Source organism: Fistularia commersonii, chromosome 1, assembly GCF_037954325.1.
Source record: "Fistularia commersonii isolate RoL2024-O1a breed Wild chromosome 1, RoL_Fcom_v1.0, whole genome shotgun sequence".
NCBI lineage: Eukaryota > Metazoa > Chordata > Actinopteri > Syngnathiformes > Fistulariidae > Fistularia > Fistularia commersonii.
This window is the reverse complement of record NC_141284.1, coordinates 27,414,908-27,558,347: the sequence shown is the minus strand read 5'-3', so window position 1 is coordinate 27,558,347 and position 143,440 is coordinate 27,414,908. Positions and strand designations below refer to the sequence as shown.

The 143,440-nt window shown below is 41.7% G+C and overlaps 6 protein-coding genes and 2 non-coding genes across 10 annotated transcripts in view; 5 read left to right on the top strand and 3 right to left on the bottom strand.

Moving 5' to 3' along the window:
• tmx1 (thioredoxin-related transmembrane protein 1) overlaps window positions 1-867 on the top strand; it is a 6,972-nt gene extending 6,105 nt beyond the window's left edge. Inside the window, exon 8 of the mRNA XM_086157998.1 lies at window positions 1-867. This exon is cut by the window's left edge and continues 1,445 nt beyond it. The gene's annotated coding sequence lies outside the window, so the exon portion shown is untranslated.
• Window positions 868-54,816: 53,949 nt separating this feature from the next.
• frmd6 (FERM domain containing 6) lies at window positions 54,817-84,065 on the top strand. 2 transcript variants are annotated; one of them, XM_086157673.1, is made up of 14 exons: window positions 54,817-54,981; window positions 67,873-68,158; window positions 68,677-68,767; window positions 70,920-70,999; window positions 72,441-72,517; window positions 72,660-72,846; window positions 74,559-74,714; window positions 75,026-75,091; window positions 75,195-75,263; window positions 78,582-78,756; window positions 80,217-80,525; window positions 80,768-80,899; window positions 80,984-81,075; window positions 81,441-84,065. In XM_086157673.1, exons 2-14 carry the CDS (start codon window positions 68,060-68,062, stop codon window positions 81,729-81,731), a joined length of 1,824 nt encoding a protein of 607 aa, XP_086013799.1. In that variant the 5' UTR covers window positions 54,817-54,981; window positions 67,873-68,059; the 3' UTR covers window positions 81,732-84,065. The 2 variants fall into 2 exon arrangements, with proteins under 2 accessions (XP_086013799.1, XP_086013798.1); XM_086157672.1 differs by lacking the exon at window positions 54,817-54,981 and adding an exon at window positions 56,004-56,403.
• trnal-uaa (transfer RNA leucine (anticodon UAA)) lies at window positions 71,163-71,245 on the top strand. Its single transcript has one exon. It is a non-coding gene; the product is annotated as a tRNA-Leu (tRNA).
• Window positions 84,066-88,567: 4,502 nt separating the features above from the next.
• On the top strand, window positions 88,568-107,663 carry gng2 (guanine nucleotide binding protein (G protein), gamma 2). Its single transcript, XM_086157957.1, has 4 exons — window positions 88,568-88,743; window positions 100,004-100,067; window positions 104,812-104,943; window positions 106,672-107,663. The coding sequence occupies exons 3-4, from the start codon at window positions 104,857-104,859 to the stop codon at window positions 106,798-106,800; spliced, it is 216 nt and encodes a 71-aa protein (XP_086014083.1). The 5' UTR covers window positions 88,568-88,743; window positions 100,004-100,067; window positions 104,812-104,856; the 3' UTR covers window positions 106,801-107,663.
• A 1,143-nt stretch (window positions 107,664-108,806) lies between these two features.
• Window positions 108,807-108,889, bottom strand: trnal-cag (transfer RNA leucine (anticodon CAG)). Its single transcript has one exon. It is a non-coding gene; the product is annotated as a tRNA-Leu (tRNA).
• Window positions 108,890-108,925: 36 nt separating this feature from the next.
• Window positions 108,926-112,939, top strand: dusp23b (dual specificity phosphatase 23b). The gene is made up of 3 exons (XM_086157922.1): window positions 108,926-109,183; window positions 109,980-110,250; window positions 111,277-112,939. Exons 2-3 carry the CDS (start codon window positions 109,981-109,983, stop codon window positions 111,460-111,462), a joined length of 456 nt encoding a protein of 151 aa, XP_086014048.1. The 5' UTR covers window positions 108,926-109,183; window position 109,980; the 3' UTR covers window positions 111,463-112,939.
• afdnb (afadin, adherens junction formation factor b) lies at window positions 111,564-130,435 on the bottom strand. 2 transcript variants are annotated; one of them, XM_086157669.1, is made up of 24 exons: window positions 130,257-130,433; window positions 128,628-128,820; window positions 126,715-126,821; window positions 126,501-126,613; window positions 126,342-126,412; window positions 126,115-126,183; window positions 124,827-125,023; window positions 124,597-124,742; window positions 123,117-123,211; window positions 122,772-123,043; window positions 120,975-121,118; window positions 118,630-118,828; window positions 118,443-118,522; window positions 117,790-117,879; window positions 117,612-117,677; window positions 116,162-116,235; window positions 115,211-115,329; window positions 115,019-115,132; window positions 114,837-114,922; window positions 114,315-114,458; window positions 113,471-114,202; window positions 112,977-113,067; window positions 112,841-112,877; window positions 111,564-111,914 (listed from the first exon to the last, which is right to left on the bottom strand). In XM_086157669.1, the coding sequence occupies exons 1-24, from the start codon at window positions 130,350-130,352 to the stop codon at window positions 111,821-111,823; spliced, it is 3,429 nt and encodes a 1,142-aa protein (XP_086013795.1). In that variant the 5' UTR covers window positions 130,353-130,433; the 3' UTR covers window positions 111,564-111,820. The 2 variants fall into 2 exon arrangements, with proteins under 2 accessions (XP_086013795.1, XP_086013796.1); XM_086157670.1 differs by lacking the exons at window positions 111,564-111,914; window positions 112,841-112,877; window positions 112,977-113,067 and having other exon boundaries at window positions 113,397-113,772; window positions 113,837-114,202; window positions 130,257-130,435.
• Window positions 130,436-132,309: 1,874 nt separating this feature from the next.
• slc22a3 (solute carrier family 22 member 3) lies at window positions 132,310-140,742 on the bottom strand. The gene is made up of 11 exons (XM_086157685.1): window positions 140,197-140,742; window positions 138,256-138,359; window positions 138,036-138,190; window positions 137,175-137,343; window positions 136,836-136,953; window positions 136,667-136,770; window positions 136,370-136,584; window positions 135,736-135,844; window positions 135,098-135,210; window positions 134,886-134,985; window positions 132,310-133,024 (listed from the first exon to the last, which is right to left on the bottom strand). Exons 1-11 carry the CDS (start codon window positions 140,578-140,580, stop codon window positions 132,982-132,984), a joined length of 1,614 nt encoding a protein of 537 aa, XP_086013811.1. The 5' UTR covers window positions 140,581-140,742; the 3' UTR covers window positions 132,310-132,981.
• Between the last annotated feature and the right edge of the window lie 2,698 nt (window positions 140,743-143,440).

Here is a 143,440-nt window from a genome sequence, read left to right as displayed (position 1 = left end):
AAGAGGTTTTCTGACACACCTTCACAGACTTCTTGCGGTGAAAAGATAATATCTGCTGCGTAAAGTTGAAAAGATCCCGTCGTAAATCGTAGTTGTGTCGGTGTGAGTTTATTAAAGAATACAAGGTTTTTTTTCCCCCACTTGCAATTTCAAAAAACAAATCTTTTTAGCACAAACCAATCGGTGATGGTTTTTTTTTTTTTTTTTTTTGGGCGGAACAGGAAAAAGAGGCGTGTGTGTCACAAATGTTATTGCGTAAATGTACGTTTGTTGATTTGTTCCGGGCAAAGTTTAATTTGCAAATATAGTTAGCGCACATCTGGCGACTGCGGCTGCTGCCGATCCGTGCGCGCGACGCGACGTAGCCGTCATGGAGGGTTAAGAGCTAAAGAAGGATGCTAATATGCTAGCATTACCAGCGAGACGCAAGCCTCTGTGCTATGAGTAGCGGTAACGGTGTTACCATAGTAACGGACCTAACCCAAGTCTAGAGAATATCAAGGGAAATCTTGACTGAGCCTCTCATAGCGACTTCAGCCTCAAAGTCTCAGTGATGGTCAGGTTTTTGTAGCGGATTTAATATTTAATACACATTAATATGTGTTTTAATACACAAACACACTTCTGCTCTGGGGCAGGGGGGTTGTGTTGAATCGATGTGCTTCATTTTTTTTTTTTTTTTTTGAAAATGCTTATTACTTTTTATTCCAAAAAGCTAATGACTGGTTTTGGTGACCTTGATTGTAATTTTATCTTTTTTTTTTTTTTTTTTTTTTTTTTTAACCCCCAACCTGACCACTATTTATGGCTTGTAGCATTCACGCGTTCACACTTCTGCCGAATTCTTCCAATAAACTATTAACTCAAGAGATTTTGCCTTCGCTATTCATTGCAACCAGCAGCCACTCTTTTTATATCTTCTGTTTTATCAGTGGGAAACTGAGGAGACGGAGCAGTTCCTCACAGCTTGAGGAGAAATGTATCTGGAAATGAAAGCGGCTGAAACGAGATTAACACAGTGTGTTAATTTGAAAGGGGGGGAGACTTCAAGAGCCTCCCCAAAAGTTTTATACACAAAAAAAACAAGCTTTAAATGCCTTACATTTGTCTTGTAACCACTTGAAGAGCATCGGCACTCCGAGCTCTAGAATAAATCAATTTTTTTACAAAAAAATTTATCAAAACCTTGTTATGAAAAAAAAAAATATACCTCAGTTTCATTTTTATCTGACTAATATTAAACTTGTTCGCTCAGCTGAGTCAGCGTTGTTGACCGGCCTTTAAGGTGTGGCGGATAAATACGTAATATTAGTATAAAAATATTCTCCCTTTTTCTTTCAAAATACTCCGTATATTATGCAAAGCGGGTTCAGTCTGTCTCCTGGAATTATCTGTGAAATGCTTGCTTTCTTTTTCTTAATGGTTTTAAGGTCTTCTTCTGTCTCCTCACTGGATCTTTTCCCCTTTGCAAAAAAATTTTGTCTGTTTTTTTTTTACTCATTTTGCTAGTTTGTGGGTTTAATATTAGCATCAATGTATCATGTGACTGAGACAAGCGTCAAGAGTGAGTCATCGACGAATGGAACAGAGAGAATTCGGTCATTTTCCCAAATAGAACTTGGATACTGAATAAAACAGGAATATCATAAGTTGTTTATTCTTTCTGAGCGGTCCCAAAAACCCGGGTTTTTGGGACCGCCCTTGTAGAGGACTGAAATCTGCACATTTATTTACACCAACTACACTGATAAAATGGTGAAGATGCTGAATTCTGAAGAGACTTCCAAGAAAACATGAATTATTTATCGGATTGACAAAATATACAGTAGCATTTCGCCAAACGCTGAGGATTCACAGCACTATTGTCTAAATCCAATGGATGACCTGAACGCAGTGCCCATTTTCACCACTAGGTGTCGCTGTTTCTCACAGTTGGACTCATCCAGCCTTTAACAATGGAGTTCCAGTTTGAGAACCACATGTTGCTCGTCGGCTCCTCACCTTCATGACCCGTCGCCGGATTAAAAACATTAAATCAGATAATTTCTCGTGTTTATTCAGGTTTTTCGTTGAATTTTTCTTTCCCTCCCCCCCCCTTTATTTTTAAAGCTCAAGTCCCAACATATAGCATCATCTGGATCAGCGTTTCCCAACCTTTTTTTTTTGAGCCACGGCACATATTTTACATTACAAACATCTCACAGCATCCAACGTTTTTAACTAAATCAAATGAAACTGCAGGCTATTTCTTTAACGGCATCAAGGCCGAGTATTTCTTTTCCGATGATTTTGCACACAGGTGGGATTACATCTTCAGAGCTTTCTCGCTCGTCTTGGTGGTTTTCACCAAAAACGCTTCCTGTTTCTCAGTCTGTTTACGTCGATGAACCAAACAGTTCCTATCTTGAAGTGAAGGCTGTTTAAGTTATCCTGGATAACTTTTCCCTGAGTTGGCTCGATGGGTTCCCAAGTAAGAGTGAATCCAAACTCAATTTGACTTTGATTGTATTTTCTTGAGTTCACCTTCTTTCTTCTGACCGCTACTCATTCTTGGGCCTTCACCTGGGTCACGATGCTATTCAAGCTAAAAGTATTTTGATTGAGAACTTTGAAATACACTAATCATCACTAATGACTGCTGTTTGAGCAGCAGCAGGTAGATTCACGGCAGAAGATCCTTCCTCGTGGAAGACCATTTCATTGTTCTGCCGGTGAAGACGTATGAAGACACATTATTTGCGTTGAATAAATCACTTTGGGACGGCGGTTGGATGTTGTATGAAAGTTCTGAGTCAATTTGTTGTCACTCTAGATTTTTTTTCCTCTCCTTCAGTTTGGTTCTCCATTGAGGAACGAAATCGAGGGTCCTTCGAGAGCCCGGTTTGACGGCCTCAAATTAGCGCTGACACGCCGCGCCTCTGGTTTGATGGTTGAAAGAAATGAAATAAATCACGATTCACGATGTGTTTATCGCTTAAATGGAGACACCGAGTCTGTGACGGGCGCCGGGTCGTCCGGGTCCTGGTGTTTCTGAATGAAAAGGTGAAACATTTTCCCGTTATCTCATCTCATCTCCAACCTGACTGCGATTTTCCTCGTCACCGATGAGCATCCAACCGCAAAGACAAACAGAGACTTCCAGGCTCTGGTTTCCCACGTTCTCAAACGTCTCGCCTCAAATATTCCCCTCCATACGTTTCCATTCTGTACACGAAAAAAAAAATGGATGCAGAAAACAGTTAATCACAGTTGTGTCCTGATAGCTGTGTGAGATTTTGCAGTTGGAGGTTGTTTCTGAAAAAGAAAAACACCTCCAGGCTGAAATGGCCTGGAGGTGTTTTTCTTTTTCTCTTTTTTTTTTTTTTTTTGCTTAAACCGCAAAAATGCAGCATGAGCAAAACAAAAGCGGCGTTATGTGATCCCGCCTCTCAGGCTACTGGACGCCGACGCGGTGCGAGTGTTCAACAAGGCGGCACTTGTTCTTTGGGACATCTGTCAACCGCGTGGTATCGCTGTGAAACCCGTAAAAACGAAGACCTAGACGTTATTGACGCATCTCAAACGCGACGTTAGATAATCGAAAGGGTAAAAGCTGCGGCGTTGGTTACATTTTCTTGTAATTGTTTTCTTATAGATTGAAAAAAAAGTTCTGTACTCTTAAGTTTTCCACAAAAATGCTGCGGTTTTCTGTCGGCGGCACCATGGCAACTATCTCACATTACCAAAAGAAGGCTTGGAGGTTTTTATTAAAACCTCAGGTGCTGTTTACATTTGCTCGGACGTCTCGCTGGACCTCCTGCTGGCCTTGGAAAGAATTGCATGTGCAGATTTTTCAGTTGAGTCCAACTACGAATGTTCAATCTCGAATCATTAGCGGATCTATGAAAATCCCACCGTGACAAATGGTTTAAAATACAGGCTCTCATTTATTTACGTTTATATTCAGAATTATTGGTATTGTTGAAATATTATTGAATTTCCCCTATGGGGATCAATAAAGTATTATCTTAGCTCATCTATTTTATAATGTTTTAGTCATCTTGGGGTTACCGGATACAAATTTTCCCATACATATTTATATCAGTGGTGGGCCATCAGTGCCTGCAAGGCCTCTGCTGGCCTAAAAAAATATCTGAATCACAGACTGATTTTATGTATATTTATGTATAATGAAATCAAATATTAGATAATCAAAAATAAATTAAATTGATTAAATAATTCCAAATGGTATTTTTGCTTCCATGCTGCTTCCAGACATGTATTTTCATATTAAAGCATTTAACCAATCACATTTAGGCCATGATTTGTCGCCAGGCAGGGTTAAAGTCGAAGAAATCTGCCCGGAGGCCTGCAGAATCAGATTTGCAGGCATTCCAGCAAAAAACAAGTGAACCGTTGCTTCAACCAATCAGATTTTGAGTTGATACAGTGAGGCCTTCGAGAAGGCTATGGTAACGTTTCGCACGCACTTTGATTGGCTAGTCAGAGAGTGTACTAGCAAGAGCTAGCAGGCAGCAACTGTAGCAACTGCAGGAACACAAATATAGTCATTAATGTGGTTGCAGATTTATCGTCCGAGCCGTTTTCAAGACGGACTCTTCAAGAAAAATCTTTAAGAAAGGTCGGGCAATTCCGAACATTTTCAGCCCTAAAACGAATTAGAAAATAGAAACACCAGCGTGCTGGCTTCACTTTCAGCGCTAGCTTTGATAGCGATAGAAAAGAACTTCTTGATGAAGCCGAAGCGCACGGATAATCAAGACGACAGAGTAATTGAACTATTTGGCGAGTAAAATGTTTCTATTTCCCTAAATTAAATTGCAATTTTATGAGGCTTTTATGAGGTTTCTGTGTCGCAGTTGTAGCCGCGGTAGGAGGAGACTTGCGCATTTTCAGCATTTATTGTGGCAACAGGAGTTATCTCTGCGGCGTAACGGCTCTTTTCTATTGCATTTCTGCTTAATAACATGGTTTTTTATCTCCTTAAAACAATTATTTAGGGGCGGATTGATAAACAGAGCGCTACTGAAGGCCTGGGCGTGAAAAGCACGGCCCGCCATTGATTTATATGAATATATGGTCCATTTTTCCAAGTTTTAATTGTACATAATAATAACAATAATAAAGTGTCATTGATAATCACTCATGCGTCTTGTCTAGTTGTGTTATTAAAAAAAACTGCATGATGTTGCAAATGTTGGGTTTTTGAGTGTCTTTACTGCTGTGTAAAATTCATCTTCAAAGAGTTTTTTTATCTCGGTTTATTTTTTCTTTGTGTAAGGGATGCATGTGCTTAGTTTGATTTAAAAAAATAATAATTTTGATGCTCTGTATATCATGATTATATATTTGTATTGTATATCTGCCTGCCAGAGTTTCGCCTCACATTAGTGTCTCTTTTTCCTAAATTTTCAACTTTTATTTTTTATTCTATTTACTTCTTTTTGCTTTAGTAACAATTTTTGACTCGTCACTTAGACACTTTATAGCTTTATTTGTATTTCTTATCCTCCCCCCTTTTTTTTATACTGTTTATACAATTTTATTATTTATCATTGTTACATTTCACTTGAAACTCCGGCACAACAATTTCCTTCGGGATAAAAAAAAAAGTTGTTCTTATTCTCATTCGATAAACATCTCAGCGGGGATTTTAACAACTCAGAAAATCACAGTAAAAGAAGCGTGAACTGACGTCATCGGGATTATTACCTCAAATCAAGAAAAAGAAAAATAGTGCCGCTCATGTCCTGCAGAGTCTGAGCGTCGGGTGACTAACAGTTTCTCCACTAATATTTGCCACGGTTTTCTTTCTTTTTCCCACCCGTATTTACGTCCACGAGTGTGTCACTTCCTTCCAGGCGGGATAATTACATAGAGGCTCACACAGGAATATTAAAAAAAAAAAAAGAAAGAAAAAAGTTTTTTTTGTTGTTTTGTCTCCACTCTGTCTGCAGAAGGTATATTTTCACCGATGCGTTTTTTTTTTTTTGTTTGTTTTTTTCGTCACGGCGGAAAAGTCTCTCTGCAATTTGCAAAGGCGGGAGGCTAAAACAGGAGATGTATAAACACAGGAAAAAAAATAAGATAAAGTTCAGGTGTATTAAAGGAAATCATAAATGTAAATGAGGCGTGGAGATTCATCCGACTCTGTCGAGTATTTTGCTTTAAATAATCGAGTGTGTGAATGGAAAATGACTGGAAATATAAAGGAGATTCAACGGAACGAGGCTTTTTGCTGCATTTTCTCGACACGGTAACTCAAATGTAAAATTTCAAAGCGATGAACGGAAAACAAGCGAGTCGTTTGTGCAAAAAAAAAAAAAAAAAAAAAAAATGCACGTATATCAAAAGCTTTCTTAAAATAAATAAAATTTTGGATTTTTTTCCTGATTTTCCTGTTTATCCTCCGATCGGAAAGGAAGGATCACACCTGATGCAAAAACACACATCTGGTTGTCCTGGATCATCCTGGACACACCCCGCCGTGGAATGGGGAAAATGTTGCTGTGAGGTCTGGAATTGGTGTGTGTGTGTGTGTGTGTGTGTGTGTGTGTGTGTGTTTCGGGCGCCCACGTGGGAGGAGGAAGAGTTGTGTGTCATGCATCAGGAAGAGGGAAGGGCTTGGTTGTCGGTTTTGCGGGCCAAACCGAATGAATCATCCCGAAAAGCACGTTTCCGTGGCCGTCGCCTCTCGTTGAATTCATGTTTTTGGTGAGTTATTGGTCCAGGAGGCCGGTGTCAAGACGCGACACATTTCTGAAAGGTTACAGCCATGGAGGAACTTTCCCCGGGAAACAAGGGTCATGTGATGAAGGTTCTCAAAGTCAGTATGTTCACACAAACTTACGAACCCTACAGGGTAGCCTATTTCCCACTTGACAAGCCAACTCTCGCCAGCCGTCATTGTATTCTGCAGCCGAGGAGTCGCAAGAAGAAGCCCAGGAATCACTAGCGCCCCCTTCCATGAGGCAGGAGAACTGCGTGCCTCACTTAGTGGCTCTTTGCAGCTGTTTTATGATTGCTTAGCACAAGAAACTAGCAACGCACATACAGTTGTTGACAAAAAAAAGCTGTACATCGAAAATGTAGTTCATAACAAAAACATTTCAGCGACTTGCAGAGATGCAACAATACGGTCCTCATGCAGAGCATACTGGCAGTTAGCCGTCATTGAGCAAGCTAGGGTGAGGCTCAACAGTCCGCAGCCTCACCGCACGTCAAAATACATCCATTTTGAGTAAAAAACAATCTAAAACTGGTGAAATTAAATGAAAAATACATTTACAGTGCAAATCACCGATAAATATAACTATTTCATTTTTTTTTTCATTTCGCATTTTTTTTCTTTCCAAGTTTGGCAAGTGAGGCACGGCCTCTCCTGCCTCCCCTGACTGCTGGAGCTTTATTGCAACACAAAATACTGCGATTTCTCATCCGGGTTACATCATGCTTTCACTATTTTACCAGCAGTAGTCGGGTATTTTACAGCACCAGCTCGTTTTTGGACTCAAATCCCCACTAATTCCAGCTGGAGGTTTACCAGCACTTAGGATAGGAAACAATATTAGGATTAAATCAGTGCATACAACTTTCCAAGGGGACCTCCCGTCCCCGATGCCGAGTGAGAAAGGACTCATAACCTTTACATTTAGAATTCCGAGGACGACGACGGGCTTCAGTTCTCCGCCGTAACGAACTTCCAGGAGGCCACGCTCACATTTCGCCGCCCCTCCTGTTGCCTGTTGAATATTAAAATCAACCCGGTTTGCTTTTTGACACGTTCATGGCGGCCCATCCATCTATTATGGATGGGGTTGAAAAAAACGGGAGTCTCCAGAGGATGTTTCAGAGCCCGCGACGTCCATCCCTCCCTGCATTATGAATTGATAATCATATTTATATGTAAAAATTTAAGGACACGTTGTACTGATTTGTAATATATTGCTCCAAAAAGTCAATTGCGCTTTTGTGAAATACAAACTTTGGAAGCAAAACGGATTCATTTTGACTTGTTTTAAGGCGATTAAATGTGTTTTTCCACTTTAATTTAGAGTCCAGACCTACTTGAGTTCTTATATTTGATTTCCATTGATCATTTTTGTGTAATTTTGCTGTCAGCACGTTCAACGATGTCAAGAATAAAGTATTTCATAAGAATATTACATTCATTTGTTATTTTAGTGTCCCCTTTTCTTTTTTTTCGAGCAGTGTGATTTCTACATGGAAAAATACTGCATATGTGTGAAAGATATTCTTTCAGTTGAATTTATTTGATAACCTAAGCAAATGTACAAACTATAAAAAAAAAAATTGATTGCACTTTTTAATTGAACTTTCACATCAAATAAATATAACTAGATAAAACACATACGAAATAAAAGGCTTGATTTAAGCGCGATAAACATATAATGTAAAATTTAAAAAAAAAATCCTTATTTGATTAGTCAATTGAGAAATGTGTTTTTAAACCGTAATATTCACCCAAACTATGATTTATTTTATTTTTTTGTACAGTCGAGCAGGAAGTAACTTTTCCACATGTTGTCCAACAATAAAAAGAAAATAAAAAATTCAGAAGTGAAACTTCTGCATGATTTATGGCCCAGAAGTCTGAAAATGTTCATTCTTTCCGTCATTCCTTACAGCTTCCACAAATATTGTTGTTTACGTTCCTTAATTTCCCCATTTACTGGCGGGGAAAAATAACCAAAAACATATATTTCAAGGTGCTCTCACCAAATGTTTAAAGTTTGTACTGATACCAAACTTACTCTGGGAAATAAATCACATGCATTTATAAGACAGAGGTCCGTGGGCCCATACGGTCTTTTATTGTATCGTTACATTTTTCATTTTCCAAAGAGGGAATAAATGACTTCCAGATTCAAACAGCTCTTTCCTTTAACAATATCTGTCAGTTTAAGGCACGTCAACTTTTCTCCTTCCCGTATTCAAAGCGATGGTGGTTCAGGTTTTTTTTTTTTTTTTTCCCAACACAAGACGATCCTTCTTCTGGCTTGAGGTGCTCCATAGTTTTCTGTTTTTTACCTTTGCAAACGAGTGCCGTGGAGAACGTCTCTTCATAACTCCTCCCTCCAGCCGCCATCTCTTTATGGTCCAGGGGTTTGTGACCCTAGTTTGGTCAACCAAACTTGGGTGAGAAACCAAAACCCCTCACGAAGAGCAACTACAGACCTAGTTTTCCCTTTTTCCCTGTCCGACTGGACTGGACTAGTTGCCATTAGTAAGTGGGATTTGTTTCCAGACACAGATTCTGTCCCCGACCTTCAGGGGAGATCTGGTTTGGTCGCCTTGGCAGTGTTTATCTACTTTTTTGCAGATGATGTGGTGTTGTCGGCTTTGTCCAACCGTGAACTCTGAGGTTGAGGCCAAATGTGAGACTGGTTGAGAATCAGCTCCATAAAGTCGAAGACCCTAACCCTAACCCAAATCCCAACCCTAACACCTTACCCTAACCCCTAACCCCTAACCCTTACCCCTTACCTTAACCCCTAACTCCTAACCCTAATGCTAACCCCTTACCCTAACCCTTACCCTAACCCTACCCCAAACTCCCAACCCCTAACTCCTAACCCCTAACCTTTACCCCAACCCCAAACTCCTACCCCTTGACTCCTAACCCCTAACCCCTAACCCCTAATACCTAACCCCTTACCCTAACCCTAACCCTACCCCCAAACTCCCATCCCCTAACCTTTACCCCTAACCCTAACCCCTAACTCCTAACCCCTAACCCCTAACCCCAACTCCTAACCTTAACCCCTAACCCCTAACCCCTAATTCCTAACCCCTAATTCCTAACCCCTGACCCCTAACGCTAACCCCTAACCCTAACCCTACCCCCAAACTCCCATCCCCTAACCTTTACCCCTAACCCTAACCCCTAACTCCTAACCCCTAACCCCTAACCCCAACTCCTAACCTTAACCCCTAACCCCTAACCCCTAACCCCTAACCCCTAATTCCTAACCCCTAATTCCTAACCCCTAACCCCTAACGTTATCCCCTAACCCTAACCCTACCCCCAAACTCCCATCCCCTAACCTTTACCCCTAACCCTAACCCCTAACCCCTAACTTGTAACCCTTGACTCCTAACCCCTAATTCCTGACCCCACCCCCAAACTCCCAACCCCAACCCCTTACCCTAACCCTTACTCCTGCCCCTAAAAGAAATTTCAACGATTCTTTTTTCACATTCATTTTTAATATTAACTCGTCATCTATCTTTTAGAGGAACAGTTCATCACATATAAAGATTTTTATCATTTACACGTTGACCTCCTTTACACGAAAAATTTGGACTTAGTGTTACTTCTAGGTGATGATTAATATTTGACATCAAATTAGGCCGCATGTGGACCAAAATGAGTTTGGTTTTAAATCATTTAAAGCATCAAATCAATGAATAATATAAACTACAATATACTACAAAATAGTTAACCTCTGATTGGCTGCCTGTCGGTGACATCACGTATCATTAGCCGCTACATAATAAAGTGATTTATAACTAATTTTCACATTTAACGTACAGCCATTGAGCATGTTCTGGATCAGTTTAGCACCAATAAAATCACCAATAACTGCAATACTTGAACCACGTTAAGATTCGCATTTTGAAGTCGCAAATATTACATAATCACGAAAACTCCGAGGCCTTCCATGACAGATACGTCAGCGGTTCGGGGTCAAAGGGCGTCGACGCCTCCCGTAAAAAAAAGCGCTAAATTTCACAGGTGCCCGAATTCTTTGACTCCCACGGGGTTCGCGGGGGAATCGTCTGGCCCGTGACATTCCTCCCACGGCATGTGGAAGATTCATTTTCCCTGGAAAAAAACGGCTCCCGTCCAGGCTCTCCGATACCGCCGCCGCCGCCGCCGCGGCTGAGAGGTCGCGACCCCGGCAGCAGCCGGAGCCGGGAGGTTGCACCGTGATTGCAGGCCGGTTCCTTCAAGAATTTCCCTCCCGTCTGGCAGGAAGACAGATCGGCTTCCTGAGGCGTTTATGTGTGTGTGTGTGTGTGTGTGTGTGTGTGTGTGTGTCTCACTTGCCAAAACAATTCCGTATAAAGCAGGATATGTTATCTATTTTCTATCTATTTATTTATCTTTACATCAATGGATGGTGCGTGTCAAGCTCATGGCCCGATGCGGCTAAACGTAGCAGAATATCTGGGTTTGAGATATAAGACAGAAAAAAAATATAAGAAAAAAATATGAAAATAAGACAACTTTATTTATCCTGAAGGAAATTGTTGTGCCAGAGTTACAAGAAAAATAAAAAATAAAAAAGTAAAAAATAGGTGGAAAATGGGGGGAAAAAAAGGGTTGATTGCACTGTATGTGAATTTAGTGCGATGACATCAAATTTGTTTTTCAATCTTTTTGTTTTTGCCATGATTGTCCTAAACCGCCTCCATGATGGCTCTCCTGAGGCGGCGTGAAATAAAAACCGTTTAAAAAAAACGATGTCTTGTTTTACCAAAACGGCACGGCGCTTTTAATGATTGTCAAATGTGTGCATTGATCATAAACTACATTTACCACAATTCATGTCGATCATTTTACCCGCAAAGTGACGACGTCCCGCCATTAGATCGCAGTGGATCCACATCAATGCTAATTTCAATAAGCGGAGTTGAGAAATACAAATGATCCCAAAATGTCCAGGAGGTGAAAAGTTGATGCAGATGGAAGGATGTTTCCAGAAAGCCAATACATGTTTGTGCTTCAAGAAGAAAAAGCGGTTTGTCTTTTGTGTTATGAGGCAGCGTCGGTTGTCAAAGAGAACAATCTACGTCGGCATTTTGACTTAACGCCAAACGCGGTGCTAAGTATGCTAAAGTTAGCGTTGTAGACAAATAACAAACTGTTCAAGAATTAAAAGCTAAACTAGGATGGCAGCAGAATGTGTTCACCAAAAACACTGCTGGTAACTGGTAAACATCATTTTAATATTTTTATATTTCGGATTTAAATGAGTCATAAATTCAGTCATTTTAACATGTTGGAGTGGTTGCATTTATTTCATATTTATTCTGTTTCCGTTCCATGTGGCCCTTTGAGGGTAACAATAATGTTGACTTATCTTATCTTATCTTATCTTATCTTATCTTATCTTATCTTATCTTATCTTATCTTATCTTATTTTATCTTATCTTATCTTATCTTATGTGGCAATGAAGCCTCTCACAGGTTCCTTGTTTTCTTATGTTTGTTCAGGTATTTATTTTATTTCATTTTATTTCATTTTGTTTTGTTTTGTTTTGTTTTGTTTTGTTTTGTTTTATTTTATTTTATTTTATTTTATTTTATTTTATTTTATTTTATTTTATTTTATTTTATTTTATCCTTATTGGTGCCACTCCACTCACATCTTGTTTATTTTTATCATTATTGTCACTCTGTTATCTATTCTTATCCTTATTGTTTCACTTTGCTGTCTATTTATTCGTGGATGTCTTTTGCTATCTTCTAATTCTCTCTTTTATATTTATATTTATATTTATATTTATATTTATATTTATATTTATATTTATATTTATATTTATATTTATATTTATATTTATTGATACAGTCATTTTTGCGCTGCTGTGACAAAAGAATTTCCCCTTAGGGGATCAATAAAGTATATCTTATGTTAAAGTGACACTTTACTTTCACATTTAAAAATAAGAATCTAAACTTGCTCCATTCATTCATTCATCCGTTTGTTTATTTAACCCGGATGATCCTGATAGGTTCGGCGTGAGCGAGAACACGGAGTGATGTCAAGCTGACCGACACAAAATAAGGGTCGTCTGATCTGAAGAGTGACTTCATATATTTGGTATCCAAACAGAACCGGAGCTCAAGCTGAGGTCGAGTGAAAACAATACGCGTTTCCTCTCCTCTTGTTTTGCTTTCTGGCTTTCGGAGGCGCAACCGAGTCCGAGCGAGTCTGGAGTCCGCGAGAGAAAAATCCGGTAACTCTTGATGGTTCGGCGAGAGAGAACCGTTCCTCCTAATCGTCGACATACCTGAAATTCAAACTCCAGTATTTGCGCATGTGGAATGGATCGCGTCGCTCGGATTTCACGCGCATTCCAGCGCTTCAGGTCTGGCTCGGCCTAAAAAACGCGAGGCAGGCCTCGACCCGCCGGCCTCTCCGAGACCGACGTCTCCGGCGTCAGAAAAAAAACCCGGCGGCTCACCTGCTTCGTCTTCACGGGTCACGCCGGAGAGGCTCGGCTTCACAAAGGAATTAGACGCTCGGCCTCCTTTCAAGGTTTGACCTTTGACCTCTCCGCCTCCGCAGGGGTGAGGAGAAGTTGCAGAATGGGATGTTGGGAATGTTTGTCGTGTTTGAGGTTTTGTTTAGGAAAGATGTGTTCAAACAAGTAACCGAGATGACAGTTCTTCTTCTTCTTTTCCCTTCAGGGGTGGACACAGCCAGTCAGTCTTCTTCATATAACTCTATTCTCTGGTTCCTCCTCTCTCACACCAGCTACCTTCATGTCCTCTGTCACTACGTCCATCAATCTTCTCCTTGGTCTTCCTCTAGACCTCTAATTCCAGCATCCGTCTACCAATATATTGACTCTCCCTCCTCTGTCCATGACCCAACCATCTCTGACCTTCTCTCCAAAACATCTACCATGTGCCGTCCCTCTGATGGACTCACACCTGATCCTCTCCATCCTGGAACCTCAATATCTTCATCTCTGCAACCTCCAGCTCTGCTTCCGGTCTTTTCTTCAATGCCATTGTCTCCAAACCATACAGCATCGCTGGTCTCACCACTGTCTTGTCCACCTTATCTTTCCTTCTGACTGATGGTCTTCTATCTCTTCGTACCCCTGACACTTTTCTCCACCCATTCCAACCTGCTTGGACCGTCTCTTCACCTCTTTTCCACACTCTCCGTTGCTCTGGACTGTTGACCCTAAGTAAGGGGAAATCCTCCAGCTTCTCGATCTCCACTCCCTGTAGCCTCACCGCTCCACCCGAGTTCCTCTCGTTCACACACATATATTCTGTCTTGCTGCGACTAACTTTCATTCCTCTCCTTTCCAGAGCATACCTCCACCTCTCTCGATTTTCCTCTACCTGTTGTCTGCTCTCACTACAGATCACAATGTCATCTGCAAACATCATGGTCCATGGGGATTCCTGTCTAACCTCATCTGTCAGCCTGTCCATCACCATTGCGAACAAGAAGGGGCTCAGAGCTGATCCCTGATGGAGTCCCACCTCCACCTTGAACTTCTCGGTTACCCCTACAGCACACCGTACCAGTGTCTCACAGCAAGCATACATGTCTTGCACCAGTCTAACATACTTCTCTGCCACTCCAGACTTCCTCATACAATACCAGAGCTCCTCTCTTGGCACCCTGTCGTATGTTTTTTCTAGGTCTACAAAAGCGACTAAGACGACGGCACACCCAAGTATTATTTGGACTGTCGGTAGCTTTCCCTTTTCCCAAAGCTCCTCAGTTTTACCTGCAGTGTACAAACTGTGATTTGGGTTTTGAATTGCAACAGGCAGATCTTTATAGAATATTGTTCTCATATTCTTAAAGTGCTCTGCGACCTGTATTACATCCACAAACGTAACACAGACACAGATGCTGAAGAATGAAGGATGAAATTAATAAAACAAGGCAAAAAGGCATCAAATTCTAGTTCTCAAACCGCAGAAATGCTCCAAAATAGAAAGTTTCACACTACAAAACACTTCAGATCAAAAGGTGAAAGCTGGAGAAGAAACGCCATTCAAATCGTCACCAGGATGCAAACGGGACCTTCGATGTCCAGCGGAAAAGGACGAGGAATCGAAAACACGTCCAGATGCCTCCTTCTGCAGGAAAAATCCCTGGTTGGCCTCGACGGGCACAGCAGATGCATGAGATGTTTGGGGGGCTACTGTTATTTTTGTTGTTTCGTGGGTATTTGAAGATCTGGAGCTTGTCTGTGGTCAGAACAAGGGGTGGAGACAAAACCCTGCGATCCTCCGTTAGCGGCCCTGAGATAGCATTATTGCTAGCGATCTGGCGACGAGGACGAAGGGGTGGAAGCGGAGGGAGGCCCCAGTTCCTCCTCCACTCTCGGTTTCTCCGGCTCTCCTTTTGACAGAAGACAAGCCATCAAAAGCTTAATTTCCCTCGGTAACCAAAACCGCACGTTCTTCTCCGCTTTCGGTGTCAGACTTCTAACAAATTTCCCGTTTCCTGGAAGCTCCGGACGCAAAGCTGTCGCCGGGCGTCCAGATGGCTCGGCTACAATGGAAACAGCTTCGATCTGCGCGAGCTCGGTGACGTCAGTTAGCTTTTTTTTTTTTTTTTGATAAACAGCAGCGACTGCGGCCGCCATTGGTAAAGCGCAGAAGCGTGGAAATTTCCTACATTTCTCAAATGGAGCGAGCCGGAGCTGGCCCTCTTACCCTTCTGTGACCCCACGCTTTTTGTTAGCAACGCTTTTTCAATTCTCCAGCGCTATTTGGGATCACCCGGTACCAAAGTCGTCCTTTTTGGGGGTCAGTAGGTTTATACATTATATTGCATAGGCGTCAAACTCTGGCCCGCGGGCCAAATTTGGCCCACATTGTAATTATATTTGGTCCACAAAGCCATACCAAATTTTAATTAATTCCATAAATCCCAGAATTTTCTGCTGGTGTTTTGGCACGAAAATCACAACAGGATCCATAAACGCCCTCTCCTCTGTTGACAGTCGTCATAGCAACCTTATGCTAATACTGGCACCCTGCTACTTTAGTAGAAAACAGGATTTTGCATGTGTGCAATATTAAGTTATATATTATATAGTATTAAGCTATGCTAGTTCCATATTTAGATTTTAAGCAAAACTTTTTTGGGGGTATTGTTATATCTGGAGGAAGATTTTTTTTCAATAAATATCAATGTTGGCCCGCGACTTTGCCCCAGTTTTGAATTTTGTCCCACTGTGTATTTGAGTTTGACACCCCTGCACTAAAGGATGGAAGATCTCATGTTGTTTCACATTTTGCGCTCTTGGGGGCGATTTGGGGATTTTTCATGCAAAAGGGTCCTTTGTAATTATGAGAATATTAACTTATTAATACTGCAATTTTTGTCTTTCATCTGCATTCATATAAATATATTAAAGTAAATGATCATTAAAAACCCAAAGCCAAATTAGTGTATTTCCGTTTCAGGACAAGAGAGTGCAGGTAACACACACACAAACACACACACACACACACACAGTAATTTGCAACACGTGCAATAAACTACGTGCAAACGGTAAAACACGTAAACACGCATTCACCCGAGTACGAACAAACATTTTCATCATATCAAAATTCAGGAAATTGGCTGCAATTTTTCCAAGCAGGATTGACAGGCTTTAATTACGTGGCTCATTTTTGTTGACTTGTTTACTCGCTGTAGTTAAGGCGTGTGTTTTCTGACTCCCACGATATTTATTTTTAATTCTCTAAACCAGGGGTGTCAAAGTCATTTTCACAAAGGGCTGCATCAGCATAATGGTCTCCGTTAAAGGGTCGCGTGTAACGGCCACTCTTCAGCCACAATAAGGCAAGATTTCACTGCCGCAGTGGTTTTAGATGCGGCTTTCGTGAACACATTCTGCTGCCATCCTAGTTTGCCTTTTAATTCTTGGACAATTTGTTGTTTTTCTGGAAGGCTAACTTTAGCATACTTAGCTCTGTGTTTGGTGTCGAAATGCCGACGTAGATTGTACCGTATTTTTTGGACTATAAGTGGCAGAAAATTGATCAAATCAACATCCGCGGTAATTTACAAAAACAACTGAGAAGGGCTGAACAAAAATGGCACCGAAAAGAAAGTTATATTCTGCAGGTAACAAGCCGGAAGTAGTGATATATGCAGCTGAAAACGGCAATCGAGCAGCAGGGAGAAAGTTTGAAGTTAGTGAGAAACTTGCAAGGGACTGGTGAAAAGCGGAGGTTACTCTTACTAAAGTGAAGGAAACCAAAAAAGCTAATTGCGGGCTAAAAGCTAGTGGGCCACGGCTACAGTAGAGGAACGAGTTCACACATGGTGCTTGAACAAGGTGCTGTCGGGAGAGGCTTGTCAACAGGACGGTTGCGTCTTCACACCCAGGTAGTTGCCATGGAGATGAATATAAATGAGTTTGCGGGAGGAACTTCCTGGTGTTACCGCTTCATGCAACGCAATCGCCTCTCTATCAGAGCAAGAGCACCATCCTGTTAGGATCCAGAAAGGCTGGAATAATTGGAACTGCAAGTGACGATGACTCTGACGTAGCGACGTACCGGTAGAAGAGGAAGCGGCGCGTTGTTTACCTTCGGAGTTGGAGGAGTTGTTCAGAAGTGACACCAAAGAGGAAGATTTCATTGGATTTAGTGATTAAGAGTGACTCCGATTGTTTGGTTGTAGCATGTGCTATATGCTATCGTTATTTGAATGACTCCTATGTCATACGTTACGTTAGCATAGCCTAGCAGGCACGTTCTCAGTTCGTTGTTTATGCGTCATACAGGCTATACTTGTTCAGCCTGTTGGTCTCTATTCTATTTCTATTTTAAATTGCCTTCCAAGATGAAATGTCGACTCTTACTGTTGGATTTTATCAAAAAAATTTCCCCCCAAAAAATGCGACTTATACTCCAGTGCGACTTATTTGTGTTTTTTTTCGTTCTTTATTATGCATTTTCGGCTGGTGCGACGTGTACTCCGGAGCGACGGAGAGTCCGAAAAATACAGTACTCTTCGACAACCAACAAGACATACCGCTTTTTCTCCTTGAAGCACAAACATGAATTGGCTTTCTCGAAACAGCCTTCCATCTGACAGTCTCGCAGGCCTCATAAAATGAGGCGATGGACCACATTTGGCCCGCGGGCCTTGAGTTTGCCACATGTAGTCTACACTGTCTTTCCTGTACTTTGGGCTTCAGAGGTTGAGGTGTCATTGGGTAAGAGACGGGACGACTAAATCCAAACATTCACTCGCTCATCTGGGAACTTTAGGCTCGCCGATGAACCTATGACCAAACGGCGAACAGAAAGTCCACCATTTTTTTACGGTTTTTATTTCACGCCGCCTCAGGAGAGCGCACACCTCAGCCCGCCCACCAACTTCTCCAGCGGGCGCCATCATGGAGGCGGTTTAGGACAATCATGGTAAAAACAAACAGATTGAAAAACAGTTTGATGTCATCGCACTAAATTCGGCACACTGGGACCTCACGTACATACATCCCCCATTTTCAGCCTTTTTTACTTTTTTCTTTCTACATATTAATCTATTTTTTCTCCTACATTTTTCTATATTTCTATATTTATAGAGAATATATAAATGTAAATTTAGTTTCTATATTTATATTTTTTTGTCTCATAATTGTAACCCAGAGATGCTGCTATTGTTGTATTGTTGTGTCGTGTCCTTTTTTTTAAGGTTGTTTGTGTCTGTTTTCGATTCCACCGAACCTGAGAGCTGCTATCTTTAAATTTTGTTGCGCTTTGTGTGACGACAATACAAGTCTTGAATCTTGAATTTTGAAACTCGAGTCTTGAACATTGAAGGGAAGTTCCACCCATCCATCCATCTATTTGTCTTCTTATGCTCAGGTGGGGTCTTTGGGGTTGTAGCCTCAGCAGGAAAGCCCTGAATTTCCTTTCCCCGGGCATTTCATCCATCTTCTCGTGCCTGGAACATCTCACCAGAGTCCAGGGATCTTCCTACCAGATGCCACCTCATCTGGCTCCACCAGCACCTCCACCCCAGTCCCTCCCAGACGACTTAGCTTCTCACCCTACTTCCAAAGTAGAGCCCGACACCCGACAAGCCGCTTCACATTTGGCTTCTAACTCAGAGTTCACGGTTGGACAAAGCCAACAACAGCACCACATCATCTGCAAACAAGCAGAGAAACAATGCCAAGGCGACCAAACCAGATCTCCCCTGAAGGTTGGGGACAGAATCTGTGTCTGGAAACAAATCCCACTTACTAACGGCAACTAGTCCAGTCCAGTCGGACGGGGAAAACGGGAAAACTAGGTTTGTAGTTGTTCTTCCCGAGGGGTTTTGGTCTCTCACCCAAGTTTGGTTGACCAAACTAGGGTCACAAACCCCTGGACCATAAAGAGATGGCGGCTGGAGGGAGCAGGGGTTTGGGGTTAGGGCTAGAGTTACGGTTAGGGTTGGGGTTAGGGGTTGGGGTTAGGGGTTGGGGTTAGGGGTTAGAGTTAGGGGTTAGGGATTAGGGTTAGAAGTTAGAAGTTAGAAGTTAGAAGTTAGAAGTTAGAAGTTAGAGTTAGGTGTTAGGGGTTTGGGGTTAGGGGTTAGGGTCTTCGATTTGATTGAGCTGATTCTCAACCAGTCTCACATTTGGCTTCTAACTCAGAGTTCACGGTTGGATAAAGCCAACAACAACACCACATCATCTGCAAACAAAGTAGAGAAGCAATGCCAAGATGACCAAACCAGATCTCCCCTGAAGGTTGGGGACAGAATCTGTGTCTGGAAACAAATCCCACTTACTAATGGCAACTAGTCCAGTCCAGTCGGACGGGGAAAAAGGGAAATCTAGGTCTGTAGTTCTTCTTCGTGAGGGGTTTTGGTCTCTCACCCAAGTTTGGTTGACCCAACAAGGGCATAAAGAGATGGTGGCTCAAGGGAGGAGGGGTTAGGGCTAGGGTTGGAGTTAGGGTTACGGTTAGGTGTTAGGGTTAAGGGTAAGGGTTAGGGGTTAGGGTCTGCGATTTGTTGGAGCCGATTCTCAACCAATCTCACATTTGGCTTCTAACTCAGAGTTCACGGTTGGACAAAGCCAACAACAACAACACATCATAGGGTCACAGGGTCACAAACCCCTCGACCATAATGAGATGGCGGCTCAGGAGTGATGAAGGAACGTTCTCCACCGCACTTCTTTGCAAGGGTTAAAGCCAGATGCTTCACATCTGGCTTCGACCTCAGAGACCATGTCTCTAACCTAGAGACTCTGCTATTGTTGTTTTATTGTTTCCTGTCGTTTAAGACTGTTTGTGTCTGTTTTTGATTCCTTGACAATAAAAGACAATAAAAGTCATGAATCCTCGAACCGTCGTCTTTTTGGTCAGAGTGCAGTTCCATCTACAGCCACCGGGGGGCTTCGGTGCGGTTTCCGAACCCCGCCAGGCCGTAACCGAGCTCTCAAGGTCTCTCTAAAATAGTTGTGAGGGTTTAATTAACGGTTTGACTCAGACGGGGAAAAAAAAAAAAACGGGAGGAAAACGTGTCGCATTTCAAAATATAAATCCCGGTATTAACCTGACACACTGATACGTCAGTTTGGTGGGTGATTTCCTGCAGCGCCCCCGCGGCCCGCGGAGCCACGGCTGATCTCCTCTATCATGACTGAGCTTTTTTATTTTCACCGTAACACAAATGGAATCCTGTATCACGAGCACAATTAAAGTGCCTCTGTTTGAGTCTGCGGGTTTTGAGGCCGGAGTCTGAAAGTGCTGCGTATGGAGTAAACGCCAGGCCGCCGGAGGGGGCGGCGTTCCAGCCCGCCGGTTGTGTAACAGCAGCCGGGGGTTTGGACGGAGCCGAGGTCGGTTTCCTCCCGGAGAAAAGAGGGTCGGACCCCGTCGAGTCCGTGCAAACTGGATGTTCTCCTCTCTCCGCAACCCCGTCTTGGGAAAAAAAAAAAAAAAAAGCTCCCGCCCGAGAGGAAAATGTTTGCATCATCTAATAGCCCGAGTCCGTAACGCTGGTCGGACGAATCCGCGACGCTCGGGAATGTGTTAAATCTTTTGTTTTCATTGAAAATATACAATGAGCAATGGTGACTAATCCCACAAAGTTGTTGCCTCTCCAAACTTCCCCAGCCTGAGTTTTGAGTTACAACAAGAGCGCTTTTCCGCGCCCAGGACGACCGTCGGGATTTTTTTGTCCTTAAATTTATGGGCCGTCATTGGCGCGTCAGGTTCGCATTCCTACAAAATATCAAGGGCCTTGTCGACTCCTCGCCTCCTTATCCTCTTTACTTATCGTCTCGCCCAGAAATTACATTTATATACACGCTGCGTCCAACACAGCGCGAGGGGAATGTAAATTGCTACTTCAGTCGACTAGCTTGTTTCTATGTCCGGGTTCTGCAGCTGAAGTTTGAGGAAGTGGTTCGCGGGTTTTTAAATCCTCGTTTTTTTAGACGACTTTAGAACACTTCGGTTAAAGTTTGGTCGGGGAAAGAGAAAAAAAATAAAAGGTCGCCGAGGAGGTCGAATACTGGAAATGTGAGCTTCCCTTCGGCAAAAGGCCGTTTTTGCAGACGTGTTCGTGTGTGAAATGAAAAAAATTGGATTTTACGCAAATTAATTTACGCGGCGTTTAAATAAACGCGGTCGTAACATCGCATTTACGGGTCGTCGCCGTCGCTCTCGCCGGAGAAAAACAAAAACGAGACAATAATAAATCACGGATGTTTCGAAGCAAAACGTTCAGACGACAACGTTGCGTCGTTTATTTTCTTTAGAAATAAATTGTCAAAGAGTATTTGGTAGTATTTACCGCAGAGTGGAATCATCTGTTCATTTTTCCAGACTTTTCCAGCTGAGTTTGACTCCAGATTGCCATTTTCTGAATCATCTCAGCGATAAAGGCGTGTCCGTCTTCACCATAATCATTCGTAGCACGTTGCTATTAGCGTCGAGCTAGAAGGGTAAACCCCGCGGGATTTTTCGTACTTGCCGGGGATTCAACACCGAAATCCGACACTTTGGCTCGGACCATCTGGCGTTGCGACGGGTGTTTTATAGATCCGGTGCCGAGCCTCCGAGAGAGTCACCAGGAAACTCTGACAAGTGTTTGTGCGGTCGTCAAGGCGAATTCGGGATCGGTAACGTCATGAGCACATCCAGCGCGGTGCATTTAAGGGGTTAATTTTTTTTTTTCTCACTTGCGCCTCATCATCCTACAAATATTCTGGACGGAGTCACAGAAATATTTGAGGCCACGGCACTTCGGGCCATACGGAGGTGAAGCCAGACCCGCCTCCTCCTCTCGGTGGAACAAACCTACAAGTCACCCTTCGAAAACACCTCCGATGGCGTCTTCCAGAGGCTTAGGTTACTAATAATCCCCGAATGAAATGCACGCATTAGAATAAAAGACCCCTCAGAGGAGCAAATAGCAAATAGGAGGAGCTGTTTTTGCGTGGGGACGCTTTTTTCGGGATCCGCCCGACCCAACCCGGAGCCGGATCTTCCCGGTTCGTAGCGGGAGGAACATCTGGTTCTGTTTAAGCTCCATGTTTATTCCGTTCGGAAGGGAATGCGTTCCCGTGTCGCGGAGGTCTCGGGGACGGGGGATTTTGGCGCGTCGGTTGTTTTCTCGTTGTTTCCAAGCAGGTTGGAATGGGTGGCGAAAAGTGTCAGGGGTTTCGTACCCCTGACTGATAGAAGACTTTCAGCCAGAATGAAAGGAAAGGTGGACAAGACAGTGGTGAGACCAGCGATGATGTTTGGACTAGAAACTGTTCCAATGACCAAAAGACAGCAGGCAGAACTAGAGGTTGCAGAGATGAAGATGTTGAGGTTCTCTTTGGGAGTGACCAGGATGGAGAGGATCAGGAATGAGGCTATCAGAGGAACGGCACATGTTCGATGTTTTGGAGAGAGGGTCAGAGAAGCCAGACTGAGATGGTTGGGTCATGGACAGAGGAGGGATAGAGAATATATTGGTAGACGGATGCTGGAATTGGAGCTGCCAGGCAAGAGGTCTGGAGGAAGACCAAAGAGAAGATTTATGGACGTAGTGAGAGAAGATATGAAGGTAGTTGGTGTGAGAGAGGAGGATCCAGAGAATAGGGTTGGATGGAGAAAGTGGATTCGCTGTGGCGACCCTGAAGGGAAAAGACCAAAGGAGAAGAAAAATTTGTCACAGGGGTGCAGGACACGTATGACCGAGACAAAGTGATGATTGAGATGGTTTGGACATGAACAAAGGAGTGTTCATGGTGAAGATCTGGGTAGAAGGTTGCTGAAGGTGGAGCTGCCAGGCAGGAGGTCTGGAGGAAGACCAAAGAGAAGATTTATGGACGTAGTGAGAGAAGATATGAAGGTAGTTGGTGTGAGAGAGGAGGATGCAGAGAATAGGGTTAGATGGAGAAAGTTGACTCGCTGTGGTGACACCTGAAGGGAAAAGCCGAAAGAAGAAGAAGAAGAAGAAGAAGGTTGTTTTCTCGTTGTTTCGCGTCTCCCTTCGCTTTAAGGCAGGTGGTTTCGCTCCGTAAATAGCCGGGGAGTTTCCTCGCCCGGAGCCCGAGGTGCAAAGAAGAAGCCTTTTGTTTTCACGGCACCATGAAAGCTCCAAAATAGAAAATCGAATGCAAAACACACTCAATTTTTTCCCTTTTTTTTTTTGAATTTTTTTTAAATTTAAACTCCAAACTGCTCGTCATTGACGCTCCCCGTTGTTAGCGCCGCTATCACCCCGGAGTTTATCGTCTCCGACCTTCAGGCTTCGCCTCGTGTTCCTGAGTTTATCAAGGCTACGACGCGACACAATCAGCAGGAAGTCCGTGACCCTCGGCCGGCTTCAGGCGCCGCGACCCGCCGCTGAAGCGGCCGAGGACACAATGAGGCGTGTTTTGGGAGGGAAAAACAGGGTAGAAAAGCGCAGAAAGTGCGTCGCCAGGCTGGCTGAAGAAAGAGAAACAACAACAACCGAGCAGAAAAACAATCAGGGCGACTCTCCGGCAGGATGTCGCTCCCCCCCGAAAACGGGTCGAGTCTGTTTACTTTTAGAAACACGGCGTTAAATGATACGTGACGACCGCTTTCTGTTTGCGGGATTCAGCTTTATGGGAAATATTTTTGACGCTAAAGTGTGTGTGTTCTCGCTCGCGGAGCTAACGGTTGCTATCGGTGAAGATTCTCAAAAGTCTTTTGTCTGCAGGGATTGTTAGAATTCGGTGCCGTCGCTGCAAAATGAGCCTATTTTGAGGGTCGGTGTTACATATGTTGACAAGCGAAGGCAAAATAGGTTGAAAATGACATCGACGTAGCAGTGATATTTGATGAGGGTGTAAAAATAATCAATTTAAAAACATAATACAGTGGTCCCGTATGATATGAATTAAATTTGTTCCAGTTGGGGGTTTGTATGTTGATTTTTTTTTTGTATCTTAAATGAATTTTCCCCATTTAAAATAACAGAAAACAAACTGATTCGTTCCATCCCGGCAATTATTTCCAACCTCCCTCTTATTTTGTGCTTAATTTCCATTGAAAGCCACTTGTATTTTTCGGACCCATGATGATTATCAAAAAAAAACATGAACATAATTTTAACATATACTATTATTATATTATATAAAATTAACATAATACTAACAAAATAAGAGCAAAGATATAAAAGACGCAAGAGATAGGAACATGGCACCAGATACGTGAATTTTTTCTCCTATTTCAAGGATAAAATTTGCTCAAATCGCGCTTCGTATGTTAAAAAACTTGAATATAAGGTCATTCGTATCTTGAAGGGCCATGGTTTACTTGAGATTGTCACTGTAAACAGAAACTGTGATAGACAAAGAAAAACCCGAAGGATTATATGACAGGAAGACGCTGATAAAGTCATTACAATGATAATTACAAAAGTTGCTTATCTAAGGGAATACAGCTGCTACTGTATTTACAATGGTATGCATAACACGGATATGATATCGAATTGGAGCTGATATCCAATACTTGAGAATTATTGTTCTATTAGTGGCACCACAAGGAAATAGAATATTGATATGTAAAATCAATACAGGTATCCGTATGTATCGATAGCATCTTTTTTGGGGGTTCTTCCCTGCATGGGTGTGTTATGACCTGCCTGGTCAGTGTGCTTCTGGGTTCGATGATGAAAGATTTTGCGTAATCCATTGGACACGACTGCCTCGGTACTGAAATCAATGCTATGCTATCTGTGGTAGAATAACTTCAGGTGTCGTAGAAGTACCGCAAAAGAAAGCTTTTCCTTTTTTTTTGTTTTCCTTTTTTTTGAATGAAGCCACTGAGGATAAACCAGGGTAGTACAACTACTGAATTTCCTTATTCGCAGTATAGTTTTGTATGAGGAAGTCTGGAGTGGCAGAGAAATATATTAGACTACTGGTGCAGGACATGTATGCTCACTGTGAGACAGTGGTGAGGGGTGCTGTAGGTGGGACTTCATCAGGGATCAGCTCTGTATGAGGAAGTCTGGAGTGGCAGAGAAATATATTGGACTACTGGTGCAGGACATGTATGCTCACTGTGAGACAGTGGTAGGGTGTGCTATAGGCGGGACTTCATCAGGGATCAGCTCTGTATGAGGGAGTCTGGAGTGGCAGAGAAATATATTAGACTACTGGTGCAGGACATGTATGCTCACTGTGAGACAGTGGTGAGGTGTGCTGTAGGTGGGACTTCATCAGGGATCAGCTCTGAGCAGCTCTGAGCACCTTCTTGTTTGCAGTGGTGATGGACAGGTTGACACATGAGCTTAGATAGGAATCCCGATGGACCATGATGTTTGCAGATGACAATGTGATCTGTTATGAGAGCAGGGAACAGGTGGATGAACATCTGGAGAGTGCGAGGTGTGCTCTGGTGAGGAGAGGAATGAAGGTTAGTCGCAGCAAGACAGAACATATGTGTGTGAATGAGAGGAACAGTGAGGCCACGGAGAGTGGAGATCAAGAAGGTGGAGGATTTCAAGTACTTTCAAGTAAAAGGGAGAAGAGGTAAAGGAGGGGGGAAAGGGGAACGATGAGATGGAAGACTCTCAGCCAGAGTGAAAGGAAAGGTGGAGGAGACAGGGGTGAGATGATCTACAAACACTGACAAGGACCAAAAGACAGGAGGCCGAACTAGAGGTTGCAGAGATGAAGATGTTGAGGTTCTCTTTGGGAGTGACCAGTCAAAAAGGTTCCCCTGATCTACAAACACTGACAATGACCAAAAGATGGGACGTCGCAGAGATGAAGATGTGGAGGTTCGAGGATGGATAGGATCAGGAATTAGTCCATCAGAGGAACAGCACATGGTAGATGTTTTGGAGAGAAGGCCAGAGATTTTTGGGTCATGTAGTGAATATATTGGTAGACGAATGCTGGAATTGGAGGTCTAGATGAAGACCAAGGAGAAGATGGATGGATATGAAGGTAGTCGGTGTGAGAGAGGAGGATCCAGAGAACAGGGTTCAATGGAGAAGGTGGACTCGCAGTGGAGACCCTGAAGGGAAAAGCCCAAAGGAAAGGAAAAAGAAGACTCCAGTAATAGTATTTTAGAAATACTAGCAAAGCACAGTAGTCTTGCAAGCAAGCTCCACAGGTTGACCAACCCCCTCCACACACACACACACACACACACCATTTTAACTTGTTTTTCAGACTTCAAAGCCTTCCATTAACACACCCTGGCAAGGGGGAGTCAGTTTTCAGACACACTAATGCGCTTGGATAGGAAGGGAGGAGTTGGTCTACAGGTGCTTTGAAGCCTGCCTGGCGACGGATGGGGGCGGGAGGCTTGGGCTCGGGGTTTGATCGCTCAAGTATTACATGATGGCGGCGGGGGAGGCGGCGGCGGTCATACGGCGGAAGGCGGGAGGGGCGGCTGGTCCAAACTCCTCGGAGGAAACAAGGCACCTTTAACCCTTGTGTTGTCTTGCGGGTCAAAAGTGACCTAAACCATGTTTAGCTGTAGGAAAAAAACACCTTAAGCTATTTTTTTCCAACTTGAAATTTTGTGACCTTTCCAAAAGAGACCCCATTATTAAAAAAAAGTGATACTTCTTTTTTGTTTATGTTTCCATGTGGGCTGTACACCACTAGGGTACAAAGATTGTCTTATGGGTCATTTTTGACCCGTAGGACAAGGGGAGTAAACACAATGTTAAGATCGCACCGGGGTTCAAAACAGAAACTACTTTGGGTAATTGAGGTTCGCAACTAGAAGCTCGTAAATATCCCGGCGAGTTTCCTCGCGCTCCTGCCGAACGTCAAAAACATTTTGAAATATGTCGCGAAGGAAAGGGGTCAGTTACTTATCAAACGGGAGAAACAATTCTAAAAGCTACTTATTTTGTCATAAACCCCTTCGCAATGATAGCAAGTTACGGGACATCTGACGGGCAATCGGGCTTCTTTTAATGGCGTCGGGCGGAAAAGAGAAAAACATCGGACCGCCGGAAACCGCTAGGCTAATCCGGCCGACACCTTCCCCCTCTTTGCCCCCCGGTTGTGGTTGCGCTAATCCATTAACATCGGATGCTAGCCTCTTTTCATAGCGCTAACAGCGACGCTACACCGGATCCATCCATTAGCTCATTTACAGTAAACAAATAGAGGCGCTCCCGATCATCAACGCGAGACGAGGAGAAGAAATAGCGTCTTCGAACGGAACATGCTAATAAAGACGGCTAACGGCGCAGAACGCGCTAGGTGGGTGGCGCTCCCACGGTTTACTGCTCCCCTTAATTAGCCCATTACCGGATAACAGAGAAAAAGACCGACCTGCGAGGGTTTAATAGCTCGCAAAGTTCCTTTTGTTGGTCTTTGCGGCCCCCCGAAGCCCCACCCCAACGGGGGTTCCCGCCAGATCCCGTAAAAACCATTCACAAAGGAGGGCAGAGTCGTAAAAAGAAAAACGATAAATCAACCTCCTAAAACAAATAAACCAAACCCAGGGCTGCAATTGAAGTCCTTGACACGTTTATACCGCGGTTTCTGATGTATCAAAGTAGTTTAGGTGCTAATTTGAAGCACCTTTGGGTATCATTGAGGAGCCGATGAATCACCGCCGAAGACGACAAACGGCGAAAAACGAGAAGACGCGTGTCTTGTCACGCCAGCTGCACGCCGTCGCTTCGTCACCGGGAAACGAAGAACGGGGCCAATCAGAAGCCGGGATTTCCGGCCCGCTCATAAACACCTGATTTGCCTGCGGTATTGACTCAACGCCGCGGTGTTGTTTTATCACGTAAGGAGAATGTTACCTCAGGGTTTTCGTTTTTTTTCCTTTTTCTATTTTGAAACCGGATCTCTCTCGCTCGCTCGGCGCTTTCGGAGGCGAATTCTCGTCGAAATCGCCTGAATCGGAAGAAGGAATTCAAGTCCGGCTGCCAAAATGAGACGATTTCGACCAAAATCGTGAGAAAACACCCGAGGCCTAAAAATCTCAAATGCCGGGAAAAAAAAAAAAAAAAGAAACTTTTCTCGGAGACAAAACATTTATGAAACCTCAGAAAGAACTTCGCACTCCGAGATGAGAAGTTTATCCACTCTCTAGAGTTACATGAATATTTTAAATGGCGTTATTATTCCAAACATCACTTGCCGAATAGCTTTTGTGTAACTTTAGATCAAAATGCCTCTTTTATCCCCCCGGTAATGTGATTTAAAGTGTTTAATGACTCACTCTGCACTCAGGGGCGTTTGTTCATTTTGCCTCCAGTTAAATGCTTTTATCTGGTTTTAATGTCCTTCCGTTGCCATAAATACAGCCGTGTGACATGGTCCGTGCCGAGCACACACACACACACACACACACACACACACACACACACACACACACACACACACACACACGCACACACACACACTATGCAAAGAGGTGTTCAGTTCCATCGCCTGACTTTGTGTTTTACGTTTTCCAACTGGCTGCTGAAAACCCTTAGCATAATTGCATTTTTTAAATTTTGATCTAAAAATCAAACTGGTGGATTCCGCCGCCCAGAAACAAATAAGAAAAACTATATTGATCCCCAAAGGGAAAATTCTCTTGGCACAGCAGCGTATCAATAGATATGAAGATAAGCTAAGCTAAGCTAAGCTAAGCTAAGATAAGATAAATTAAGATAAGATAAGATAAACTTTATTGATCCCTATAGGAGAAATTGTTATGTCACAGCAGCATAACAAATATATTAGCAAATAATAAGCTAAGATAAGCTAAGATAAGCTAAGATAAGCTAAGCTAAGATAAGATAAGATAAGATAAGATAAGATAAGATAAACTTTATTGATCCCCACAGGAGAAATTGTTATGTCACAGCAACATAACAAATATATTATCAAATAATAAGATAAGATAAGATAAGCTAAGATAAGCTAAGCTAAGCTAAGATGAGCTAAGATAAGATAAGATAAGATAATATGAATTTTATTGATCCCCATAGGAGAAATTGTTTTGTCACAGCAGCATAACAAATATACTATCAAATAATAAGATAAGATAAGATATGATAAGATAAGATAAGATAAGATAAGATAAGATAAGATAAGATAAGATAAGATAAGATGAATTTTATTGATCCCCATAGGAGAAATTGTTTTGTCACAGCAGCATAACAAATATATTATAAAATAATAAGATAAGATAAGATAAGATAAGATAAGATAAGATAAGATAAGATAAGACAAGATAAGATAAGATGTAACAAATAAATATGGATATAATATAAATAGCGAAGCAAGAAGACGGAAAATAGCAAAGACATTGACAAATGAACAGACAGCAGAGGGAAGAACAACAGCAACAACATCAGGGATAAGAACAGACAATAGAATGTAAACAAAGGCTGAGAATTGACAACCAAAACGACAAGAACAAGGATAGGAACATAAACAGAGACAAAAATAAACAGGGTGGGTTGAGACCAACAAGGATAAAATAGATCTAAAAATCAAACCAATGGATTCCACCGCCGAGAATCCAGATCTCAAATTCCTCTGAAATTCCGGGTGCAAATTTTAAAAACGAAGAAGATCCAGGACGGATTTGAACATTTAAGTCGAAGCGGACGCGTGTTTTCCTGTAGAAGTCGTGCAAAGAAGCTGGATCCGTCCAGGAAACTTCCGCTCACGGGTTTTTCGCTGATCGTGCACCGTCGCCATGACGACGTCAGGGATGGATCCGATCTGAGATCAGATGTGACGGTACATTGACTTCCTTTCAAACGGGCCTTCGGGGAAATCTGAGCGTCTGGGGTGAGCGTGGGGTGAGGTCGACTGCCGCGGAATGAGAAATAAGAGTTCGGTCGAAGCCCTGATTTATTTCTTGAAAGCTTTAAACATCAAAAAGAACTCGACTGAGAAAAAAAAGGTTGCAAATGAAGATCAAACCCGACGCTAAAAGCAAAGAAAAAGAAGGAGCTCCTCGAATCGTCAAACAGAAACTTGTATCCGAGAGGGTAAAGACAGGAGAAATTACGGTCGGACCATCTGGAAAAGTCCTTCTCGGAGAACCAGAGAGCTGGATATCGTCATTTCCAGACTACTGAGCGCACCTGAATGCGGCTAGAAATAAACAAAAAATAAACAAATCAATATATGTACAGTAAACCCTTGTTTTCGCGGGGGTTACGTTCCAAAAAGAACCCGTGATAGGCAAAATCCATGAAGTAGAAACCTTAATATATACAATTAAATACTCTATTATACATAGCTGCTGTCGTCCTTATGTTTTTTTCTTCCTTCTTTATGGAACCAACGGAAGATTCATTAATTCCGTAATGCCGACCTACAGCCGCGTAGCTTTTAGCTTCCCTTAGCATGTCCAGAAGTTTAACTTTATTAAAGCGTTTGTCATTAGAGCGTTTTGTCAACATTATGGGTTTTAGAGAAACTCGAAATCGCAAGAGAAGTGACTCATGTAAATTCGGCAAGCTGTTTTACGTACGTGTACATATTAAACTGCGACGTTATTGACGCACAGGTAGAGAAGGAACGGAGTGACTTTTTAGCCAATCAGAACGCAGAACACAATGCACCATGCAAATCCGTCAAGTAGCGAAACCGTGAAAAGTAAACCGCGTTATAGCGAGGGATCGCTGTATACATATTTTTATGTGCATGTATGTATTTATATATGTATGTACATTATATTTATACATACTTTTTAATTCCTCTTCCTTCAGCCGCAGGGAATCTTCAAATCTTTGTATTCAAGACCTTAAAACACTTTATAGCCTTGACTTTGACACTTTCTAGTTTTATTTGTATTTCTTATTTTCCCTCCTTTTTTTTTACTGTTTATACAATTTTCCTACTGTTATTTATTATTTTTATGTTTTACTTGAAACTCTGGCGCAACAATATCCTTCGAGATAAATAAAGTTATTCTTATTCTTATTCTTATTCTTATTCTTATTCTTATTCTTATTCTTATTCTTATTCTTATATATAGGCCAACAATTAAGATAAAATGAGATTTTATCTTATCTTATCTTATCATCTGTGCATTCAGAATATCGTCTTTTATGGAGTTTGGTCACTTTGGTCCCAATCAGCTGACGTTTTTTTATTCTTGATCCAGTTTCTTATTGGTTCATTTTTGAACCAGATTTTGAACCAGGGGTGTCAAACCTACGGCCCGCGGGCTGAAACCAGCCCGCAAGGAGGTTCGATCAGGCCCGCAGGATAATTTGAAAGTGAAAAAATACATAAGACACGGATTTAATTTCAGTTAAATGCAACTCAAGAATTTTCCGCTAGGTGCGCTAGGTGTCATTTTTAGGTGGAATTGAGAACTACAAATGATCCCTAAATGTCCAGGTGGAGAAAAGTTGATGTAGAGGAAGGATGTTTCAAGAAAGATGGGAAAGTGAATACATGTTTGTGCTTCAAGGAGAAAAAGCGGTATATCTTGCGTGCTATGAGGCGGCGTCGGTTGTCAAAGAGTACAATCTGCGTCGGCATTTTGACACCGAATGCAGAGCTAAGTATGCTAAAGTTCGCCTTCCTGAAAAACTACAAATTGTCCGAGAATTAAAAGCTAAACTAGCGAACACACTGGTGCACACACTTTGCCGCCATGCTAGTTTGGCTTTTAATTCTCGGACAATTTGTGGTTTTTCAGGCCTCATAACACACAAGCTAAGGATGCTCAAGTTAGCCTGGTGGAAAAACAACACATTGTCCGAGAATTAAAAGCTAAACTAGCACGGCGGCAAAATGTGTTCACCAGCGTGTTTGGCAGTTTAGCTTTTAATTCTCGGACAATTTGTAGTTTTTTAGGAAGGCGAACTTTAGCATACTTAGCTTGTGTGCTATGAGGCCTGAAAAACTACAAATTGTCTGAGAATTAAAAGCCAAACTAGCGAACACACTAGTGAACACACTTTGCCGCCGTGCTAGTTTGGCTTTTAATTCTTGGACAATTTGTAGTTTTTATGCCTCATAACACACAAGCTAAGTATGCTAAAGTTAGTCTCGTAGAAAAACAACACATTGTCCAAGAATCAAAAGCCAAACTAGCACGGCGGCAAAGTGTGTTCACCAGTGTGTTCACTAGTTTAGCTTTTAATTCTCGGACAATTTGTAGTTTTTCAGGACGGCTAACTTTAGGAAGGCTAACTTTAGCATACTAAGCTCTGCGTTTATGTTCACCAGAACACAGTGAAAGCTAGCTCTGCAACAGAGCAACTGGTAAACATCAGTTTTTTTACATCTCTGCAAATGCATATTTAGCATTTTGGATTTGAATGGTTATTTAACATAAAGGAGTAGTTGCATTTATTTCACATGACATTTATACTGTTAGCGTTCCACGCTGATGTAGCCCCTCGATGAAAATGAGTTTGAAACCCCTGATTTAAACCAACTCCATAGCAAGAACAACGCCTTGATTATCTTTCCCGTCTTGAAGTCACACTTGTATTTCATGGCGCGAGTCAATCGAGAGATTAGCGTCTGCTTTCAAGATCAGGGTTTGTGAGCGGAGAAAAGAGCAAGCGAAGCTTTTAACTTGAGCTTGAACTTTCTTGGCGCTTCGCTCGACATGCCGGTCTGAAAGAGGCGAAGGAAGACGGCGAGGAGAGGAGTGAGGTCGCGGTCGTGTCGCACTAAAATGTCAACATTGGAAACCAAACTCGAAAAAGGGATAATGTCATCGTGAAAAGTCAATAATAGCTTTGTCCCTTCTTAAAAAAAACAACAAAAAAAAATCCATCACATGTGTTTCAGACGGGAAGCGAACTTCAATTCCTGCAAAGCTTAAACATACCGGGCTGAAAAACTGGCTTTTATCACATGGATTAGTTGCATTGATAGAACAAATAAGATAAGATAAGATAAGATAAGATAAGATAAGATAAGATAAGATAAGATAAGATAAAGTTTATTGATCCCTATGGAGGACATGTCTTGTAACAGCTGTGCAGCAAAAACCATATCAATAAATATAAATATAAATATAAAATAAATTGAAGAAATAAGATATTAAGATAAGCTAAGGTAATGTAAGATAAATTAAACTTTATTGATTCCGATAGAGGCAATGTATTGTAACAGCAGTGCAACAAAAAACCTATCAATGAATATGAATATAAATATATATAAATGTAAATATAAATATACAATAGAAGAGACTTATGTAAATAAATAAGATAAGATAAGATAAGATAAGATAAGATAAGATAAGATAAGATAAGATAAGATAAAGTTTATTGATCCCCATAGAGGACATGTGTTGTAACAGCAGTGCAGCAAAAACTATATCAGTAAATATAAATATCTAATAAATAGAAGAAATAAGATAAGATATGATAGGATATTTAGATAAGATAAGGTAAGATAAGATAAATTAAATATAAATATAAATATATAAATAGAAGAGACATATATAAATAGAATAAATAAGATCAAATAAGATAAGATAAAGTTTATTGATCCGATAGAGGAAATGTGTTGTAACAGCAGTGCAACAAAAAACCTATCAATGAATATAAATATAAATATGAATGTAAAATAGAAGAGACATAGATATAAATAGAAGAAACAAGCAACAACAACAACAACAAGGAAAAAATAAATAACAGAATTAAAAAAAAAAACAGGGAAAAATATAGAACGCTGAGCGGCTGCACATCCGGCCCGTCAAATCTTATTTCGGATCCTTTTATCGGGAATTAATTTTGGTATTTGCCGCTGAAGTCGCGGTTGAATTCACATTCACATGCTGAACAAAAAAGAAGTTTAATTACCATTTTTATGGTAAATAGAAATCTGGGAAAACGAAGATGCTACACCTCTAGAACCAATAGCTTTCGGTGCAATTTTTGCAAAATTTAAGCACATAAATAATCAGCTTTAATAAAATTGATTGACTGCACAACTAAAATGTCATTTCTGAATAATGCTTTTGTTCTGCTCTAACATGGGTAGTAAAAAAAAAAAAAAAGAAACGCCGTCCTTGAAAACAGAAGATAAACCTTACACAGAGAATCTGACGAGTCTCTTGCAAAAACCCCGAAGGCTCGGGACATTTTCATCCTGTCGGTTATTTTTAGCCGTCGTCTTGACAGTGCGGGATTCATTTAAAGCGATGCATTCGACGCAAAGATTTTAGCTTTTGTGCAAGAATTTGATGCTCTTCGGTCCAAAGAGCAGACAGAACAGGACGGTCCCGTCGCTCGGTTCATCCCTCCGAGGCTAAAACAACCCGACCTCTCAGCTCCCGTCCTCGACATCGATAGAAAAAACGCACACTGGGCTTTTATTCCTCAGACTTTTTAATTCCTCTCCCTTCAGCTGCAGGAATCTTAAAATCTGAAAAAAAAAAAAAAAAAAAAATCTCACCCACTTCGTGTAAATTGTGATCATTTATCTGTATATATGTTCATAACTGTGCAATATTTCATAACAACTACATGTACAATATTTTTTCATACTCTTGTGCACTCCTTATCTTTCACTTGTTACTCAAGACACTTTATAGTTTATTTGTATTTCTTATTTTCCCTTTTTCTTTTTTTACTGTTTATACAATTTTCCACTATTATTTATTATTGTTATATTTTTCTTGTAACTCTGGCACAGCAATTTCCTTCGGGATAAATAAAGTTGTTCTTATTTTCTTAATATATAGCGTCTTTGTGTACCTTGAAAAGCGCTATACGAATCGTATGTATTATTATCATTATTAACTGTGCAACATTTCATAACAGCTACATGTACAATATTTTTTCATACTCTTGTGCACTCATCTTTTTCTAGTTACTTAAGACTTCTCCCTTTTTTTTTTTTTTTTTACTGTTTATACAATTTTCTACTATTATTTATTTACTATTATTACTATTATTTATGTTATATTTTTCTTGGAACTCTGGCACAACTATTTCCTTCGGGATAAATAAAATTGTTCTTATTCGCTTTTTTTAAAATGCGACAAAAAAAGACGTGCATTGGAAAAACGGAGTTTCACCTTTTCCCCCGTGATGCATCGAACAGAACGATGCGATGAGCAGTAAAACAGGAATCGGAAAACCGATTTCAGATTTGCGTGGATGTGAGGTCTGAGGCGGGACCTGCAACAATTGCAATAAAAAGCGACTCAGCAGCGAAAACGGCACAGCAGGACAGCTTGGGAATTTTCCAAATACGAGCCGTCGCTCTTGACTTTTTCGTACAAGTGTTCGACACGCAAAGTTCGCAAGGTGTCGACGCGTACGTGAGGTTTTTGAGGAGAGAATCTTCTGAGATGATCTTTGGGGATTTGTTGGGAACGGTTTGATCTTTAAAAATTCACTCTGACGTTAAAGCAAAGCGTGCAACTTAAATTGAGCAAAACACCGTAGCATTAAGTGTGTGGGGAGTTAAGTGAAGCAAAAGAGCAGAAAATTAAAAGCTCAGATCTTTTGTTAGCATCTTTGTCTAATCTTCATGGTAAAGACAGGTTTATTTCCTTACTTTTTTATTAAAAAAAAGGGCAAAAACACAATTCATTTCATTCATTTTAATGATAAAAGCTCACAGAACAAATTAAACTCACAAGTCAAGGCTTTACTGGATTAAAAAGGGAACATAATGGAGAAATAGAAAAGAAATCAACTTTATTTATGCCGAAGGAAATTGTTGTGTCAGAGTTTCAAGTAAAACATGATAGTCGGAAATTGTATAAACAGTAAAAAAAAAATTGCAAAAAAACTGCAGAAAAAAAAAAAAATTAACTATCCCAAACATGCAGAACTGGACAGTTGGATGTGTAAATGTTGTGTCTATATATAAGAATAAGAACTTTATTCCAAAGGAAATTGTTGTGCCGGAGTTTCAAGTAAAACATAATTGTAGGAAATTGTATAAACCGTAAAAGGAAAAAAAGAGAGAGAATAAGAAATATAAATAAAACTATAACATGTCAAAGTCAAGGCTATAAAGTGTTTTAAGGTCTTAAGTGCAAAGATTTGACGATTCCCTGCGGCTGAAGGAAGAGGAATTTAAAAACACAAGATTTAAACCCTTAAATCCCAGCATTGAGGAAACATAACCAGATGAAATGTTGATTAATGGAGGTTCAGAAAAGGTGCAGTTGGAAATGTTTGGCTGCTGCACAAACCAACAAAACACAAAGAGGAAAACACTACCATGATGTGTGCAGGTCAAACAAGGAGAAACCAAACAGAAACCAGAGAAAACTCAGCAAAACCCCCAAAAAGACATCAGGCTCGCAAACCAAACAGCGAGGGAACAGCATTTCCCCGCATCGCGCTGCAAACCAGCCGCCCTTAAACACATGATTGGCCGCTGTTGATTGACTTCAGGTGTTCTGACTGACCGACAACGCAGAACACCTGCACGACAATTAGGAAAACGCATAAAAAAAGCGCCGCCTTCGGATCGAGGTAAAGCGGGTTTAAGCCCAAAACAGAAGAAAGTTGACGCTCGGATGTTTCAGAAGCGACGTGAACAGCGTCTGCAGAGCGGAGAACATGTAAACAAACGGTTAGCTTTCACGTTAGCGCAAACATATTCTCCATCTCTTCCCCCCCCCCTCCTGCGGACGGATCCTGCCGGTATGCGGCTGTTTATTACATCAGGGTTGGTGTGGTTTCAGGTTGCTTTTCTTTTTTTTTTTTTTTTGTTTTTTTATAAAGAAGTGGAGTCAATGAGAGAGAAAAAGAAAAAAACAGGTTGCGGTCGCAGCGTTTGGATTGATGGTGATTCCAGCGGCCGGGCCGGAGGCCGCGTCGTTCTCGCGCCGGGACGAGCCTGACCTCGGAAAAAGGTCAGCGGGTAGAAAAATATCTGGAGAACAAAAAAAAAAAAAAAAAACGACGTTACGATTGTTTGGGAATCACAGGAAAGAAAAGTTGCTCTCAAAAGCTCTCGATCTCTCACCACATTATAACCTTTTTAGATAAGATAAAGTTTATTGATCCCCATAGAGGATGTATTTTGTAACAGCAGTGCAACAAAAAAACATATCTATAACAATAAATATAAAATAGAAGAGACATATATAAATGGAGAATAAGATAAGATAGAGTTTATTGATCCCCATAGAGGACATGTGTTGGAACAGCGGTGCAGCAAAAACCATATCAATAAATATAAAATAGAAGAGACATATATAAATGGAGGAAATAAGATAAAATAGGATAAGATAAAGTTTATTGATCCCCATAAAGGAAATGTGTTGTAACAGCAGTGCAACATAAAACACATCAATAAATATAAATATGAATATAAATATACAATAGAAGAGACCTATATGAATGGAAGAAATAAGATGAGATAAGATTAAATTTGTAGATCCCCATGGAGGACATGTGTTGTAACAGCAGTACAGCAAAAACCATATCAATAAATATGAATACAAAATAAAAAAAATATATATAAATAGAAGAAATAAGATAAGATAAGAGACGATAAAGTTTATTGATCCCCATGGAGGACATTGGAACAGCGGTGCAGCAAAAACCATATCAATAAATATAGATATAAATATGAATATAAATGTAAGTATAAAATAGAAGAGACATATATAAATGGAAGAAATAAGATAAGATACATTTTATTGATTCCCACTGTGGAAATGTGATGTAACAGCAGTGCAACAAAAACCATATCAATAAATATGAAGATAGATATAAAATAGAAGAGACAAAAATAAATAGGAGTAAGATAAGATAAGATAAAGTTTATTGATCCCCATAGAGGACATGTGTTGTAACAGCAATGCACCAAAAACCATATCAATAAATATGAATATAAATATAAGAATAAGATAAGATATTAAGATAAGCTAAGGTAAGATATGATAAGATAAATTAAACTTTATTGATCCCGAAAGAGCAAATGTGTCGTAACAGCAGTGCAACAAAAAACATATCAATAAATATAAATATAAATATAAATATAAAATAGAAGAGACATAGATATAAATAGAGGAAACAAGTAACAACAACAACAACAAGGAAAAATATAGACAACAGAATGGGAAAAAAAAAACAATTGGAGGCGGCCTGCACCATTAGCACATGAAGGGTGGGGGGGAAACATAATTGTAAAAACACAAACAACGACAAAAAAAAAACTATGACGTAATAAATTGACAATTCAATTATCTTTAAACAGCAGCCTTTCACTAAGGTTATTAAAATATAAAACATTTCAATGATATATATATAAAGGGACAAAACGGGGGCGTCTCCGTCATCCCCACGACACACAACACAGTGGACCAGCCCAGATAAGATAAACCTTATAGATCCTCATAGGGGAAATTCTTTTGTCACAGCAACGTAACAGTTGTATTATTAATAAATCTGAATGTAAATATAAATAGAGAGACAATTAGAAGACATCCATAAATAAATAGACAGCAGAGAGAATCAGAATCAAAACGATATTATTTATCCTTGAGGGGCAAGAAATTGAGGGGTAGAAATTGTTAGCATGTGAGCATCAAGGATAAAATAAAAAAATTAAACCAAAAATAAAGAAAGAAAAAAAAATACATACATATTAAGTTAAGAAAGAGAAGGAAAAAAATATATTTATGTGTATTTATTAAGAAATGACTGTACAAAATTGTGCAAACGGTTGCGTACAAAATCGCTCTGCATTTCTATAAAATAAACATAACATGAGCAGCATTAATTCCACTTAGCGTTGCCAAAAATAACCCCAAGTGGGCGGATTAAATCCAAAAATACCTCCACTTTACGAGTCCTATAAATGTGACGGGTTGAGCCAGTAGATAAATACGGCGGCGGTAGGAGTTCTGACTTGTTTCTTATCAGTAATTGCGGCGATTCATTGTCTAATCCTTGAAAACTTCACCCGCCGTCCCCGTCTCGGTTAAATTTTAATCCGGCTATCGGAGACACAACATCGGGGGGATCCGAACGCGGGAGGGCCGCGAGTTCGTCCGTATCGTTTTGCGCAGTTTTACCGTCAGGGAAGCTTTCCCAACCTTGACGACGTACGTCAACAGGATTTAAAACGCTCTCTCTAATCTCCCGTCGTCCCAAAAACCACAAACACGGAGGAATCCAAGGTCAAACAACACCTGCGAGGTCGAATCTGCTCCGCTAAATGTTTGCGCTCGCCGTTAGCATCTGTTTTGGTTTGGGATTGTGAAGAGCTTGTTACGTTTTGGACTTTGGACGAGCGGCCGAAACCCAAACACCTCTGAAGTTTGGGCAAATATTAGCTCTCGGTTTCTCTCGTCCTTCCCTTTTGCGAGATCCTCCTCCTCCTTTTCCTCCCTCGGCTCCTGTAATCGTCTCGCTTTTGACATGTGGCATCGTTTTATGCTAGGGTTTAGCTTGCGCGGTGGACAAAGTTCAGGATTATGTTTAGTTTTGGAGTTTTGGGAAGGAAGAAATAATTCACAGTCCAACTCCTGGCTTTTGACCGGGAAAACATAAAAAGGGGAATTCATGAATAGACAAAAAAAAAATAACGTTTATCCGCTGACGACGTGTTTCGGATACGGATTCCGAGGTCGTGTCGACCCTCCGTGGTGGTTTCCCATGGCCATCAAAGTTCTGACTGATTTATTCACATTATTAACCAAATAACTCCGAGACTTAGAGAAAAAAGAGACTCGAATGACGACGAGGAAAGAGACGTGCAAAGATGACGTTTGATTCGGTTTGACATTTTGTGCAAACTGCGTATTTCTCCCCAAATGTTGAATTCGAGGATCGGTGGCGTTTTCAAGGGACGTTAGCATCCGTGTGTTTTCTGGCTTCCCTGCTTCTCTCTGGAACATATGGTCGCGAAGACGTGCAAAAAAAAAAAAAAAAAAATCACTCGATTACAAATATTTTTCTTTTTAAATAGAATAAATTCCAAATATAAGAAAATCCTTATATACAAAATGATTAAAAAAAAAAAAAACAACAATCCGGTTTGACTCGCTACTTCCCCACTCACATGTTTGCATCTACTTCCTGTTTATTTTTGTCGTTGTTATTGTCTCTGTTTATGTTTTTATCCTTGTTGTTGTTTTGGTTTGTCTTCTCTCAGCTTGCCATCCTTTTTGTTTCATTCTGTTCATTCTATTCTTATCCTTCGTGTCGTTTCACTCATATTTATTCTCATTTATTGATACTGTCATTGTCATGCTGCTGTGACAAAAACATTTTCCCCCTGGGGATCAATAAAGTTTATCTCATCTTATCTTGTCTCATCTTATTTTTATATTTTTTTGTATTTTGTTTTTTCTTTTATTTTTGTTTCTTTTCTCTTTGTTTCATTTCTTTGTGTTTCTTTAGGTTTCTTTACTTCAGGTTTCTTTTCTTATCTTATTCTTTTCTTTACATTTGTTTTCTTTCCTTTTCTTTATGTTTCTTTTCTTTGTTTCTTTTCTATGTATGTTTTCTTTCCGTATCTTATCATTTCTTTTTTTTGTTTCATATCTTATCTCATCTTATGTATTCTTTTCTTTACATTTGTTTTCTTTTCCTTGTGTTTCTTTTTGATTCTTATCTATTCTTTTCTTTATATTTGTTTTTCTTTTCTTTGTGATTCTTTTCTTTCCTTATATTTTCATATCTTTTGGTTTCTTATCTATTCTTTTCTTTTGTTTTCTATTCTTTTTTCCTTGTGTTTCTTTTCTTTATGTTTCTTCACTTTACGTTTCTTTTCGATTCTTATCTTATCCTATTCTTTTCTTTGTTTTCTTTTCCTTACATTTCTTTAATTTCATTTACTTTTCTTCATGTTTCCTTTCTTCTCTTAAATGTACAAAAAATACGGGATTTTTTTTTGTTTTTTTTTCCTGTTTTCTTGCATCCGTCACACCGTGACTTTGCACATCGACCCTCAGCTTATTCTGGGAATGTTTTGACTGCATGAAAGGAGCAGCGAAGCCAAACACCGAAGATCCACCTTCCGGCGTTCTGCTGCGCGAGCGTAGCGGCAGACTTTGTGGCGACGCTTTCACGACGGTGTTTGTCGCACAGAGCCGGAGAACTGCAAGCGTGGAAGCCGGCGAGCGGCGCATTCCTTTGCGCGGGGGTTGGGGAGGCGGCGGCGTTGTTTTGTTGCTCCAAAGCTTTGAGCCCTCCAGCTTTTCCACGGCCTCGGGGCTCTTTGACCTCCACAGCCGGGAAGGATCAGCGATTACAATCAACGCTAATCCCCCGATACACACAACAACAGATATTCTAATCTCGGCGGAGACGGCCCGCCGTAAACCTGCCGCCGGACGGCGGACAAGGTCAGACCAGGTGATTTACGACCCGGGTGAAGCCGCTGACCTGTGGCGGAGCGGGCGAAAGCTCGCCGACCGAAAGCCGATGTTCAGATTTTACCGAAAATTAAACGTCTCGCTAATGGACGTGCTTTGGAAGCGACAACAAACCGGCTAATCGTCCGTAGCATTGTTTTGTCCGAGTGTTTTTTTTTTGCTCTTTGGTCCCCTCCGAACCAAGCCTGTGAAGAGAATTCAGAAAAAAGAAAACAACAAAAGAAAACAGTGGTTACATTTGCATAATATTCAGACACGCTTTAGGATAGCATTAGCAGTTAGCCCCAGTTTGTCATTGTTGGGGTTTCGCAGAATTGTCGCAGAAATTATATGCTTGCGTTGGTGGGCATTTTAATTCTAAGCACGGTGAGACAGGAAACTTAAGATAAAATAAAGTAAAAATGGAATCCACTTTTTGAGATAGTTCTCAATAGCACTCGATTGCTAACATTAGCAGCTAGCCTCACACTGAACGTAGGCCACCGTCTTCCCTTTAGATGATTAAATACATATTTTTTTTTTATCGATTATTTTATTTTTGTCCATGCTATTGTCAATGTTTATATTGTCGTTTAGTTCTGGTTGTATATTTTTCACCCAAACTGTTCCATTATGTTGTCCATTCATCCCTGTTGTTGTTGTTGTTGTTGCTGTCTATTTATTCATGGATTTCTTGCTATCGTCTCTCTCTCTGTTTATATTCATACTTATTTAACATTTTTAATTTTTTGACACTATAACTGTTACGCTGCTGTGACAGAGGAATCTTATTTTATCCTTTACATATCCACATTGAGTAGAAATGCTACGGTGTGGGAACCGTAACACTGGATGGAAACGTGCACATTCCTATTTGTTCAACCATGAGCTGGAAGCAGCTAATTGCAGTGTGTTGTTATCTATGCTTTGTCTGCAAATTCTAAAGGTCATAAAAGTGGCAAGAACATGCCAGAATATGCGATATTATTATCCTGACTTGATTTTCTTATGAGAGCTTCCTTTGAACAGGAGAAACATTATCATTTGGTCTTGCACATTTTTCTAAATCGGGGTGTAAATGAACACGCAACATCAGTCACGAGGTGAATCTTTGCTCAGGAGGTTTTTCACAAACACGCTATAACCTTGTATTAAACCACATGGTGTTTATTAATAGCGCAGGTAGTGGCTCTTATAAGCTATTTTTATTGTTCGATAAATATTTACGAGGACTTCTTAAGGTCTCACGTTAACCTTACAACATGCATCCGAACGCAAAGATGAATAGCGATGATATTCCAACATAAAAAAGAAAGAGTCTGGGCGGTGGAGGGCGCAGAAGGAGGCGATCAATAAATTGTTTACGATTGTTATTAGAAGCCCCCATTAGCTGGCGATCGCAGTCGTTTTCGTCAATAAAGGGTGGTGAGAGTGGACACACGTGAGCAAAACACAAATAAATTTTGCATTATGTTACACTTTCAGTCGTTAATTATTTAGAACATGGACCAGTCTGCTGTTTTTCTACTCCGATTGCTATGGGCTGTTCCGATCAATAGCCAATAAAATTAGCTATTGGATGACAGAAAGCCAAGCGACGGGAAAAATGTATTTCACGGACCAGTTAAGGATTTTTTTTTTTTTTTTTTTTTTGGAGCTAATATCAGAATTTTTTGGTATTTTACTTTATATTTTATATTTTTTTCTATTTTACTTTATATGTAAATAATACTTATTTATTAAATGTATTAAAAAGCACAATCGATTTTATAACATCACACTTTAAGGGGATGAAATTACTAGTTGTTTTTGAGACAGTGCTTGTTTGAACTGCAAACCAGCAACATTTGGATGTTTTTTTTTTAGGTATTGGATTTTGGTAAGTTAGATAGAAATAAAAAAAAAAAAAACAACCAACCTGTTGAAAGTTTTTAAAAGAAATACCTGTAGTTCTGAATCTGAGATCAAAACTTTTACCACGAAACCCCCCAAAATGTTGATCCGGCTGAAAACATAAACATCACAAACCCATCTTACCCTTAATAAAAATCATATTGTTATAAAACAATATTCATTTCAATGCACAGAAACGCTGTGAAAGCCAAATCATTTAGCCAATCAGTCACTTTAAGATAAGATAATAATGAGATAAGATAAACAGTATTGATTCCCATTGGGGAAATTATTTTGTCATAGCAGTATAACAGTTACGTTGTCAATAAATAGGAATATAAATCTAAATAATAATGATTATTATTATTTTTACAATTAAAATCATCATTAAAATAATAATAATTATTATTAAAATTAAAACTACAATAATAATAATATTATTAACAATATTAATAATAATAATTACCAATAATAACAATATGTATTATTATTATTATTAAAATTAAAACGGTCCTTAAAATAAGAGTTATTATTATTATAATTATTAAAATTAAAACTGTTATTAAAATAATAATTATCATTATTAGAATTAATGAATTATTAGAAGTATTATTATTATTAGAATTAAAATCATCATTATTAAAATTATTATTATTAATTTCATTATTAGAGATAAAATCATTATCATTATTATTATTATTATTATTATTATTATTATTATTATCATTAGAATACTATAATTATGATTCAATATAAATAGACAGCAGAGAGAACAAGAACAACATCAAGGATAAGTATTGACAACATTGTGGAAAAAAAAGACAGTAAAGGTAAAAATAGACAAACATAAAAAGAGTGATGATGGCATGACAAAAATAGAAAATAAAAAAATAAAAAATAAAAAAATACGCAAGATGCGAATAGGCTGAGACCAACAAAGATAAAATACACAGCAGAGTTAGAGCATGACTTGTGTATGTGAGTCTTTTTACCACTTTGGAGGTGACACGTGTTACTCGTGCAGGAAAGCTCTGAAAAATATCAGCAGAACAGAGCAAAGAAATAACAAGAATCTGAAATGACACATTTTTCCCCGTTAAAAAATTGAGCACATTGTCAGCGGAAGGCCGGGCCGGTGAGATGCCAGGTGGCGCTGTGAGTTGGGACGAGTCCAGGTGCGACAGCCGGCTTCCCGATCGACCCGCTGAGGACGAGCTCGACCTCACGTCGTGCAAAGGGGACATCGAAACACTATCCCGACGGCTCAGCGGGCGCACACTACCCTGTGCATGGGATAACCAAAAAAGATATCATTAGAAAATTCATTTTTTTTCACCCGGATTCCCTGGATCATCACAGAATACATAGTAGTTTTTGATTTTTTGGAAATAATCTAGAGACATTTAACGGTCGCTGCTGTTTTCTCGATTATCCCTGCCGTTTTTTATATGCTAGCACCTATTTTGATTTGTAGATAAACGAGTATGGAGCAGATGGCCTGTTTACGAGCTTTCTGCTGGAGTTACCTGCCCGAACAGACTTGCAGGATTATCACAGCTGCTGGAGACGCCGGAGGCTCGGGAAAAATGCTAAAAAAGCAGTTCAGATAAGATAAGATAAGATAAGATAAGATAAGATAAGATAAGATAAGGAAGGATTAGGTAGGGTAAGGTAAGGTAAGGTAGGATAAGGTAGGGTAAGATAAAATAAAATAAGGAAGGGTAAGGTAGGGTAAGGTAAGGTAAGATAGGGTAAGGTAAGGTATGGTAGGGTAGGGTAGGGTAAGATAAGATAAGATAAGATAAGATAAGATAAGATAAGGAAGGGTAGGGTAGGGTAAGGTAAGGTAAGGTAGGGTAAGGTATGGTAGGATAAGGTAGGGTAAGATAAAATAAAATAAGGAAGGGTAAGGTAGGGTAAGGTAAGGTAAGATAGGGTAAGGTAAGGTATGGTAGGGTAGGGTAGGGTAAGATAAGATAAGATAAGATAAGATAAGATAAGATAAGATAAGGAAGGGTAGGGTAGGGTAAGGTAAGGTAAGGTAGGGTAAGGTATGGTAGGGTAGGGTAGGGTAGGGTAAGATAAGATAAGATAAGATAAGATAAGATAAGATAAGATAAGGAAGGGTAGGGTAGGGTAAGGTAAGATAAGATAAGATAAGATAAGATAAGATAAGATAAGATAAGATAAGATCAACTTTATTGATTCCCCATAGGGAAAAAATCCTTTGTTACAGCAATGTAACATAAATAATATGGCAATAAATGTGAATATAAATATGTATAAATATAAATGGAAATGCAGAAGAGCGGATATAGTAAAAAAAAATATAAAAAATCCACGAATAAATAGACAGCAGATAAGTAGACAACTGGCAATAACAACAACGTCAGGGACGACAATCATCAAGGAGCGGTGAGGGTGAAAAATACACAACTAGAACAAATAACAATATAAAAAGAGTGACAAAAATAAATAGCAATGAATAAAATATATAAAAATAGACAGGACGTGTGCAGGCGGTGAGATAGTGAGATTGAGGAATAGCAGAAGCAGCACGGGTATATAAAATAAGAATAAATGCGTATATTATTATTATGATAATATCAATATTAGTAAAAAAAAAATAACGTGGACTATTAACATTCCCTCAAGTTGAGCTGGATGGTAAGCCAACACAACTCCAAATTCAGCAACATAAGAGTGGTAGTATTGCAGTGTAGGCTTACATAAGCTCACTGGATGAATGCAGCGTTGTGTTACCATTGTGTATTCTTTTCACTGTACCATCTGGTGACTCGCACCCTCCGCTACTTCCCCCATCTTCATTACCGTCTCGCTTTCTTTCTCGGCAACTCGGCGTTGTTGTTCCAGCCGTGACGTTTTTCTTTGTGAGACGATAAAAAAATTTAAATAAACACATGGTCATGGGGTTCACTGAGCGGTGAAAGTTTCTTTAAGTGGGTTTGTTGTTCAGCTAATCATCATTTCCCCGCTGCCAAAATTGCAAAAATGGCTTTTAAAGTTCTGGGAAAAATGGTTGAGGGTGAAAAGACTCAAAGTCTCCTGAAAACTGTCCCTTAAAAGTCCCTTAAATATATAAACAATAAAATTAGCGTGAAGATGATTTAGTGTTTTTTTTTTTTTTTAAAGGAAGATATCCCAACGTAGAAAGTGTTGAAAGATAAGTTAAGTTAAGTTAAGTCAAGTTAAGTTAAGTTAAGTTAAGTTAAGTTAAGTTAATTTGAGTTGAGTTAATTTGAGTTAAGTTGAGATGAGATAAACATAAATATGTAATATAATACAATCATGTATTAATATATAATATAAAATAGAATAGAATATATGGCGTATATATATATATATATATAATATCATTTATAATATAAATTATATTAATAAATATATATATATACATATATCATTTATAATATCAATTATATTTATATATATATAAATGAATAAAATCTAACTCCTCTAGTTTGCCAAAATAACCTGGGTTGGGTTGAATGATTTATAAAAAGCGTGAAATGATCCAACATGTAATACAAACAATTACTATATCAACAAGAACCAAAAATATAATTTATTTAAATATATATATATATATATATAAATATATATATATATATATATATATATATATATATATTTATATATATATATAAATATAAATATAAATATATAATTTTCTTGATTCCAAGGAAAAAGAAAAAATAACATTGATATTTCTTAGCCCGAGTTGATGGGGATTTGAGGTCAAAGGTCACCGCTCGATGGGCCCAGTATTTAATCCGCGTTTGACGCTTTGGTCGTGAGAACAAAGTTGCAGAGGATATTCCAGTCAGGACTTCGTAGAATAACGGCACTCCAGAGTGCAACTTGTACCCTCTGTCAGTATTACACTTTATAAATGATCTCCCAAACAGATACTCCACCGATATCTCCCAGATATTTCCCCAAGGAGGGAATAAATTGCTGCTAGGATCTCATCTACTGCTATTTACCGTCCGCCCTGAGACTGGCCTTATGTTGAAATCTACTCACGGCAAAATAAACAAAGAAAGGTCCAGAAACATCTTGATGACAGGAAAAAAAAAAAGGTATTTAAATGGTGTGATTATTTCCATGACACGGCGGTAAGTGACCCCAATTAACATCCGCGGAGCTTCGATTAAACACACAGAGATTTCAATGCGGAATTTAAAAAAAAAAAAAAAACAATAAAAACTCACGCTTGACGATAGATTTACAGCGAATTCATTTCAACGGTCTTTCACAGCCAAAAGAAAAACAACCAAATCATCGAGTTCAGCCCGATGAGTAATCTTGCGGCGCGCAGGCAAAATAAAGCTGCTCCTAAAAGTGGGGTTTGGTTCCAGATCACACCTTCTAAACCTTCTAAGGTGGAGACAGTTATTGTATATGAGGTGGCGAAAATAAGCGACGACATCACCTGGTTGTGCTGCGGCTCCAAAGCCTCGCCGTTCTCATCTTGTTGTTTCTGGAACAAGAAAACGGATTGGAGGGGGAGGCAGACGGGGACTGGCCAGACTGTGGAAAGGGAATGGCTTGCTAATTTCTTGCTTAATTAGGTATGAAGTGATGAGTAGCAATTGTTTTTTCATGAACTTCCATGGGGTCGTGCACTGCCCAATTTATTTTATTTTATTTTATTTTATTTTATTTTATTTTATTTTATTTTATTTTATTTTATTTTATTTTAATCTATTGTATTTTATTTGAGTCATTTACTTTTTTATTCTATTGTATTTTATTCCATTATATTTAATTGTATTTCATTCTGTTGTATTGTATTTTAGTCATTTATTATATTATATATTATTTATTTATTTTATATTTGTTTATTCTATATTTTATTCTAATGTATTTTATTTTATTGTATTCATTTATTTTTAATTTGTATTTTTTTATTTTTTTTATTTTAATATATTGTATTTTATTTTAGTCATTTATTTAATCTATTCTATTGTATTTCAGTCATTTACATTTTATTTTATATTTACTTGTTTTATATTTTATTCTATTTTATTTTATTCATTTCTATTTTATTCTATTTATTTTATTTTATTTTATTTTTTATTTTATTCTATTATATTTTATTGTATTCATTTATTTTTTATTTTATTCTGTTGTATTTTAGTCATTTATGTTTTATTGCATTTTATTCTATTGTATTTTATTTTAGTCATTTATTATATTTATTTATTCATTTAATTATTTATTTTTATTGATTCCTTATTTTATTCATTTATATTTTATTTTGTTCATTTTTATCTTATTTCATCTTATTTCATCTTATTTCATCTTATTTAATTTTATTTACTTTGGCTCGCAACATTGATCACGTGAGTGAGAGTGACCCACTGCCCAATGTGGCATATTGTGTTTTTTCCTCTGCGAACAAAAACAAATCTAGTTTAACTTTCTGACCATATTTTACGGGGGGGAACTTGCTGGAAATTACTGACCGCAAGCTGGCCGTTTAAAAACAATAAAAAAATGCAGGTTCAAGGCACTTGACATCACTCTGAATCCAATTGTTAAACACAATCTACACTTCTATCGTAGCAGTCGAACTTCAGTAAAGGTCATTTCCTCTTCAGGATGACACTGGCACAATGCCGGGCCCGTAAACCAATTGTTCTCCCGGTTTAATTTGGAAAAACATTGCCGGTCCTGACCTAAAACCCGAGCCGACGCCTTTGTCGAGCGCTACAGTCCAGTTTCGAAAAATTCCATCGGGAGTTTTTCCCCGCAGGAAATTGATACCCTTGCTTTTCAAATCCGACGTTCAGGAATCCTATTAAACCGACCGTTCAGGTGTTTGACCTGGACCTTTAAAAACAAAACAATATTCGCATTCTCCTACTGATTCGCAGCCGCGCAAACGTCAACAAAACGGCAAAAGTCCCGAGGCGCCACAAATGAAGTTCAGGCTTTATAATAATCCTAAATACATAATAAAGATAATTAGTTAAATCGCTTCTGTGCTTTAGCGAGACAAAAAACAGCTTGCGTGTGAAAAGATGAACAGATTCTGCAATCCGACGGCACCGGGAGGGGTTGAGAGTCGCAGCATGTGCCACATTAACCGAAAAGGAAAGGCTGACGGCAAGGTCTCCCCGTCGCCACTGCAGTGTGTGTGTGTGTGTGTGTGTGTGTGTGTCCATGTTTGGAAGGGGGTTTGCACTCATCTTTCCCCGGGGAGCCTGAACATGGGGTGAGGGGAGGCTATTTCAATTAGCCAGATAGCGCCGCAACAAAAAGCTCCAACCTGCTGGCGGCTGCACCGACGGCCTGCCAGAGACGGGTAATCAAATCAAGACGTGGACTGGAAGTTCTCTGCGGTTTGAGAGGGAATAAGCGGATTAAAAGCTGCGGTTCACGTTCAGGTGCGTCACGGCGGCTTTTGTTGCAGCCGCCGTTCCCGGTCGCAGAGAAAATGGCGGTAAAAAGACAAAAAAAAAAAAAAAAAAAAGGTAAATTATTATGACAGATATCAGTTTGACTGCAGACTCTGCGTTTTTCTTTAACCTTTATTTAACCAGGAAAGTCCGGTTGAGATTAAAAATCCTCTTTTTCAAGGGAGTCCTGGTTGAGAGGCAGCAAAAGAATACAGTTACATCTAAAATGAAATTAAAATTACATACAAATCATATAAATCAGTGAAGTCGTCTCAAGCGCTCTCAATCTGGACTTTAAGCTGTTCAATGAAACAAGTTCCGTGAGGTACCAGTCCTTTTTCAACATTACATTAAAATATCATGACATTAGATTACAAAATCTCAAAATCTTTGTACTTAAGACCTTAAAACACTTTATAGCCTTAACTTTGAAACTTTATAGTTTTATTTGTGTTTCTTACTCTCCCCTCCTTTTTTTTTACTGTTTATACAATTTCCTACTATTATCTATTATTGTTACGTTTTACTTGAAACTCTGGCACAACAATTTCCCCAAGTTAAATAAAGTTGTTCTTTTTCTTATTCTCATTCTTATTCTTATTCTTATTCTTATTCTTATTCTTATTCTTATTCTTATTCTTATTCTTATTCTTATTCTTATTCTTATTCTTATTCTTATTCTTATTCTTATTCTTATTCTTATTCTTATTCTTATTCTTATTCTAAGATGGATAAAAAAGTTGCAGTGACAAGTCGCTTTTTGACCTCCAAAGAAAAATACAATTACAATTATTTCGGAATAAAAAAAAAAAACAGTTTCAATTTGAATTTCTTCACAAGATTCTCAACTTGAGGCTTAAAAGAAAAAGTGTCATCAAGCAAGACACCGAGATATTTGTACCTCAATTTCACTTCCCTCAAAAGTGGACACTGTGAGGATAACTTGCGGCCTCTTTCTAAAGTTTGCAAACAACATTAGTTTGTTTTTTTCAGTATTAAGGACTAATTCTAGTTGCAAAAGTGTGTGCTGCACCACATTAAAAGCAGAGATTCAAAAGCAGCAGCAGAGGATGAGCCAAAGCAGTAAATGATTGTGTCATCAGCATAAAAATGCATGCCAACATTGGAGACATTTGTCCTAATTCATTAATGTACAAAATGAATAGGAGTGGCCCCAAAATAGAGCCCTGTGGGACTCCCTTGTTGTCCCTTAAATGGTAATAGTGGAATAAACTTCACGATGCTGACGAGAAACTATTTCAGATCGATATCTTGTATGGAAAAGATGCCAGGTTTTTTTTAATATCTTCATTCCAATGTGTAATTTAGAAGCCGAGTTTTGCTTGTTTAATGCAATTCGGTCGATTTGGGATGACATTTTAAAATGAACGTTGAAAAGAATGATTAAACACCGATGAAGTCGTGCATTTTTGGGGAATGAATGGAGAAAGTGCAAAGTGCCAGAAGTCACATTAACGGTAAGGAGTATTTTATTTCTTATTCGTCCACTCCGGTATGATAACGTAATTAAAAAGAATAAACTAAGAGACTTATTGTGCTTTAATATTGTTGGTCTTACTTGAAAATCCACACGCTTAGTGATATTCGGTGTTAAAAAATTAGATATGACTCTCATAAGAATATACTGCTCCATAAAATAAAGGGACGACTTAAACCAAACAATGTAACAATCAAATTGACATATTTTAAGGATATTTCATGTGTTATTTTGGAGTCCGAACCTCCATGAGTTCATACATTTGATTTCCATTGATCATTTTTGTGTGATTTTGTTGTCAACACATTCAAAAACAAAGTATCTAAGGAGAATATTTCATTCATTCAGATTAAGTATGTGTTATTTTAGTGTTCCCTTGATTTTTTTTGAGCAGCGTATTCTATGTCTCTTGGAGAAATATATGGTTTTCATTGCACTCTCAGTCAAAAAGGTGCCCGAGCCGTGATCTATGATCAGTAAAACATGTTCTTTGTATTTAAAATACAGGACTGTCTCAGAAAATTAGAATATTGTGATAAAGTTCTTTATCTTCTGTAATGGAAATACAAAAACAAAAATGTCATGCATTCTGAATTCATTACTAATCAACTGAAATATTGCAAGCCTTTTAATATTGATTTTTTTTATGGCTTAAGAAAACTCAAAAACCCTATCTCAAAATATTAGAATATCATGAAAAAAAAATTGTTTTTTTAATTGCATTACAGAAGATAAAGAACTTTATCACAATATTATCATTTTCTGAGACAGTCCTGTACATTTTGTTATGTTTGCCAATAACGCCAGCCTATTTAGCAAGATGTTTTTGGAACCCCGGTCGATATTTTCCAATTATCATACGTCTCAAGACGCGGTAATTTAATCCGTGTCTGGTCACCGGATTATGGATTTGCGGGTTGTTTTTTTTTTTTTTCTTTTTTTTTTTTGAAGTTAATGGTCTGAGGGTATCTTTGTTGTTGCTTCAAAGCAGAGTGGGCCAGAGGGGGTTTAGCCTGCAAATCTGCAGCCCTTTTGTCGTACGGCACTCCATTTCTCTCTCCGACAAGCAGTCGGAGGAGAAACCAGGGCCCCGAGCGCTAATTACAGGTCACCATGTCAACAACCAGGGACTCGCCCCGCTTACAAGCTAATGGCTAACATCGCGAAGGGGGGGGGGGGGGGGGGGAGAAACCTGAGGCTCCATTACACAAATGATTCATCTTAATTAACACTGGAAATAAATCATTTGTACATTTATTACTGACGCACAGTTGGTGTCCACTTAGAGCCTCCAGATCTACATCTGCTGGAAAATATTCATTATCATACCACATTTTCCACATTTCCACCTCCTCCTCCTCCTCCTCCTCACATTTCTAGTAACGTGACATTGAGGATCTCCTTTATTGCTTTTTTTTTTTCTTTTTCTTCTTTTTTTAATCTCTTCTTCTATCAATGAGACAACCATGAAATGAAAAAAATGAGTTGATGATTTTTCTCTGCTTATTTTGCTTGATATAGTTAAAAAACAAACATAATCTGTCTCTAAAATGGGTTTTAAACTACTGCAACTTTAAATATAAATAATAATTTAAATAAAAAAAAAAACAAATATATATATATATATATATATATTGTTTTTACTGTTTATACAATTTCCTACTATTATTTATTATTGTTATGTTTTACTTGAAACTCTGGCACAACAATTTCCTTCAGGATGAATAAAGTTGTTTTTATTCTTATTCTTAATAAATATATATATATATAAAATAAATTACATTTAGACAATATATATATATAAATAATGAATAATACATTTAAGTAATAAATTAATAATACAATTTATAAATATAAATAATAAAAAAAAAACTGCAGTATGAGGTAGACATCTTTCAAGCATATTTACTCACACTTCCTTTTGGAGATAATTAGCTTTATTTTGATGATCTGAAGCAACGGTGGCTCGAATAGATTCAAGGTGTGGCCAAACTGGTAATTCGAGGTCGACAAAGGGGCCATCCTGTTTCCCTTTATCACATCTTAGGTGTGTGTTGGGACACCAACAAATATGATAATATTATAGTCATTGATGCAAAATATCCTCCATTCACATCCACAGAAAATGTTATATACTTTTTATTCAGGTTCATATCCAGGTACTGCAGGTACGTTTGATACCGTAACAAAAAAAAAGTCCTAAACTTCGATCAAATTATCTTTTTATGGTTTTCATGTGATTGCACCGCCGGTCTTCTGCAAATACAGTCTAAACTTTCTTGCACATTACTTGTTATTCTTAACCCCGACTGATCCGTTGCTAATGACAGCTGATCACTGGTGATGTCGTCCTTATTATATCTGCCATCCATATTCAGGCTGGAGAAAAACAAATACAAACTTGGTGAAACTTGACATGAATAAAAGATACCTTATAGATGGCTTAGAGGATATAAAACATATCCATAAAAAAAAAAAAAACCATTGAAAGGACACTGCATGCTGAAAAATCTGCTCTTTACTTATTTGTGTTTTTTTTTTTTTTGTCTGCTGTCTATTTATTCGTGGATTTTTTTTGTCTTGCTATCTTCAATCTTTTGCCTTTCTATTTATATCAATATTCATATTTATTTCCTTTTTTTGACATTATAACTGTTATGCTGCTGTGGCAAAGGAATTTCCCCTTATCTTATCTTATCTTATCTTAAAATGTGATAAATGTCCCATTTATTTTTGTAGCAGAAAAGCAAAAAGTTCATAACTTTCTGCAGTGAATCCAATTGCTGAAATATGTAAGCAACAACATGAGAGATAATCTGTTATTATGACTTTGCGAAAAGATATTTTCATCTGTCTATGTGCTTGTTATGCACTAGATAGTTTACATACTTTTATATCATTGAGTTTAGATTTGTCTTTGTTTTATTTTATTTATTTTTTATATTTTTGTATATTTTTTCATCCCTTAAATTGAGCTGCTTTAAAACATTGTTGCATAACAACATCCAAAAAAAAAAAAAAAAAAAAAAAAAAAAAAGGAATTTTGACCCTACTATTTAAAGCCATGGCAGCTTTTATTACAGCGTCGTTTTTCCAAGGATCGCACGATAGAATACCAAGGAGATTGTATGAGGTCTGGATGTTAAAAAACATAAACTGCACCCACATTAGAAACTTTCTTTTAATACACAACAACTTCCAAAATAATTGCGGCGAAGTTCCAGCTCCAGTTTGAGGGAATGGAATGAGAGGCAGCCGTGGGTCATACCATTCCTTGTTGATCGGGAGGGGTGTGCGATGCCAGAGTCATGCTAATTCCGTTTTCAAATGGCATCGAAATACAAGTCAGATCATTAATCGTACACATAAATGGCTTTTTAAATCTATCTTTATCTTCATGTGAACTTTTAATTTCATCTTTTTGAAGTTAGAGTTAGTTATACGTTTCGCTTTTTATCCGAAGCCCCCCCTCCGCCGAGGTTCCCGCTCACCGCACATGTATTCCTACGTTACATCGCGGAGGAGACAGAATGTGGCGCTTCTTGTCGGAGACGAGCGGACGACTTTTCTCCCAAACTTACTAAAGTGGCTTTAAAAAAAAACACGAAAATTTCTCAGCGCTTCTTTCATAAACACCATCAGTGGATTAACACTCTTAAAGGGAAGTAACTTGTTCTTCGTTAAAGGTGAGTCCCTCTCTTACGCCTTGATGCCGTTAATCCGTTTTCGTTCCGTCAAACTGTGACGGTTAGCACTTTTTCTTTGCTAGCTTCGGCTCCGTCGCCGGTTCTCCGGTTCGGACGCTTCGAGTTCGCCTTGTTTTTTGTTGTCGAGCGTCGCTACTAAGGTGAGTTTCGAGTTGTGTAAAACCGTTTGAAAAAAGCCGAGTCGGGACACCCTGGACGCGTCGGGGTGGCTGACCGACGCGGACGGTGATGCTGACTTTACTGAGATGATCCGTTAAAATGTACTCGTCCATTTTTCTTTCCCATAACGTTGCTTCTTTAAAGTAATAATTTGGAAACTAGCTTCTTTTTCCTCCTCAAACCCTTCTCCTGTTTTGTTAACCCCTTTTGGTAAGGAACTGAAAGCGAAGTAGTGGTGGGTAACGCACCTTTATTCCCTCGTTATTACCGCGTACTTTCCACGCAAGAAACGACCCCTCACATTCCACCCGAGTTGCATTCATTCGTGTGGAATCGTGAGCGTGGAAAAAGAGTCTCAATGCAAGGTTTTAAACAAACAAGGAAGGTCCTTTCCTTTGCCATCACCTTGAAGCAGGCGCAATGTTGTGCCAGAATGTCACCAGGAATGTCAACAGTTTCCCCCTTTCGGTTTAATATTGTACCGGACGGACAACAGTTGTCTCACTTTTTCTGCAAACTTTAACCAACTGAGTAAGTCGGGGGAAATTTTTCAGGTTGCTTGTGTGCTACATGTTGATACTTTTCTAATTTTAGTCTTGCTTAAATTTGCAGAGCTTCCCCCCTTCCCTTCCCTTCCTCCCCCCCATGTCTTATATGTTGCTCCAGGGAACTCCCAACAGAGTTTGCCAGCACCTGCATCTGGCTGTTTTAACAATCTGTCATAATTAGGTCATAGATGAATCAACCTTGATGCACAAAGATGTTGCACAATGAGGTTATGGGGCTTCCCGTTTCCAGATTAAACAATTGGGAGGCAGTAAGGTTAGCTAACAGTTGAAAATGATCCAGTGCACCTGGCACAGTATCCAGTGTGATTTATTCCTCGTCGTGGGTGACAGTAGGCAGTACGGTAACTTCTCCCCAAAATGTTGGAAAAGGCAAGAAAAATAAACCCTGTGTGGTTTTGTGATCGCAGCGGTGTGTGTGTGTGTGTGTGTGTGTGTGTGTGAGTGTGTGACAGAGCCAAGGGAACTGGGAGATGGAGGGTAGACGTTGCAGGTGCCGTCTGGACAGGAAGGCTGCAGTTTGAGAAGGAAACAGAAAGGAAACGTGTGAACAAAGATGGCTGGTGTGTGTGTGTGTGTGTGTGTGTGTGTGTGTGTGTGTGTGTGTGTGTGTGTGTTGATGACTCATCTGGATGAATGTTCGAATGCCTGATGGGATGGACCAGAATTGCACAAGGTAATCCCCTCTTCAACTTTACTAGGTATTCGCTGTGAGTAATGTGTTGTTTTTACCCCCATTTTATGTAGCTTATAAGTAGAAGATACACCGCACGTGAGACTTAATCACACCCAAGCCGCCGTCTTAAATGTTATTGTTATTGATTTATATTTCTTGGAGCGATTTTTCTGATTTTGAAGGGCAGCTTCAAATGCTCAACTCAAACCTCAACCCCAGGGCTGGCTTTCTCTGCCGCTGACAGCGCAGCAAATACAAAAAAGAGATCGGCACAGTACTTTGGTAACAGAAAAAGTGTCTCCGCTGTTCTGTGTTAGGAACTTGAGTCGACCGGTTTCATAACTTTTTCAAGCAGATTCTGATAGCGATGCAAATTCTTGCAGGGACGCTTAAAGCCTGCACGGAAAGGACTTTTTTACACTTCTTCTAGAATCCTTCATTATTCAGCCATCTGCTCTATTATTTGGGCTGTACATGTCATATTCTTGAGTCTCATGAAAAACATTATCTACGTAAGAAACATTTAGACAGTGTTATTCTAAAGTAATGCGAGGTGACTTAGGGTGCAAATCTAATGTTGTATTGTCATGGGAACGGTTTTGTCCAACCACCAGCAGAATGAAATATCAGGGGAAAAACAAGAATTGTTCCCATGGTCCAAAAGCATTTCGGAAAGCGGTCGTGCCCTAATGAAACAATTTGAAATAAGACTTAACATTCCCCGTGTGAGGCTCTCCACGTGCGCCGTACATCCCCCAGTCAAGTGTTCGCACACTGATTTTTGATGCGAGGTGTGCGCTTCAGATTTGTGTGCCAAATCCATCAATGTTGTCTGCTTTTCCCGAGATGTTGCGACGTCGCATGACTGCTCGTATCCTTGGTTCAAGTGCACCGAGGGCGGATGGAGGGAGGAAAAAAAAAGCTCTTCCTGCATTTGTCTCTCCTTCTCCCTTTTCCTAGGATTGTGTTTTTTCCTCTTGCTTGTTTGGCCTCTTTGCGGATGCTTCAGTCCCTCTGAAGGAAGCCGACCGCTTAGATTTAACCCTCCAGTGTACCTTGAGGATATTATCAGATTATCTCAAAAGCTTCTCACCCTACAGCTCTTAGTAGTGGGTGGTTGTTCCAGTTGATTCGACAAGCCGTTATATATCATTCCAGAGCCTCAATTTAAACAAAGCTACTTGTTGCGCAGTGCTATCCTCAACCATAATTGTAAACGTGATTCTTTGCACATGCGTTCTGTCTCTAGGGAAGTTAGTTGACTGAAAGAATTTTGGTTGCATAGGTAGAAGAAAAGCTGGCAGGCCATCAAGTGAGAGTGAAGCAGTTGAACGCAGCTGGATGTTGTTACACACTCTGCCAGACTTCAAATATTTACAGTTTTTTTTTCAGTGTTTCTGGAATGTTGCAGATAACTTTTATGCATGGTTAAAAGGTTTTCCCTCCAAAAAAAAGTCCTCCAGTCCTTCGAGCCCCCCGGTGTGACACCGGTGATATTGAGAGCCAAAAAAAAAACAAAAAATATCAGAGCAACAGGAAACGAATCACCTGCAAACAACAGTTTTCAAAGTGTCTTGAAGGAAAGTCATAGCCTGAAACAAAACAACAGGGTTTTGGTGAAGGTTTTTTTTTTTTTTTTTTTTTTTTTTTTTTATAATTACAGCTGCTTTTTTAACCCTCTCCTTTAAGGCTGCACGCTCTATTTCAAGCAAACGTAATGGTCGGTTTGACGTTTCTGCGGTGCGATGCGCCGGGATTGCTGGTTTTGTGGAATTACTCATGCAGAGTTCAGGCCTGAATGCTGGGCGGGGAGCAAAGGGAGCGACTGCTGACTCTGTTCTAACATGTCTGGCAGCGCCGGCGGTTTGAGGTGTGTGCATGTGGATGTGCGCGTATGCGTGCACGCCTCCCTCTCTTTCTTCAGCGAAGCCACATGGAAGCCAGCTGTTTTGAATGTTGAAATTATTTTTTCCATAAAGGTAGAAGAGTTCAAGTCTTACTTTACAGAGAATCCACCAAGTTCACCCCTCTAAGTGGTCGGGGAGCCTATTTTGGTTAATGTCACCCGATCGTCCATTACACGTTAAAATGTGTGGCTTTAAATTGCAGCGGGGGCTGGTTTACACAAGAATCACTGTAATCTGATGTCACTGCCATGTGTATGTAGCCTGATGACAGCAAGTGTGTGTCTGTGTATGTTTATGTGTGTGTGTGTGTGTGTGTGTGTGTGTAAACATCCTTACCAACCGCAGAGGAGGAGCATCTATCCACTGGGAAATCAAGATACTTTGCTTTCATTTGATTGGACCTTGTGGCCTGGGGGTACATTTTAGGAGACATTTGAGCTTTTAGGGAGGATTTTAATTCTATTTCAGTCCCAAGTTTTCTGCACATGTTCTCACTCCAAACCATCATTCACACCATTCATGAATAAAAGCAAAACAGATAAATAAGAAGTAGCCCTAATTCATTATCCGGGTTGTTTTTTTTTTTTTTTTTGTGTGTGTCCATATTGATTCATAAACTGTTCCCCTCTGCCATGGAGCTCATCAATTCTCTATTGAAAGCAGGCGAAAAATACCTCATGGCAACGTGAAACCCCCCTGTTTGTGATGATTAAGCCTCTCCCAATCAAGCGACTAGAATAGGAGCAGAGCTTTTTGCCACTTCTGCGACGTCCCAGTTGCAGTGAGTCAGGACAACAGTGAGAAAGAGCGATGGTCAAACACACCGGAGTGAAAAGTTACTAAATATGTTCTTCAGTAGGCAGAGTGATCAGAGGTGAGATATATTGAGATTCAGCTCTACAAGTTTGTTGTTTTTTTTTTTTTTTTTTTTTTATAATGGTATGTCCAAGAAGGAGAACGACAAAAAGTGAGACGGCGTAGTTTGTGATTACTTTCTGGGAATGTACAGGGAATGTACGACTGATTGAAAAATCAAAAGCATTTGAAAATTCCTTTCCGGTGAAATACCCTCTTAAGTGTATTCGGCTAATTTGTGGTGACTTTGCAGGCCTTCATTGGCTAATGAATGCAACATTTGCCGAAAGAGGACACCTGTGAATTTTCCTCTTGGTTGGTGGGCTTGTGCGAGTAAACGCATTCACGATTTCTATCAAAGAAATGTATGTTTTCTGTATACAGTGTGAAATTGCATCATTCAAATCCATCACTTCATCATTGTGCAGCTTGTCACTGAAATCTCTTTGGGCGTGTTGGACCAGCGACTTAAAGCTGTGCTCTGAGCCAGAAGGTTTATCCTCCCTGCTCGCTGAATGGAAACGCAGGGGGAATTATAGCAGTCAACATACAAATATGTGCTAGATGATCACGCAGGCAGAGGATCATGGGAATCAACGTCTGGAATAGTGCGCCGCTTCTTCGCCATGTAAGAGATTAGGCTTAAAGGCTAAACGGCACACGCGGGGTATCCAGGTATTTACGGGACTTCCTGACTCTTTTACTGTCAATGTCACCGTTGCGTGCTTTTACACTCCGCAGTCTGTTGACAGTAGATAAAGACAAACACGTAACACAACAGAACAATATTCAGAAATGCGCGTCCACCTCTGCCCATCAAAACAATCCAAAATGCCGGAGATGCTGGGACTATCCAGAATTAGGGGTTTTGGCGGTCAAGCATGTCACCCACTAACATGCTTTTTCCTGTCCATTCTTTGACACTCTGCCCCTCCTTTTGGCGTATCAGGGGGTTTTAACGGAGGGGAAGGAGACATTTGGCCGGGCAGCCTCCCCGTCAAGGGTAATGCCATCTTGTGACAAATGTGATTTGGAGCCGCTCGTCAGCTCAGCAACATTTCTCTTCAGCTGAATAAACAGATCCCTTGGCTGGGAACCGAGGAAAAAAATGACCCGTTTGGATCTTTGGCACTCTTAATACGAGTCATGCCTGTTGAAAGAGGGCCTTGTGGAGCAGGAGGGGCAGTTTGTCGCAGCACACAGAACAAGGCTTCCTGGTTGGTGATCTATAATTAAATAGTCCTTGTCTATTAGCTCTGAGGTAAAGCCCACTGAGAAGACTTTTTAAACCCCGACAAAACTGCAGTCTTAAGGATTGATACGGCGTCTGGGACGTGAGAGGAGTACCACGGTGCGATTTGAATTTATGTCCATCTTTGCCTTATTCCAATGTAGCGCACAAACCATGTGAACAAAAAGTACATTTTTTTTTTTTCCTTCTTGTTTTGTTTTGTTTTGTTCTGAAAATGATTTGCCAATTCTTTTTGTCTAATTGCGTTTTGAGGTGGTCCGTGAATGATGGACCTTTTTTGATATGCGTAATTTGTATTTTATTCCTTTGTCACTTTTGCTATGGAAAAAAAAAAAAACCTCACCAACGCATCACCAACTTAGAATATTCTGTAAGAGACATCACACTGTTGTAACTGTGTAGTAACTTCACCTAAAAGCTCGTTTACTTTCTACCGAGCTACCATGTAGACAGGAAAAAGCCCTTCAAAATGCCAAAAATGCTTGAGGGTGCATATTTGAACCTTCTGAGTCGGAAGTATTGGAATTGCAAAATTATATCACTCAAACGTGTCAAGGTATGCATTCCTAAAACGATGCCGTAGTCGTGTAGAGAATAATCTGGTGCTTGTTTTGGTGGAAATCATGGCCATTAAATAGTTTCACCATTTCAGGAGATGAAAGAACAAAAAGACAACATTAAATACGACAATTTTTTACTTGCTTAGAAACACAGTCATTCAGAAGAGCCGCCCTCTAAGCTTTTTTTTAAATGTTCCATGTCCACAGATGAGAGTCAGCGGGAATTTGGTCGTTTTAGCAAAGGCACGATTCTCTGAGGTTATATAATGAGATGATTTGTTTCAAAACAGCACAGGGTACAGAAATATCAACCAACACGTCCGTCAAGATTGACTCCACCCGAGTCACACCAGACTCATGTTAACTGATTTCAATCAGCCGGGAGGCCTTCGCAGCTATCAATGTTTACCACAGTGACGAAAACTGCTTAGATTTGACTTGTTCTTTATAACTGTTATCTTGTCAAAAGTTATTTCTCTACGCAAAAACATACGGCAACTCTCTCTCGTCGTGGTCCCGAAGCATAAGTACAAACGTTGTTTGACTCTCTCTGGATAGATATTATGTCATCCAGTATAGTCTCTGATTTTTCTCTCAGAAATGGCCTAATTTTCAATGATTATGCAATTATGAATGTTACATATTTGCCCTGAAATCTCATCCTTGAGTTCCAGCCAAGTTTTGGTATCGATGATAGACGAACGATCGATCGCCTCCGAATGTTTTCCTGATGATGACGGATTCTGAACCTATGCTTTTTTTTTTTTTTTTTTTAAGGCTGTTTGACCCCAAACATGATCTCCTGATAAGACCGATATTTGCAAACACAAGTTTCCTCCGTATGTGTCCTTTGGGTTACATTGAAAGTTTGCAGCTCGCAGTTTAAGGATGCTATGGGGGCCGTGCAGTTTCTGGGCACAGTGAGATGGTGGCCGGGCTGTTAGTTGTGTGTGTCAGGAATCAAAGGCAGCCATTGTTGGAATGAGAAGCAGATGTTAGTCAGGAATTCTCCTGACTGCAGCACTTTTTTCTTTTTTTCATGCCTGAGCTTTGAATGCCGCCTCACTCCATCTCCCTTCTTTTTCCGCTCTTGCTCCGGTGTATACCGTCATCCCGTCGTGTCCTGTTTTTTTTTCTTTCTCAGCAACTTAACACCTGATGTACCTGCGGTAAAGCCGAGGTGGTCAGAAGGACCTCCGTCACCGTCCTCTGCAATATCAGTCCCGCTAAGTTGAACGTAGAGGCTCCTCGTTTCTCATTTATCAGCGAGGAGCAGAGAGTATATGAAAGTGACAGGCATGGCGACGGGAGAGGGCTCTCTCTTTATCCCCGCGTGGGATTTGATGACATTCCTGACTGAGGTTTGCCACGTTGACAGAATCCCCTTTTCAGGCCGAAAGGCAGGAGGAAGCTCCGTCGGCAGCTCTTTGTGTGTGTGTGTCTTTAGCCGGACCTCGGTGTTGCGTCACGCTTTGCACGGCATTGAGAGAAGGTGACGGAAAGCGGCGGTAATTTGATTATCCGGCACTCTCCTCCTCCGCAAAGTGTTTCCAGTACGGTGCGTGTAAGAGAATCCACCCTTTCATTTCAGGTTCTGGACCGTCCCCCCCCCCCCGTGTCGACGTCTCACGCGGAGACCGTGCACGACACAACGGATCTTAAACCCGTTACCAGAATGACCGCGCTCCGTTATGTCTGAATTACTGCCCCAGCAACATGAGACCAACATGGCCAACTGCCCCAGTGGTGTAATAAAGGAATCGAAGTGCGACTGTCGATGTAGGTGCCCGGAATCATCCGCGGCCGAAAACGCACCGCGATACACACTTCAGAGAGCGACTCGATTTTGATGCTCATAACAGTCCAATAGAAGTCCCGTTCCTGGGATTACATTCTTCTGAAATGTTTCTTCTAACCACATTGTTTCAGAGAATTTATGAGGAAAAGAATAAATTAATCCAATGATCCTGCCCAGAGAGATTAAGAACAGGATTCTTTGGAGAGAAGAGCCAGTTCTTGTGTTTTGTTCATTTAGACTGCTCGGAGAGCTGAATTTGATCACAGAGAAACATTTCGGATATTGAGCAGGCTCCCTTTTTTTTTTTTTTTCTTTTCCTTTTCTAAATCTTGTTATTGCCAGAGGTTCTTATTCCAAGCAGAGATTAGTGCAAAGACAGAAAAAACAGCATTCTATCTGTACATGCTCTCAGGGAAGAACAAATATGAAACTTGACTGGAAGTCATTCATTTCCTATGACAGCAAGAGCCTCAGTGGGAAGACATATTTTAGCTCTCGTAGGAGTCAGATTGAAGTCAAATTCCAGCTTTTTTTTTTTTCTTCTATATGATGGGCTCTCATATAAACTGTCTGACAGTGTGGCTGGCAGCGCCGCCAGGGCCGGCTGTCATACTGTTACTGCTCCCTCTGTGAATGTACGCTAACATCTTCACTTAAGGCCGGGCAGAGACACAAAGAAGGCTAGTGTTGAGAAGTATGACAAACAAAACAAAGCAAACAGAACCGAGACGCACTGCCAATGTCAAATTATCTTTGTTGGGATCGGGAAAACAAATTGAGCTCGCAAGCCATTTTTCTCGACTGAAGACATTCCCCGGATGTTTTCAAACAATTAGTTTAGGTTTAAAAAAATATGTGGTCATTGTGCTGTAGGGCTGTGCTGCTTTATTAATATGTCAAAATATCACAATTTATTACTGTAATTCAATTGCGGTATTTTCCGAGATGGTTGTCATATTGTAAAATCCAGCTTTCCAACGAGACGTATTACGCGGTGTCTCTTTGTGATTGACGCCTCGACATCAGCTCACAAATGTTGTTTCATGTACTTTGTATGGTAGAAATGTCATTACAAGTCCTACTGGCTTGCTGCGGATGTTCGAACCAACACCCTTGACATAATAATGTCCACCCCCGACTAGTATTCCGACGTACGGCTTCTCCAGGTAATGTCTGGATTAGTTCAGGGTTCCAGTGCATGTGTGAAACAAGTTCAGCTGTATGTGTGAACGTTTACACCTTGTATGCAGGTTTCAAACACAGGGTCCAAAGAATGGCCCGGGACAGAGTGCCAAAGATCCCTCTTTGTTTTCTATCTAGCATGATGAGCGATATTTCTAAATACACCTGCATCAGGTGGGCGTCACAAAATTGTATTCCTCGAAGTAGACAGGATCTAAAAAGCAGCTGCTCGAACATGCAAGTGTTACGAGAATCTCCAAACCGAAGCGCCCCAGTTCCATTTCTAGCCGGTCAATTGTCCTCTGGCTCTTTGTAGATGTAGATGTCTCGTGTTGCCGTGGGTCACTTTCACTTTGGAATTTATACTGCGTTTAGATTCACCGCGACCGACAGCTGCGAGCCGCTAATCCAGTTGTACCGTCGACGTACGCGCTTTCCTTGTTTCTTTAATCCATTCTCAAGCCGTTCTGACTCACCGCCATCGTTATAGAAAAGCGAGCAAATATGTAACTGATCCACTTGAATAGGTCCCACTTTTAGTCAGCTTCACGTGCGTCTCCGCCGCCGCATGGCAGCACTTGACCTACGCCCGTGACGAGTGCGTGTGGACAGGCAGCGCTCACGGACGAATTTCACGAACGTCCGCCACCACTTCCATCCGCGTATGTAAGTAGTGGGCCTGGTGACGGGATTAGTCAAGGTCAGCAGCGGCGCAGGCGAGCCTTTCCTGTCGTGGCTCATAGGCAGACTTTGCTGAGTGGCCGCCGCGCTGCACATCCAGTGACCGGCCTTAATGAGAACTCGTGCTGTGCGTCAACAGCGTGTGTGTGTGTGTGTGTGTGTGTGTGTGTGTGTGTGTGTGTTTATGGCCCCTTTGCCTACAATGCTGAGACACTGCAGCAACAAAGCGGTGCCGTAAGAAAGGGTGGGACAAAAAAAAACATCAATACTTCACAGAAAGGTACTTCCCCAAGTGACTTGTTAGCGATACACCAGTGCCAAATATTGATATTTGCCATGAGAACCAATGAGAGTGCAAGAGGTGACGCTGGGGCACGGTATGTTTGTTGACAACACCGCCGTCTATGTTCATTGCACTTAAGAGGACAGCTTAAGTGAGCCGAACGGCATCTCAGCCCATCGTTTCCCCGCTTTTCTTTTATTTGTTTGCTCTCCTTTGTGCCCCTTATTTATTTGCCATAAAACTCCACTCCACACATTTCTCAGTTGGCTTAAAATGTTTATTTGGTTGTCTCCTGTTTTGAAAACACCGGCGAGCAGGATGCTCCTCCGTCACCCTGATTACACTGGATGCGACCGAGGCAACATTAGTCACATTTATACACAGGCCGACGATACCGCCGCAACAGGACCTGCCGCATGAGCTTGTTTACACAGAATCAAAACAAGCAAATTGCCGCCTCGGTGTGTTCACTCGCGTCGTGAGATAACAACCTTTCGGTTTTGAGTGACTTCATCCGTCATCCAGGGAACCTCTTTCACGGACTTTGGTTGGTTCCCGTGAATTCATTGTGTCATAGATCGGCGGTGGAACGGGGAATCTCTTACTCGGCCGTCTCTCTCCGTGCACTTTTGTACAGATAATGTGGTGTAACAGCAGCACAGTGTTCCTGATCCAAGGCAGGATGCCTGAAAGGGGATTTTGTGAAGAGATCTGAGGGCAGTTCAAGCTCATGCCATTTTTTTCATGATGAAACGTACTGTGTCTCCTGGTGAAACGACTCGTAAAGCTCTTCCTCTTGCCCTAACATCAGGGCATTTTGAACCGGTTTATGATTAAAAATATGGATTATAAAAAAGCATTCTGTCTGTGTTTGATGCTAATTTTTTTTTTTCCCCATGAATCATCTATACCTGCCCGCCCACGCTGCTCTGTACCCCAGTTTACATGATGGATCATTACCGGATCACAATATTAAAGATACCAAACAGACAAACAGAAAATGACGACAGGATCATGCCGCTTCATCACATGTACACAACATCCCGAAATAGAGCTGTTGTATTCACGGAGGACGTATTTCTATGAAGTAGACTTTTAAATGCTTTTTTATAGAACCTTCGCGCTGCTGAATAATGTGTTTTTCTTTGATACCAAGTCAACCATGCTAGTATTTCACCGGCTCTTACGTAACTCTCCTCTCCCCCTCTCCCGCCACAGTTGCCTCCTGGAATTGCTTTTCGTATCATAGATCTTGAAAACATAGCAAACAGGAATTATGAAGTAAGAGGCGATTGCTCAACCACTTCTTACTGGGCCGTTGGAGAATGTGGATTGGCTTCCATCGGGATTTCTGGTCCTCAGCTTCGGGTGTTTTCCAAGAAAACGCATTCTTTGACTGCGTCTGTTTAGATGCTAATGGCTCTTTAAGTTGATGCGGCCTATCTTTGCAATCTGCTTCCAATGATACAGGGACTTCAGGGGGAGGGACATTCAGCAGGAAGAGCTGATGATCACCGCCGATTGTTCTCTTTACATTCTTTTGTTTGCTATGTGTCTTCACACCCCTGAAAGTCTTGCATTTCAGGGGCTGCTACTTTGCTCCTATTGGGACAGCCAAATACAGTGTGTGTGTGTGTGTGTGTGTGTGTGTGTGTGTGTGTTTGAGACATTCTCATGGCCAGAACTTCATGGTAAAGCAAATTTTGAATTGTTATGTTGGTTTTCAGTTGGTCGTTTAATATGGCATAAACACCAAACGACTCCTTTTTTATATAAAACGGTTGTTTAGAGAGAATATCTGTTCATTTTGTAATGTTTTACACTCTTACTTGTTGTACAACTGAAGTCAAGAATTTCCTCTTGATTTTTACACAGATGAAATTGGAAGTCAACATTTAGAACGGCATCGCCAAAACACGTGATGCTGCCATGATCAAGTTTTGGCCAAATAAATTCACACACTTCACTCTAGAAAAAAAATAATAGATGACCGTTCAGTCCGGCTATCTCATCTTTAGTTGTTTTTTTTGTTTTTTTTTTAAGTTAAGTGCAAACGGATTAAATAACAGCAGTATATTGGAATGTGTTCCATTGTAGCTCATGTTGATGTCAGCTGCGTGAAATGTGTGTTTTCAAACGCCCAAACACGTTCAGTATGCCTGATGTGTTTTTTTTTTCTGTTATATAAAACAGCCTTTGGCCTGCACTACTTTGTTTTCTCATGTTGGACTTAAGAGTCAACCGAACGCCACGATGACTTAATGCCGCCTCCGAAGGTGAAAATTCACTTTACAAGAAGTTCACAGGCTAACCACATACACTAACATGATATGATAATGTGTTACTTATCATCAATCTTTGAAATAATTCAACTAAAGCGCACCAGGTCGTCATTGATCTCTCACATGGATAGATTTGACAAGTCAAACGGCGGCCGTTACAGCCGAAATAGCAGCCAATTAAACATGACTAGGTGTACAAGTGTGACGACAAGAGAATAACACATTTTAAACAGCGTGGAAAAATCTCAAGACCACCTCGGGCGACGTTGGCATATTTGAGGATGTTACGCAAATCAGATGTTAAACACGGCTCGTTTCTTCAGGTCACTAATCCATTTCATCATTTCCCTCCCGGACCGTTTTTTTTGTTTTTTCCCCGTGTCTCTGCGGACACTGGCATTCCCCCGCTGTGATGTCACATATTCACAGACAATGAAGCGGTACAAATCGGAACACTGGCGTCCTATTCGTCCGACTTCGCCTTTTTTTTTTCTTTTTTTTTTTTTTTCTTTCAGCTACCCTGACTTTTTGGCGGCCGCAGATTTTCAAATATTCACGTCGATGTTGTTAATTCAAACCAGGCGGCCATTGTTCTCTTGCGAGCCGGTCCCGGTCGCAACGACGAGTCGCCGCCCCGACTGAACTTCATCCCGGGTTGTTTCTCCACAGTATCCGACTGCAGCTCTGGTCCCGATGCCCTGCCCGGTGGCTTCTGCCTGGCCCGCTGAGCCCGTCGGACCGTGCGTGTCTCCACTGGGTTGCAGCTGAAGCGGGACTACAGCTACCAGGCGGTGCTGTCGGCGCCTGCGGCCGTCAGAGGGCCCGGAGGGGCCTGTCCTGTCCCAGCCACAGAAAGATGAACAAACTGAACTTCCACAACAACAAAACCATGCAGGACCGCCGATGCGTCTGTGTCTTTCTGCCCAACGACGACACGCTCAATGTTATAGTCAATGTGAGTGCACGCGTGTGCAGGAAACACAGTTCTATATATGAACACGCTAAGGATCGTTTAATGTTAGCCGTATGAAAAAGTGGTTTGTGTGCCGCTTTGCCTTTTGGAAGACGCCGCGTCTCTCAAAGACGGACACGTAACAGCCTGGAAAAACGCTATTTTAGTTTTAGCATGAATTAAAACAACTCAGCCACTATGAATCAGTCAAGTGATGTGGTCACAAAGAACCTTAGCTGTTTCAATTGCTTTTTGTTTCTTACGCCAAGCGAAGCTAACTATTTATTGTCCACCAAATGACAGTATGATGTACATTTAGCAAATTTCAGTCTTGGATCGCTTTACTTTTAATTGTCACTCGTACTTTATTAATTTATCAAGAAATGACCCCATTTTTGACTGCTGTGTAAAATGTAAAATTGCATTTTGTTCATGATGAAAGGCCATAAGCAACTCACACAATGTTTGTGTGATTTACTATCCGCGCGAATGAGAAAACACACCTCTTCTTATCTCCTCAGGTGAAAACCCTGTGCCAGGAGCTGTTGGTTCAGGTGTGTGACCTCCTCAGACTGAAGGACTGTCACCTGTTTGGACTCAGCGTTATTCAGAGTGAGTGTGTTTGGCCGGTGTCATGTAGCCGCGTACGCCACAACTTACGCAGTTTATCTATCTTGTTTACTCGTCGGTGGAACAGGACAGCCTTTGTTTTCCGCCTCCCTTTTCTTACTTGAGGCTGTCCAGCGGCGTCATGTGTTTCTGTCATGCCGACGGCGACATCCTGGTGAATAGCCCCCCCACCGGCCTCAAAAAAGAAAAAAAAAACAACACTTTTACCAGGCTGTCAGTTCTCTCCGAGAGGCAGGAATCAGTCCTAAATGTAGCATGTCTCACCTCTCTGTCATGGCGGTCTCCAGGAACGGGGCCTCCGGGTCTTGACTGGCTCCCATTGTTCGGTAGGGAAAAGCTGTTTTTACGGGGTGGCGGCTCCGCGTGGGTTCGTACGTATGGAATGAGTCACTCCGTCTACGCTGCGGCGGAGCAGATGCCGGACGACGGTCGTCGGCAAAGTCTGCGAAGGGAAAGCCAATCGCAAAAACAGTGTTTTCGGACAGCCGGCGTCCAGATGAGCCAGCGACGGCCCAGCGGGTCACTTGAACCAGAGCCAGCGGGTCTCGCTGCGGGACATTCCTAGAGTGTTTGACTGAACAGCATGAAATCCCCAAGGCAAACAGAGGCCACCCACCCCCGGTGTGTCACCCGCTGTTCCCCTGACCGGCGTGTCCACGGCAAGGCCTCCCTGCCAGGCGCTCCTCGTACATACCAGGGCTGGAAAGAAACCGGCTACCGAACAATTCGGACACCCTAAGATCGAAGCGTCCAATAGTTGATGTGCGATGTCGCTCATTGTCACTGTGTATTGACTAATCATAGTGCTAATTAACGGAGGAAATTTCACGGAAATCCGCAAGCGAGTCTTACAAGTCAGCAAGAAATGATTAAGCCCCGAAAAACCACAATAACTCGGAAAGTCACTTCTGATGACTGATCTCGTGCGTTTTGAAGAAAGCCGGTGTCAGATATCTTATTTAAAAGCAGAATTATACTCCTGCTTGTTATAATGAGGCCCACTCCCTTCAAGTTTTTGTACTGGGTATCAGACATGTAATTTTCCCCTCCTTGGCAGATGTTGTGATATATATCCACAAACTGACGTCTGAATATCACAGTGTTTATATTTTCCAGATCCCATATGTCTGATGAGCGCTTAGATCGTGAGAAATCAAGTTTTTCAATTTTTTTCTTTGCATTTTTTGGCCCAACAGTAGACATAATGATGGAAATAATATTTGTTCTCGACCGTAAGCAGCCCCGACGGATCCGCCTTGCTTCTTCGAAACCAGTCTCCACCCTCACCGACTTTTCTTGATACGTCCCCCGAATATTAGCCCATCGTTAAAACTTTCCGCTACGTACATTTAGCGAAGATATACCAAGAGTCCTATCCGTCGTTTGTCGAAGCATGTCGGTGCCTGTGTAAATTGACGCGGTTGCCTGAAACCCACAAAAACAACAAGTTTCATATCAGTCCACTCCTGCTTACTCCGCAGCCCGAGTACAATGGCAAAGAGCTGTGAAAGAAAACTTTGACAGGATTAGCAGGAGCAACAGGGATATTGTTACTGGAAATACAGTTCCTCAATTGTAATCTTTGGATCCGTTAATCCCCACAAACTAAATGCCGCTGACCTTAATTGTGATGGGATGGCGGCAGAAGTCTGGGCGGCAGAGATTTCAAATCATCACCGGGGAAAGTAACTCAAGATTTAATGGGAACTATTTGTCGAGACATTAAGCGTATTAAAGACGTCATATGAACGCGTTTCTGCCGAGAACACGAGAAGGGGCCATCATAGGCATGTAAACACAAAAGCCAATAAAGCTGTCACGTCGTAGTCATGGAGTCTTTGGCCCGTCGTTTGCCATAATAGAAATTCAGTTCAGCCGGCTGGCGGTTCATGAAAGGCGTTTCTCCGGGAGCAGATTAATACTTGACAGGGGGGAAGGAACACCAGGGGCTCCGAGTACAAAGGGAAGTGCAGAGGCCGTCTGAAGTATCTGCTGCGGGACTGACACTGTTTGAACCGGCTGCTTTGTCGGCGCTCGCGCCCTCATGAGGGCGCCCATACGTTGAACACGCATGCTCGCAAACACACGCGGGGAGAACAGAGGATTTAAAACACTCGTGCTTCTCCTTCCACAGATAATGAACACATTTATATGGAGCTGGACCAGAAACTGTCCAAGTACTGTCCCAAAGAATGGAAGCGGGAAGCCAGCAAGGTAAGGCAAAGATGCTGGAAATATCAGTGTTTTGAAATCACCGCTGTGAGATTAGCTGAGGGCCTGTCCAAGGCTACGCGTGCTTTGACTTTAAAATAATGGCTGATTTTATGACAGATGGTTTGTTTCACTATGCGAACAACTCCCTTTGTACTGCGCGTCCACCAGGATGGCCGAGTGGTTAAGGCGTTGGACTTAAGATCCAATGGACAATAGTCCTCGTGGGTTCAAACCCCACTCCTGGTAACGAGAGGAAATTTTAAACACAAACATTCACCTTTGGAAATGTATAATCCTCCTCGACGTGTACGACTTGTGATCCACGAACAAAGAGTTCCTCTCTTTTCCATTCTTCTAATCTCTACCCAGAACAAATAAACTTCTTTTCAAGTCGATGTTTTTGTATTCTAAACTCCCACCTGCTGCGCACCGCCTTCACCTGACTCCCACTTTGTTGTGTTGAATAAATTTAGCAGCCCGTCTGCACTCTCGGGGCTCCCGCTGCACCGTCTGATCCTCATCTGTCAGTCAGGCTGGAGGAAAACATCCGCCAAATGAGGAAATGCAGCTTAGCAGCGATTCTGCGTGCAGCCATCGATTACGATTTGTTCATTTTTTTGAGTTCAATACCGATCAACTGCACTAATTACTTCAATCTTTAAATAGATCTCGGTGCAAAGTTCTGCCTTTTTGGACGTTTCTTTTCTTTTCTTTTTTTTTTTTTTTACAACAGGACCACACCCTAAAAGGCATATATTACTGCTATTTTTATTGCATTTGTTATATTGGCCATTTACAATGTTCCAAAGGCATTAGGCAAAATAAAAGCTGCGATAACATTTTACGCAACGACGCAGCTTCGCCTCTAGTCCGAGAGGCTTATTACAAACAGATCGGGAGTTTCCGTTTATTTAGATTTTTACAAGTCCAGTCACCATGGGGAGATTTTGCCGTGCCGTGGCGGCGATCTTTACTCCAAAGAGAGTTCTACAAGAGGAATCCGGGGCTTAGTTTCACGATGAGCATGACTTAGTTTCAGCTTCAAGACTTTGCGGCTCATGTCCGCTCGTGCTGTTTCAGGAGCGTCGCAGGCAATTTTCATTATCTCCCCCCTTTGTAATGTTTCATTTTGTTGATTTATGTGGTTTAATGGAGCAAAGACGATGCATCTGGCAACGAGCGTGCTGCTCTTCAGCGCACTGTTTACAGCTTTTACTCATTTACTTGCTGTAACGGGCATTTCCTCGACTTTGCGTCAGAGAAACGCCGAAAACAGAATTAACTGATCAGCTCAAGCCGTGGGTGAGATACAGCGTGCTGTGGGGAAAAAAAGACCGAAGACTTTTTTTTTTTCTTAAATCGTTGAAATGCTCGAGAAAGACGAACATTTAAACGATTCAAATTCTAAAATTGGAATTCTGTCCGCCGATGTGCTTTCCAGGGCATCGACCAGTTCGGGCCTCCGATGATCATTCACTTCAGAGCTCAGTATTACGTGGAGAACGGCAGATTGATCAGGCGAGTAAAACCCCCTCACCCGACGGGGCGTCCGTCGTTTTTCAGTCACAAGGAGTGTCGGATCTCTCAACGCTTTCACCTGGAGCTTCAACTCTGGTTTCCCCCGCGGACATTTAATCCCGCTCCTCTGCTTTCCCCGCAGTGACCGGGCAGCCAGGTACTATTACTACTGGCACCTGAGGAAACAGGTGCTGCTCTCTCAGTGCATCCAGAGGGAAGAGGCCTACTTCCTGCTGGCAGCCTTCGCCCTGCAGGCCGATCTCGGCAACTTCAAACGGAACAAGCACTTTGGGAAATACTTTGAACCCGAAGCCTACTTCCCACCGTGGGTGAGTGCGTTGGACCCCCACCTTCACGCTTCCATCCCATTTTTCTGATGAAAATATGCCATTGAACCACCGTGTATATTAATCAATGTGTTATCCTAACTTTTTTTTAGATAAATTGGTAAGTCCTTTCACATTTTTTTTGTCTTCCTGTTCAGTCAGTTGAAAAAAAAAAACGGGGCTTTCTTTTTAAATGTTACCCCTTAAACAAGTAAAGTATACGAAACACTGCCAGATCGGTAAAAACAATCACTAAACTGTGCAATATTTCATTTCATAACAGTACACGACAATTTTTCCTTTATCATACTATTGTGCACTCCTTACCTCACTTGTTGCTAAGACACTTATAGTTGTATCACTTGTTTACTAAGACACTTTATAGTTTCACTGAGACACTTTATAGTTTATAGTTTATTTTATTTCTAATTCTGCCTTTTCTTTTTATTATTTATTACTGTTATATTTTCTGTAACTCTGGCACAACAATTTCCTTCGGGATGAATAAAGTTGTTCTTATCTTATCTTATCTTATCTTATCTTATCTTATCTTATCTTATCTTATCTTATCTTATCTTATCTAAATGACAAAACGAAGGGAAAAGAACACGTCACGTGTTAATATGGAAGTCAAAAAATAGTGAGGTAAACAATTCAAATGATCCTAAGCTATAAGAAATTACAAATTGTGACAGCCTGATAGTATTTTACAGAAGTAGATTTTCGTTTCGGTCAATGTTATAGCTAATAAACCACTTATGTATATCTTTATCTCTTACGTAAAATGTCTGATCGGTTTGTTGTGTCTACACTCCTATCTGGACGCCAGTGTTGTTTTTGGTGTTCCTATTTGGTCAAATCAAAGTGGCGACATGGCTATCAGGACGTCTAATGGCAACAGCTGAAGGTGATATCGTGGGTTTTGTTGTTCCAGTGTCTTTAGTTCCCACAATTTGTGAAAGCGATAATGAAAGAATTGATATTGAGACGAGTGCTGCGGGTGGCGACATCTTAGATCAGGTATATTAGAGTTGACCCAGTTTCCTCCGCCACTTATTTTTAGAGCACTTCTAATATGGGATGGACACCGTGCTATTTGTTTTAGATTTCGGTTTTAAGGTTAAGTACACAAGTCCTCAACGGCCTCTGTAATACAATCCGGGAAATGTCAAACATTTACATTTTAATTGAGGCAGGGGGACACTATAATCCTGACAATTGATAGTTTGTTAACCTTTATATGTCAATTCTGCCCGACGGTGTCGTCCTAACTCTCCGCGCGTTGGTGGGTCCGAAGCCGCTTCGCATTAATCACACCGAACAACTAGCATCTGAGCATGTGGGACAATAAGAACTGGGACACCCGAGTTTATTTTTACCGCTGGAAATACTCGAGCTGACACGGCTACTCTGGTAGCGCGAGTCAGCTCTGCCTCTCAGCTCATGGCAGCCACGCCCGTCTGATTGCCCTCCACTTCCTGCGATTTGTCCCCTTATCGCTACTTTAAACAGGAAATTGTTTGACGAATGCCGTACGAGGCCTCGCGGTCAACCTCGGAGCGGATTCGAGCGCTTCTAAAAGTTCCAGTTCCCGCGCCTGGCTCTCATTCACACTTAATTATCCTCAGACGCATCTCGCGCCGCAAATCCCGAAATAAGCTCGTCAGACGACGTTTAACCGAGCCCGACGTTTCCCCGTCCGTCTGCCCGCTCAGGTGATCGCCAAGCGTGGGCGGGAGTACATCCTGAGGCACATCCCCAACATGCACAAGGACCAGTTTGCCCTCACCGCCTCGGAGGCGCACCTCAAATACATCAAGGAGTGCGCCCAGCTGGACGACGTCACCGTGCACTACTACAGGCTGTACAAGGTGAGGGACGGGACCGGGCTCCGCCATTATTGTCTTTTTATTGTTTTTTATGAATTGTTTTTTAAATCCCATTTATGACACGCGTTTCCTTAAAATACAAGCCCTATGAGATTCCCCATCCCGAGTGCTCGGTACAGCTGACGGCACGTCGGTTTCTGCAGAAGTTGACGGGTGAAAGTGTCCGAGAAGTTGCGAAACGCGAGCCTTTCAGACATTTTTAACTCACCGCGCGTTTCATTTCTTTTACATTACATTACATTTGGCAGACGCTTTTATCCAAAGCGACTTACAATAGAGATTTCTCCCGCCAGGACAAGAAAGAAGTGGAGGCGTCGCTCACGTTGGGCCTGACTTTGCGTGGAATTCAAATATTCCAGGTAAAACGGAGCCACCAAAAGTGACACGTGTTCCTTTCAATTGCATTTATTTCCCTGTGTCTTAACGTACCTGACATGCGTCTTCGCCGGCGTGCCGTTTCAGAATGTCGGCTCCGTGAGGCAGCTGCTGTACGACTTCCCGTGGACCAATGTGGGAAAACTGGTGTTTGTGGTGAGTCACCGTCGCGACCGCGTCACACACACTCTGCAAAAGGCGGCGAAGGATTTTCGTAGGTGCCGCGTGTTTTATAACTCGTCCCAGCGACGGAGAAACCCAAGCATCCCCAGGATTACGGCAATGTTTGGGAAAGCTTACCTCCTGCTGAGGGTTGTGGAAAATTTTTTACGCAAGGCTTCGTTTCTCCACACCGCTGTTTTATCGAAGCCCCGCAAGTCCTCTGGAACAAATCGGGGATTTAGAAATGCTTTCCTGGCGCACACACACACTCACACACATATACATATATAGCGTCTGATCCTATATTCGTGCGACACAGTAACATTATAGTCTCCAACACGATAAACATCTCTCCATTTACCTTTTTTTCTTTCATCAAGTAGGCCGGCGTCCCTGTTCCCTTCCTGGGGAAATCCTTTTTAAATCTCACCGGTGCTCCGAGTTAGCCCGTCGCTCGGCCCAGCACAGCAGACGCTTAATTTGCTTCCACAGGGCCGGCCTTATCGCGGGAAGGCAGAGAAGCTTTACCATATATCTGTGTACCTCTCCACAGCGGCACACTCACTGCCAGCTGACTATTAATCACAATCCGGAGAGGTCATTATTGCTTATCGGTGTTGTTGCTTCTTTTAAATTTTTCATACGCCGTATGTGTCCACCGTGACACATACAGTAGAAAAACTCCTGAAGTTTCAGGGCTGTTCAAAGGGAAATGGCAAAATATTAGCAAATAATAACTGTACCGTGCAAAAAAAAAACAAAAAAAATATCCGGAACATTTTTAAGATTAAAATGAGTTGTACAATTGGAAAGAAATGACTTGAACGTTAGTTCTAAGACACCTGAGAAATAATTGAGAGATGTAAGAAATTTCCTGAAAATTAGGAAAAAGAAAATACACTGCTCAAAAAAATAAAGGGAACACTTAAAAAACACATCCTAGATCTAAATGAATGAAATATTCTTATGAAATACTTTGCTCTTTACACAGTTGAATGTGCTGACAACAAAATCACACAAAAATGATCCATGGAAATCAATTGTATCAACCCATGGAGGTCTGGATTAGGAATCACACTCCAAATTAAAGTGTAAAAACAAACTCCAGGCTGATCCAACTTTGATGTAATGTCCTTAAAACAAGTCAAAATGAATCTGTGTTGCTTCCTGAGTGGACACTATGATTTCACACAAGTGGGATTGACTTGGAGTTACATTGTGTTGTTCAAGTGTTCCCTTTATTTTTCTGAGCAGTATATATGTTTGTAACAACTGAGAACACTGTGTGAAAATGCTCCAAAAGAGGTCGTCAGGATAAAGTCGGAAACCCGCCGTCGGGGAAGTTTGACTCGAAACCTATTTGAGCGCAAACATCCGACCCGTGCGCGGCCCTGCTCAGGATAAAGACATCCTGCTTTCCACATCGTGCGTCGTCTGCCGTCCGCAGCGCAGGGAAGGCCGAGCGACGGCGGCGCTGCCTTTGTTTTGCAGCGTTCGTGGCCTCTGGCCGGGTCCGTCCCGCCCTGCTCCCAATAACAGGCTCCCTCCTTCACCACACCCACGAGTCACGTCATACAGCACCGCCGCCGCCGCCGCCGCCGCGGCTGCATCTGCGTTCGAAAGAGGCAAAAATCTGAGCGGGGCGGAGTGACATGCGGCTCGATAAACACCAGATGTTGCAGTCGGGATCTCCAGTGCAGCTTTTATATGACATCGGGATTTGTGGCGGAAAAGTGTGAAATTCTGATGCAATATTCGAAACAAAGTTGCCGCTCTACCCTCGTGAAACGGAGCCGTCGGCAGACCGGAGCGTCGCGAAGGGACGCGCCGGCGACGACGCCAGGAGTATTTACTCGACGTGTGTGGCCGATAAGGCCGGTCTCCCGGAGAAAGACAGCAGGCCGTCCAGCTGTCGCGTTCGCAGCGGATGGACTGACCATGTGAAAGGAGAGAGTTTTCCAAGCGCCATCTGAATACCTTATAATAACCCGACACCTGACACCGGTCTGCTGCCGCGTATGTTTGGTCTGGAATGGAGTTACCGACTGCAGAGGCGGCGCCGGTTCACCGTGTCAGATTTTCGAATTGCTTATTTCAAAGCGGGCCATATTTCTCACGTGATGTTTAAAGAGAGAGCAAACTTTTGACTCCAGAAAATCAGAGAAAAAAAATAGCGAGCCATTTTTAGTTCATTCTCCGTTCATTATCTGGAAAAATAAAGTAAAAAGCAGTTAAGATAATAAGGTCAAGAAACAAGAGATAATCGCAGCCTCGCACGAAGATCCAGTCCACGTGGGCCCGGGTCTCACCGGCCGACGAAACGTCGGTTCGATGTCCGTTCCGCTTTATTCTCACATCTATTTCTCTCACGCGGCCGTCCTCCGGGCGATGAAAACCGATCCGCCTTGACTCATTCGCAACTGGGCGACCGTCTGCCGAAGAAGAGCGATGCGGCTTCCCCACGCATCCTCCAAAACTTGGAGCTATAAATTACCTGAGCCGTGGGAGGACGGGTCTTCAAATGAGCAAGAATCGGAAAGAAATTAGAGAGGAAGCGCACCGTATATCGTGATAAGTGAGGTTTTTATGGCACATGCCTGTGAAACCTTTCCCCGCTTTTGTTTTATGAAGGTCTAAATGTGGGCGTGAGTCACTTATATTCTAATTTGTCCCTCGTTTTAATTTCCTCCCGCCTGCCAAGTGTCTGGCAAAGGAAGAAGCCTTTCTCACAGCCACTGACCCTAAAACAAGCTGTTTTTTAATGAACGCGCACGTTTCACGACGCGCTTCCCCACCTTTGCAGAGACGTTAAACATCCGTCCTCGTCGGTGAACAAACGTCTGCATGAATAAAGCTAAAGCGCGTTAACGCGGTCACAAATGTACCATACTTTGCATTTTTCGCCGCGCTTTAAAACCCACCGGTCGCCTTTGAAAGCCCAAACCCTCGCAGAAATGTTTATAGGTCTGTATCGAAAACAACCCCGCTGACACCGAAGACAGCTGCTGGTGGGCCGAGCATCTGCCAAAAGACACGGCGCAGAGCACAAACCGACCATTTTAGTTTTTTTTCCGTGCGTTCGTCCAACATGTCCTCTCCCTGGAAAATCCTCAAAACGGCTCAAAAATGCTCAATTTCCGTCGGCGCGGGGGGGGGAAACGAAGAGGAGCCTCATGAAGCGACGCTTTGTATTTTTTGGCTGTGAGGAGAGTCTTGTTCGTCTCAGCCTCGATTACGATTTCAAATTCCCCGCCCCGTGTTATTAACCGCTATAAATCATTTTCGATTCTCTTTTCGTTTCCCTCCCCCCAGGGGAAGAAGTTTGAAATCCTCCCGGATGGCCTGCCCTCGGCCCGTAAGCTCATCTACTACACGGGTTGCCCCATGCGTTCTCGCCACCTCCTGCAGCTCCTCAGCAACAGCCACCGGCTCTACATGAACCTCCAGCCCGTTCTCAAGCAAGTCCGGCGCCTGGAGGAAAACGAAGGTACTTTCCAGACCCTCTGGATTTCTCGTGTTGTCGTTTTGGCTTCTCGCCGTGGCTCCCGACCAGGACCGCGTAACGTTGGCGTCTCAACCCGCGGCGGGACCTGGAGCTCACGCGTTAAGTTGCACGTTTTACCGTGCGTGACGTCAGCGGGCGTTACTGCACATTGTAATACGCGCATAATGTTACTTTGCACTTACATAAGGTGCTGGCGCAAAGTGGAAAAGACTTCATAACTGAAAGAAAGAAAGAGTCGGGCCTCTGCTCATTACGACGGGCGGATTATTGTTGGATTCGAATACGTGCGGCGGACAGCTGGATGGAAACCCTGAGCGAAAAACAATGAAAGCGGCACGTCTGCGGTCGTGTGTTCCCTCAGGTGGAAATAGCACACTTGTTGGTTTGTTTGTTTAGAAGTTTAGTTTTAGGACAGTGTACAAATACATTAAGCACAGAGGCAGAGATGTTTGTACCAGATTATAGCTCATAGCTAATTTTCATCTGTAGTCCTGGACAATACAAATATAAAACTGTATATATATAAAAAAAACAGATAGGCAATAAAATAACTATACAATATAACTATGCAAGTTGAAAGTGCTATTGTTGTGATATTGTTACTTTGGTCATCTGGGGGCCATCAGATGTGACCCAGAAGGGAAACATCTGATGGCAAAATACCCGTCTGGCATTGTTAGCGTGAGCATGTTCGGTGCTCCAGAATCCAATTTTTAACGGCCCGTGTAAAGGTGTGAAAATCAGTCATGTTCTTAAGATTGTCTAGAAGCCCATTCCATTCTTTTATGGCTTTACAGGAAAAGGCAGATTGTGAAAAGGCAGACTTTCTCCTCTAGACACCGACCTTAGCGCTCGACTTGTGTGTTGGAGCGAGGCTTGATGAAGGTCTTAAGAGGCGGCGTTATGGAAGATTTTGTGGACCAATCAGAGAACCTGATCAAGTTGTCAAAACTTAATAATTTATATTCTCCCGAGATATGGCAATGATGATAGTGCCTTGGTTTTTTATCAAGGATTTTTAGAGCTCGATTACTTCGGGATGAACGGACCTCGGGTCCGGACGTCGGGCCTCAGGCCGACTACCGGCTCTTTGAAAAATACGTCCGGTATTCCAGCCAGGGAGCTGAAAATGTATCTGACGATATGGATCAACGGGAGCTTGAGAGCATTCCTCAGCTTCTCGCTGATGTGCGGCTCTTTAGATTCGGCACGTTGGCACGGCTAACCTTTGCATGTTTATGTTACATGTAGATCTCACTGTTAGCATTTTTAGCTTTAGCTCATGAGAAGGTCAACGGCACTTGAGATTTTCACTTTGCTGCGAGTGATAACAGACTCAGGACGCCCCGCTGCTCTCCATAAAGTAAATCGGTTCTCCGTTGGTGATTCTGTCGGCTGTATTTTAAAACCAGCGCGTGTGTGTGTGTGTGTGTTGAATTCAGAGAAGAAGCAGTACCGGGAGTCCTACATCAGCGATGCACTCGAGCTGGACATGGAGCACCTGGACAAGCGTTCCCGAGCCAGCGGCAGCAGCGCGGGCAGCGTGTCCCATCACAAACGCCTGTCCCGCCATTCCACCACCAGCCACGGCAGCTCCCACACCTCGGGCATCGAGACGGACAGCTTCCGGGCCCCGAGTCAGGCCCCCCACCGGCCCCTGCGGACCTGCAGCTCCTCCACCACCAGCCACGGGAGCTCGCACACCTCCGGCATCGAGAGCAGCGGCAAGGAGCGAATACTGGATGACGAAGGTGCGCGCGCGCGAGACGACAAACAGGAATCGCGGTCCAAACCCGCCGCGGCGATTGCTACGTATTTGGCAGCGTTACGAGCGTTCGGCAATGTTTCACCGAAAATTTCAAAGCGTAGTTTGCCGCGATGAGGCGCCGCCACGAGACCCGCGAGACCGAAGGGCCGTGAAAACTTAGGATCGTGGAAATACTGCGGTGTTTCGCTGTAAGACGCTGACAAGCCCGACCTGCCGCTCCCGCAGAGATCGAGATGCTGGTGGACGACCCCAAAGATTACGAGGAGCTGGGCGAGATGTCCCTGGAACAGGAGCTGTGCATCCACATAACCGAGGACATGCTGACCAGGTCCCTCGACCAGACCAACGGATACTCCGGTACGAGCCGTTACGGCTCGCAGCCGTCAGAAATGAAACGGCATCCGAAGATTTGACCTAAACGCTCGTCCGTGTTCCTCACAGGGCTGATAGTGAAAGACGTGAGCTCCTCCACGTCCAGCTCCTCGGAGACGGTCGTCAAGATGAGAGGGCAGAGCATCGAGTCTTTGCCGCAGGTACGTCACTTTAAATTCGCACAAAACACGGAAGCGGCCTTTCGTCCGTCGCAACTGTCAATGAGATAAAATCATTTATCCACCAGGCGGCGCCGGATTACTTTTGCCAACTTCCACCCGGTAGTCAGTGGTCACCTCTCTTTTCAGAACACTCGGTCTTCTTTCTGATCTACATTCGTCCGCTAGCCGCCGATCGAGCGTCGCTTGCGTTGAAACGACTTGTAGCGCAACGGGATTTAAATGCGACTGCGGTTTTATCGGGGATTCATGACCCCCGTCGTCTCGAGAAGTCCGGAGTCGCGGTTCGAGGGGCCCGTCGAACGGAACCGTACTAAACCCCCGGCTCGGCCGCTCTCCGCCCACAGACGTCCGCCGGCAGGAAGCCTCAGTCCTCCACCGACCGCCACAGCCAGTCGCTCGACGACGTCCGGCTCTACCAGAAGGACTGCCTGCAGTGGGCGGAGCTCTGCCAGGACACGGCGCACAGCTACACCTTCGGCTGCGCTCAGGAGCTCAGCGACGGCTGCAGCTACCAGGGCCTGGCGGAGCAGTGCGCGGGCATCCGTGGCGAGCAGCACCCGTTCCCCATCAAGAGAACCAACAAATACTTCTCCCTGGACCTGACCAGCGAGGAGGTCCCGGAGTTTGTGGTGTGACGGCGAAAAAAAAGGAGGCGACCTCGGGGTGACCTCTTCGCTCCTCCGCGTCAGACCCGGAGATGTTTCAGCCCTCGGGGAACGAGACGAGAGGTGGTTTCTATTCTTGGGAGCAAAGCGGCGGCGGTGATGAGTCAACCGGCGGCGAGTCGGCCGTCCTCTCATTTACCACTCCAGTTATTTAACACGTCATAAGGGAACGGACGCGGACGAACGTTTTCAAACTGACGCCGGGTCCTCGAAATTAAAACCCGAGCTGCTCCCCTCCGGGAAAAGGAAAGAAAAGGGATCGCGTCATGTTCTTCTTCTAACAACATGTACATTCAAATCTGTCCTCCGTTAAGAGAGCCATGTGTCGGAGTTGGCCCGCTCTCCCAAGTCCCAAAGACCGTGAGTGCGTGCACGTGCGCCAAGACCGTTTCTGAGGAGGAAATCACTGTGAGCTACCCACCAAAGATGCGGAACGGAAGCCGCGCGCAGCCAAAATAAAAAAAAAGCATTCGAGGATGGGAAGATGAACTCGTAATCCCTTCCTGTTTCTCGACGCCGCTTCGTTTTTACCTCAGCAGGAGGTGCAGCGTGCCAACCACCGCCGACCCCGTGCACGCCCTCGCACACACACCTGACGTGCCTTCATCACACTATGCGGGTGTCAAACCCTGGCCTCGACAATCACGACCTCGCGGTTTCGTCAGGCCGATCGTTTCCGACATGATTTTAGCGTCGTCGTTATTCAAGCCCCTCCCCCTCGCCGCCCCGGCAGGTTCCTGTCCCGCCAATTTCTGGAAGGAATGAGGTCGAGGTAAAAACTACACGTCGGGACTCGCGGCGACCGAAGCTTCCCTGTAATTTAAACTCGAAATGGAGCCCCGCTGGCCTGTGGCCAAAACGAAAAAAAGCAGTTGGCGTATTTAATCTCTCGAGTCCCGCCGTCTTTCGTTACGTCTTACGTTCGGAACTGGAAAATCGTCGGTTGTTTTCGCCCGTGTCCCTCACAGCCATTTTACCTTTTTTCGTGTTGGTATTTTTTGTAAAACTCATCCGGACTTGTATATTTTGAACAGTTATTCAGCGTGCGGTTGATGTTTCAGTATTACAGGCAAACTTGTGTGACAGTATTACGGCGCGACGTCATATCTTTCACGGTGTCGCTTTTGAAGCACCGGCTTTTTAAAAAAAAACAAAAAAATGTTTATCTGACGGTAAGATTTGACGAGATGTCACCACAAAACGCAACGTGACGGTCAAGCTTCAAGTCCAACTGCTACAGCTAGAAACTGTTCTGTGTTTCCATTATTTTCTGATAGTACTTACATAATATATATTTTTGTTATCTTCCGATGGCGTGACAACTTTTTTTTTTTTAGATATGGTTCTAATGAGACGGAAAACGCTGCGTCGTAATCTGCGATTTCGCCTTCGAAAGTTTTTCCTCACACGGACGGAGCGTTTTCAGCGAAAGAAAAAAAAAAAAAACAAAAAAAAAAAACATCACTCTGCCATCTTCAAGGAATCGTTTTCCATGTTTTTTGGGAAAAATCCTCGGCTTTCTTGCCAGGGGTTTGGAGACGTCTGATACCGTTCCCATTCTTGTACAGTCCAATAATGAAGCTACAACTAGCATCCGGCTAGTTTTACAAGCAAGAACAGTTGGGAAGCTGCTAGCCCGGCCGGCCCAAAGGTAACAAAACTAGCCACGGCCGCTCGTCGAGATTTAGCTAAGCTGAACGGACATTGTAATATTTTTCTGTGCATTTTTTAAAAAAATACATTACTTCACTTAATGTCATGTTTATCGTTTCAGCTCAGCGTCAGCATGTTTTTCGGGACGTCGTTATTCACATTTGTCGACGCCGCAGAACAAAAGTCTTTATAAGCAGGTTTATGAAACGCAAAAAAAAAAAAAAAAATTTGATATGTAATTTGAACAACTGCAATACTTCATACAGGTTGTTATTGTCACTAACCGATTCTTTTTACGCATTAATGGAAAATGTCATTTTTTTAACGGACGGTGATGTTTCTTATATTAACATGTATGTGTTAAGGTACATAGCCATACCATAAACCCATGTCCTTAAAGTGTTCATGAGTTGCTTTCTTGACGGGCAATTTACAAATTTACACCAAGTAAGAGCCTCTTTGTCTCTGTCCATAATCCTTTCTGTGAAAGGATCTCCCTTCAGGATTTTATTTCTTTTGTTTTTTTTTTGTTTTGTTTTTTTTTTGTCACCCTGTAGTTAAAAAGTGGATTTGTTATGACGAAGTCTGGTCCGTGCCTTCTCGGTACTAATGCCCTCAATATCTAATAAAAAGGTACATTTATTTGCCAAAGTCCTGCTGTTCGGTCGTGTTGGTTGTCAGCGATAAAAGTAACAATCATAAAAAACCTTTTGCTCACATAAAGACTGCAAATGGAGTGAACACATACGAAGTTAAACCTAATGATCGCCGTGGAGCCGCAGCGTCTCAACATCAATGTTGGCAAATGCGGCCCTCCAGTGTTATTTTGACGAATTACCCCAAATAAGCGAAAGGCCGGTTGTAACGCCTCGTTTCACCGCTTGGCGTCAGTGTTGTCACTAGTTTGTCATTCGCAATGGAAGCGTCCAAATGGAAAGATAGGTTTGGTTCTTTTACTTGTATTTCAAAATGTTGTTTTCTTCGATTTATGAGCACAACATTTCCGGATATTTCATATTGACGATTGTACGTTTGGGTGTTTTTGGAAGTATCTCTGAAATACAGATAATGTAAAGTAGATCATATGAATTTGCAGATGTTTGGGTGGGAATAGAAGAAGACATCTTATATGAATTTCTTTTTTTATCATACAACACGGTGGATTGTGCACATTGCGCGTCTTCCTAGTAGATCAATGATATTGAACAGTGAAAAGTTTGTATTCTCTTCCAGCAGGGGGAGACGCCGCCAGTTTCAAACACATCAGTTTTCCCGTAAGGCGTATCGGCTTGTTGTTTTTTTTCTTTCTCAACCATTTTTTTCCCTTGGTTTTGATCGAAAATAACAGTTTCTTCTGGAAGAACCCCGAGGCTGTTACTGCCCAAAGATTGGAATCCCCCCCCCCTCCCCATTTTTGAATTGCAAGGCAGGCAAGACTTTCATCTGTCAGACTAAACAACCCCAAAAGAAGGGCGTAGCAGAAAGCTTCAGATCTACCAAATTACCAGACCTTCTGTTATTTTTGATTTAGTTTAAAAAAAAAAAAACACGATTGCGCTTTATCCCGATGCAGATTTTGTGCAAATTCTATAAGCTTCGTGACTTCTAGCTTAAAATCAATGAAAGTGAAAAATGTATCTCATCTTATCTCTGCTTTCTTCTTTTTTTATGTATTTTTTTTGTTTGTTTTTAGATTGTAGCTTTACCGCCGTATACACGTTCGTATTTAGATTTTACGCCATTGTTGGAAAGTCATCTTTGGTGTTTGAAAATCATTGACATTAATGCACAATTTAAGAGAAAACATGGATGCTTTCTCTCAGACTCTCGCCCCTCCTTGCTGCACAGCTGTACAGGAAATCAGTCATCCTCCATCCTCGGCTGTCACCATGGCAACACAGAGGGGGAAATCCATTCTGTTTCTTTGTCGCCTCCCCCCCCCCCCTTTTTTTTTTTCTCCATCGCCTTCCTTTTGTCTTGCAGAATGAGGTGCTGCTCACCGTTTTCACACTTTGACCAGGCGGGTCTCCCCTGCAGCCGCCATGTTTATGTCGGTTTCTTTGTGCTTTGATTTGCTCCCTCGGGATTTTATTTTTTATTTTTTAAAAAAGATATTTCCCTTACGTTCGGTCCCTGTGGTCGATCTCGTGTTCGATTGTTTGAGAGTGTTAGGTGACAAGCGCGTCCCCGGGCAGCGGTGACCTCTCGGCAAATCCCGGCGGGGCGGCGAGGCAGGACAGCAGCTGCCGGAGGAGCCAGATGGTCGCAAATCAGAAATGAAATCCAGTCCCTTCCCCCCGCCGTCCGCCTGCCTGCCTGCCTGCCTGCGATGATAACTCCACCCCACGTGCACAATCGCATTCATATAAACACTGCTAGTGCAGGACGGTCAGTATCCTCCTCCCGTCCGTCCCCTCGACCAAAAATGACACAGCTTTGCAGAAGCCCCTTTAATGACGTTTTTGAACCGCCGTTGTTCTTTACAGGTGGATTTGGAATCCGTTTCGGCTCAAATGTGGGCCTTTTAAAGGACGCAGAGGGGTTTCCTCCTTCCGGCAAGCTTTCTGCGGTACGAAATGTTATTTTCATACCGCGATACGACCTAGACGTGGATTAAAAGCGCTTAATAAACCAGCCTATTAACCCAAACAGCTGCAGCGACACCACAAGGGTTAGAGATGATCCCCAGAGCCGATAATAAAACATAGTAATCAGATTACAAATAAACAAATCTGGATTTATCTCTGCTCCGGTAATGTAGGGGAGGTCTGGTCTGACCGTCACTGCTGACGGCCAGCGGAGTCTGCAGCTCCAACCCAGGAGAACTTCACTGTTCTCAGCAATGTGGACAGAACAAGGACGTCTTTTGCTATCTTTTATTTGTCTCTCCATTTGTATTTATCTTTATATTTATTGATACTATAACTGTTGCACTGCTATATCTTATCTTATCTTATCTTATCTTATCTTATCTGATCTGATCTTATCTTATCTTATCTGATCTTTATTTACTTGCTTTTCTTTTCTTATCATCTTGTCCTATTGTATTTTCTTTACGTTTCCTTTTTCTCTTCTTATCATCTTATCGTTTATTTTCTTTCCTTTTTCTTTTCTTTACTGACTTACTTATCTTTACTTATTCACTCACTTTTCTTTTATCATCATATCTTTACTTTCCTTTTCTTTACTGACTTACTTATCTTATCTTTACTTACTTTTCTTTCCTTTTCTCTTTATTCTTATCCTCTTGCCTTTTCTTTCCTTTTCTTTCCTTGTCTTTTCTTTTCTTTTCTTTTCTTTTCTTTTCTTTTCTTTTCTTATCATCTCGTCCTATCGTATTTTCTTCATTTTTTTTCTCTTTTCTTATCTTATTGTTTCTTTTCTAACCTTTTCTTTTCTTTACTGACTTACTAATCTTATCTTATATATCTTATCTTTACTCACTTACTTTCTTTTCTTTTTTTTCTCCTTTTTTTCTTTTCTTTTACTTAACCTACATACTTATCTTATATTTTCTTTTCATTTTTTTTTTTTTAATTTTATCATTCTCTATTTTATCCTTTTGTTTTCTATAGAGTTCTGTTTCGATTCTTCCCCCACTTCACTGTGCAGCAGGAGCCGCTTTCAACGAAAAGCAATTTCCCCCCCGTGGGGATCGATAAAGTATTCCGATGCCGCTTCTGATTCAGAAAACGGAAAAAAAAAAAAAAAAGAAACAACCGGTCACCAAGGACGGTGGATCGGTATTTACAGTGACACACTAGTTTCCATCCCCAACCCCCCCGTCCGTCTCCGTCCGCCTCTCCAGAGCATCTGCCCGAACCAAAGCCGAGGAAAATGTGATTCACGGACGACGTGGCACGAAGACAGCGGGGCGACCTTCGCCGGATTTACCTGCGGGCCGAGCGCGCACATGCGGAACGCAGATGTGTTCATGAAAAAGGCACGATTTGTTATGAAATGGAATACAAAAAGGTGACCTCCGACCTCCCGCCGCCTCCGAAACTCCTCACGCTGTTCCGACGCTTCCAAATTAACCCGAATGATTAATGTGGATACATGCTCAGCAACGTGTTGTTTTAGATTTGTGGAAAAGAAGAGTCGTTTAATTGGAAAAAAAAACAAAAAAAAAAGAAAGAATCCCCTGCATGATCGTGCGGCGAGAGAAAATTCCTTATTTAAACGTTTAGAAATGTACGATCAATTTATCTTTTAAAGGTCTTTGTTTTTCATTTTTACCAAGTTCTTGGAGATTTTTTTCACACATTTCTCATTTTTTTTAGCCACTTACATTTTTTTTTAATACCCCTGAATATTTATTATTATTTTTTTATTGTGTTACAATTTAGATTAGCATAGAAATTAGCACATAATTAGTTCATAAAAGCTTGATATTATTGACTGGCACAATATAACATTTTATAGAGGAGGTAAAGAAATTCACGAGACATGAATACATCGGTAATTCATCTACATTATTTTTGACTTTCCCCCCAAAAATTCAGCTGAAATAAGTTGAAAAATAGCAAAAAAAATGTGCTAAAAATGCACAAAAACATGAATCTATCCAATCTTATTTACGGAAAAACAGAACAAACAGGTATTAAAAACCTCTGTATTTTCCCCCGCCTTTCTTTTTATTTCCCCCCACCGACGCATCGTAAAGCGGCAGAACTCCAACCCCGCACCTCGTCCGGGTCCGGAAACCATCCGCTTTCAAGTAAATACGTGCGGACGCGCAAAAAAAAAAAACCCGACTCGTGCAGGGGCCTTCGCGGGAACGCGACCTCCAGCACGTGCGCTCTTGTAATCTTGTCGATCTCAGCTTAATTACGGGTATCCTGTACATGCAGAAAAATCCTCCACGACGACGCAAACAGCGTAAAGTGTTCTTGGACTCTCTTCCAAAGAGTGATTTAATAAAATCGAGGCGCGTGATAATATTGAGCGCCAGCGGTTGAAATCCATCCGGCTGTCTTGGTATGTATTTGTTTACAGTACGGAGAGACAGTTGAGGCTTTTCCTGTGGACCTCCGGGAGATGGAGAGTGTGTCCTGATAGCAGGAGGACAGAGGAGGGAGGGAAGGAAGGAAGGAGGGAGGAGGAGGAGGAGGAGGGTTTTTTTTTTTTTTTTTCTTGCAGCCCGAGCGTTTTGGCTGAAGGGTGGAGACTCAGAGCAGCAGCGAGGAGGGAGGCTGGGAGGATCTCAGCACACGGAGAGGAGAGCGTGGATGTAGTCGCCTCTGCATCTGAGAAATCCGACGCGGATCGCGTTCCACCAGACTGGATGCGTTTGGCGTCACGGGAGGGTTTTATTTCTCCAAAGCAGGTACATTTCTGTTTTATCTGGTGTTTTTTTTTTTTGTTTTTTTTCCTGGCATCTAAACAGGGTGTGTTCCAGAGCAGGAGGTGGAGGAGGGGGGCGTTCATATCCATACTTGAGATTGATGCCTCTGGCAAGTTTACATCAGGAATCCCCTCCTCCCTTTATAATCTGTCTCTTGGAGCTGCTTTGTGTTTTTACCATTTGCATCTTCGGAAAATCTGGTGATGTGAATTTAAGGTGATTTCTTGTGGGTTGGGTGGGAATGATCCCTCCTTGTGCTGACCACACACACACCTTACGGAGCGGCGGTGTCGGGCAGATGGTCGGGAGAGGAGAAAGCGGAGGCGGGGAGGGGAAGCTCTGCTTTTTTTTTTTTTTTTTTTTTTTGTCATCGCACGAGAAAAAGCCTAAAATGCCTCCCTTTTTCCGTCACGTGAAGGCATCAAACGTAGAATCTCCAGCCCGCCGGTGCGTTTTCACATCCGGGGCCCGATTACGCAAGACATCCAAGGCCGGGGAGCTTCGGAAAAATGACAGCGCGCCCTTTGTGGCTTTTCCTAAATGTTGCTCGTTCCGGTTTTTTATGTTTAAATAGAGAAATGTGTCCTCGGGGGGGGCGGAAGCCAACCTTTGTACTCTTGAGCGTTTGTTTGCCGTGTTGGTTTTTTTAGTTCGGAGCTCGTTGGAAGCTAGTTAGGGCGTCGGGAAATTTCCGATCGCAAAATCCCGAGTTGTTTGGGAGGAAGTTTGAAGTGGATCTTCTTTTAAAACCCAGCGTTTTTTTATGTTTTTCTCGAAAAAAAATGATCCCGACTTGCTTCCGGTGGAGTCGCTTTGGCTGCAGGTCACGTCTCGCGTCGTCTTTCGGTCCAACTGGAGTTCGACTCTCTAGCTTTCTGTAAATGTTTTCGGGCCTCGCAGCTTCGGGTCAAATCAAGCCTGGAGTTGTCAAGTCGAGGCTCGATTTGTCTCAAATGAGATTCAGTTGTGGCTCCTGAGTCTTAAAAGTAGCTAAAAAAGCCCAAACATTTGTAGGAAGCATGATTTGAATCTGTAACAAAACCCAAACATTTGCTCAACCAGAGGAATCTAACTAGAGTCCAACCTCCAGCGAGTTAAAGTCATCGGCAATAATTCCAATACTTTTGGATCAGCGAGTTGATCGGTGCGTCCGAACATTTATCTCCACTCGATTTATAATTCAAAATCTCCATGATTTCATCATTTTGACTTGAGTGATACCGTTTTACCTCGGCTACATGCTAACGAAGTTAGCACTTTCCCCGTTCCGGTTGGTGTTTCCGGTCACACGCCGCCCCCTGCTGAACAGGACGTTATTTACGTCCATTTCAGATTATTTTCAATGATTTGGAATAAATGGACCTTTTTGATCCGTTCGGAGGTCCGAGCCAGCGGGGAGCCGCTTTAGGATCGAAAGCGTCGCATCCGTAAACGTCCGGTCGGGAGCTCCGTCCTTACGTTCCGTCCCGCCGACTCGGAGTTACGACATTTGGGAGTCGACAGCTTCGGAAGAGGAAACTCCTCCGTTACAGGCCGGACGCCTTTGTTACTTTCCAAGTGAAGTAAAGAGCGAGTCGGGGGGTTTAGAATGGTTCGCTTCACTCTCTCGGCAGAATCCAAACAAGCCCGGATGTTTGTAATATTGTTAACAGCCCAGGAGTCTGGCCCAGTTATTCTTGGCATGCTGATTGGTTCCAGAGGAAAACTATGTTTATGCCTCCTTACTCCGGGCGAAAGCGAAAACACAGCGTATTCCTGCAAGTGGGAAAGTGGAGAAAGGAGTCGCCGTCGATTCATTATTCGCGAGACGACTTTTCGCGGCTAGATTGTTATTTTTTTTATTTTTTTTTTTGTTGTTAAGCGTCGTTCCTTTCGCCGGCGACACGCCGTTCATTTGTATTTTTCTCGGGCTCCTGCGACAGCGGTGCCATGCATGCATTGTTTCTGCCCCATTTACCACGGTCGCCGTTACATAACACACATATCAAAAGCCTTTAAATGCAGGTCTTTAAATATTTGAGGCAAAGAAAAAAAAAAAAAAACACTAGGTCATTGCTTTAATCTAACAAAGGAGAAACACGCGGACGCTTTGATTTAATAAACATAATAGACCCCATTTGTGCTCCCCGGGGCAACGAGCCTCCTCCCCGCTGCCTCCTTGACTCCCAGGGGATGCATCATTTCCTGGGCCACTGCCTCCTCCCCTCCTCCCCTTCTGGGACCCAGATTAACCTCACACACACACACACACACACACACAGCCTTTAAGATGGCAGGATGGGCTGGGCATGCTTTGGGTGGCACAGATGTCCGGGTTGATGGAAAGATGGAGGGAGGTGGTGGTGCGACCGAGAGCGACCGGTGGCGTGACGACGTCGTGTGTTGATGCTCTATTTATCGCAACGCCGAGGAGGAAATACACTGGTTAGGTTTGCCGTTTGAAGACGTATCTGGACGTATTTTATAAATCAACCATATCTGGATTTTTTTTTTTTTTTTAAATTGGCGTTGCATCCGCAGCTGCATCTAAGCCTGGATTAAAAAAACCACAACATGATTGATATAATTTGTAAAAAATTTAATTTGTAGTTACAAAAGGGTTGACGCCGTAGGAGTTCTGTCTACCGTTTTTAAAATATTAACTAAAATTAACAATATTTACAAGTCAAATAAAAACTGTATTTCCGGGCTTTTGAGCACACCTGAATGTATAAAAAAAAAAAAAAACTTTGATGGATTTTATATGAAGTAACAAAAGGGTTGACGCTGTAGAAGTTCTGTTTTTTTTAAAATATTGACAATATTTTAAAGTATTGACTAAAATTAATAACATTTACAAGTCAAAATCACGACCGTAATTTGCGGACTAAAAAAAAAAGAAAGAAAAAATAACAACATGAGCGATTTAATTTGAAATAACAAAATCACTACTGTACTTTCTGGGCTATTGAGCACACATGAATATGTATAAAAAAAATTAAAAATACGACAACATGATAGATTTAATTTGAAGTAACAAAAGGGTTGACGCTGTTGAAGTTCCATCTACTGTTTTTAAAATATTAACTAAAATTAACAATATTTACAAGTCAAAATTCCTACCATACTTTCCGGGCTATTGAGCACACCTGAATATATAAAAAAATAAATTAAAAAAAACACGATAGTTTTAATTTGAAGGAACAAAAGGGTTGACACTGTAGAAGTTCAGTGTTTTTAAAATATTGACAATATTTTAAAGTATTGACTAAAATTAACAATATTAACAAGTCAAAATCGTAATTTCCGGACTATTGAGTGCAGCTGAAAAAACAAAAACAAAAAAAAAAAAAACACGACAACATGAAAGATTTAATTTGAAGTGACAAAAGGTGACACTGTAGAAGTTCTGTGGACCGATTTTAAAATATTGACTAAAATTAACAACATTAACAAGTCAAAATCACGACCGTAATTTCCAGACTATTGAGCAAACCTGAATATAAGCTGCGTTGGCCAAAAATAAATATACGTGTAAATATATGAGCCATGCATTGTAACATGAGATATTTACACAAAAACATTTAGTTTTAACTTTTTATTAAAAACATACATAAATATGTCCTGGAAATGTTTTTTTTTTCGGTCTTCCTCCTTCGCACTAAAACCGTCTTTTTTCGGCGTCAGAATTTCACGCTCATTTCATCGGCGAAACGTTTTGGCGGCGCGAAGCTGGTTAGCTTCCCCTCCAAAAAAAATTCATAAACTAGCCACGTCGTCGTTTTAGCGTTCAAAGTAGCGTCTTATCATCCGGAAATGACGGTAAACATAGTCGACCCACGCGATCGAGTTCTGTTGGTATTGGCTACGTTACACCGTTCTGCAATCGAAGTTAAATATCAATACGGCGTATAGCGGATACACGCTAGGAGTCCAGTGTCGGTGGACGCAGCAGATTTCCACGTCGGAATCATCAATTCGTCCCGTCTCATGTTCAAGGACAAGGATTCGTGCTATATTTCATTCAATCGTCGATATCCTTACGAATAACTCCCGGTTTTATGTTTCTCCACCTCGCTGTCGTCACTGTAAAAGCCTCTCAAGAGGAAGCCGCCGCATCGCTGTCGTTTTTTTTTTGTTTTTTTTTCCTCCCCCCGAGACGCTGCCGGATCCGTCCGACTTTACAACTCTGTGAATCTTTTGTCCGGCTTGTTTGGTCGTGCCACGCCGCGCTCGGACGCTCGCTCACGCCGTCGCTCTTGGATGAATTTATGGATCGCGCACAATGCACGGCCTGTTCGGGGTGGAACCGGCCCCACCGTGTTACGACCGCGAGGTTTCCTATTTGTTTTGCGGGTTTCACGTTCGAAACGTGGAGGGTTTTGTTTTCTGGCGCGGAGTCGCGACAAAGCGGCGTTTCATTTTCTGCTGAAATCGGCCTCGTGACGTCACGACTTCATCGATTTCCCGCCGTGCACGAGAGAGTTGCGGGGTTGGTTGGAGCTACTGTTTCCACAAACCTACATTCATTGTGTCGAACTGCTTTCTAATATTGTCAAAATCAAGACAAAAAGTTATTATTTCCACCGAATGGGGGCAGTTTTTGAAGAATGTCCGCCTCACTTCGAGTCAAAGCTTGCCCTAATTACGGGAAGCCCATCGCTGGATTACACAGATGACAAAAGGTCACCGTTTCAAATATATCTGAGTCGGAGAAGAATATGACGAAAAACAAAACACTTCATAATTTGAAGCGAAAATTCTCGAGTAACTCGGAAGTCTGGGAAAAACCTCGGCGAGTTTAGTGTTTAGCGGAGAAGAGTGCGTTGTCAGCAAACAGCGTTAGCTCACAGCGTTAGCTCACAGCGTTAGCTCACAGCGTTAGCTCACAGCGTTAGCTCACAGGGTTAGCTCACAGCGTTAGCTCACAGGGTTAGCTCACAGCGTTAGCTCACAGGGTTAGCTCACAGCATTGGCTCACAGCGTTGGCTCACAGCGTTGGCTCACAGCGTTAGCTCACAGCGTTAGCTCACAGCGTTAACTCACAGCGTTAGCTCACAGCGTTAGCTCACAGCATTAGCTCACAGCACCATCTAGATTCACACAGCAGCTGCTGATATTGGAGACAAAACATAACAAAATGTAAGATAAACGCCTCTTAAACAATATAAGCAAATATATAATGAGAGGAGACAAACTCTCAGTCTACGTAAGTCAACATACGTTCATTTTGAGAAAAAATGGATGAATATCACGTAAAAAAGACATGATTCATCCGACAAGAGGCACGGAGAAACGCGAATCTTCGGTCAGCATCTGAAGAAGAGATGATTTTTTGCTCGAAACGTCATGCGTTCGAGAAAAAGCGTTTCGTGTTATAGGTAAAATAGATCATCTTTTTCTTTTTTGGAGCTTTTTTTTCGGTCCCTAACTGAGCAGCGGATGTCTTTTTCCTTTCCAGCTGAATGTTCCAATGAGATACGCATTTCAAAAAAAATTAAAATAAAAAAAAAATTCCAGGCTTTGGGAGGAAGTTGGGGTGTCGGTTGGTACCAAAGAACCCTGCACTTACTGTGGAACCACAGTTTATTTCAGCATTTCATCACTTTCAACCCAAACTATAATTCCTAACCATTGACAAGAGTATTTCCCCCCACATCTAATAACTGTAAAAAAAATATTCTCGAACGAATAATATCACTTTCAAAAAAGTGTCACGTCGCCATTGTTTTCGTTGGACCTGGATGGCGTTTTATGGCTTATTTTGCATCTTTCCGTGGGACGTGTCTGCTTGGATATTTTTTGTTTTTTCCCCCGTTCTTCATCGCACCATGAAAGTAAGTTTGTTGTTGTGATGGAAAGCCGAGCGACGAGCCTGGGCTTTTTGACTCGGGTTGCATTTTCATGCACGAAGTGAATAACGTCACCCTAAAATCTTCCAGCGGCAGCTGTTCGGACGACAGTTGAAGGCTTGTTTTCAAAAGTAGACGAACCAAGGTTGCATCCTGTACAGTAGGGACCGGCAAACCGAATTTACCCGCAGTCGCCCCCCCGAACCGGGACCTCTGGGTCGCTACGGACCCTTGCAGGTTAATCTCCGGCCCTCCGGGGTCCAGATTTTTAATTACCACGCTCCAATTTCACACCAGAGTACAGGAACACTCCCTGCACGGCTGCCCGACGGCCTTCATTTCGCCCCTTGGACACAAAAAAAATGGATGATAATGTCTGTACTTCAGAGAAAGTGAGATCAGAGGGACTGATCATCTCTTCTCAACAGGTCAGGAATTATATTTTCCCGGTCAGGATGTTTCCCGTGGCGCTTAATCGCCTTTTACATCAGCGACACTGGCGCTCTAGCGGTATTCACCCCCTTGGATGTTTTACCCTTTTAGTGCTTTAATAAATCAATTATGGTCGATAAAATTTGTCTTTTTTAATACAAAAATTTAGTGAAAAAAACTCTTTAATGTCCAAGTGAAAACAGATTTTTACAAAGTAATGTCAATGAAATGAAAATATAATGTATAATCATATCTGTGGAGGGTCCAATGGTAAACATGTAAGCGACCCCCTTCTGGAAGGATAGCGGAAGGAGCTCCAAATGGCAAAGGAAGGATCGATCGGATGCTGCAAACACCACCTGTAGATATATTGATCCCATCGGCAAACGCCGATAAGATAAGATAAACTATTGATGAGATGAGATATTCTTTAATGATCCCATGCTTGGGAAAATTGTTTCGCAGCTGCGGCAAAACATACAAGGACAAGACAGTGACAAGCTAGCTAAAAATACAAGTAGAAATAAAATAAGTTAACGCTGAAGTGTAAAAGTTAAAGTATCAGCTACGTGTCAAACTCAAGGCTCGCGGGCCGAATGTGGAACGTCTTAAAAGGTCCGATTGTCTGAAAAGGAATAATTAATTAATGTCGATGATGTCACCCGCCATTAGATCGCACTGTATCCACGTTTGCTAATGGAATTGAGCGATATAAATCATCCATAAATGTCCAGGAAGGGAAAAGTTGATACAAATAAAAGGCTGTTTTAAGAAAGATGGGAATGCTAATGTAACATTTTGGATTTGAACGCTAAATTCAGAGTTATTTAACACGAAATTATTTAAATTACATTTATACTGTTATCGTTACATTTGGCTCTCTGATTGCAACCGTTATGCTGATGTGGCCCTTGGTGAAAATGAGTTTGACAAAATGAAAAATGAAAATAAAATCTCTCAATATTTACCAATTTATAGGATTGAATAGTGAGCAAAGTGAGCAAAGCGATGGGAGGCAGGAGGTCGGCTTCCCCCCCCGAATCACTTCAGCTCAAGATTCTTTACTGGCTTAAAAGTAGAGAAAAATATAGTCAAAGTGGTTTAAAAAAAAAAAAAATACTTTGGTTTTTTTTTTTTAACGCTTTCCTCACACGTCTTGGTTTTGTTGCCGCTTTGCAGAGTTGATGACTCACGTTTTCAAGGAAATCTAATTCCGCAGTTTCCAAGCGTCGTCCGCAAACTTCGACCGACGTGGCAACGCGGTGAAAAAAAAACCAAAAAAATAAAAACATTTATTTTGCATCCGGGATGCATTTTAGCAAAAACTTTACATTTGAAGTATTTACCGATTACCAATATTCAGTTACTTTCGTGGTTTTCGTTCGCATGGATTCTCCCGCCGCTGACGGAACCGTGTGTGAAAATTTGCAACCGTAAATCCTGAATAAGTACATTTTCTTGGAAAGGTTTTAAAAATCCGAGCAATAAATGTCACTCGTAATTTATATCCCCACTTTCCGGCACAAGGACAAAACATTTAAGACACACTTTTGAGTTCTTGTCTGGAATTCCCTTGAGTTGAAGTTGTATAAATTGACTTATGAAAGTAACTGTTTGTAAAGTAAGAAAAGGTGTGTTTTTTAACCATATAAATGTATTTTTTTCCCCTTTTTAAACACTTCTTTCCTCCAACGGTGTAACTGCTGTGGTATTTAGATACAAATTTAAGGATTTTTTTTTTTTTTTTATTGCCTTTCCACCCTGATGAGATTGAAATGGCCCAGTAGACAATTAAAACATGATAAAAATAAAATAAAAATACGTACAAAATATGCACAATGGATGGCTTCAATATCAACAAACTATAGAGACGAAATATTTAAAAAAATATGCCAAAAAAAGCACATTTTCAGATATTAGTCAGTAAGGATACATTATGAAGTAACCATAGAAAATAATGTAACTTAGCAGTGAATCTTATGATCATTTCCACATTTTCAGAAACTGAAAATGACCCTGCGTTCACTTTAGAGTCGAACCTCGGCGAAGGAATTCAACTTTCAAACGCGTCTGTTTTATTCTGATACTCTCGAGTCCAAAGAACTTTTTGTTCATTTGAACGCGGCCGGATAAACACTGCCGTCATTGTTTCGGAAATTGATTGAATAAAAGCAGCTCAAAAGTGGAATCCTGAATTTTACAACAGAAACACTGTTTTATATTTCATAAGGCTAATTTCTCGCGTGGCGGTCTTGGTTAGGTCGGCGCTGGAGCCAGTAGTTTTTCCCTTTTGAAGCAAACATTTTTTCAAAATGACTTCAGTCCGATTACCGCGATCCCGGAAATATTTACGAGTCTACAAAGAGAATTTTACAAAGAACGGTAACGGGTGCCTCGAAAACTGCAACCGTGAAACTACAAGGTTGAATTATGACTATATCTGATTAATAAATGAGCCAAAACCGCTGATTTGATCTGAATAATGGCCGGCATTTTACGACGATTATCCACGGGCTTTTACTGGGAAACTGGGAATATGAAGGCGAGTGTCTGGTGACTTGGAAGCAGGATGTCTGAGCAAATACGCGTCATGTGACGGTAACCGTTAATCGCCCGAGGCCGTTGATCTTCTCCGAGGGGACGTCGACAGATTATTTCACGCAACCGGGACGCACTTTGGGGTATTCTGCATGCGCCATGTGTCAAATGTTTCTTTGGATCCGGTAGAAAACAGGAACAAAGTGTTTGCGTAGCGAAAAAAGTAGCTAATTTTCAACTCTTAAAACCAAATGTGAGGTTTGAAAATCGAAAAAAAAATCCAAACGGAACCCAAGTTTTCTAAATAAAAGTCTGATAATGATAGTTCACATGTGAAGAAAATCCAAAAAAAAAAAAAAAAACCGTTTAGCTCAGCTAGAATCCGGAGATTCGGGCGCTGCGAATGGATGCTTTAGCGTAGCGTCGCTTCGGTGTTTCGCGCTGTCGGGATTTACGATGGGTGGAATTCCCTTCCTCTGCAGATCTGCTCATGCAGACTAACTGGTCCATTTGTCAGAAGCAGCGAGAAACTGAGCTGCAGAGTCACAGATGCATTAACAATGAATCTGTTGAATGGACGGGTAGAAAAGGAGGAGCGGAGGTGACTGGGTCACCAGCGACAGACGTTCAACGTTGAAAGTCTCGGAATTCACGTTATGATTTTTTTTTTTTTTTTAAATTGGCTGAGGATTCGCTGAAAAGATTGATGCCGCGCTCGTGCGTGAGGGAAATGTGTATTTACAGCTTTTAAGCTCAAAGTACATTCAGTTCTTTGACTCGAGGTCGGACAGAAACGGGCGACGCTAACGCTAATGCTAACGCTAGTTTGATGTCGAATTCCAAAACCATCAAAATGTTTGAAAAGCTAAATATATAGACGAATGCGACGCAACCACGCCATTTCATTCGGACTTTTTCTTTTGATTTTTAGACATCTCCTTAGTGTTTTTAAGCATTCTAGGCTAAGCTAACAGAGCGGGTAGGCGTGCATTTGTTTCGACGATGACGGGTAGTCGAGTCCAACTGTTCCAGTAGTTGACTCAGAAAATCCAGCAGCGAAGGCAAACAGCTTTGTCGGGGCGGAGACGCAAGCACAATTCCAAAAGTCAAACAAGAAGCGCAAACATCAGTGAACTAATTAAATGCAAATACAGAACATTAGCACTGAACGGAGCTGGGCGTCTAGTTCAGTGATACCAGTAGCAACGTATCGAAGAGGTAAACCGACCCTCTAAAACAGAGGGTCCCCAAACTTTTTCCTGCGAGGGATAAATAACCTTTTTCCCTTCTCTGACCAGTTTGTAACAAAGAGTGTGACGATCACAGAGGTGTCTAAACGTAAACAAATCACCAAAAATTAACCCTTTCTGGGATCTTGACAGGAAAAAAAAAAAAAAAAAATCAGAAAATAAATAATAATATTATTAATGAATAATGTCTTTGTCTCATCTCTTGACAGATGAAAGAAACAGCCAAGAAAAAAAATTATCGTTTTTCCACGGCGGGTTAAAAACCCTGCATTCTGAATCTATTTTCCTCTTAACTCATATTTTCGCCATTTTTCCGTGTTATTTGACATTTTTTTTAATTTTTTTTTTTATCTAAGAGAGGGGTTTCAGATAAGGCACAAACTACAGAAGGGTGGAATAGAATGGTGCATTCTAAGAATAAGAATAAGAATAAGAACAACTTTATTTATCCAGAAGGAAATTGTTGTGCCAGAGTTTCAAGTAAAACATAACAATAAGAGATAATTGTAGGAAGGAGGGAGAGCAAGCATGTACAAGTCACCATGACGTGGCCAGAATTAAAAAACAAATCATAATGCATCTCTTGTATTGTTCAGGGGCCGCGCAAAACATGTCGGCGGGCCGTAATCGGCCCCCGGGCCGTAGTTTGGCGCCCGCTGTGTTAGTGCCATTTTCCATTTTTTGTAATTTAGTCTCAGATTTGGATATAATATTATTGCATTATATTTTGGTGATTGTTGATTATAGCATAATTATTTATAATTACTTTATTGTATTTCATTTTGCTTTTTTGTTGAGTACATGCTTATTCATGGCATATGTATTTATGTTTATGTTAACCAAATAAGGTTGGGAGCGGGCTGTTTTCTACCGTCGTCAACAGTAAACACGCGTAGAGACTCGTTCTTTCCGTCTTAAGAGTGGTTAAATGAGTGAATACCTTGGCAAATACTTAGAGGGAACTTTAGCCACTACACGCTGCTCTAAAACATCTTCCGATTTTTAAATCGAGGTGGATTTGTCTGAAGAAGTGCGGACCAAACGGGTGCATCTGCACTGCTTAGGGTACAAATGTCTTGTCATTTAGCTCCACTTGCGTCACTTTCCTTTGCGGTTCAGAGAAGCGAAGCCACCGAAAAGGACGGTGCGATTGGACTATTCGTTGACGTCTCACTATGATTTCCTCCTCAGATCGGAGCGAAGGCAAACCGCTGACTGAACGGCCGGCCGGAGAGCGACCAAGAACGCAGACACGGTAAATCCGGCGTCAACGTCGTCCGACAAAGACGCTTTTGATCGAATCGCCGACTCCTTAACTCCTTCGTCGTTTCGTCAAATCCCGGCATTTACCGGCATGACGACCCCGACACGTAATGATAGAAGCGAAGGGTGACCTTACATAAATTGTACATTTAAAATAACGCCGGTTGACCTCCAGGTGTCCACACGTGCACGGACGTCCGACGCGAACCGTCGCTTCCTCACCCCTCCCCGAAGCGGTAGCCAGAATGTCAGCGTGGCATTTTCGCAATCTCTAGCGATCAGCAAGAAAATGACTTTGCAGACACACTGCCCGTCTCCGCCAAGTAGCTTCCAGAACCTTCTTACTCGCAGTATATTTGCTCGCCTTTCTAGCGGCGTAGGCAGGAAAATCACTGATTTCTACGTCTTGCAACGGGGTTGGATATCTCTAAGGTTGCTGGTGGGGATTTTTTGGATTTTTGTCGGTGATTATGCTTATAAAATCAACTCAAAAAATAACGGATTCATTACCAGGCGCTCGGTCGGGCTCGCAATCGACGGTAGGAGGGATTGTGTGCTGTTGCTAACGCTCAAGATAAACACAATTTAGCGTTGTTAGCTCGGCCGTGCGTGCAGCTATCTGATGATGTTGGAGCTAAGCTAACATTACGCACGTGCTAATAAAACAAATGCCACGTCGGTAGCCTCGTACCCAGAAATCCATTGCTTGCAGAAATGCAAACCCCAAAAAAAAAACAATTTTTGACCAAAAAAGTGGCTTATCATTTTGTCTGGAAATGAAAAGGTCTTTTCTTTTCCCACTCGTAATTTCCCGTCAGTTCATTTCTACTCATTCTAACACCATGACGTAATTGTCATTCTCGTAAAAGAGAAGACAGAAAACAATCCAGTCCATCTGAGAGTTTGTTTTTCTTTAATTTTAATGAAAATCACAATAGATAATTAGAAAATTATCTCTTTCCTCACCGTCTCAAACTAACCGGGCGATTGTTCCGTGTTTTCTGGTTGTTATTTTTGAGCGCGAAGTCCTAGAAACCCCCGAAGAGGGACATTTATCAGCAGCAATTTTATTGGCCTGTTTTGACGTTTCCCACGAGTGTTGAAACAAAATTATGACCTTAATACGAAAAACTAATTTTTACGCAGAGTTTATCAGTGTTTGCCCTATTTTTTTTTTTTTTTTCTAGAAAAACAAAAGTAAGACTTGTTTTTTTTTCCAGTGAGGTGTTAAAAAGACCGTCGACATGGTTTCCTCGCGGGAGCTACGCGTTCCATTCTAAAAATTCCTATTTTGTTTAGCGTAAACAGATCTTTTGCGTCTTATAAATTAAGAAACTTGAAGATTGATCCACAACTTCATTCATTTAACCTCTCGATGAACAAAAATGAATATGAAGACATTGCTGAACTGTAAACCCTTGTTTTTCGCGGGGGTTGAGTTCCAAAAAGAACCCGTGATAGGCAAAATCCGTGAAGAAGAAACCTTTATTTTTTTTTTTTTACAATTATTATACAATTAAATACTCTATTATACATCGCTGCTGTCGTCCTTATGTTTTTTTCTTCCTTCTTTATGGAACGAACGGAAGATTCATTAATTCCGTAATGCCGACCGACAGCCGCATAGCTTTTAGCTTCCCTTAGCATGTCCAGGAGTTTAACTTTATTAAAGCGTTTGTCATTAGAGCGTTTTGTCAACATTATGGGTTTTAGAGAAACTCGAAATTGCAAGAGAATTTGCACGTACGTCATGTAAATTCGGCAAGCTGTTTCACGTACGTGTACATATTAAACTGCAACGTTATTGACGCACAGGTAGAGAAGAAGCGGTGGGACTTTTTAGCCAATCAGAATGCAGAACGCAATGCAGGATGCAAATCCGTGAAGTAGCGAAACCGTGAAAAGTAAAGCGCGTTATAGCGAGGGATCTCTGTATTATTAATGGCGGATGCTTTTTTTTTTTTTTTCTCGACACCCTCTCCGGTCCACGTCACCAAACAATGACCCTATACGGTGAAGTGGTTGTCAGAGTGAGAAGAACCAGAACCTCTCCGCTATAAAATTTGTTTATTTCAGGGCCTCCGAATCTGCGCCGCCTGCTGCGGCTTCGCCTCGTAAATCCTCATCTGGCTTCGATGTTTCGGACTCGGGTTTCCTGACTTTCCGGCGCGTTTCAAGGAAATGAAACGTCAATAAGCGTTCAGAAACGGAGGAAGCTGCTAGATGACCGCTTAAGAGATTCTCAAGGATGTTTTATACACATTCTTGTGTTAAGAAATGTATTATATGTGGGGTTTTAACCAAATCCCATTGGTCACTAATTGGTCAAAAAGAAGCCCGGAACATTTGGATATCACTGGTTTAGTGATTATCTTGGTGTAATCTACCCCTGGTGTGATTTATTCCCTTTTAGAGACGGCCCATATTCAATACTTCAGAAATACTTTCTGGTATGAGAGTCGTGGGTTCGATTAGCATGTTTGGTTTTGGTACAAGTTTTATGCCGGATGTCCTTCCTAGCGCAACCCCCCTGCAATTATCCGGGCTCGGGACTTGGGCTTGTGGCCCCCCTGAGGCAGGATTGAATTGCGAAAGATGATAAATGCGTTTTAAGATTCCCTAAATTGCCCAGATGTGTGACAGAGAAAGCGAATGTCTCTATGTCTTTATGTTCGGCCCCTGCGATCGAGTGGCGAGCGGTCCGGGCAGTGACGTGCGGTGAGGTTTATGGCTGATGACGTGAAAAAACACATGGACGGCTGCGCTTGACTTGCTAACTCTGGCTTGTGATCATTGTATTCTCTAGCCGAAGGTGTCGCAAGAAGAATCCATGGCATCACGGGCGCCCCCTAGCGTGAGGCAGGAGAACCGCGTGCCTCACTTAGTGGCTCTTGGCAGCCGTTTTATGATCGCTCGGCACAAGAAAGTAGTAGCATACTATGCATTTGAAATGTAGTTCTTATGGTAAAAGTGTTTAAACATTTTAAGAGACAGCAATAGGGTCCTAGTGCAGAACATGCCAGCGGTCAGCCGTCATTGGACAATCTACACTGAGGCACAACAGTCCGCAGCCTCACCGCACGTCTCTTGTCAGTACAGTCAATGTGAAAATCCAGCCATTTTGAGTCAAAAAACAATGTAAAACTGGCAAATTTAATGAAAAATTCCTTGATAGTGCAAATCAGTGATAAATAGAACCGTCTTAGCCTTTTTTTGATTTTACATTTTTTGGCAGGTGAGGCACGGCCTCTGCTGCCTCCCCTGACCGGGTTTGGGATGAACCTCTCGCTTAAAGACACCAGCCCGCAAACCCCGGTTGCAGGATTAGTGGCGTTTATAATGAGTTTTAAGCTTAAGCACGTAGATTTGTTTCCAAACGCTAAAACACAAACGTTGCCGATCCTGATTGAAGCAGATCGTCTCTAACGGCCGAGGCGTCGTGGGGATCTGGAGTCGCGGTGACGGATCACGGCAGCTGTCTGTTGACCCGGGGAGCCGGACCGTCACCGCCGGCATCAATATTCCACCGCAACGCCTCGCTGAGATCAGTCTTCACCTCACACTGAGTCACAGCGCAGCAGGTACAGACGGGGGTCGCGGGGAGAATTGATCCCACGGCGAGCGCGATGCTAACACCCCTTGCTATCCCATCAAAGAGCTTCCAGAGGGAAAGGCGACCGGAAAAAAACAAATCTCTACACTTAACATGTATTTCCTGGTAAAAAAAAAGAAAAAAAAAAACAATCAGGACATCTTAAATTGCACAACATTAAAACAAAGTATTATTTGATGATAATTAATAACTCAGTAAATTAACATGTGAATAAGGGGGAAAAAAACTGACTATCTCAATTATTGATATTTGCTTGCATGGGAGTACATTCCTAATTAAAGATTTAAATATTTCACAAAAAACAAAAACTCAAACCATAAATATTCTACACCAAATTGAGATGAGATGAGATGAGAACAACTTTATTCATCCCGAAGGAAATTGTTGTGCCAGAGTTTCAAGTAAAAACATAACAGTAATAGATAATAGTAGAAAGGAGGAAATACAATGAAATATAAATTGTCTATAAATTGTATATATAATTTGTCTATATAATTGTCTATAAATTGCATCCCACTCCCTGTTATAAATATTGATTTTACTAGCAGGGATTCAAAAGTTTCACCTTAACCAAGAACGGCAATAACAGACGGTATAAAAAAATCGTTGCATATAAAGTTGTATATAAATATGACCAGACTCTTTTTATAATAATAGAGTCGGACGCTGCTTGGAGGTAATAATCTGTCATAGAGGAGATGGATAAAGATACGTTCCTGGAGGACAGAGTGGACGGAGAGGAAAAAAATAAAGACTCAATAATGGAGTCAAAAAAGAGCTTTAATTGATGAAACCAGCGACGTTACTTATCCGTTTATCTGTTTTAAATATAGAGCTGGACAAAGCGCTGCCCCCTCACTCTCCTCCCGCCCTCGCATCCTCCCCCTCACTGGCGGCGAGCTGCCTAGCAACACACACCATAAATAATATCCCTGTGTGTGTGTGTGTGTGTGTGTGTGAGCGCGTGCATTCGCGTGCGTGCAATAATAAACAGGGTATCCGTTACCGGCGCTCGTGTCTTTGAATTAGCCGCTATCTCGTGGTGCTCGTCATCTTCGTCGGCTCCACGCCGAGGCCTGGTCGCCATGTTCCGCATCTCTGAACGGGTTTCTTGTCTCTGCAGACAAAAAAAAATAAAAAATCAGACGGGATCTGACCGAGAGCGCCGATGGCGAGCAATAACACGGCCAGCATCGCACAGGCCAGGAAGCTGGTGGAGCAGCTGAAAATGGAGGCCAATATTGATAGGATAAAGGTGAGAATCACAACATCTGATCAAACATTTTTGATATTTATTTATTATTATAATATTTATCTATTATAAATATATATTATTATTTATTTATTATTATTATTTTTATTTATTATTTATTAATTATATATTTATTCATTTTTATTTTATTTATTTATTTCACTTTATTTCATATATTATTTTTATTTTATTTAACATTATTTATTATTCTATTTATTTATTATTTTTATTTTTTTTTATTTTTTTATTTATTTTTTTTTTTTGGCATCCACCAGGCTTCCTTTTTTTTATTTCCAGAATACAATTGACATGAGACAGTTTTTGGGAAAAAAATGTAAATCTTTAATTCTTCATTCAATGAAGCTGAGACTAAGGGCATAATCGCAAAGTACAACCCGGATTATTTATCCACATGTCAGTCAAAGAAACAAACAAACCTTGCCATTCTCCAAGTGCGTTCATCGCATTTTTTTTCATTTGCAATGTTTTCTTCTGATCAGCACTTAGACTTATTATACATAAGGTAAAAACATGAAGAGATAAGGAAAAAAAGAAGATAAATATGCCAAATTAGCTGAAACATTCACAACCAAATCCCAGATAAACCTGAAATACGGGTAAATATAATGATTACAGGTGCTAGCTCACAGGTCTTGAACACTTTGGGTGGAGCTAGCCTCGTTCCATGCACCGCTAAGCTAAGCTAACAAAAAGCTATACAGCTTCTCCTCAACCACGAAAATTCAGCCATTTTGAGTCAAAAACAATGTAAAACTTGCAAATTTAATGAAAAATACCTTGATAGTGCGTTCGTCCCATTTTTTTCATTTGCAATGTTTTCTTCTAATCAGCACTTAGACTTATATGTCCATTTTCAGATCTTGGAGTTAAACATAAGGTAAAAACATGAAGAAAAAAGGAAAAAAAAGGACATAATTTTGCCAAATTAGCTGAAATATTCACAATCAAATCACAGATAAACCCGAAATGTGGCAAATATAATCTTTACAGGTGCTAGCTCACAGGTTTTGATCGCTTCGGCCGGAGCTAGCCTCGTTCCATGCATCTCTAAGCTAAGCTAACAAAGAAAGCTATACCTCTTCACCTTAAACACGAAAATCCAGCCATTTTTGTCAAAAACAATGTAAAACCAGCAAATTTAATAAAAAATACCTTGATAGTCCGTTCATCCCATTTTTTCATTTGCAATGTTTTCTTCTGAACAGCACTTAGACTTATTATCCATAAGGTAAAAACATGAAGAGAAAAGGAAAAAAAGGAGATAAATATACCAAATTAGCTTAAACATTCGCAATCAAATCACAGATAAACAAGAAATACAGGAAAATATAATGTTTACAGGTGCAAGTTAGTTGACAGGTTTTGATCACTTTGGGCGGAGCAAGCTTCGTTCCATGCATCGCTAAGCTAAGCTTAGCTAAGCTAAGCTAAAAGAAAGCTATACCGCTTCTCCTCAAACACGATTATTCAGCCATTTTGCGTCAAAAACAATGTAAAACCGTCAAATTTGATAAAAAACACCTTGATAGTGCATTCATCCCATTTTTTTCATTTGCAATTTACAGGTGCTAGTTGACAGGTTTTGATCGCTTCGGGCGGAGCTAGCCTCGTTAGCACCGCTAAGCTAACAAACAAAGCTACACAACCATGAACGAACGAACCTAAATATCACCTTCGGCCTCACGCCATTGTATCCGTGTTTGTTTCCAGGTGTCAAAAGCAGCGGCGGACTTGATGTCGTACTGCGAAGCTCATGCCAAAGAAGACCCGCTGTTATCGCCGGTGCCGGCGTCGGAGAACCCGTTCAGGGAGAAGAAGTTCTTCTGTGCCATCTTGTAAAGCCGGCGTGGCCCTTCAGCATTCTGCTCGGTGTGGGACTTGAACGCGGACGTTCAGATTACGTAGAAATCTTCTAGCAGGACGGCACATTACTGCCCCCTTATGTTGAACGGCACCTACCGGAGTGCAGAAATTTAAAACGACAAAACAAAGAAACAAACAAAAAAAAAAAACAAAAAAAAAAACAACACATGTAACCATTTAAAGGGGGTGTGATTGCGTTTTGGGTGTTTTGCGGCATGTTGAAGGGGTCTGTGCTTTTAGGTGACACAAAAAAAAAAAGGGATGACGATACCGTCTTAAAGCCAGAGGGATGACGGACGACTCTTCAGGTTGTGATGTGTACAAAAAAATAAAATAAAATAGATAAAATGAGAGTTAAAAAAAAATATTTTGTGGTTCTGTTGAACTCCCGAGTGTTCTGTAAAAATGGCAAGTGGACGAGTCCGACAAACCAGACGCCACCTGATTATCGGAATGGTCTTTTTTTTTTTTTAAATTTAGGTTGTTAATTTTAATGCTCATTTCAGTTTCACCCGTCACCTTGATATCTTTCTACAACTAAGTGTGGTTACTGAAACGGCGCTGTTTTTGTTTGTTTTTTTTTCTTGGGGAGGGTTGGGGGTTTAATTTTTTAATTTTTTTTTATTTTACACCAACAGGTTAGTGAAAGCTTTTTTAATGGGATGTTTGACACACTTGACTCTGTGATTCTCTTTACGAAATAGCTTTCTGGAAATTTCAGTCTCTGTGAATTGACATCTATCTGGCAAATGTGATACTGTTCGTCTCCTTCCGATATACAAACCCTCTTTCTACTATTTGTATAAAATGACTCGCAAGTAAACTGTGCTGTGCTGTAAGTTCTGAATGTGTGTGTTTGTGTTATTAAGTGGTGTGTGACGTGCACACTCGCTCTGTTTACCCTCATGGCGAGATTTGCATAAAGCAGGTGCAGCCTCCACATGGAATAGGCTAAAAAAATATTAGCTCAGCGGTAACAAGAAAGCAACCCGGTAACACACACACACACACACACACACACACACACACGTGTGCACCCATAAACACCAATGTGTCTATTTAATGGTACAATGATTCAATCTTTAGTTAATTAACTACATCAGACTTGATTATCTCAGAAATGACAGCAAATGTCACCATGGAAACTGCAAAAATAAAGTATTAAGTGACATGAACGTATCTAAAGTCAAGTCTTGAGAAATGAAATAGAAATAAAATGGAAGAATAATAAGCAAAATGACCTAAAGATAGTGACAAATAACATCTTCTCTATTGTTAAACAACACATTTCTGTTCAATGCTTCTCAAATGGGACCTGGCAGGAGCTGGTACTTTGTTTTGTTTTGTTTTTTAAACATAACTGAAAATATTTTTATTTCTCAGCGAACTATTTCCATCAGCAGAGAATGTTTTTTTATTTTAGCACCGACGTAACACTTAAAGGATTCAAGACTTTTATTTATATATTCAGCAGAATCAAAAACAGACACAGGACACGACAAAACAATACAACAAAAAATACAGACAAAAAAATATAAAATAATATCTAGAACAATAAATAGATAAATATGTAGAAAAAAAAGTGAAAAATGAAAAAAAAAAAAAACACAGTAGGTATGTAGGTGTGTGCCTTACTTAGGGTTTATTGCACATTACTTCTTATCATTTTATATTTCCACAGCGACGACATTGTTAATCTAGTCAGCTGGATTTGTTTGGAGGCGTCAGTTATTTGTAAGTTTAACATTTCAAGTAACTGTTGCATTTAAATCTGTAACGCACCCATAAGGATTAAATCTTCTTTTTCCGTCTGCATTTCCTCCTTCTTAAATCAATGTTTAATCATTAAATAGCTTTGCAGGTAACCATCCAACACAGATTCAAAAACACCAATTTTACTTTCATAACAGTTTATACTTGTATAAAATATAAATGTACCTCAGAAAGGGGCTTTAAAAAGGAAAATTAATGAAAACGTTATTTGTCAGAAGTGGGATTCGAACCCACGCCTCCAGGGGAGACTGCGACCTGAACGCAGCGCCTTAGACCGCTCGGCCATCCTGACATATCGTGCTTGATAGTACCTTGTCGATATGTTTGTTGAGCAGCACACATCGTTTTCGTTTATTCTGTTACGTCTTTTTTTTATTTTGTTTTAATTTCCGTGGCAGCCGACTGTTATATCACGCATTTCGCGCTTTGTTTTGAATGTTAGCTTGACTGTTAGCTTGTCATGTCATTCACATTCACTTCCGTCAGGAAGCCTTAAACGCCGGTTAGCTTTACTGTTATTTAGCTAACAGGTAGCGTTAAGGTAACAGCAGTTGGGCACCAGGAGAGGACTTCGGTCTGTAAAAAGGTAAACTTGCGACGTTTCAAACGGTTTTAGTTACAAACAACTTGGTGTAAACGTCGACAGTTGATGGGTAGCTACGTTAAACGTTTCTTGAACTGAGCTAAGTTGGGTGTAATAGGTGAATTAGCTGTTAGCTTGTGGTGAAGTGTTAGCTTGGAGTAACATAAATAGCTCTCCGTGAGTTTGGGAAATAGAAGCGTTTCCAAATCAGGCCTGGCTCTTGTTAAAATAAAATATGTCTTGCTGTCAAACTAATCCGCTGGCATGAAGCTGAGCCTTGCAATCCTGGCTAGTATGTGAATATTTGTGACTTCTGGAGTCGAGTGCGAAATGCCTCGATTTGTTCTTGTTGAAATGACAGAACAGTGTAATATTTGTGGAATGGACTTTGTTTTGGTCATAAATGGAGATGCGATGCTTCTGAAAACAGGGTCCAAAATTAGTGTAATAATTGCCCCAAAAGAGAGAAAAAGAGCCAATTTTCCAAATTCTTTTAGACGGTTTTAATGTAGGCTTTTTTGTTATTAAGCTCAGCCGTTTTGCTTGTTGTAAAAGCAAGAAATCAACTCAATTCTTGGACGTGAAAGACATTCAACTTCACGACGAGAAGATTTGGACAAGAAACTTACTTCGACGTTTGCAGTTTTCACCAGATCCTGAGGGTTGTTCAAGAACAACGTTCTTTCTTTGCTTTAAATGATTCTACATTCAGGCAGCTTTCCAAGAATCAAGCACATTATACTGGCAGTTTTTCTTGTTTTGACTAGTTTTTTTGTTTTATTTCTCTCTTCCCTCCCAGGATGGCCTCCACTTCCCCGCACAACTTCTCCTGGGTAGAACCGGGAAAATTGGCCGGCCTGGCTCTTCCGAGGATGACGTCTGAATACCAGTATCTGCTGGACAACGGGATCAAACATCTGGTCTGCTTGTGCGAGAGGAAGCCGCCGTACTGCGACACGTGTCCACAGCTGCAGCTGCATCACATCAAGATACCCGATTTCACTCCTCCGTCGCCGAGTCAGATCGATAGATTCCTCTCCGTCGTGGAAGAAGCCAACTCCAAGGGGGAGGTAAGACCTTTACTGCGCTCGTAAAAAAAAAAAAAAAATACCTGGCACGTTTCTTTTTTTTCTTCCAGTTCAATCAAAGTAACTGACTCAGACGGGAGATGGGAAAAATGTGTTACGTGTTAAGCTGTCTTGATTCCAACTCCCATCAGTAGCTCTCGCAATAAAATAATGTCTTCGATTCTCGCAGAACACATTGCTTCGCTTTGTTTTCATTTATATATCTTTTTACGAGGCTCATGAATCACCTAAACTCTTTCTTGAAGCAGCCTCTAAACTGAAAAGCAGTTACTCGAATGACTAAAACATCAGCGAGAAGTTATCTCAAGATTCGAAAGAAAAAATGTGATATTTTGCAAAAAAAAAATGTTTTAAATCCCCAAAACAATTAAAAAAGTTTGTGCAAAGATTGGTGAGACTTGCGTGAAAGAAAATAGATCGGAATGACTCGACAATTGTCAACTTACAAGCTTCTTTTATAACTTGGTGGTTTGTTCAGCAGCTGACGTATTCTAGACAGAGCTTGTCATCAGAGTCAAAGATTAAAAAGTTTAATTATTTTCTAGCTTTCCATGATACCAAACTATCATCTGCTCAGCTGTAAACATGCACACACACACACACACACACTAATGCAGTTTTATTAGGTGCGCACTCTGCTGGACAAACACAGTGACGACACCCTTTGTAAATCACCCATAAAGCAAAAATATGGTTTTAAGTCCCAAAAAATCTGAAGATATTTGCATATCAGCAAGTGACGATGTCAGCTAATCGATAAAGCCCATCTGGCCCTTGATATTTTGGCTGATATTAGTCATATATTAGTAAAAGACATGTGAACTGTCAGGAAAATGTGGTAAAAATGATATGAAAAGGCCGCATTCAAATATTGCTGTCGTGGGAAAAACTTGTGACCGCATGTGTATCTTTGTCTGACGGAAGTTTCATTGCGGCTTAAAATCTTTAAAGATGGTGAGTTTACGGATTGTGTGAAAAGGTGTGGTAACGGTGCTTGTTGCTCGGCAGGGTGTGGGCGTTCACTGCATGCACGGCCACGGGAGGACAGGGACCATGCTGGCCTGCTACCTGGTCAAAACGCGGAAGATGTCCGGGATCGACGCCATCAACGAGATCCGCCGACTGCGACGCGGCTCCATCGAAACTCACGAGCAAGAAAAAGCAGTGGTACAGTTTTACCAACGTACTAAGTAGTTTTGTTTTCGAGGAAGGGATGGAAAAAAACGAAATAACCGATCGCGTGGATGATTGCGGTAAGTGTTGACCGAAAGAAGTGCCTCAGTCCGAAACTTAAATCGAAGGTTTTATTTTTTGAGTAATATGAAAATAGAATAAAAAGTTAAGGAAGACATTGAAACAACCCAATAAATCACCGTCCTTGATAAAGACAGGGCTCTAAAAGTCAATTTCCATCTAAGTAGGAAAACATGTCTACGGTAAATATTCATACACGGGACTTAATAATTCATTTTTTCCAGCACATCCTTTCTTTTACGTAGACATTTTTTTCTCTGACTCTGAACTTTGAGTCTCTGAGGTGTGGAACCCCTCCTCATCCACTGGACGCAAAGGAAAAGAGACGCTGGCGCTCCTTGAACGGGAGTTTTTCAGGAGCCGCCGCCCTCCTGGCTTTATCCTGCTGGTTTCTGTGAACGTACGCTCGCGTCAGAAGAAATACTTGAATTTTATTATTCATGGAGACACAAGGAGCAGCCCTGTGCTGCCATAATACACACTCCGAGGGAACCGTCCGCTGATTTATTTCACTCAGGGATTTCTCTGCGACTCATACCAGGGTGTTTGAAGCGCTTAAAATTGCTAAACTGTGACGGTGGATTAACCTGAACCTCAAGTTTATTTATTCTTTTAATTTTCTGTCTTTGCTCCTGTCACTTTTTCTTTTTTAAATTCACTGCAGTCTCCTTTATTTTTTGTTTTTTTTTTACTGCAGTGTAAAGTCCCGCACATCTGCGGAAACATTTATTCACCCTCAGACAAACGTGATGTCTTTACGGGAGTACGATACATTTATAGTGCCATAATTCGTCTTAAAAAGACAAACTCATTTCAATTTCCCTGATCATGTATTCAATTGAGATTAGTTATAAAGAGACAGCTAGATGAATTGCCACCTTTTTTGATGAAATAAAAATTCCCTGGAAAAAAAAAAAAATGAATAGCTCACTATTTTACATTTTTTTATTGAATATTTTGGGTCTACAAGCCACAAATAATTGTTTTTTTTTTTTTTTTTAATTTTCCCATCTATTTAAGGACCAGTAAAAGTGACTGTTCAGGTTCAGGACGCCAGAGATGCTCGGGGTGGGATGATGGAGAACAGGTGGTTTAAGGGGAAAAAAAAAAACATTTCTTTTTTTTTGCCAACAAGCTTTTCCGTCGCACTTTGTGACTTTGGGGTGTCACAAAGTTAAACCATTATATAATAAGCTTTTTATAATAGCACACAGCTGCGCCCTGGCATTTCTGTCCCTACCCGAAGAAATACTGCATAAATATTTGAGTTGCTCTTTAGATTGAATTTCAATGTTTCCCTCGGAGAGGTAAAACTCACTCTTTAAATGCCACCTTGTCCTGAGTCGGTCTTTCATCTGCCGGAACACGGAAATAAAGGGAAATAAAATCAGCCTTGGACGGCAAGTCTGACAGAAAAGCATTGACTCGTATTTAATGCCTCGGTCGATAATTACCTGCTTTCGGCTTTATTTCCTCCTGGGTGGAAAAATGTCCCGTCTCTTTTTTCAGCTCGCCGGTTATTTTTCCATCAGAGCTCCTCTTATTCTAGAGGGAGAAAATAAATGATCCTCCATTAATTATTGATACTTTTAATATCAGCTTTGTTCTCGTGACCTGGAGTTTAACTAGGGAGTAAATGCATTATTGACTAGTAGTTTGGAAAAAAAAAAAAAAAAAAACGTATTTACATTTGCACAAATGAACTGGTGTGCGATCGCAGGGTTTATGTTTGAATGTTGTTTTTTAATTGGAAATGAGTAAAATCCAATTCTATTTAAACCATTCAGAGGATATTTAATATTAACAAATGTTTACTAGAGTGCACTGTGTGATCTTGTGTGTTTAGACGCAAAACAGGAAATGCATCATATCTGCAGTTTGTAGTTTTTATTTTGTCGTCTCGTGCGTCTCCTCCTGGTTTAGCGAAGGGCCTCTCCGAGGTTCCTACCCTTTTCTCCAGCTGCTGAATCACCAACATCACGTCCAAATCCTCATCTTCGTCCCCGTCCTCGCTCTCCGCTCGCCGCTGAACCTCCCGCAGCCTCCTCTGAAATTGCCACTCCAGGCTGAGCTTGCGGAGCCTTTCGTTCTCCTCCGCCGTACGCTTGTCTTTCGCCCGCAGGTCCTGCACCTCCTGCCCCAGGAGCCCCACCACCTTCAGCCTCTGCTGCTTCTCCAGCTTCTCCTGAGCGTCCCTCCTCCAGGGGCCGGCGAGCTCCTCCGGCCCCCGGTGTGGCTCCACGTCAGGTTCTTGGAAGGAGACGTGTTTAGTCGGGAACGACGGCTGAGGAACCCTCTTAGATGGAGAACCTACGTGATGGGTTTGAGGCCCCGCTTGAGCTTTTAGCCCGTTTCGCCCAAAGGTGCCGAGCGCCGGATGCGAGTCGGCGCCGGCGGTGACGGGGATGTCGATGCGTATTGGCTGGATGGAAGGCGTGGGCGTGGGCTGCTGCTGGAAGGGGGTTCTCCAGACGCCAGCGCCGCTTCCTCGCTGTTGCCGTCTGGCCGGAGGAGACGTGTCAGAAAGCACGTCGTGGTGGGAGACGCTCGGGCGAACGGGGAAATCGGGATAGAGACTCGTGTTTTGTTTTGGTTTCAGGTCCCGCGGTGTCTTCTGCATGTTGTCCAGCAGGGGGCCACCAGCGTCCACGCACAAGTTCTCCTGCGACAGCGCTTGACGCTGTGGGCAGGAGGGAGGTAAACTTGTTAATACATTTTTAGTGGATTTTAGTTTACAGTTTTCCCCTTTTTATTCGCTAAAATTTGAATGTCAGAATGACATAAAGCCTCACCAAGAACCAGCGCTTATTCCCAGAAGTCTGTCTCTCTGAAGGCCTCGAGGACATCGTGAACATTTGCTGGTTCTGACCAGACTCAGCCTTCTTCTTGTCCGGGTGTTTCGTGTTTGGGAGCGTCAGGTATTCCCTCGGAATTGTCTAGATTAAAATATAAATGAATTAGTGGAGTATTTCAAGAACAAAGAAATAAGAAATGAATAGATAAATGAAGATGTTTGGAAGTCAGTGTCTGTATGGTACAATAGCAGCTTTAACACTAAATGTTACAAACAGGCAAAAACAGATTATGTAAAAGTAATTTTTGGTTAATTATTAGAAAAAAATGAAAAAATAAATGAATGAGCAGTGAATGGTGGAAAGAGTGGACAGTAGAAATTAAAAAAAAAATCTAGATAATATCGCAGAGGTCGATTTAACACACAAGTAAATCAGTAATTTTGTTTTTTTTTTCTTTTTTTGTCTTTACTTAGTGACTGAAATCCACGTATCTGCCCGATATTTCCAAAAATGTCTTACGTCAGTGCAGAGGTTCACCGTAGAAACACAGCTGTTTCCGCTCATACCGGGATCGACCCGTTCATCTCTGTCTCCCAGGGAAAAATCTGCCAGATAAAGAAAAAATAATAAAATACGGGGGTTCTCCCGAAAGACCCCGAGCGGTCAACACATTTTAATATGTTTTTTAAAAATTCACCCACTAGTCACGTTGGGGTTGGAGCGATAAAATTGTCTGTCCCTTTGCATCGTCTGCTCCCTCAGCCTGCGACCTCGGCCTTCCGGATGAGGAAGTGTGTCTTTACCGCACCTCCCGTCTTTTTGTGAGGCGAGAACAGACTTAATCAATACGCCGAAGGAAAAGATGTATTTTGCTTTGCTTGTTTTCTTGTTACCTTCTGTCTTGTCTAGGGTGGGATCACACAGCAAGGCTCCCAGGCCGTGGTAGATGGCGCCCAACTTTGCAACTTGTAGGGTTACGATTGGGCCGGTTTGGAGCATGATGTCCACAGCCCTGGAATCAATCAGTCAATCACAGATAATCAATAGGATGGGGAAATGTACTGCAACTAAAGCCTTCTAAACTGGGATTTAGTCGTGTTGAGGGGTGGGCAAACTACGGCCCGCGGGCCACATCCGGCCCGTTGGTCTTTTTAATCCGGCCCGCCAAAGATTGATACCGAATTCATACTCGATGTGAATGATTGAGTGATCGGATCAATGAACGTGGGAGCTCAAACAGGAAATTATTTCATTTTTGGAGCTACTTGAGAATTTTCCTGAGCTGAATGACACAGATTGGCTTTGTGATTTTAGCCTTTACTGTGGACATACTGACACGTGTGAATGAGCTGGATGCTAAGCTACAAGGGGAAAAACAGTTTGTGCATGAAATGCAAAAAAAAAACGTCAGAAGCTTCGAAACCGAGATGTTTTGTTTTTTTTTTATTTTTTTATTTTTTTTTAATATGTATCGTGTCTTGTGCTAATCGGCCTGTCTGTCAAATTTTAAAAGTCAATGCGGCCCCTGATCTCGATCTATGTGTACGTTCGTCTACTAGCTAAGATTTTTCCGGACCAATTTTTTTTTTTTTTATCACAGTTAAGCACTGATGCTACTGATTGCTGGAGATGCAATCTTGTTTTGTCTCATCGCCCAGCTCTCTTAAAAAAGAATTCTCTGAAAAGCGGGCAAGTTGTTTCTATCTAAATCATTCTTATCGTATTCTGGTTAGACGCGGTCGACAACCAACGGAAAGAGCCGACCTTAAATCCTCCCCTGGAATCTGTCAGTTTTTGCACGAAACAATGTTTTCACGCAGCGGCGGACGCCGTCACGTTCTTACCTTTCTTGGCTGAGGCCAAGCAGGCCCTGACCGTCCACGCTGAGGAGCAGGTCCCCTGCCGCCAGCCCGCCGTTCTGAACAAAAGACCATTCCAACATTCAATTGAATCTGACCGGAAAGTGTAAACATCCACCTCAACCGCCCGAATTGCAGATTTATATTGTCCTCTTTCTGCTTTATTCCTCTAACTTGAGCGGTCCAGTGCGAATTGCAGAATCCTGGAGGGGGAAAAAAAAGCCGCCCTCATTTTGAACGCAACTGGAGACAAACATAATATATTTTTAAAGCGTCAAAATTCTCCATTTTGAAATATGTGACGGCTCAAGCCCTATCGCTATGTGAAATGGGAGCATCGCTTGACCGTTTAAGGGATGTTTTAGGACTAATTTGGATGAAAAGAGATTGTTTACTGTCTAACACAAACACATCTTTGGGTTATCTTGAGTAGCTAAGCCAATATTTCCGAAAATAGACAATTCTGTTGATTATTTTGTGTTGTTTTTAGCACATGCATTACATTACAGTGATCCCTCGCTATAACGCGGTTTACTTTTCACGGTTTAGCTACTTCACGGATTTGCATGGTGCATTGTGTTCTGCATTCTGATTGGCTAAAAAGTCACCAGCTTCTTCTCTACCTGTGCGTCAATAACGTCGCAGTTTAATATGTACACGTACGTAAAACAGCTTGCCGAATTTACATGACGTGCGCGCAAATTCTCTTGCAATTTCGAGTTTCTCTAAAACCCATAATGTTGACAAAACGCTCTGGAGCGACAAAAGGCAGCGGAAGATGCTATCTATCGCAGATAAAGTTAAACTTCTGGACATGCTAAGGGAAGCTAAAAGCTATGCGGCTGTAGGTCGGCATTACGGAATTAATGAATCTTCCGTTGGTTCCATAAAGAAGGAAGAAAAAAACATAAGGACGACAGCAGCGATGTATAATAGAGTATTTAATTGTATATATTAAGGTTTCTACTGCACGGATTTTGCCTATCACGGGTTCTTTTTGGAACGTAACCCCGCGAAAAACAAGGGTTTACTGTACATTACACTACATTCCAGTCATTTAGCAGATGCTTTTATCCAAAGCGACTTGCAAAAATTGCAATTCCATAACCAAAGATCCAAAGTACCAGTAGTCGTTATTCCGAAGTCACCCCTCGACCAAATAGCCATCTCGAAACCATATACATAATACATGCAGTCCCCGTTGCATTCAGAAGACCCAAATCTCCCTTTTGGATCTCCAGCGTTTCTCCCAACGCGCTCTTAAAACGATGTCGACGGATAAAACAGTTCAAGAAGGAAAAAGGAAGGTCTGGGTTCGGTAGAAGTAGCAATATCCTGATCTATCCGATAGCATCGCAATTAGATGAGGCGTCTTGAGAGTTTTGCCCGGGGAAAGTCACCAAAATCGTTTTTCTTTGTCGCGTTCGGCACTCACCAGTTCAGCTGGTCCTCCCTGGACAACGGATTTGATATAAATCCCCAGGTTGTCCCGTCCTGCTCCCTGAGACGGAACCAGAGAGCAGAAGCTCATTAACCGAGACGCTCATCTGACGTAGTTTGAACGGTCGCGGCGACCGAAGTCGTCACAATCGCGTCGGAAGGGATACGGTTACCTTGGCGGCCACGATGCTGACCCCCATGCCGCTGTTGAGCGGTTTCTTCAGGGTGATCGTCACAATCTCTGGCTCCCTCTGAGCTGCTGTCTGAGAAGGAGACAAAAAATAAATAAGACGAAACGCCGTATGAACGCTTTATGTGCTTTTCGAATTTAATGTATAGTGGATTCTCGCTTTTCGCGGGAGTTACGTTCCAAGACGTGATCATTTTGATGGAATTCACAGATACGTTAACCCTTAAATCTCACTCAACCGTTTACGAACTTCCAAGTCAAGCTTTTACTGCTTGACCGACGTTGCCATCAAGTTACAAAATTGGTCCGATCGAACCATATCGGCGTCCAGATCTCGCCATGTTTTGCATATTTTGCAATGAACCTCGGTGAGGTTCTCGTCCGTCAATGGATCCGAATGGCGATCTATCAAGCCATCAATGTCATCAATACTCATGGAGATCTTGTGTTTTATTTATTTTATAAAATGAATTTTAGTTTAATTTCACTTTTTTTTTTTTTTTTTTTTTTTTTCTTAGGCTAGAATATGGCTATTTCATCATGGAAAAAATGATCAGATGCTGCAAAAAAAAAAAAAAAAAAAAAAAAATCGCAAGAACCGAATTAACGCAGCGCATTTCAGCTACTTGTGCTTACGGTGTGTGTTCTGGTCTGATCATTGAAGAACAATCTCCAGTCTCCGTCCGGGTTCGTCTGGGATGTCAAAGCGCAGAGACCTGGAACAATCGGCGACCCTTCAGTTGATGCAGGTTTTTTTTCTCTCGCGAGATTTTCTTTTTCCTTTATTTTATTTATGTCAAACTTGACAGGGTGAAACAAATACCTTTCTGGCACATGGGCTCTAAAAATTCCCTCAACCCTTGAGGGATCCCTCTCACTCTGTCACAGGAATATCCCCCGTCCGGCAGGAGGAAGGGCAGGCGGAGGTCGAGGCTCTCCTCGCGCTCGACGACCCGTCCTTCCCTTTCGATCACGGCGTCCGCCGAAGCCTCGGCCGCCGTCACGACGGCATCGATCAAATCCTTGAGCGGAGAGGACACGCGGGGTGAGAGCTGAAATGGAGGTTTTGTTTGCGTACCGTGACGAATGTTTGGATTTAGCGTTGAGGTCGAAGGTATGCGATTACGACATAAATCAATGCAGAAAACGCAACGATAGAGTTGTAGCGGTAGAAATGTCGGGTGTTGAGATTGTTGTTGTCACATAAAATGATTGCACTGAATACCGATGATCAGGCTAGCTAGCGCGACGTCGTTGCTAACGTTGTCTGTTAAGGGTTGAGCGTTCAGGATCTGGATTTGCGTGACAGCGTGAGGGAGTTCCACGCTAGCAGGTATCAGCTAGCGGCTAACCAGCCTAGCGTGTGACACATTCTCGTGGCCAAACAAGCCAATAAGAAGAAAACGACCCGTCCTTCTCTTTCGATCACGGCGTCCGCCGAGGCCTCGGCCGCCGTCACGACGGCATCGATCAAATCCTTGAGCGGAGAGGACATGTGGGGTGAGAGCTGAAATGGAGGTTTTGTTTGCGTACCGTGACGAATGTTTGGATTTAGCGTTGAGGTCGAAGGTATGCGATTACGACATAAATCAATGCAGAAAACGCAACGATAGAGTTGTAGCGGTAGAAATGTCGGGTGTTGAGATTGTTGTTGTCACATAAAATGATTGCACTGAATACCGATAATCAGGCTAGCTAGCGCGACGTCGTTGCTAACGTTGTCTGTTAAGGGTTGAGCGTTCAGGATCTGGATTTGCGTGACAGCGTTAAGGAGTTCCACGCTAGCAGGTATCAGCTAGCGGGTAACTAGCCTAGCGCGTGACACGCTCTCGTGGCGAAACAAGCCAATAAGAAGAAAACGTGCCGTTCTGGACTTCCAATCCAAAATCGACTTTTGTTCGCTTTTTTTTTTTTTTTTTTTTTGCAGGGCGGGAAATGAAAATGAGAAAGCGCTTTTCTTTTTAATTGTGTCATAAAATGTGCGACCCAAAGGGGGAAATGAAAATGGAGTTAGAAAATTACTCATTTGTCATTTTAGGTATGTGTCAAAATATTCAGCCGTGCTCTGAAACTAAAAAAAAAAAAAAAAGAAGCGTTTCTGCTAAGGGTGTTTCATTTTCAGATTTGACATTTCTAATTGACATTTGATCACAATTTGCTGGGTAAATTAATTCTTAAATGACTTTTGCTTTTTCATATGGATTTAGTCACAGAATGAGCGGTCTGGGAGAAGAAATTGAAAATGCATTTTGGATTAGTTAGTACTCGTTTTGGTTATGAAACAGGCTGCCGCATTCTGAAAAATAAAAAAAAGAGTTTGCAAGATTTTTTTTTTTAAACTTGAATTACAATCATGACTTGCTTTCATAAACATTCAGGTTCGATGGAAACAATCTTGTATATTTTTCAACAAATTCATCCAATTATTTTGGTCATCAAAACAAAATACCATAAAAATTAGACTAGATTTTTATTATTTATTTATTTTATTGATTTTATTTTTTTATGAAGTCAGGAATTTCCCTCCAAAACAACCTGAAAATCCTTAAAATGGGGACTTTTTACTTTTTCATATGGATTTAGTCACAGAATGAGCGGTCTGGGAGAAGAAATTGAAAATGCACTTTGGATTAGTTAGTCCTTATTTTGGTTATGAAACAGGCTGCCGCATTCTGAAAAATAAAAAAAAGAGTTTGCAAGATTTTTTTTTTTTAACTTGAATTACAATCATTACTTGCTTTCATAAACATTCCAGTTCGATGGAAACAATCTTGTATATTTTTCAACAAATTCATCCAATTATTTTCGTCATTAAAACAAAAAACCATCAGAATTAGACTAGATTTTTATTTATTTATTTATCTATTTATTTATTTTTTTATGAAGTCAGGCATTTCCCTCCAAAACAACCTGAAAATCCTTAAAATGGGGACTTTTTACTACTCCTGACTACTTTGTAATGTATTGATCATGCATATCTAGTCCATAAGCAGATATTGATAGACACGATGACCAGATGAGGTGTTCTCCGATAGAAAAACCAAAATACCCGAGTATTGGAAAGATGATGAATTTTAAAATCAAATTTTCTTTACAGCGCCAGTATGCGAATAGTCACGGCACGACGTGAGCCTCCTCGATTCCTCCTGCCGGCCGAGGAATACTTACGGCCGGGATGTGAGGCTCGTTGTTTGCATAAAGGTATCCAGCCAGCAAAGTCTGCAGCTGCAGTGAATTTAATTTGAAACAGGTATTCTGGATGTCCTTCGCATCTTGCGGTGAGTACTTATTCATGGTCAGGAGCGTGGTTGCCTAGGAACAGTCAGGGGAAAAAAAAGAAAGCGTTCACAAAACCCCTTTTTGGTTGAAAGAAAAACGGAAGGGTTTCGCTTTGGGTTCATTATGGTGTAAATATATGGAGAAAACAGCGGTAGTTTGAGACCGTGAACCTGCGTTCAAAGCTGGAAAAATCCCCCAAAATATGAAGAATCACAATGTGAATTTATCAAACGACTTCATGTGGATCAAATAAACAACACACAGTGAAGGACAGAGGAAAAAAAACCCCGTTGGCTCCAAATAGAAAGTCCACATCAGCTCAGTCCAAAAAAAGTCACCCAATTCTAGATGGATTCTTATCCTTTATGAACAGTTTAGCATTGTTTTCCTTCAATTATTCACGTCAGACTGAATGCGACCTTGACGATAAGCCTTAAATTGTAAAAATCACATCAATATTTTATTCGAAGGCAACAATTTTTTTCCCCCCTTAAACAGATTCAGCCAAATAATTGAGTTAATAAAAGTCTGACGGCGGCTTTTAGACCAGACCCGGGCATTTTACATCCAAACTATTTTCTTTGAATATTTCAACAAGTATTTTCAATCAATATTGAATTAAGAAACTTTTTTTTTTTTCCTTTTTCTTTTTTTTTTTCTCTAAAATAATGTCAGTCGGTACATGTATATTATTATTAATGATTTTAAAATTGAAATAAAATGCCAAAAAAAATCGAAATATTTAAATATTTATATATATAACATATTTTATATATATATATATATATATATATATATAAATATATACTGCTCAAAAAAATAAAGGGAACACTTGAACAACACAATGTAACTCCAAGTCAATCACAAGTCAATCATAGTGTCCACTCAGGAAGCAACACAGATTCATTTGGACTTGTTTTAAGGACATTACATCAAAGTTGGATCAGCCTGGAGTTTGTTTTTACACTTTAATTTGGAGTGTGATTCCTAATCCAGACCTCCATGGGTTGATACAATTGATTTCCATTGATCATTTTTGTGTGATTTTGTTGTCAGCACATTCAACTGTGTAAAGAGCAAAGTATTTCATAAGAATATTTCATTCATTTAGATCTAGGATGTGCTTTTTAAGTGTTCCCTTTAATTTTTTGAGCGGTGTATATAGTACGAAAAATTAGAGGTATGTGACGTATGAGGCCATGTGAGCATCAAATCGACATACTGACGGTCACTGGATGGCGTGAGAAGAGCAAAAAAAAAAAAAAAAAAAAATCCCAAACAAATGAAATTAAATAAAAAAGAGCGTAAAAGCTCATGTCATGAGTTGTTCTCTTTCAACTAACAATGGATACAGTATCTACTTTATTATCTTTTTGATCCATGATGCTTCATAAGAATATTTCATTCATTTAGATCTAGGATGTGTTTTTTTAAGTGTTCCCTTTATTTTTTTGAGCAGTGTATATATATTATATAGAAATATATATATATAGAAATATTTAAACATATTTAAATAGCAATTTTCATTTTGTTCACCTAGTTGGCCCATGCATAAAAATAAAATAAAAAATGTGGCCCGCCAGCCAAAATAAATGCCCACCTCTGTTCTCGTCGGACACGGGGAGGGTTTGAATTTGGAAAACGTCCCACGCTCAGGGATTTCCCCGCCGCGAGTGAGATTCCCACCTGGATGAGGAGTCCCAGGTGGCAGTCTGCAGCCAGCTCCAGGCCCTGCCTCTCCGCCCAGGCCTCCAGCGTGCTCAGCCTCTGGCGGAGAGCCGCGCCCCAGTAATGGGAGCGCAGGCGGCGGGCGGCGGCCTCCGGGCTCATCAGGCGGTTGAAGAGCCAGGCGCTGACGAAGTGGAAGAGTTGGGAGAAGAGCTGGATGGTGAGGGCGGGGTTGACCTGACAGCGGCGTAACAGAGACATGGCGTTCATCAAGGCGTTCAGCACCATCTCTGCAACGAGAGACGCGGGACCTCAGCGTGGCGGGCGACCCGGGGAAACCAACGTTTACGTCGGTAGGTTTACCGATACCGGCCGGCAGCGGGCCGTGTTCCTCGGGATCGATCAGAAATGTGGGCAAGTGTTTCTCGAGCTCGTTCTGCAGGCACTGGGTCAGGCAGCTTCAGGGGAATCAAAAAAAATGGAGGTTAATACGTGGAAATCTGCACTGATATCTCCGATTTTGAAGACTGTTTAGGTTTGTGGAGTCGGGGGGTGTTTTTGTTGCAGAAAAGAATCTGCTGGGATTTGAACAAGCATCAGTAAGACTATTTTATCTGCTGATAGTAACAGATGTGAGCGTATCACTGTTTATCACTGTTTACTAAGACACTTTATAGTTTATTTTTATTTCTAATTCTGCCTTTTCTTTTATTATTTATTACTGTTATATTTTCTGTAACTCTGGCACAGCAATTTCTTTTGGGATCAATAAAGTTATTCTTATTCTTATAATGTACAATCAGTGTAGGCTGATTTTATTTGTAAGGAGTTTCTAGAGTTAAAACACAGGAATGTAAAGAATTAGATTGGGAAGCAGCAACCACATTAAAAGTGAAGTGAAAAAAGTTAAATTAAAAATATGCAGAGTGTGTAATGAATGAATGACTGCATCTATATACAGGACTGTTTCAGAAAATTAGAATATTGTGATAAAGTTCTTCTGTATCTTCTGTAATGCGATTACAAAAACAAAAACATCATACGTTCTGGATTAATTACAAATCAACTGAAATATTACAAGCCTTTTATTATTTTAATATTGCTGATTATGGCTTACATCTCAAGAAAACTCAAAAATATTAGAATATCATTAAAAAGGATTTTTTTTTTTTTTTTTTTTTTTAATTGCATTACAGAAAATAAAGAACTTTATCACAATATTCTAGTTTTCTGAGACAGTCCTGCACATGATAGATGCTGGAGCAAAATGACTTTCACTGTGAAACACACACACACACACACACACACATATGACCGCCATGATTTGACTTATTCATCATAACTTGATCCATTTTGCCTGATAACATTTGGGAGTCTGGAAAAGTCATAAGATTAAATTAAACATTTATGCAAGTTAGCTTTAGGCTAAACTGGTGTGCTAGCCAGCATAAGCCACCAGACACTAGAGTGTGTGTGTGTGTGTGTGTGTGTGTGTGTGTGTGGTATGTAAAACATTATTTAAGCCTTTCTGTATGATGATGAATAATAGCAGATGTTTAGTTTTCTGTAATATGACTTATTGATACCAAATATGCCAGTTATTGATATCCACATAAACATGTAGATTTATGTTCATTTGTTTAAGTGGTTTTGTATTTTTACATAAAAGCTGTGTATTTTTACCGAAAGGCATGAGAATACGGTGATTGCAAAAAAAAGATTTATAAATTCGGTGGATTCGGTGTTTTGGCTTTCAGCTCTTACGTTTTCACGCCGGTGAGTCTTGGGGTCTCGGCTTTGGTTTTTCGGGGAGACGTTTGCTCCTGGATGCTCGTTCCCTTACCTGTAAGCCTCCAGCACCAGGCGGGACAGATCCAGCTGGATCTTCTGCGTGAACCGGCTCAGCTCCTTGTCCTGCTTCAAGAAATTCAGCAGCTCCGAGGAGTTGGCCATCCAGAAGGCGAGGGCGCCGGCGCCGGCCCGCTGCCTCTGGAATTCAAACCCGGGCGTCAGGACGGATGTTGTCTTTTGACGGTTTTAAAATCCCATCCGGCGAGGTTTGGTTCGACTCGCCTGGATGACCTTCCCCGTCATGACCGCCATTTTGCCGGTGATGGAGGTCACGCTGTGAGGCGATCCGGCGGGCGGAGAGGCGCGTCGCCGCAGAGCGAAGCGCCCGGCGGCGTAGAGGATGTACGCTGGGGAAAGCTTGAAGTGAACGGTGGAGCTGTTGGTGTAATTTATGACGGCAGACAGAAAGGCGTCCTCCGCTGAAGCACAGAACGCACAGGAGGGCAGCGTAAATAACTGAATTCCGATTCGTCCCATACGTCATTTTGCTTTTTAAACTGTTAAAAAAAGGTTTCATAATTGACGGTATTGAAATTTGCTTTTTTTTTTTTTTTTTTTTTTTTTGCGACCTCTTCCGTCCCTTCCTCTTCCTCAGCGAAGCTGCGGTTTAATGTGATTTTAAATGTTCCCAAAATTGAATACATTCTCCTTTCCCAGCGGGAAGGCTGTTTTCATTTAATCTGAGGTTGAATTTCTAAACACAAGGTAGACGTGTTGTGTCCAAACACGCCAATTTCCAGAAAACATCAGAAATGCTTAAAATCCTATCAACAAATATTTTTTCCCGACTGCTTTTTTTTGTCGTCCTCGGTTCTTTTGGTCTCCTTGGACATATCCCAGTTTTTAATTCCAGTTTTTATTTTGAATTTGAATTCATTTTAATGTGTGACATTACTGTTTGCTAGCGATAATAACGTTACCATGGTGTGTGTTCACCTGGTGTGGGTGGGTTGAGTCCCACAAACCCTCTGGACTTGTATGACTTTCTACTCCTTCGCCTGATGTTTTGGGTAAATTCATGAAGGCAGCCATTTAAGCACTATTTAGTCCTACATTACTTTTTAAATATCGTCTTCGCGAATATGACTATATGAATATTCAAATCTTTGTACTTAAGACCTTAAAACAACAATTGACGATTTATATTTTATTGTATTTCTTATTCTCCCTCCTTCCTACTATTATCTATTATTGTTATGTTTTTGCTTGAAACTCCGGCACAACAATTTCCTTAGGGATAAATAAAGTTGTTCTTATCTTATCTTATCTTATGACGTGTTTAGCGCTTTGGAATTGATTGAAACAACATAAATGTTGCCTATTTATCATTATAAGTCATCTAAAATGTCAAGGAAAAAAAAAATCTGTATTAAACTTCGGGCAGTGACACCAGTTTTTTCCTAGTGTTTTTTTTTTTATTTTATTTTTTTTTATTATTATTTAATATCTCCATTGGCTCATTTTGGTTGGATCCCACATGCCAAGCTGTTTAAAAGAATTTTATACTCACCGTTATCGCTGAATTTTATTCCAAGCGGTAGCCCGCGATCGTCCGGCTGTAGAATCCCCCTGTGACCTCCTGTTGTGTTTTCAGTAAAGAGAATTTACCGATCGATTTACTCGCAGCTTGATTTGCAAAAAAAAAAAGAACAACCCACACACACACACACACACATCGCGGACAGGAACAGAAGTTCACGCCGAGCGCTGCATCAATACCATCTGCACAACACTCACGAGTGTGAGCCGGTGTGTGTTGCTGCTTCGTCGACCCGGCGCTCCACGCGCTGTCGTCGTCCTCACCTGACCTGGATGCGTGTTTTAAAGCGCAAACTCCGATAAGAGTCACAGTTGTGAAATAAGTTTGAAAGGGTTTATCCTGAGGGATGTTCTTACCCGTTCTCGTGGTCTAAATCCTTCGCTTTGCTTCTCGCTTTCTTGTCTTTTCTTGACAGCGTCCGCCTGAAGTTTTGAATCACGCCTCCCTTTTCTTTCCCACGTCCGCTCTCCTTCGTGGGTCAACATGCGGAAAAGGAAACGGAGATGATTTTCCATGAGGTTGGATCCACTGATCCGGCAGGCGTAAGAGCCAGGAAGGACGGGGAGATACCTCCTCCAACCGCTTGTCCTTCTTCAGCACGAACCGTCCCTCCCTGTTGTCGGAGTTCCAGTTTAACTGCGTGACCAGAGGCCTCTCGTCCTGATCCAGTTTACGTTCTAGCGGCCGAGAAGCAGCGCGGGAATGAAGGTCAGTCGAAGCAAGATAGAATATTTGTGTGGGAATGAGGCTACAGGGAGTGGAGATCAAGAAGTTGTACTTCGGGTCAACAGTCCAGAGCGCAGGAGAAAAAAGGTGAAGGAGACGATCAGGCAAAATAATAGGAAAGGTTGAGGAGATGTGGTGAGATGATCTGCGAACACTGATAATGACCAGAAGACAGGAGGCAGAGCTGGAGGTCACAGAGATGAAGATGTTGAGGTTCTCTTTGGGAGCAGCCAGGATGGAGAGGATCAGGAATGAGTCACAAGCATTGAAATCCTCGAGAATGAAAAATAATAGCTGGCCATTGTTTTGGTCTAAGGAGAACGCGTGGACATACGCTGCAACATAAACATGTCAATTGTTTTTCTAAATCAACCAGAAATGATTGTAAATGATAATAAGTGACCTAGATATAGATTTAGATAGAAGAAAGGTGGACAAGACAGCGGTTAAACCAGTGTTAGTGAAAGTAAATCAATTGGGTCACAAGTACTTCTTCTTCTTCTTCTTATTTTGGCTTTTCCCTTCAGGTGTCGCCACAGCCAGTCAACTTTCTCCATCTAACCCTATTCTCTGGATCCTCCTCTCTCACACCAGCTACCTTCATATCTTCTCTCACTACGTCCATAAATCTTCTCTTTGGTATTCCTCGAGACCTCCTGCCTGGCAGCTCCACCTTCAGCAACCTTCTACCCAGATCTTCACCATGAACACTCCTTTGTTCATGTCCAAACCATCTCAATCATCACTTTGTCTCGGTCATACATGTCCTGCACCCCTGTGACAAATTTTTCTTTTCCTTTGGTCTTTTCCCTTCAGGGTCGCCACAGCGAATCCACTTTCTCCATCCAACCCTATTCTCTGGATCCTCCTCTCTCACACCAACTACCTTCATATCTTCTCTCACTACGTCCATAAATCTTCTCTTTGGTCTTCCTCCAGACCTCTTGCCTGGCAGCTCCAGTTCCAGCATCCGTCTACCAATATATTCTCTATCCCTCCTCTGTCCATGACCCAACCATCTCAGTCTGGCTTCTCTGACCTTCTCTCCAAAACATCTAACATGTGCCGTTCCTCTGATAGACTCATTCCTGATCCTCTCCATCCTGGTCACTCCCAAAGAGAACCTCAACATCTTCATCTCTGCAACCTCTAGTTCTGCCTGCTGTCTTTTGGTCATTGTAACAGTTTCTAGTCCAAACATCATCGCTGGTCTCACCACTGTCTTGTACACCTTTCCTTTTATTCTGGCTGAAAGTCTTCTATCTCTTCGTACCCCTGACACTTTTCTCCACCCATTCCAACCTACTTGGACCATCTCTTCTCCAGACTCTCCTACGCTCTGGACTGTTGACCCTAAGTACCTGAAATCCTCCAGCTTCTTGATCTCCACTCCCTGTAGCCTCACCGTTCCACCCGAGTTCCTCTCGTTCACACACATATATTGGGTCACAAGTACAAACACCCGATTTGTTATCTGTAAGACTTAGTCAATTTATTGGTGTGAAGAAATATTTTAAAATCTTCACGCCGGAGATGAAATAACGGCGTGACGGGCAAATCAACCATCCCGATAGAGACCCGACCCGGAGAAGCTGCACTTTGAGCCCCGCAGAGAAAAGACAATTGGTTTTCTTAAATCAGCGGATCAGTTTAAGGTTTATTTTGGCCGATTTTTCTTCCTCACAGCTTTTAACACCTAAAAAAAGCAGATAAAAATCACAATATGAGCCGAGTATCCCAAAGAACCTCGTCCAGACCTTGGTCGGCGTGGATCTCATATAGAGAGTAGCAAGTGCTCAGCATCTTCATGTCAGGTCTGAATTTCTCGGCGAGCGTCTCGATGACGTCGCGAGCCGACGAAATGCTGCTGAAACGCACGCACTTGGTGGCCACGTTTCCGCCGTTGTGATCTTCCAGGTAGAAGCGCATCACTCCGTGAAACACCAGGCTCTGACGGGATACCAGAAGAAAAAAAATTCAACTTGTATGAATTTCAAATCGATTTATTACCGTTTTTTTGTTTTTTTTAAAAAAAAAAAAAAAAGGACGCGAGGGTATTTTTCCCTGGTAAATTGAGTGTTCAAATTTAGAACTAAATCCAAAAATTGCTGGATTAAATAAGAGCTTAGTGGATGAGTTTATTCAAAGATTCACGTATAGAAATACATAAAAATGCTTCGACATGAGATGTATTTTAATGATCCCATGCTTTGGAAATTGTTTTCCGTTAGCAAAGACATACAAGGACAAGACAAGCTAAAAATATAAAATAAAATAAAATAAACTTGAAAGTGTAAAAGCATAAAGTAAATCTAAAAAGAAAAAAAAAGAAAAAAATGTCTCTCCATATTTACCAACATACAGGAATAAATAATGAGCAAAATGTGAAGTAACTGATAAGAGTGAGTGATTGTATAAGGTTATGGAAATAAAAACATTTCCAGTACATATTTGTGGACGTTAGCGGTATTTACTCAATTCAAAGGAAAAAAAAGAAAATGTTTGAATGTAAATATTATACGTTACAAGGTAAACACCTGTGGCTTATAGAGTCCGGCTTATATAAGCACACAGATATTTATTTAGGTATTTTTTTAGCACACGACTTCATTACAAGTAAAAAGTAAAATACTTCACTCCCGTTAAAAGTCCTGCATTAGAAATTTGACATAGATATGTGAGCATGAACGGACTTTTATTCACTGAGGTTGTATCTGGTTAAATAAGGACTCGATGACTGAACGTAATTAAAGGAAATTAAAAGCGATTGTAAAATACAGTTTTATTCTAATACAATTTTCTTCGTCGTGGTTTGCAAAGTCGCATCTTAGTACTGAAAATGGTAAAAAGGCCGTTTAATCTGCGAGATGTTTGCAGCATCGAACCGGGCGTTTCATTGTGTTTCTGAAAACGATTCAACACCTTAGATAAAAAAAAAAAAAAATTAAAAATAAAAATAAAAATCATTAACATAATCACAGACAGTACTTGGAGATTTTCATTAAAAAAAAACAAAAAAAAAAAACACGCTAGTTGAAAATCCAAGTAGCTCAAATTGAAAGAAACACAATTCAATAAATTTACTCTAAATTTGCACTTCCTGTAGAAAAAGCAGTGGAGTAACTGTTCTCAAACACTCCCACGAGACAAGAAGAGTGAAATCTATCGATCTGTGACTTTAATTGGCGTCCGAACGGTCAAGACCGGAGTGTCAGTCGGGAGCGATCGGACTCCAGCAGCTCCCGTTTGCCTCGAAATGACTGTTTTTGCACAATTCTGTGAGTTGTTTGACAGGATCGAGGTCACAAGTTCACTTCTGTCATCCTTTAAATCCCTGCCCGGCTGCTAACGCTGCTATAAATAGGACTCGTCTGCAGGTGACTCACCGCGTCTGGTTGGCTTATTTCAAATAAATCCAGTCTGTTATTGTTCCACTGTCTGATGACTGTGGCTAATTTTTCCCGTTCGTCCTCCTCCGGCATGTTTGCCGGAGCGTCTCCCGCTGTTCGCGTCTCCAGAAAGAAAAAATATCCAGAGACTCTTGATTCTAAGTGAACTCTTGTCTTTCTATTCCTATTAGTTATAACCTCCTAGTTGTGTGAGTTCTTAGCATAATCGCTAACTTCATCCCTTCTTGGACGCCCCGTCCCTCCTCCCGGTTCCCCTCCGCCCTCATTTTACGGATCGCTGGATCTTTGTTATGTGAGGAGATGATTTTCCTAATCATGCATCGAGATCTGAGCGACAGCGCGCTCCCGATTTCAGGTTTCTTCGTTTCCTCGCCGACGATCGCGAGTCGTCGTCGTTGTTTTTTTTTTTGTTTTTTTATTGGTATATTTACATATATTCTGGCGATGATGTTTCCCACTCCTTTATTAAAGTGGCACAAATATTTACGCCTGACAGACTCGCAACTTCTCATGCATACAGTGATTTTCAGTGCAATTTATGGATCCAGGTCCTCCCATTCACCCAACGCAATGGATGTGGGGCAGCTTTTGTTGGCCGACCGCAAGCTTGGTGGGTCAAATCTACGGCCAAACAAAAGCCTTAAGAAAAACAACCCTTAATTAGATATACATTATACATACAATTGACACTGTTGTTGTCTGGATGCTATAAAGAAAAACTTTCTCTCTCATGATCGACTGCACCGCCGGATGACAAAGATTTGTTCTTTTTATTTACACTCGTGAAATATCGAGGAGTCTGACAATGAAGCCCAGAGGTAGATTCTTTTTCAGTCGTAACCGGAAATACAGATAATATACAGTTGCGCTAAGAAATAATCGAAAATTGAGGCGGAGGAAAGCTAATGACAGTAAATGCCAAAAAAAAAAAAAAAAAAAAAAGGCATTAAGGATGTTAATTGATGCATATTTGTGTTATTTTACCAAAATAAGTTGACTTAACTTTGAATTTCAAATGGAAAATCTTTACAATCTCAGGTTCAGTATTTTGCGGATCATCTTTTGGCCTTCGTAACTTCCGACGAGCGTTTTCGGTACGTGCCGACAAGCGTCTTCCGCCTGTCGATTGGAATATTTGCTTTGCTTGCAGAAGCCTCTGGCTGAGTGACGTTTGGCGGCCTCGGTATCCAAATAGTTGGATTCAAATCTGCCGACTGAGAAGGTCCAAAGAGCTCCGGTTGAGCTTTGCTGAACTTGGCGGTATGCTTGGGATGGCGGTCCTGACCTGTTATTTCTGGGAAACAATGATACCAAGTATACGATCGAGTTTACAAGTTCCAGCCGCAGAAAAACAGCCCAACATCATCAGTGACCCACCTCAATGTTTGGTGTTTTCAAGCGATAAGCCTGGTTTTTTGTATGCGAGACATTACACCGGTCCATTTATCAAAAACCACTCCAGTTTTGGTTCCGTCGGTCCATAGAAGCGTCTCCTGGAATTTTCATGGTGTTTTCCATGTGGTGAAAAGTGGAGTGTGTCTTGGAGTTCAGCCACGATGGGCTCGTCCCTCCAGTGCACGTCTGGTCGCACCCGAAGCAGTTGTACCAGCCTCCATCGGGTCGTCCCGAAGGTGTCTTGCAGTCACACAGGGGTTTCACCTTCTTGTCCATTGATGAAAGTATCGGGCTTTCTTCCCCGGCCATGCGGGAACTACAGCTGTCCTTACATTTGAAACTCCCCCAGAATGATCCCAATGATGTATCCTGGAATGTTGACAGTTTTGGAAAACGTCTTATACCCAAAGCCCTTCAGGTGTGATTAAATAACCTCCTCTCTTAAGCTTTTGCTAAAGCTCTTTACATTCTTTGCTCTTTTCCAACGATCGCAACCCGTCCTTTGGGGTTTGTAAATTCATCGCAGTTGAAGCGAATGCTGGATCATTATGGAGCTCCCAAAGGCGTGATCGTGTTTCAACTCCAGAGGTCACTCAAAGCAAAATCTTTCTCCTTGAGGAAACAAAACTGATATTGATACATCCCTAAAATTTTGGAGGGTTTGAATACTTGTGATTGCAACTGTATAGACGTACGGTATTCGCAACGTTTTGGTAGTCAAGTCGCGAATTTTTGGTCAGCAGGGCGCCACCCCACTGAGGATGTGTAGAAAAAGATAGTTCGGTTTCCTGCTTTCCTGTAAATGCATTGGCGAGGTTTTCAGCAGGTTCGGGTAAATTATTTGGTGATCGTAGATTCACTCTCAGGACACAGTTTGCGGAAGTAACAGGACAAACGCTTCAGCTCAACCATTAGCCTGGAGATAGCCGCCGTAGCCTGCTCTCCTGCTTTCAGATCTTAGCGCTAGATTTGTCTGACCAAGGAGTTTGCTAAGCTAACCAGGCTACACGGCTCTGTTTTCTGATCGGAGGCCAGAATAATTATTTGTTTTCCTATAGTCGAATTCTCATGAGAGGGACAATTAGGTTGTGATAAAAAAGGTTGTGATATAAAACAAAAAAACACTAACTTACTCCACTGAAAATGCGTCGAGATTGCAAAAAAGGCACTAGCAAGCCTGACGGTTATTTTCGTCACCTCCCGCGTCGCTTCCCAGACGATATGCATTGCTTGTAAAATGAGTTAGCGGAATACGCTCGGAGAATATCTGTAGTCTAAACACAGTAGAAATCCTCCAGTTCCTCCGTCATACAATCAGATCCTTGGCGTCCTCCAATTTGTTTTTCATCCTGGAGAAAAACAAAAACGCAAGCACTTTAGATACAGAAGAGCAAACGAACCAAACATTGCACCTTTTCTTCCAGTTACACCAGCCTTCACTGGTCGGCTTTTGTCTTTTCTAAAACTTAAATGCTCTGCTTGTGGTCGGTTGGTTGCCTGCGCCGAAGCCAAGTAAATAGGTGCTTTTCGTATCTTTCTTTGATGCCGATAACATTTTGTTTTTTACCGAATTTTCCGTGTTATAAGGCGCACCTAAAATCCTTTAATTTTCTCAAAAAAACAACAGTGCGCCTTATAATCAGATGCGCCTTATATATGGATCGATATTGGTTATTATGGCTACCGTAGTCAGGGGGCGTCGCCGAACTAGCACCGGTAAAAACGATAAAGGGGAATTCCAGTCCCACCACTTGTGTGTGTTGAAAGACCCCAAAATGGCACCTTTCAAGAGACACGCTTACGACACAGAGTTTAAACTCAAGGCGATCGGTAGCGCAGTCGAACGCGGGAATAGAGCAGCGGCGAGAGAATTCAACATTAATGAATCAACAGTACGGAAGTGGAGGAAGCGACAAGATGACCTGCTCTGAGTAAAGAAGACTGAACAGAGTTACCAAGGAAACAAAGCGAGATGGCTACAGTTGGCAGACAAACTCCAGAAGTGGGTTGTTGAACAGAGAACGGCAAGTAGAAGCGTCTCTACGATCACTATTCCAATGAAGGCAACAGCGCAAGCTAGTGACGGTCCTTCTTGGTGCGTTCGTTTTATGAAAAGCTTTGAACTGTGACAAATGGAGTTGGAAATACAATGTTTTCAGCAAAGGCGGCGTTAATACCGGTAAGGGCTACCGGTACGTACGGTACCGTATTGTGAATGCACTAGCTTGTTTTGGGAGTGAACGGAGTTGTCAGAACATTGGTTTGTATTCTGTTAAGGAAGTGTGACTGACTTATCTGGCTGTTTTGTTGACATTCCCTTTAGCGCAGCTTCATCTAGTGTAGTGGTTCTTAACCTGGGTTCGATCGAACCCCAGGGGTTCGGTGGGTCAGTCTCAGGGGTTCGGCGGAGGTCAAGACACACATTGGTGATGACATCACCGGCCGCAGGTGATCACGCTACATAGCTCGGCCTATCCGTGCTGCAGGGATTTTGGCGCGCTCAGTTGTAGTTACTTGTGACTGTCGTGATGGTACGTCATGTGATTTCTTTCTTGATATTTTAATCCCTTCATACTAATTATGTCGGGCAAAAAAAGAAAGCGGTCGGAAGAACACGTACAATACGGATTTACATGTATGACGGAACGTGATTGGAATCGATGTCCTAACTGCATGATTTGGAATGACAAGATGAGCAATTCTAGTCCAGCACCGGCAAAACTAAGGGAAGGCTTCATTGAGCTGCATGGAGATGGGAGCTACAAGAACATAGCGCTTGCTGAATTCAAGGTGAAGGGAGCCAGATTCCATGAAAAGGCTACTCTGCCTGTTCTTTGTACCCATCAACGAAACGATCCTCCATCCAATAAAGAACGGTTCGGAGAATGCGCATGTAAAACAGGTGGGGTTCAGTACCTCCGACAAGGTTAAGAACCACTGTTCTCGTGGATGCATAACACAACCCCAGCCCCTACTGTAGCTTTTTATAATCCGGTGCGCCTTATATATGAATACACTTTGAAAACAGGCCATTCATTGAAAGTGCGCCTTATAATCCAGTGCGCCTTATAGTGCGAAAATATGATAGATTGTCGGGGGCTTTTTTGACACATTTTGTTGACCTGGTGACTTGATGGATTGCCTGTAACGATAGTTTGTTAACGGTTGGATTCACATTTTCTGTGACTATTTTCCATGAAATCACTTCACCCCTTTAGATGCTCGGCTTCCTCTATGGTCTCCGGTAGCGGAACTCCCCTCATTTCGGGCAACAGAGTGACCAAGCCGCTGTACAGCACCGACATAGCCCCTTGAAAAAAACAAGAGAATATCTCAATAAATTAGATCAGGTTCACTCGTACGTTTGAATTTCTGCGTAATTCATAAGAAGCACGGTGAGACAGGAAAAACGTTCAAATCACCATATAGGAAAAGCGGGAGCTCCTGCCAAACACTGGCCAGTCTGTAGAGAAGAAATGGGGCAACTATTGCTCCGATGTCGCTGGCAGATGAACACACGGATACGCCCAGATTTCTAGGAGAGCCAAAAGCCTGTTATTTATTTACAAATAGAAAAATGCAGCATGTAAAATCAGTTTTTCTGCATCACAAGTTTGATCAAAACTGGGACCAAGCGAGCAAAACAGTGAATCTCTTCCAATTGGCACGATAAACATTTACATAACAGTTCTCTGCCAGTTCGGCCAGTGAAGTTTTGTGTGCTTAAAGATCCAGAGCTTCGGTTCTACGATTTACACCGATTTTAAAATAACAAACGTCCTGTGATTTTTATCTCACTGGGGTCTCGGGAGTTTCAAGGGAAATGCCCTGTTGCGAAATGAAGGTAAACTAGCTAGCATAGCGCAAGATAGCTAACATGACGTGGAAGAAAAGATGTAAAAACTATTCAAAAACTCTATCATTTTTTTTTTTATCTCAGCTTGTATGAAACTGTGATTATACAATTAAGAAATTTCCCAATAGATTTCCCACTTTTTTTTCAACGTGCAGCAAAAAAACAACAACAATTGACTCACAACAAATGTTGTCGTTTTCTAACCTTAGAGGTGTCGGGTACATTTCTGTGTTGGCAAAGTTCACCGTCTCAAACCCGACGGCAATAGCCAGCCTCCCGATCATTGCGATAGACTTCTTCAACCAGGCCAGATCTACGAGATACAACACATCAGGTGCTCAAAAATGGAAAATATCCAAGAAGAAGCAAACTTGGCTCCCCAAAACAGGGATGGGGAGGATAGGCGCAAAAAAAAAAAGGGACAAAAAAACAGCAGATCACAAAAAACCTTCAAAATCTTTGACCTTTTGGAAGTTTTTTTGTGCTTCCCAATTTTTTTTTTCATAAGCTTAACGACAACAAACAGAAAAATGGGCTCTAAAATATTTCTCCTTTCTTTGTTTTTTTCTCCGGGGGCTTCTGTTATTATCGTGGCTGAACATCGTTAAATATGAGTGTTCAACATCGTGATGTTTTTTAAGCTTTTAATGGACGCCAACTGGACACTCAAGGGGTTTCCGGAGGGAACAAAATGTCAAGAATGTGCTTAAGGCCTGTTGTTTTTTTTTTTTACTATTTTCCAAAATAATAGTGGCTTGCATTTAATCTCAAACTGAAGATTTAAGTCATTTCATTTTCTTGCTTTATAATCCCTTCAGACACGATGGGTTCGACCCACCCATTGAAACGAAGGGGACGATGAGACAGGCGATTCCCCCGGTGAAATTGGCGACGGCCATCAGGGAACGTCTGCCGATCCTGTCGACCAGCAGGTAGAAAATAAGGCCGGTTGGAAGCTCCACCACCGCCGACAGGAAGAAATCCAGGAGGTGATTTCCTCCCGTGATCCCCAAGCGCAGGACCAGACCTTGAAACACAATTGTGCTTGTAAACCTGAGGAAGAGCAAAGGGGAATCAAGGAAAATGGATCCGTTAAAAGGCCGGTAGACGTTCGCGTCAAATCCGAGTTGCTCACCAAGCGTAGGTTAAAATCAGAGTGTTCTTCCGTATGTTGGTCGTCCTGAACAAGTCCATCATGGAAACTGGATTCACCTCTTTCTTTTCCTCCAGCAGAATTATCTGCAAGAAATATGTTTTCAAGAGCGGCGGCGCCTCGTCGCTGGTTCGAACCGAAGACCACGTACCTCTTGAGAGTTTTGCGGTAAAGACCGCCCGTTGCATCGGGCGATACTCGCCGCGATTCTCATGGCCTCCGCCGTCCTTTTTTGAGAGAACAGCCAACGTGGCGATTCAGGAATTAACCTTTGAGAATAAAAAAAAAAAAAAAAAAATCTGTGAACTTCATAACTGCCGTGTTTAAAACCTTGAAGCGAAGGAAGATTTTGTTAACATTTCCAAATACGTGTCGCTCCTTTGGACGATCGAGGGTGTTGATTCGAAGAGAAGCTCTTGGTGGTATTTTCAATTTCTCAAGATGTTAGCATGAATTTTAATATTATTATAATATTGCACGTCTGCATTACCAGTAGTAGGAGATGAAGAGGAAGCAAGGCAGACTCATGACCAGCTGCAGAGTCCTCCAGGATGGCAGAGCGAACGCCAGACCGGGCAGGATCACCATACCGGTGGAGTAGAAAGTCCGACTCACCATAGACACGAACTTTCTGTTGCTCGATCCGAAGAACTCGATCACTACATCGGAAAAAGATCAGAAAATGACTCGACGCCGAGAAATAGAGCTGGTTGTGGCAGATCCTAAATTGTCAAAACATCAGTGCAGTATTAAGGATACAGGGACAGTATCGTGTACTTGTAGTAGAAGTGTTGCAGTTCGGCAGTCGCGCTTTTCAATCAAGTGTCTTGACTCGCCTACTTGTCGAACAAATTGTAACTCGACTGCTTAATTCATTGACTTTTCGGAGCGAGAGTTTCCCCTCTGAGTACTTTGTATCCTCTAACATTTTATGCTATTGAATTCTACAAGATTAGCCCAGTTTCTGCTTGCACATCTGGATTTTCACCTGCCCAGGTTCAGGGTTCCTATGTTTGCTACCCTTTTCTTTGTGTGTTTTTTGTCGCCAAATTATGAAATAGCGCCATTATATGGCGCCTTTTCACCGTAAACTAGCATCATGAGGAAAGTAGCTCCAAAATAAGACTGGATGCATTTTTTTATGAGCTTCACAATGTCCCTTAGCGTCATCCAAGCCTGGTTGCTATGCTATAAACACCTAAACAGATCAGATACAGTTGTTTGTATTTTTGCTAGTCGACGTTTTTGGCCTTTTTTGTGCAGGGAGTTATGAAGTGAACCGGATACAGAGATGCGGTTCGTTTTGATTCGTGAGAATATATGTCATTTTCTCTGCGGCGCTTGAATGTACCGAGTACGTAGGTGGCCGTCCACGCTCCCTTTCCGCAAAACCCTTGTAGGAATCGAAACGCCAGCAGCAGCGGGTACCACGGCGACAGCATAACGCAGACGCCCGAGACCCCGAGGCCGAGCATGGACGCGATGAAACACGGCTTCCTCCCGAACCTGTAAAGGATTTTTTTTCATCAGTCCCGCTCACAAAATAATAAGAACGTGCAAGCGTCGCCAACCTGTCAGCCAGGTAGCCGGTGATAAACGAGCCGATAAAAAACCCACAGGCCAGGGAGACTTGATTGAGATCGGCCAGCCAGGAGTTTGCGCAGACCAGAGAGAACTGGGGGGAGGGAGAACATTTCATGCAGACCTCCAAGCAAACAATGAAGAGAGAAACCGTAAAAGGTCTTTGAGACAAACGGACGGGATTTAAAGTTCGAACATTCGGAGGGAAACGTTAGTCTACCGTGTAGGAGCTGAATTCTTTGCCCAAAGAGGAGCTCCGAGCACAGCTTGCCAGTGTTGCTCTAGCGGCAGGGAAGCTCCAGCAATGCGTAACAAAGTTGCACAACATCACATGTGGATGACGGCGCTTTGATTTTCCTGTTTCATCATCAGTTGAGGGAAGGGGATCCAATCCGTTAGCATTATACAGTAAACCCTTGTTTTTCGCGGGGGTTACGTTCCAAAAAGAACCCGTGATAGGCAAAATCCGTGAAGTAGAAACCTTTTTTTTTTTTTTACAATTATTATACAAGTACAATTATTATACAAACTATACAATTTCCTTCTTTATGGAACGAACGGAAGATTCATTAATTCCGTAATGCCGACCTACAGCCGCATAGCTTTTAGCTTCTCTTAGCATGTCCAGAAGTTTAACTTTATCTGCGATAGATAGCATCTTCCGCTGCCTTTTGGGCCCTTTTGTCGCTCCAGAGCGTTTTGTCAACATTATGGGTTTTAGAGAAGCTGGAAATTGCGAGAGAATTTGCACGTACAAAATGTAAATTTGGCAAGCTGTTTTACGTACGTGTACATATTAAACTGCAACGTTATTGACGCACAGGTAGAGAAGAAGTGGAGTGACTTTTTAGCCAATCAGAATGCAGAACCCAATGCACCATGCAAATCCGTGAAGTAGCGAAACCGTGTTATAGCGAGGGATAACTGTATACCATAATTTTCGGAGGATAAGCCGCTACTTTTTTCCCGCGCTTTGAACAACAATGCGGCTATTTTATGGTTTTTTGGGGGGCTAACAAGCTTCTCGCCGCCAAGACATTTAGCCTCGTCGCATCGGACGCATGAAACGTCCGTGAAACGCCGAGGCCGTTCAATTTGTTCAATTCAATAAACTGCAACGTTATTGACGCGCAGGTAGAGAAGAAGCGGAGTGACTTTTTCAGCCAATCAGAATGCAGAACACAATGCACGATGCAAATCCGTCAAGTAGCGAAACCGTGAAAAGCAAACCGCTTTATAGCGAGGGATCACTGTATTGCATTATATTGCATTATATTGCCGCCGTGAAGCATCATGGGTCAAAAAGATAATAAAGTAGATACTGTATCCATTGTTAGTTGAAAGAGAACAACTCATGACATGAGCTTTTACGCTCTTTTTTATTTAATTTCATTTGTTTGGGATTTTTTTTTTTTTTTTTTTTTTTTTGCTCTTCTCACGCCATCCAGTGACCGTCAGTATGTCGATTTGATGCTCACATGGCCTCATACGTCACATAGCTCAAATTGTTCGTGCTATATACACCGCTCAAAAAAATAAAGGGAACACTTAAAAAACAGATCCTTGATCTAAATGAATGAAATATTCTTATGAAATACTTTGCTCTTTACACAGTTGAATGTGCTGACAACAAAATCACACAAAAATGATCCATGGAAATCAATTGTATCAACCCATGGAGGTCTGGATTAGGAATCACACTCAAAATTAAAGTGTAAAAACAAACTCCAGGCTGATCCAACTTTGATGTAATGTCCTTAAAACAAGTCAAAACTGTGTTGCTTCCTGAGTGGACACTATGATTTCACACAAGTGGGATCGACTTGGAGTTACATTGTGTTGTTCAAGTGTTCCCTTTATATTTTTTGAGCGGTATATTTATATAAATGAAAAAAAAAAAAAAAGGACTAAAAAAGAAAGAATCCACTTACTTCGGACACAACGGTGCTTCGGCTCTCCTCGAAAACCCATCCGCTGTCACAAGGCAGCAGCTGCGTGGCGTTGGAGGTCAGCAGCCGCTCCAACTCGGCGCATTTGTTCTGGCTTCTGCTCCAGTCCACGTCCAACCTCTCGCAGCGTCCGAAAGCGCCGGGAGCGAAGACCTCCCTCACCTCGGCCTCCGTCCGGCCGCATTCCTGCCGGAGGCGCTCGGACCCGGGGCTCCGACACCTGTGGTCCGGAGTGTTCCCCAGGAAAACCACCCCGACCAGCACGAAAGCGAAAACCACCAACGGCAGGGAACCGACGGCGACGATTTTTTTCTGAAACGGGCCGTAATCCCCGACGTGCGCGATGAGGTTGTTGACGTCCGCCATGTGTTTGTCGCGACGGCTCGTCCGCCGAGCAGATCCGCTCTGAGAGGCTCCGGGAGGAGAAGCGTCTTTTAAAAACACCGAAAGGGGCCCGAGACGCCGACCAATCCTTGCATCATCGCATCGTGATCCACCTCCAGTTTATTGGTCATCTTTTCAAGCTTCTTTTCCCCCCGGCGCTTTTCTCAGAGCTGATTTCACGGTCCACTTGTCTTTCCTCGCTCCCGGTGTTTTGATTTCCTTCTCCGTGGCCTTTTTGACTCGAGATTCAAAACCACCTCAGAAATATGTGAGGAAGAGGGGGGTTCTTGAATCTTTTTTTTTTTTTTTTTTTTTGTGTGGCGCCTGAACTTGAATTTCTTCCCATAAAGATGTTTTGCTTCTCACCTAAGAGACTTTCTTTAGTTGGAATGGTGTCCACATATATCTGTCAAACTCTAATGGGAAGGTTGTTTTGCAGAAACGAGCTTTAATGGGGTTCTTGTTGAAATCTTCTTCTCTTCACTTGAAGATGTTTCCGCCCTCATTCAAGATTCAAAGCATGTTGAGCCGCATTTTGTAATAACGGTGCATTTTGTAATAAACGTCCAAAATGTAATCACTTTTTCATTTTATTTTGTAATAAAGCCGCATTTTGTAATAAATTTTGCCGCATTATGTAATAAGTTATGACATATTGAGAAGATTATTGCAAAATGCACTTGCAACTTTTTTATTCTCTACGAAATGTAATAACATGGTACATTATGTAATAACAATTCTAAAGCATAGTTTATTTGTTTGTTAATTGTATTTTATTTTACTTTAAAGTATTTGTAAAAGCTAGGCCTATTATTATATCAGTGTATTAGCCTAGTAGCACCACTTAGCAATTACTATCAGTACACTATTCAAAGGTTGCATGAACAGAGAATATTCTATAAATTCCATGTTATTACATTTCCAAGAGAATAAAAAAGTTGCAAGTGCATTTTGTAATAATCTCAAAATGTAATAATTTATTACATAATGCGGCAAAATTTATTACAAAATGCAGCAGTTTATTACAAAATGTGGCTTTATTACACAATGAAATGAAAAAGTTATTACATTTTGGACGTTTATTGCAAAATGCACGGTTATTACAAAATGCGGCTCAACAAAGCATCTATCGTCACATGTAGAAACATGTTTCCCTGTACGGTGAAATTACATTGCATTACATTTACAGACGCTTTTATCCAAAGCGACTTACTTGCAAATAACACTTGCAAATACAAGATGCACAGGAAATATACAGAACAGTAAGCTGGGGTTAGTTTTTTTTTTTTTTTTTTTTTTGGACAAAGACATACACAAACGTACACACACACACACACTGCATAGCCTAACTTGCTGCCTAACCCGATCTGGGGCATCAGCGCAGTAAAAAGTCCTGAAAGAGAAAAGTTTTTACCTGTTTCTTGAAGGTCGGGAGAGATGATGCTAGTCTTGTTGCTTCCGGAAGTTTGTTCCACCACTGAGGTAGTAGAACTGAGAACAGTTTAGCCTGAGATCGCTTAGAGCGAGCAGAAGGTACTGCTAGTAGGTTTGTATTAGAGGAACGCAGCTCTCTGCCGGGAACATAAGGTCTTATAATTTGGTTCAGATATGCTGGACCTGTTCCTGAGGTGGTTTTGAAGGCCAGGTTCAGGACCTTGTGCTTGATCCTGGCAGCTACTGGATGAACAGAGGTGTAACATGAGCCCTTTTGAGTGAATCCCAACCGAGCTGCAGCATTCTGTACCATCTGCAGTGGTTTTATTGCACAAGCAGGTCGTCCAGCTAGGAGGGAATTGCAGCAGTCCAGGCGGGAGATGAACATGGCCTGAACCAATAGCTGTGCCGACCGTTGGGTCAGGTAGGGTCTGATTTTCTGACCCTACTTTCTGACCCTACTTTGCTCTCCGCGGGGATACGTGTCGGTAGAAGAGTGTAAACATTGTTATAAATATGATTTATAGATATGAATGTGAACGTTGCAGTCGACCGTTGAGGAGAATTCAGTGCGATAAGATGTTTGAGTGCAGCTTAGTGGAAGGATGAGCGCGATTTGAGCGCAAACGAAGTGGCGGTAGACTTTACATGTGCGAGGAGAAGAATGAGCGTCAGTTGTTTGAGTGTCTGAAGTGTTCTTTTAATCGCGTCGTCCTACATTTCGCACCACATCTCTCGTCCGAGAGGCGTCTTCAGTTCTAATGACCAACGGTGAGTTTCCGAATATGTAAATAGAAGAGTTGGTGTAAGAGGGTTGTTATGCTCATGGAGTTTTGTTGGAACTTTGTGGGATTACCTGGGTTGGAACAAACACCTCCGCCATTAGCACAACAACCCCCTTGCACCTAGTTTCTGCAGATCAACTCTTCTATTTACATTTTCGGACACTCCCCATTGGTCATTGGAACTGGAGAAGCCTCTCGGATGAGTGGTGAAACATCTCCAAGTGAAGAAACTCAAGTCCAGTCCAAGACAAGAACATTTCGGCAAGAATTCACCCTGACCTGGGATGACGACAACCTCCACAGTTGTAGGTTTAATAGGGTTGTTGTGTTGACGGTTGTGTTGTTAGAGCTCACAGAGGTACAACTTCTGGGGACTTAACTGAGCTCAAACATCTAAAATTCAGATTTAGGAAAGGAAGCGCCAGGCTCTGTTTCGGTGTTGGATCTTCCCGGGTGGTTTGGTGGTCGCAGATAGACCTGGTGGTCTTGGGATGGATCTCAGTATGGCTTCAAATGTGTGTGAAAGGTTGTGCCTAAGCCTCCCTCCCCCTCCTCTGTTCAGAGACCCTTTTCTGTTTTGACAAGGATGGCTTCTTTGACTCCTCTCTCGAACCATCTGTCTT

What these genes read in the sequence shown, in the direction of transcription:
- slc22a3 (XM_086157685.1), bottom strand. Translation starts at nt 140,580, where the DNA reads ATGGCGGACGTCAACAACCTCATCGCGCACGTCGGGGATTACGGCCCG. An exon ending in ACCGGCTACCTGGCTGACAG is followed by an intron (nt 138,191 to 138,255) that starts GTTGGCGACGCT and finishes AATCCTTTACAG; the next exon opens with GTTCGGGAGGAAGCCGTGTT. An exon ending in ATGTACCCGACACCTCTAAG is followed by an intron (nt 135,211 to 135,735) that starts GTTAGAAAACGA and finishes TGGCTCTCCTAG; the next exon opens with AAATCTGGGCGTATCCGTGT.
- frmd6 (XM_086157672.1), top strand. Translation starts at nt 56,360, where the DNA reads ATGAATGTTCGAATGCCTGATGGGATGGACCAGAATTGCACAAG. An exon ending in TGGACTCAGCGTTATTCAGA is followed by an intron (nt 68,768 to 70,919) that starts GTGAGTGTGTTT and finishes CTCCTTCCACAG; the next exon opens with ATAATGAACACATTTATATG. An exon ending in ACTACTACAGGCTGTACAAG is followed by an intron (nt 74,715 to 75,025) that starts GTGAGGGACGGG and finishes TTCTCCCGCCAG; the next exon opens with GACAAGAAAGAAGTGGAGGC.
- gng2 (XM_086157957.1), top strand. Translation starts at nt 104,857, where the DNA reads ATGGCGAGCAATAACACGGCCAGCATCGCACAGGCCAGGAAGCTGGTG. An exon ending in CCAATATTGATAGGATAAAG is followed by an intron (nt 104,944 to 106,671) that starts GTGAGAATCACA and finishes GTTTGTTTCCAG; the next exon opens with GTGTCAAAAGCAGCGGCGGA.
- afdnb (XM_086157669.1), bottom strand. Translation starts at nt 130,352, where the DNA reads ATGCCGGAGGAGGACGAACGGGAAAAATTAGCCACAGTCATCAGACAG. An exon ending in ACGAGCCTCACATCCCGGCC is followed by an intron (nt 118,829 to 120,974) that starts GTAAGTATTCCT and finishes TCTCCGCTCAAG; the next exon opens with GATTTGATCGATGCCGTCGT. An exon ending in TCAGCATCGTGGCCGCCAAG is followed by an intron (nt 117,678 to 117,789) that starts GTAACCGTATCC and finishes GTTCCGTCTCAG; the next exon opens with GGAGCAGGACGGGACAACCT.
- dusp23b (XM_086157922.1), top strand. Translation starts at nt 109,981, where the DNA reads ATGGCCTCCACTTCCCCGCACAACTTCTCCTGGGTAGAACCGGGAAAA. An exon ending in AAGCCAACTCCAAGGGGGAG is followed by an intron (nt 110,251 to 111,276) that starts GTAAGACCTTTA and finishes GTTGCTCGGCAG; the next exon opens with GGTGTGGGCGTTCACTGCAT.